At 34.0% G+C, this 144179-nt stretch overlaps 2 protein-coding genes and 3 pseudogenes across 3 annotated transcripts; 2 read left to right on the forward strand and 3 right to left on the reverse strand.

Moving 5' to 3' along the window:
• Positions 1-685: 685 nt before the first annotated feature.
• CEP85L (centrosomal protein 85 like) lies at positions 686-115671 on the reverse strand. Of its 2 annotated transcripts, none has more exons than XM_016153602.2 (13): positions 115246-115671; positions 99312-99473; positions 76843-77630; positions 47582-47703; positions 45436-45553; positions 35810-35989; positions 30333-30485; positions 24961-25109; positions 22012-22129; positions 21490-21540; positions 10373-10480; positions 8417-8648; positions 686-4834 (listed from the first exon to the last, which is right to left on the reverse strand). In XM_016153602.2, exons 1-13 carry the CDS (start codon positions 115316-115318, stop codon positions 4671-4673), a joined length of 2418 nt encoding a protein of 805 aa, XP_016009088.2. In that variant the 5' UTR covers positions 115319-115671; the 3' UTR covers positions 686-4670. The 2 variants fall into 2 exon arrangements, with proteins under 2 accessions (XP_016009088.2, XP_016009078.2); XM_016153592.2 differs by having other exon boundaries at positions 24961-25115; positions 115246-115670.
• On the reverse strand, positions 58349-58467 carry LOC118605268 (annotated as a pseudogene).
• On the reverse strand, positions 60220-60338 carry LOC118606807 (annotated as a pseudogene).
• PLN (phospholamban) lies at positions 62302-72578 on the forward strand. Its single transcript, XM_016153616.2, has 2 exons — positions 62302-62429; positions 70589-72578. Exon 2 carries the CDS (start codon positions 70686-70688, stop codon positions 70842-70844), a length of 159 nt encoding a protein of 52 aa, XP_016009102.1. The 5' UTR covers positions 62302-62429; positions 70589-70685; the 3' UTR covers positions 70845-72578.
• Positions 115672-135118: 19447 nt separating the features above from the next.
• Positions 135119-141535, forward strand: LOC107515573 (annotated as a pseudogene).
• The last annotated feature ends 2644 nt before the right edge of the window (positions 141536-144179 follow it).

The raw sequence follows: 144179 nt of genomic DNA on the forward strand, positions 1-144179 counted from the left end.
CTGACAGAGCAATGCCAAGTTAGTTGGACTGGAAACAAGTACTGCTAATCCAAATAGCAATCAGCTTCCTAGAGACATGGAGGCTACAGCCCATACGTCAGAACAAGGACCCAGCATGCCACCCAGCGTGCCATACACAGGGCATCTCTGGCCTAGGCTGGCAAACCACCAACGCCAAGATGTCAAGGTCTTGCACAGAATAACCTTTTAACAAGGTCACATCTGTATACGTTTCAGTAATATTTTGACCTTTGATCAGAAGGGGGGAAATAAAAACAAGATTTGACTTTCCAGTCCAATTTTTCAGCATTACGAAAAACTGAAACCAGATTTGTCTGTTAGAAAAGTAGAAAGAACACTCGTGATATAAATAGGGATTTTAGAAATTCAAAGGAAGGACATAGCACCATAGGCTTAAAAGGATACAGGCATGCCTTTGTATTTACAGCAGCTGCCGTCAGAAAATCTCAGTGCCCTTCATGGAAAGGCCGGGAGAAAATGCTCTCTAGTAACTGAAAAGATACTGTAAGACAGTCTGAAAGTAGAAGTCTCCATGTTCTAGTCAAAGATTCTCTTGGGTATTTATCGAGCACGTTTACCTAAAAGTCAAGTCACTGAGAATTCAAGAGAGTCTGAAATTTCAAATACATTCTTAGATTAACATCAGGTACTTGGAAGACGTAAATCTTTTTATAAAAAATTTATTTCTCTGTAAATACAAATTCCAACATCAACAAACAAAGTCCAGTGGAAAAATACTTAGCCATTAACATTGAAAACTTTTTTAAACTTAATAAATAGAACTTTGGCATTCAAAATTCTAGCTGTAAACCCCATTAAAAAACAAAAAGAAAAAATCACCTCTTTTCAAAAAAAGAGGCAAGAATGATAGATCAGAAGGCATAAGCCAACCAGTGGCTTCACATTCTTTTTACAATAACTGTATTTCAATTAAGTCATGACTGCTGTATTTACACGAGGTATTTTGGGTGGTTCAAAAAGTGAACCTAGTTTACAAAAACCACCAGTCATAGTGACTGATTACACACTCTGCTGTGCTTTTAATGTAACCACCTAGCACCTTACTACGTCTTGTCATCACACCAATGTGATGCTGAATTTTATGCTTATGTATTTAAATAACTATTTATACATATATGTACACACGTATACAAACATGACATTCCAAAGGAGATTCCTGCTCGCTACAACAGGGGAAAAGGCTGGGCTCCAAAGACATATATCTGATACCTCCTCTCATGTTTACTAAGTTTTCTATCTACCTAGTAATGAAAAACTGCGCCTTGCTTTAAAAAAATCCTTAATCGGCCTATTTACAGAAGAACAAGGTGCAATAATCATCAACATTCTAATAACTCATTTAAAACAGAAATGAATGCTTACTGCAGGCAAAAAGGCACAAAGTTTCTCTCTGTATGCAGCTCCAATGGTGTTATTAATGACTTATGGATTTGAAACTACATTCTTAATATACTCAACACTTCTTTAAATAAGAAAAAAATCCAAAAATCCAAAATTGTTCCCCCTTCATGATTAAATGTGTAATACTATATCATACAGCAATACAACACCACAGCATTTTGGGGTGATTTGGAAATTATACTCTTTATACCAAACAATAAATAGTTTTTCTTGTTTTGTGAACTTTGAAAAGAATTGTTAAAAATGAAAATGAAATGGATTAACTTCAGCTCTGAGAGCTATAGCTACTGGCAGTTTTAAATGATATGGTCTGAGTGAGCATGGTTATAAGAATTGCTTATTACCATAATTACATATCTACAATGGTAGAAATCTACATAAAAGAATGTCAATAATCCAAATGAAAGGTATGACTGAGGTGAATTATGTAAAAATACAGTCCCAAGTTCTCAGTTGCTATTTATTCAATGAACTATTACTGATATGAAAGAATGTTTTCCAAATAAAGTAGTTCCTTTAAAAATATCCTCTGAGATTATTAATAAGTATTCAACTATGACAACATTAATTTATAAGCTTATTAAATCAGTAATGTACAATATCCATTTTAGCAACACTTTCCAGCCCTTGAGATTGTCTCTAACAAAGTATTGAAAAAAAATCTGATTCAGTTTAAAAACTGTCATAACCAAAATAAATTTGAATGAAATATAATACTGTTAACATTAAATACTGAATCATTTCAAATATAAAAAGGGACCACATTAATTAAAAGAAAAATTCAGGAATGACTTACCTAGTTAATACTTAAGCTTTTAAAATTAGAGGCCACTGCAAATTTACTAACGGTTTAACTAAAGTCCTTTTTTTCTAAAACCAAATGAAAATACAACCATTGTGCCTTTGATCTGCACAGGTAATCTAGGTCTCTTATAATAAGAGACAAAACAAACTCAGTGGCAAAACTCAGAAGACTAATAATAAATATTAATACTGCCTATGAAACTTCCTTAGAAGACAAGCATTTAATTCACCAAAGCATAATTTAAAAGTTTTCCCAACTAAGGAAATTTTCAAATAGATTTACTTTAAAATTAGGTTTTCATCTCAGATCTATACCACTGTAATAACTTCTAAGAATACCTCAGTTCATTTGTGTTGAAACTAACACAGAGGTTGTCTTGGGAGAGAATTTTCTGAAAAATAGAACTCAAAATTAAATATTGATGAATTTAAATACTACATTTGATTTCCCAAAACATACCCTCCAAGGCTGTCTACTTATTATCTAGATCCCTTCACAAACTCCAAAATCCCAAAAAATTACATTTTGTAATTCAAGGTTGTACTTAAACTATCACATCTTAATTCCCTTTTTTAAGGAGCATATATTTTGGAAACTGAACTATAACAGCAGAAGTTTGTTAATTTCCTACTAAGTTAAAAAAATTTACCTTAAGATATCTGAATTAAGTCAAATTCTACAAGTTTCAGAAAACTTATTTTTAAAACAAAATATTTTATACTAACAAAGCTATAAAACAAAAATATAGCTACAGTAGATGAATACAAATGACCAAGTTTGTTTAAAACGACAATAACCATAAAACCTCAAAACATCTACTAAAAACCTAAGAGTAAGAACTTAGTGACTCAAATCAGTGATTTTTTTTGTTTGTTTTTTTGTCCACTAGTACTATATTTTAGGGTGCCTTTATTTCCAAAATTGCGGAGGCTGGGCTTGGGAGGAGGGGACCTTATTCAAAGAGATGTAGAAACGTGTGCTGCACCTATGGCCTAGCTCTTTTAGATGCTACTATCTAATTTATTGTAAAGGGCCATTTTTAGATACTTTCACGAGGCAAAATTCTTCATATTAGCTTTTGGGTACAATTTATAAACAAATGATCACCTTAAAAATGAATACTCTGAAGGCAGTCTTTCCAAAACACCAATTAAAACAGGGAAATACTCATTTGGAAGTTTAATGACTGTATGTCTACTTATAACTCGGTTGCATTTCATAGTGATATCTTGTACTCCAGTAGAACTAACCTAACCTAACCAAGTTTGTATTCCACGAAAAATCCTGTTTTTAACGTACTTTACCTAATATAAAGAATTGAAATATCACCTGATTTAGATTTTGTTTTATGCTAGTGATAATTCAGATATAAAGAAGAGAGGTTGGCTTTTTCTTAAAGTAGTTTCAACTTTAAAAAAGATACAAAACTGTTAAAATGTAAACATTTGAGATTTTGATAAATAAGCTATTGTTCCAGAGTCACTGTTAATCTTTCTTTCATAATAACGAAAGGAGGCCTTAGGTTTGCATGAATTATATATGGCTTTTACATTTATACAGATACACACACACACATACACACACACACACACACACGTAAAACATAAGTAAAAAAACTCTAAGTAGCAACAGACATGTTAAAATTAGTTGAAATTATGTTAACTGCCTTGTAATATATAGATTACTAGGCTAGTGAAAAAGATCATCACATCAAAATTTCACACCTCTAAGGCAATCCACAATCACTCTGGAAAAAATAGCTAACCTATTTACAGTACTAACACCAACCCGACCCACAACCTCTTAATCTCAGCACACTGGTCATTCAAAATGCAATGGTTTTGCCTCGTGCACTCCTACTAGAACACTGCCTGCTGCTGGAACTCTTGTTCAGCCAGCCTTTGAAAACCCAAAAGTACAACACAAGCTTCTACATGAAAAAAAAGAAATACAAGAATTAAAAGTGTGTGCCTTTCTCAGAAGCTTTGTTTTGACCCTAGAAATCCTTATAATTTTGTAAATAAACACAAATGCATGCTCACGCATGCGTGTGCGCGCACACACACACACACACACAACCGGATAAAAGGAAATCCAACCCCCTTTATCTGAAGGGCACTCTTCACAGCTTGGTCCTACAATCAGTAGTTTGAGAATACAGAATTTCTTTGTCTTACAAACTTTATCACATCTTCACATGGTAATCTGATTTTTGTCCTGATTAGCTAAGCCCCTTCCAGACCGCCTTATATCCCTTCCCCCCACCACCCCAACAACAAAACAAATCCACAGAAAAAAAATCCTATGTACAAGTCATGTGTCACTTGCAACTTTCCGATATGGCTCCTAAAAAGAAAGATGAAGAAATGTAACACAGCAGCATCTAACAAGGGGTCATTATTGCTGTGGAACCAACACTTGATCACTGCGTAATGCAGTTGTCTCCCATGTCCTGAGCGTAGCGGTCTGATATTGTAGTCCTTAACTCATCGATGTCTCTCCGTAACTGGCACACATCTGATAGTTTTTTAGTGAGTGTTTCTGGGCTGTGGTCATTCTCAGTCTCTTCAGCTGAACAGTTCAGTGCTGTGGAAATAAAATACGGAGAAAACGTCCCATGTTTTGTTTTGTTTTTTTTTTTGACAAAGGCAATTTTAAGATTTTCAATTTCATTATCATTGGTAATATAATGCTGTACACTAAATACCCATTAGGCTCAGGTTTAAACTGTGCATCATTCAATATTAAATAGATCTTATCTACCTGGTCCTGTTAAAATTTTGCTAATTAAAAAGCATTAAATTCATATAGTAACACATAGAAATTCAACATGTTTGACAGATGACAATATTCCTAAAATACAAAAGAACATCCTCTAATAACTTTACTCGAGCTCAACCAGAGTACTTAGTTCTTCTCATCTGACAAATCATTTGTGTGGTGAGGGGTGATACTTTATATTTTTATAGATGGAAAAGTGGGTTTATTGACATGAAAACATATAATTAGGCTAATAGCTAGGTGCTCAATGGCTGAATAACTGAGTGAGGCCCTGAGACAGATAGCTTTTACTTATCCAGTTCCTCTGTCAGCAAATCTCAACATAAAAGCAGGTGGAGCCAATGATTGTAAAATAAACCCTTCCTTGATACTATAACTTCATTGGCCCTGGTAGCTTATTGGAGCCAAAAGAATCAGATAACTTGTTATTTTAACAAACGCTAATTGAACACCTGCCATGATCCAAGCACTATGCTAGATGTTAATGTAAGCAAACATAATGGAGACAGTGGCTAACTCTTAATAATTTACGTATACTTTCATAAAAAAGCAAGCATAGTCAGGTACTGTTGATTACTGACTACTACACACAGGCTACAGAGACATAAGAGAACAACTAGGCCTAACTGGACAGGGGACAGGTTCAGTGGATGGGCCAAGAAAGCAGACTGAACAAAGGTATAAAAGGAGACAATCAAATAGTCTGATAGAATTTGAGAAACTTCAAGAAAATCAGTAATCAGCTCTAAAATGATAGAGCACAAATTATGAAAGAGGAGTGTGTCAAGAAATAAGGTTGGAGAGGCAGGTGTGAGCTACCTATCTCTACTTTAGGGAAGTGTATGTATTAGGAAATCAGAAATCATAGTTTCAACAGATCACTCTGGCAGCAATGTGAAAAACCAAGTGGGCAAGATGGCTGACAGAGAGACTAGTCCAGACAAAAGCTTGAATTAAGGCAACAGTGCAATGGAGATGTTATAGTAGGAATAAATGTTAGAATTAGAAAAGAACTGATAGAAATGATAGAGCCTAATCATCATTAACTTGCAAAGGGGCTGGGGATTGGGCATGGGACACACAGCAGATAGAAGAGGATAAAACCTGGGTTGGGGTGACAGGTGGTGCTACTCTCTGAGAGGAAGAGCAGGTTTAGGGAGGGTAGAACAACAGGTTCTGTTTTGGACCTGTTGAGTCTGTGATGCCTATAAAACAGCTGGTTCTAATATATAAGTCAATATAAATGGGAACCCAGAAGGAATGTTCTAGGCAAAATAAGAGACAAATGTCTGTATGGGTCAAAGTTACAGCAATAACAGAACACAACAGGGTGTGGATAAGATTACTCAGAGAAAGTACATAAAAATAGAAACAAAAAACCCAAAACAAAAGGTTTCTGGGGGACACCAATATTTAAGTGGCAGAGAATTCCATAGAAGACTGTGAGCAGTCAGTCATAAAGGCCCAAGTTGAACCTAGAGAGCGCTGCCATGGAAACCATGGTAGCAGAGAGTTTTAAGAAGGATAGGTGAACAGTATCAACTGATAATCTAGGAGTGATGAGACCAGATTCAAAAGAATTCACTGGTTTTTGACAAATTAGCTGGCTGGCCTAATTTTTACAATGCCAAACTATAAGGTAAGAATTCTGGGGCTAAACTTTAAGGACTGAAAAGAGTATATATTGGGAGGCAAATGCGGCAAAGTTCTTAAATCTCCCTTTTTCCATATTAGAATAGTACTCTTATCCTAATACTGAAAAAAGTTAACAAAATATAAAAGAGTGCAAATGTAGGTTACAAAATAATTTAAAGAGTGACTACCACTAAAATGGTAGAGAAAATGAGTCTTCTGAGAGTGAAGTTTTGTTTCTTGTTCAGAGAGATCACTGCTAACTAAACCACCCTATCCATGTTCACCTGGCAAATTTCTTTCTCCTCTAAGATTGAAGCCAACACTGGCAATTCCATGGAGCGTTCACAGTCCTTGCCAAGTAGATTTGTTTTCTTTTTCCCTTGTGCTCCTACAGTCTCTGTCTACATCTCAATTACAGTACTCATCACAACGCTCTAATAACTTGGTTAATGTGTGAACAAGGGCTCTGTTCAAATTATCTGCAACATTAGCACCTTAATGTGTGGCTTACAGAAGGTATTTAACAAATATATACCGACTGAGTAAATACACTTAAACTTTAAAGTGTTTTTTGCACACCCACAGTCGTATTTGTGAACAAACATCTATAGAGGGGAAAATTCTGCAGACAACTCTTAAATTCTGTTAAGTGTTTCATTAATAAGTGATACACTTTGATCGAGAGTTCCGTGTATTTGGTTTGCCAAAACAACTATTATGATGCAAGATGGTAGACTCTTTTTGATAAAACTGAAAACAAAACTGGTCCCCACTCAAAAAAAAAAAAAAAACTTCATACTTTAGTATAGTATATATTAAATTTAATTTCTGGAGTTGGATATACAAACTGAGAGTTAATGAGACAATAATATTGATTTTCTCATCTATAAATGTACAAATTTACAATAAAAAAAAACTAGTCCCCATTTCAGTTACATATTTACTATATTTTTAGGTAATTACTCAAGATAACGAGTAGTTGTGTAAAGCTTATGGTCTTCAGTCATATCTCCTAACTCAAGAACCAACATGTCAACATTATGATAATTCAGAGCCATATGCAGAGATGAATGTTCCTGCAACAGTAGCACGGAAAGAAAGGGACATCAGGATATTCCTGCGGCAGCTCTCATGACTATGTGCAGGTAAAACTAAGGCAAAATGAGTGGGTGTGACATCGAAAGAGACAGAGCCGGAAGGTATGCATGACAAGAGCAACAGATCTATAGGCCATGGAAACTGGTTCATGTGACAGCACTGGCATTCACCTTAAGCAACTGCCACAGAACATATACTACACAGGAAAGCAAGTGAGTGTTTCTTCTCCAATATTTTACCAGTGGACAGATGGCTGGGTCACTAATTTATAAAATTACCACATGAAAGCAAATAGAATTTTTATATTTAGAAGAATAATCAGGAAATCACACCTAACTATTAGCACTCCAGACACATTAACGGATTCAGCATAGCTCATCCACACAGGTAGATCTGCAGGCATTCTAGCAAGTGGTATTCCATACCAACTATGACCCTGCTCACTTCTATAAGTATGAGGTAAGTTCTAGCAATGAAGTAATAACAAGTATGTAGACCCAGACTGATTCAGAGATTTATAAATCTAAGTAGGAAAGAAATTTATAAACCTAAGGAAATTAAAACTCAATAGGGAAAACACAGTCAGAAGTTCCTGATTCATGAAGGCAAGTTTCTAATTGTTAATACTGTAAGAGCAAGTCATTAGCCACTTACATCTGATTCCCAGTAATAATGAAAGATTAGGCTCCTTGCCCTGAGCACGCTGATTAAGGATACTACACAATGCCTTCAGGTCAAACAAACAATAGGACATTTCCTTGAACAGTTGATCAATCACACTCAAATCAAATAGTGGCCTTTTGGAAAGAACTGTTTGCTGCCTGGGTTGGTCTGCTTCCTGGCCCTGATCCAATAAAGAGCATGTCTCTTCTGTTTGTCTTTGGTTCTGCAATAGATAAAGAAAACAAAAATCTGGTGGTCAGAACACAGGAAAGGTACTCAAAAGCCATACAGGTTAACATTTTTCCCAAGTCTGTAGTAGAATTATATTACATGCGCATTAACCAGATTTAACTGCATACATACAATAGAAAAAAAAAAGAACAATATCCTATAGTTAGTAGCAACAGTGATTTAGTTACTTTGAGACTATATTTTGTATACTGAGAAAAAAGTGTACATGTTATGTTAATAGTAATCAAAATTTTCAGTGTAAGAGAAAAAGAAATACAAGTAAAAAATCAAAGGAGGGAAAAAAGTACCCTAAACAACTCTGAATTGTTAAATTTGAATTGGAAGTATCGATATGAATTCATGATTTATTATACCCGAGAAAGTTATCCTCACCTCATCCCCCAAATTGTCACCACCTATTCCTCATCCTGAAAACTGCTAATGAAAGGCACGTTTAACTAGCTTCCCAGTTAGGACTGAATTTCAGAATAACCAAATAGCCTATGTTGATGAGGAAAAAAATATGTTTTTTAAATAAATGAATGTCAGTTGGTAAATATAAAAAGAATGATGTAATTAGAAAAAGATATTATTCTTTTAATGATCTAACAATTCAGACAATGCTCACTGGCAGATAGATACTCAAACCCTCAGGAGAAAAGGTGCTAGTAAACTGCATATTCATTCAACAGTTGCCCAACTACCACTCCACAGATTACCTGCTGTTTGCAGAGGCTCTAATGTTATAATGAAAAATATATCAGTCTGTTACCACCTGAACCCAGTGAGGTCCGTATTTACATCACTTACAGTGGGATAACCAAACATATATAATTTGATGGTGTGAAGAACATCTATCTACAAAGTATTCACGTCAAAAAATGTTTGACCTGAATCTAATGATATCTTTAGCTCTAACTTCTAGCTTACAAGAAATAGAAGGTGTAGAGAACAAGATAAATGACACCAGGAGGAAGCAATCAGACAAATCTAGAAGGTGTCTGACAAGTCACCAACATACAGGAGGAGATGGGGATCTTAGATTACAATACAAAATGAAATACAACTCATGGTCCTTAATGAATTCTGGTTTCAAGTGAATGAATTCTGGCTTCAAAAACATTTGTGAAGGGGGGAATTTTTAATATACACTAGGTTATTATCAAATATCAAGGAATATTATTCTTATTGAAAATGATAATGATGACATGGTTATGTAGGAAAATGTCCCTAATTTTTGGAAATGCATTTTGAAGTATTTAAGAGGCAAAAATGGCATTAAGACAGTTAAAAAAAAAAAAAACACAGTATTATTTGTATAATGACTCCTTAAATGCAGCCAAGTATTTCATCGCACAATTAAAAGAAGAAAGTGTGATCTACTCCAATAACCATGTCAACTCTGCACCCTCCTTAAGTATTTTCAAGGGTAATTATATTCAATTTATGCCTTATTCAATGGTTTTGGTACCTAATCTCTATCTAACATTTGACTTTCCTGTAGTAGAGTTTATGAAATTGTATTTTAAGATATAAAAAATATATTTATCTTTATTATAATTTTAGTAATAAATCTAATGGATTTAATTAATTGGCACATCAAAATCAAGTCTTCAATTAAAAATGTTATAAGAAAATGTACAAAATAAGCATTTGCTTTAACTTGAATAGGTAGTAGATCATCCTTTGAAAGTATTTTGAATTTCTTTTACTCACGTCAAGCAATGTTTCTGTTAATCTCTGTAAGTTTCTTTCTTTCTTTTCCAGCTCTTCCATCATCTTCTGAGTGGTCAGTTTTTCTTTAGACAGTTTCCCTTGTATAGACTAGAATAAAGAGAATTGGGAAACAAACTATGCTCATGTTGAAAGCAAAATTCAATCAGGTAGGTAACCAGGAATACTGGCTCTGAATACTTTAGATTTAACCTCCCAGCCCCTTAGAAGATAAAGTGTTCATGTTTAAATCAATCCACACCCACATTACTTTTAGAATATATGACTACAAAGAAGAAACAAATTCTGATACTATCTTTACCAAGAAAAGTTTTTAAGCTAGGTAAAACAAGTTAAATCTAAAGTTGCTGTTTCATGCTGTATTACAAACAGCAATTTTATTAATTTTTGTTTATATATTGGGAGTGTATTAGCAAATCTATACTTTTTAAAAACATTCTTATGATTAATAAGATATAAGATAATAAAATCTTAAGACCATAAAACCATCCCTATTTTCTATCATTTGAAACACAGTAAATATTTCTTTATCAGGGTATAGTATTCTAAGTGACTAAAATGTTGAATTCGGGACTTTGATAAACTAATCTCTGCTCCATTATATTATTATGAATTACCCAGACACAATACTATCGTAAGAAAATCTTGAGTATGCCGAAGTAGCATATAGTATATTTTAAAAGTACCTAGGTCATTTCGGCTTACGTCTGATTTTCAGCTATTCACCAAAGAAAAAACTTGCCATAGACCCTGTAGTTACCAGTGATTTCTAGATGTTTCTATCAACATCTTTCTTCCTGTTAAACTACAAAATCAATAAACATGACTAGAAAAAAGATTTCCTTTATTTCCCCTCAGGACTCTATTTAGTCTCAATTCTGAAAATACTTCAGAATAATGACCACCTAAATAGCACATGATCCACTATTAAGTTTTTTTTTCCCCCCTCACATTATCTCTGGATGGAATAAGAGGATAGCCGTCACCACAGGTCGAGGTGAGACTCTGTAAGTATAAAATAGTTCTCAGTAACAAATATTCAACCTTGTTGCTTTTTAGTTTGATTTGCTAAATTACATTTTTTAACTCAAAAGTTGGATACAAATGAATTTAGCTCTATAGTAACTACACTTCCTTCTAGGGAAAATTTATTTTATATTTCACAAAAATGAATCTCACAGCACTAAGTGACATGGGCTCTCAGTATTGTATCTTTGGATATTGAAATCCCTTTTGAACTCCATTTGATTGACTCAAATCTTATTTGATTGAATGATATATGGGCACGTATTTACCTAGCTAAAAATCAATGCTTACAGTCATGACAAGAATATTGGGCATTAATTCAGAATTCATCCTAAGTTTGCTTAAGATTTGTGACTATGTTATTAGAATTGTTAAAAAAAAAAAAAAGCACCACAGATAAACTACTCTAAATCTCACATTTTAACAATGAAAACTGAACCCAAAAGGCATTTTCATAATGCTGTAATGTAATTCTTTAAAAGATTACAGTGTTTTATATTTTTACCAATTCAATGTCATGTTGACTGTGCCTAATAATTAGCTAATCTGATTAGCATGTTCCTATGTAAGACTAAATTTTAATCAGTGAAAAATAATTTTCTCCATCAGAATAAATCAGAAATGCCTGGCAATAGTGCTATTTGTCATAAGAAGGAAAATTAGATTTGTAAATATATCAAGCTTAGCACATTATGTTGGTTAAGTTCAAGGGCATTTATCAAGCTGCTCTTTAGTAGGGGAAAGAATTCACAGATATGCTTATCCTAAAAAACCAAATGCTCTACAATTTCTAGGATAATACTAGGTATGAGTGCTATAGCTGTCTCATAATAACATTTCACCTAAAAGATTAATTCTCTACTTTAAATTGTATGAAAAAATATATGGTTAAAATTTAAGGAAAAAGGGGAGAAAGAAAAATTTCTACTAAGCTTAGAATAGGTTTACTGAAATTAAAAACTTAAATTTTCAAGTTTTTAATTTCTGCAATTTCTCTTAAAACTTTCAGTTTAATAATTTTTTAATTCTAAGTTACTAACCTACAGGTATTTATCACAATCATTCTTAAAGTTGAAAATCGTTTTAAACACATTTGTTGTTTTGATGTAAATTTTAACCCTCTTTTGCCCCATATACAAATAGCTCAAATAAAGGAAAACCAGATGTGCCTTAATAAAAATTCTATATACTCTGCAAACACAATTTTAGAAGATATTTTTAAAAACATATGCTAGCAGTTTTACTAAAAACACACACACACACACACACACACACACACACAAATATATGCAAATACATGTCATGCAAGAGTTTACAAACACAGTTCCTTCATGCGTTCATTCAGTCTCCAAAAATTATAGCCAAGCACTGTGTGCACTGAATGATACATCAGTGAATAAAATACTGAAAACTCTTTGGCCCCTGTGTAACTGTTGCTAGGAGGAAAAGGACCAAAGAAAATAAAAATAATACATATATAAGTTACATAGTATTATACAACAGAATTTAACAGTGCTTTGGAGAACAAACAGAGGTTATGAGAGGGAGTTGAAATCTCAAATGAGGTAGAATAAGGGCTCATGGAAAAGGTGACAATTGAGCAAAGGTTTGAAGTAGGTGAAAGATAGTCCCATAGCTACCCAGAGAAGTGTATTTCAGGCAGTGCAAAGGGTCTGAGGTAGATGGTGTCATCTGTGTTTGAGAAAAGGAGAGTCAGGGTGGCAAAAAAATAGTAAAAGATAAAGTCAGATAGGAAGGCAGTGTGGGGAACAGACTGTGTAAGGCCTTGTAAGCCAATGTTAAGAACTCTGATTTTTACTCTGGTGAAAATGAGGAACCAGTGAAGAATTCTGGGAAAACATATAATGTGATCTGTTTTTGTCTACACGTCACTCAGGTTGATGAGGACTGTAGGCAAGCAAGGGTGGAAGCAGGAAGAAATACTCCAGATAAAGAATGAAGATGGCTTGGACAAGGGTGACAAGAACAGATGTTGGGAGAAGGGACCGAGAAGCTAGATATATTTGGAAGGTTATGGGATTTGTTCACAAATGTGAAGTGGGGGAGAAGTCAAGGATAGGTCTAAGGTTTTCAGACTGAGCAAATGGAAGGTCAGATTTGTCACTAATTGTGATGGCAAATATGGAAGGTATAGCAGGGTTTATTATTTTTCGGTTGAAGGAAATAAGAAATTCAGTTATGTCAAATGGTGATGTCAACTAGGCAATCGGTTATACAAATTGTAAGGTAAGGGGAGAATTCTTAGCTGGAGATAAAAATTAGGGTGTAGTAAGTATACATATAATATTTAAAGCCATGAGAAGCACAAATAGAGAATGGTAGGGAAGAAACAACCCCCCTTTTTGAAATATGATACAATATTTTCAAAAATAATTTACATCTTTAAAATAATCCTTAACATAAACATCATGAATAAAACTAAACTTATCCCTAGGTTATAAAATGGAAAATTTTGTCTAATTTTTATATACTAGTCTACTCACTTACCTACATTTTTATTATAATAGGATTTATGCTACAGGTTTTAAAATTTATTGTGTCTAGTTAAATAAATCGGACAACAACAACAACAAAACCTTAAAAAGCAAGTTCCTCTGAAATTTTTTTGGTTGAAATTTGTAAATATTTCACTTTGCTATGATTTGATTAATACGAGCACACTATTCTTGCAATAATGTATGTATGTATACATAAAAGATAAGAATAGCAGTTAATAAGCAGCATGTATACTTAACGAGGTAAGATGATAATGGTATCTAGAAAGCATTAATAAAGATATTAATGATATCTTTGAATGATATTTAATGATATTTTCTCTCAACACCTTTTTAAAAACTAGTTAAAAGAAAGTTTATCTACTATATGAGGCCATTCATTTAAGACTGGGAGAAGTGGCTCTTTTATCTAATGTACGGAAACCAACAAAAGCAAAAATAGCTAAACAATTTGATGAAAAAATGGGCAGAGGTTCTGAATAGACATTTTTCAAAAACAACATAAAGTTGGTCAACAGATACACAAAAAAGGTGCCAACATCCCGAATCATTGGGAAAGCAAACCAAACACCCCAATGAGATTATCACTTAGTATCTGTTAGGATGACTAATATCAAAAAGATAAGAGGTAATAAATAATGGCAGGGATGTGGAGAAAAGGGGATCCTTGTGCTCTGTTGGTTGGAATGTAAACTGGTGTAGCCACTATTGAAAACAATATGGCGGTTCCTCAAAAAATAATTAAAAATATAACTATCATATGATCTTATAATTGCTTTTCTTTTTACCTGAAGAAAACAAAACAGTACCCGAAAATGATATATGTACCCCCAAGTTCACTGCAGTATTATTTACAACAGTGAAGACATGAAACCAACTTAAGTGTCCATTGATGTATGAATAGATAATATGGTATATCTAAAATGGAATATTATTCAGCCATAAAAAAGAAAGCTTGCCATTTTTGATAACATAGATAGATCTTGAGGGCATTTTGCTAAATGAGATACTTATGTTACTCCTGATACCGGCAAACAGACTGGTTGCCAGAGGCAGAAGGCGCAGCAGGGGGTGGGTGTGCCAGTAATGTGTGTGTGAAATGGGTGAAGGGGATTAGAGGTATAAACTTCAAGTCATAAAATAAGTCCTGGGGATATAATGTAAAATATGATGACTACAGTTAATAATACTGTATTGTATATTTGAAAATTGCTAAGAGTAAATTTTGAAAGTTCTCATAAGAAAAAAATCTGTAACTACGTGGTGATGAATGTAAAACTAGTTACTGTGGTGATCATTTAACAATATATATATATATATAAAACAAATCCTGTTTTATACTTAAAACTAATATAATGTCATATGTTAATTATATCTCAATAACAAACAACTGTGGGGGAAAAAAAGAGAAAATAGAGTTAATGGCAACAGCATAAGATCTTGGAGTCAGATAAAACTAGGTTCTGAGTCCACAGCTTATATGCTATGGAAACAGAAAGTTATTCAGCCTTTCCAGGCTTCAAATTCATCAAAAAGAATTTCCAGCCCTGTAAAGTACTGTGAAAATTATGCAGTGTGTATGCACACAATACCTTAGGTGTCTGCCTATTCATAAATCCCATGAGTCATAAGCAATCCTATTTGTACGGCTTAATTTCCTTTCTTAACTATCATCCTGCTACCAGATATAACAGTAAAAAACAATCTGCCTGAGAGTTCTGCTTCCAGCATGATGACATGAGGAGCTCCTCAGACTTGCTCTCTATCGAAAATTATTTAAAAATACACATTTAAAGTTTCTGGAAATGGTCCTAGGGGCATATAGCAAATGAAGAAACATATATATTCAAGAAAACCTACCAAAACTCTCTAAGGATAGCATAAGACTGTGATATGTGAAACAAAATCTACTCCATCTCAATTTTCCCTCAGTTCAGCAAGATGGAAATTCCACTTCAGACTGGGACAGCCAGTAACATAGGGCTCCCTCTACCCTCAGCTCCCAGTGAGAGAATTATCTTCCCAGTAGTGGCAGGGCATCAGCATCTCTCATCCTGCCCTCAGCTACCCACGGCTGAGGCTAACTTCCAGGCAAGTACCGCAAAAGGTGGAGACTCCCCCTCATGGGATGGAGGCTTTTCCTTAGGCTGAGTACCACAGAGAATACTGGGGCACTGATTGTCCTTGCTTTGGCTTCTGGGGCAGGGATTCCACAGAGAGAGACAAGCAGACACTCAGAGCTACTGCCTCCACCCCTCCTTTGCTGAGTGTTTACCTCCTAAAGAGAGTCACTCAGAGAGAAGCCTGATATTGTTCACACGGACAAGAACCTGGCTCAGAGATTTTTTCCTTGGGAAAAGCAGGCCACAGAATGTCTCTGAATGTCTCCCTAAAGGAAATGAATTCATTTGCTACAGAGTGTGAAGTGCAAGCCTAAGGGCAATTTCAAATACAGTGGAAGCCGTGGTGAAAGGCAGTTGGGAGAATACTGTTATGTTCATTAGCGGTATAGGCTAAACTATAGGCTGGCTAGATTCCCAGAGAGAAACCATGAAAAAGACAGCTAGCAAGTGCACTCCTGAGAACAGAACAAATATCAAACATTAACCTAAGGAACTATTCCTTCAAAGGAGCAGAAATGGATCAGTCTGTGAAGCAATTTATGCCATGGGTCATTAATGAAAACAATAGAGTGATCAGCAGGCAATTAATGGAGCTTCAGAGCTGGTGTGGTCAAAGGAAGAGTCATAAAAGATCACATATTACATTTATATGAAATATCTAGAACTGGCAAATCTATAAAGACAGAAAAATTAGTGATTGCTTATGACTGGGGAGGGGTTTAAAGAAGATAGCTAAAGGGTAAAGGATTTTTTTTCAAGGTGATAAAAATATTTTAAAATGTTGGCTCCCTATATCCACATATCGAATATACTAAAAATTACTGAATCATTTTAAATGGGTGAATTGTAAAGTATGTTAATTATATTTAAATAAAGCTGTTATTAAAAAATCAGCACAATATAAAGAAAAAACGACCTGTCTTGGTTCCTTTTCCTCCAGCTCCTGTTCTGCTCTTAGGCTTGCTTAAGAGCTAACGAAACAATTTAAATTTGTCAAGAACATACCCAGGTGTCTCAAAACTAAATGTTTTTTCCCTTTAACTTAAATTTTAGTCTTCCAAGTCAATTCCCACTTTTGGTCCAATGAGCACACACCAAGAACGGTTACAACACTTCCTAGGACTGCCAGGCTATAAGAAAGAACTGCCTGGGGAACTTGTTGATAATACATATTTCAAGCTTCACCTTGGAGATACTAATTCATTAGGTTCATAATGGGGCCCAGAAATCTATTATTTTTAAAACAGCCCAACTAATTTGACTATCTATACAGGTTTGGTGACCACTAATAACATAGGCTCAAGAATACTATTCATGTAATTCAAGTGAGCTGACTCCATTCCTGCAACTCCCTATGTCAGACACAAAGAACTGATTTGTCAATATTTATCCATCTCTTACATATTTTTTTAACATTTTAATTAAGCAACAACTATAATGTGCATAAAATAGGCATACATGTACATTAAAGATTGTTCTCTTTTATAAGTACAAATTGTAGAGAAAGCTTATTTTTTAAAAATCCCCTTTTCCTAATCAAATACATCTTTTGGCTGCTAGGTTTTTCAAAAATTAGTCCTAATTTCTGGTAAGAATATATTTAGTTTTTCACACATTATAAAGCAATTTTATGTAGATAAAACCTTAAAAGTTAGATTTTAGAAGAAAAACTTCATGTCAGGACACCATAAAACTTGGATAACATAAAAACAAGACTAATAATGGGAAGCGTTAAATCAATTAACATTTATTTAGGTTAAAGAAAAGTTATAGTCTACCTATAAGACATTCTTACTGGCTTATGATCCATTTTCCCTCCTTTTCTATTGAGGAAACTTGCTAGATGAAGGCATTAAGAAAAATTTGCTAGAAATTGGAATAAAATCTCCTGAGACTGTGGAAACATCTTCTTTTGAAGTGTTATAAATAGGACAGACTGCCACAGTTCTGAGATTGGTGTTTCCAACATTCCTTTAAGAGTCTTAATGACCTTTAAAGCATCATTCTGTCTTTCGTGATAGTATTATCATTCATCGATAGCTATTAATTCAGAAAGGCCATTTTAAATACATAAGTCCTTTCAATGAGGAAACATTTTAATATGTTAGAGAAAACAAGTTAACAATCTTTTTACTCTGTATTTCCTTGGCTGAAAGATTACAATAATAACATTTCACTGAAGATAGGATTATACAGATGAAATGTGCTTTTGAGAAATAAATAGGAAGGAAGGTAATGCCCAATGAAGAACTCATTCACATTCTGACTGAAGCCACTTTATGGAAATGATGGGGAACGTTCTACTGCAAAAGGTCTTTTTATATTGTATATTGACAGAAGAAAAACCTATAGGGGAAGAAATCAGTTTCACTATACTGGTTTCATGGATGTAAGGAAAGGCAATATTTCTAAAGGATGAATGACAAAACAAGTTTTCATGCCAGTTAACAATATCATCTTGACAGCTGAACCAAACAGCAAATATATCTGCATTTTCATAGCACTAAACTCAATTTCAAAATCAGCATATACTTTTACATGAAGTACTATTTGAGTTCTGGCACAAGGTGGTAAACTATAGCTCTATTTTAAATATAGCATTTCACTGTGTAACTGTCTTATTTTTATCTCCTATAAGTTGTACATTAAATGAACATGGCAAGGGATTTCATTTTTCTCTTTTCTCACAAAATTTAAACAGCAAGAATAACCTGCTTGTACCCAAGGCAATGCAATACTCCAAATTAGCCAAATAAACTTTTAAAAAATATGGTCTCTTCCAGTTTTCAGGGACACGAAGAAGCAGTAAAACATGAAATTTTAATAATATCGTTTGCTTTTGCCTATTGGACACTCTAAAACGAGACAACTTCCTAGCACTACGGAGGAACAAAGAACATGCAAACTATAATGAAATTTTACAATAAATTTAATACCACACTGACAGCTAAAATGCATAATTTCTGTTAAAAAAATGGTTTGGAAGCTCTCTGCTATCCTTAATTATAAAGAATTTTGTTATTTTGGCTATATAAAGTAACTTGAAGAAATTAAAAAACAGCTATAGCATATAAGAAGGACATCATTCATAATCTACATAGGTGAAAGGCTGCCCACTCTCTATGGAAGCAGATGGGAAAAACCTAGGCAGCTTTAAAGAACTGGTAGTTGAAAGGAACTGTTTTAATTACGTGTATCAATTTGATAATATGCCTGTTAACAGGCATATTATCAAAGAAACAAGAATACTTTTTCAACCTAAAGTGTTCTCTTTAGGATTCTCTCTGTGGTTTCCAATGCTAGCAAAATAATTAGTATTCTTTTTTTTTTTTTTTTAGAATAGGCATTATTTTCAGGATTTTTTAGAGTATACACCTTTTATATTCATCACAAACCACCAGATAACAAACAAATTTAGCTTTTTCAACTGTTAGGGGCCAAAAAATAACAAGTTTAAACAAGTAACGTTAAGTGAAAATTTTTCTGTCTGAGGCATATTTGTTGTCATCTATAATTTTCTGTTCAAATATCATCTTGATAAATATAGCTAAGTTAGACAGCTATAAACATTTGTTACCCGTCTCTGTGAGCAAACTATATGATCTATAGACCTACATAACCAGAATGGCTAGGGGAAGGGCGGGGGGGGGGGGGAGGAGGAGAGCTAGAGCACGAGCGCCATTGCTTCAGAAGACAATAGAATAATGAGTATATTGTATTGTCTGAGCCTAAATATTTGGAAATAAATGCATCTTATTTGAGTTCCATTCTCTAATTAGTCTAAAGAAATAAAAGAATGTTTACTGAAGCATTTTAAGATCAAAAAATCAAAAGGCATATAATTACATATTCTTGTACATATAAGGTCATGACATATCTAAACGTGACTAAAAGACTTGGTTAATGTATAAGGATAATTTGCACTAAGATGCCTCCACAAATGGGAAAAATGCACATTTCAACTAATGCATATAATATATAATGTGAGAGATAGCATATGATAAACAAAATCTTACAAGTCTTATCCATTAAAATTTCAACACCAAAGGACAGTGATGAGTGTCCTTAATTTGGATAGAGATAACTTTTACTAGATTTACTTCTCAGAAAATGTTACCAAAATAAAAATTCCTTTCACTGTGGTCTATAAGTCAAATAATAATGGCTAAGGAAATCTAACTATCTTGTGATTCAAATGGCTTACAGAACAACTGAAGTTATGTCTGTAGGAATACAAATTAAAGTGTATACTCTCTGTGAATCAATCCAGCAGACTCACAAATTGTTGAATTGGACTGGTGTTTGATTAAATTGACAAATCACTTAATATGGCCAAAAGACAATGCAAGCAGACTGATGATAATTCTGACACCTATACCATTTACCTTTTTTTTTTATTCCCACAAGAAATGTTAGAATTAGGAGGTATAAACATACTTATTCAGCAAATTTGTCCAATGGCTTTCCATCATACAAAGACACAGACCCCCACTGTGATCTGGCCCCAGGCTGTTTTCCAATGGCACCTCTCACCACTCTGCAATCACTGCACTCCAGACTAGTAGCCTTCTTGCAGGTCCTGGAGCACAGCAGGAGCATTCAGGGCTTTGGTTGCTCTCTCTGCCTAGAATGCTTTTTCCTTGTTATCCTTATTCAGATCCCTATTTAAATATTATTTCCTCAGAAAAAAAAACTCAAGATCATTGTATCTAATGCAAAATTGTCATTGCCCTCTACCCTAATCTTATTTTTTCAATAACAAGTATCACTACTTGATGTTATATTTCCATTTTCTCCATCTCACCCCACTAGAATGGCCAGGAACTAACTTGTTTTGTTCACTGATAAATCCCCAGTGCAAAGAATAGTGCCTGGAACACAGAACAGTAATCAGTAAATATGGTAACTCAGTAAGAGAATAAAAATCCATTTAATTCGCAAATTTTGGATTATGTATTATGGGTCAGACACTCTAAGTGCTGGATATGCATATAATCTACCACAGACTCTACTCTCAAGAAACTAAGTAGGAGGCAAAGACACAAATATGTAAACAAAGTGTTATGCTTTGATAATACAGAAAGTATAATATATAGTATTGTGAGGGAGAGGGTTCTTGTAGTCACAATGGACTATAAACAGTCTACTGTCTTTATATCTTAACCAAATGTGTTCTCAGTGGTAGCAAAAGACTACAACCAATTAAAAAGATTACAAGCAAGGAATAGAAAACAATCTTCTTAATTTTTTAAAGAACTGATTTACTGAATTTTCATTTAAAGAAAAACTGAAAGATTAATATTAAAGAATGTGTAACTTCACCTAAAGTACTATTAATCTTTCAAATACATACATGCTTTATTTTTAGTTTACATAACCATTAAGAGTAAATTGGCATAGAGTTAAATTAAAATGAACACAAAACAATCCTTACCTGAATTTCTAAAATCATTCTGTCAATCTCATCTTGTTGGCTGTCTATTATCTAAAACACAGGAAATGTATCAGTCTGAATCAAATTATTTTTTCCATTGGTTTTTAAAAGCACCAATATTTCAAGAAAACAAAATCATAGGGAATCATCAATTTACTTTTTAAAAATCTGGGTATAATTTTTAAAAATAAAAGTATTATACCAAGTAGCCTTTAAATATTACACACATATGTAAATGTTCTCTAACTAATGCAATATATAAAAATAACTTTGAAACAGACTTTGAATAATTTAGAAAGTAAAAAGACATCCTATTGTTTTTGTTAATATAATTTCCTTAGTTTGGCATTCATTTAAATTTATTTAAATTGCTATTTTCTTGCCAAATAAAAACATTCAAATTAAAAATTTCATAAGCTATTAATTGGCAAAATATGAATCAAATAACAATAAATTATATATCTATACACATATATCCACATAGTATATATTTCACATTTATTATCAAAGATATGTACTGACCTTACTAGCATTCTCATTTTGTTCTCTCAGGTTATCATTTTCATTCTGAAGCTGTTTTGCATCTAACATAGGAAGACGGATTCCATCTTCAAGGCATCTTTCAACTTTTTGCTGCAAACTGTTTGTTTTAGAAAGACAATTATATAAAGAAAATCAATTCTATGTGCTGACTTTGGTAGAAGACTTCAACATAAATGAAACCCCTTAAGGTCTACAGTATTTTTTAATCAAGCAATAATTTAAAACCTACAGACAGTATATGAATAAGTAAGAACTATAATGGATGCTGATCATCTTCTCAGAGATGGCAATGTGAGACCAGAGTCAAGAGTTGCTTAATATGTGACCTGCTAAGGTCCTAATGAAGTCCTTTATGACCCTAATCTGAGCACTGCAGTCTAAACTCTCTTCTTTTTTTCTCCCTCAAAAGCAGAGTTCCTTGGTTAAGATTATTGAGGTAAGGAGCCTAAGAATATGAATATATATATATAATTTTGCCCTTCATTCTGAGCTCAGCAAATTTGTTTGTAAAGATAGTTGTTGCCTAAACCAGCAATCTAATGTATTATTACTTGACTTAACAGTTTCTAATGCTATCCATGAAAACAAAATGAAGCTCCTATGGTACATAGGAATAAAAGGATAAAAGGAGGAAAAGGTGTTAGCCTTGAGAAAGGAAGGGTAGTCATGTAATACCATTTACAATAATGACCAAGACCCCCAAAACAAAACATACAGTAAGACACCTAGAAATAGCTCTACTTTAGCTTGTGATCATACTCAAGAGTTGTAGAGTACTAAAAGAAACAGACTGTTTCATTTGGGTTTTGATATTTTTCTTTATTTTTCTTCTTTGAAGTAGTATAGTTAATCCGTGCTTTCTCTGTCTTCCAAAAAAAAAAAAAAAAAAAAGGAAAAAGAAAAGAAACACCATATCTAGATTGTGGACAAAGAACTGACAGTCTTATATGACACAATAAGAACTTCAAATGTGTTTGTAAATAATAGCACCAGAGAAGTTTTTAGTTTTTATGAATGTAGTATACCACGCTTTGTAAATTATTGTCATGTAAAAAAAAAAATCTGCTTTTATAGTCTAGAAGTCCAAAAATATTTGCTTTTCCATTCTAAAAGTATAAAAATACATTATTTCTATTTCAGAGTAAGTTTGTTCCCAATTCAGGGTCAAGACACTATAATATGTTTAGAACATTCCAAGAGAAATAAATTAATTAAAATTATTAAGGTCTTTCATATATATTAAAAAAAAAAAATGAGCCATCTATGAGGAGGGAAAAATGTACTCCATCATGGAAAATTACCAAGTAAGCCTTCTTTCCCATGTCCATTTTCAGTTTAAATTATGAAGCATGCTCACTTAGAAAAATGAGCTGTTCAAAGGAAAATCTCTTGAACAGCAAAGGTACCAACCAGTGCATCAATAGCGATCCCATCCACAAATTTACTTACATATTTACTTACTTTTCTTATTTCATTTTTAAATCCCAAAAGTTCTTATGTATTCATTCATAAAGTGGGAAATTTAGAAATACTATATAAAAACAAAACTGTAGCAATAGAATTCATAGTCCCATATACATCCGAAGTTCTTCTGGAACTTAAGGATTACTATATCTTATATCTGAGGACACTGAAATAACACCCCTATCCCTAAAGTCAAGTGACACCACACCGCACAAGTACTGAAGAATTACAGATCTTCTTTAGTCCTTTACATATATTTGAAACCAAGAGAAACCTTCTGAGATGATATCATCTCAGAGAGTATCATGATAAAGTTAAGAAATGGAAAATGTATTCTGAAATGCACTGTATTAAATCTTTCCAAATCAAGAATATTAAGGTAAATGTTCTCCAAAAACCTAATAAAAGAGAAAATCTAAATTAAAAAAAAAAAAAAAAAGGTATAAAATCAGAATGGAACAAAAAAATTCAAATTATTTTCAGGTAGTCCTAATTCTATATTTATAAAACACAGATTGAGTTTATGATCATAATGCCCTATAAAACACGACAGATACATTACTTCTTTTCACTTTATCAATAAGATGAAAGAAAAAGATAAATGGTTGAATTAGTGGAGGTCAGAAATTTGTTTTGAAACTAAAGAATAGTGAAAGAAGATGAGTTATAAAAGGGGAGATTAAGAAAAAAAAGCAGAAAATAGAAAAATAAAGGTAGAGTCAAAGTATATGAATTTTTTGGAGCTGAAGTCAGAAACACTGAAGACAGTAATTGTCACAGAGATCAGAATTTTCTGCACTAAAATCTAAGAGAAAAAAAGTAGGCAGACCAAGGCATACATAAGAGTTTGAAAGGAGTATTAAAGCAATATTAACATGGAATTGTCAGATATATTTTGGTCAAACAGCTGAGAATACACACAGTTATATATAATGGATAGAAACAAAGTGTATTTCTTAGTTTTTTGTGTCATCAGGATAGTTTGATCTATTTGTGGTTGATAATCTATTAAGTTCTACAAAACAAAGAGTATATGCACATGCATAGATAACATAGTTCTCTGGGTTTTCAGGAATCCAATATTCCTTTCTCAGCTTAAATGCATTAGCTAAATAAACTAACAATAATACTCACTGTAACTCTAACTGTATTAATTTACTTCACTTTGTAGTCTGAGTATCTAGCTCACTTTTTATTTAAAATTTTTACTTATATTTTGACAAAGCCATCAGATGAAGTTTTCAATTTTTTTTTTACTATTCTTATCTAAAATCGTTGGCAAGATTGGAAATGTTAAATCACAACTGAGACGAACTGTTTCAATGGCATAATACTTCTAGTTCTTAATAGTACATCTTTAAGAGAAGAATAATAATAAATTATAAATTAACATTAATTAAAATACTTTATGAAAAATGTGAATAACTTAAAATAACATAAAAGAATTACTGAAGGGTTTCTTACCTCTGAACTGTAGTTACCAACTCCTTTTCTTTCCTTTTCTGGCATGTTAATTGTGCCTCTTTCTCTTGGCATTGTTTTTTAATCTCTTCAAAGTTTTTTTCCATATCTATCAAAGTCTCTTGCAAATTCTTATTTTTTTCTTCTAGAACCTGCAGCTAAGGAAAATTTTTTTTAAAGTTCTTAAGACATAGACTATTAAATGTTTCTACTACACTGTTACTGTGTTCTTGAGGATTAACAGACTATGGTTAAAATCACATTATCTTACTTTCACCTACTTAATAATACTTTATCTCCTTTATGTAAAGGGGCCGAGAGAATGGAATTACGGAAAAGAGGAGAATGCAATCAAAAATTTCTAGAAAACAGAGAGAAAGGTAAATGATCTCAATCTGGGGGCATTTTTTTTAAACTTTATTTTTAATTGTGGTAAAATATGCATAAAATAAAATTGACTACCTTTATCATTTTTAAGTGTACATTTCAATAATGTTAAGTACATTCATGTTGTTATCTGATCACCAGAACTCTTTTCATCTTGCAAAATAAACTCTATACCCATGAAAAACTCCCATCCACCTCTCCCTTCAACCCCTGGCAACCATCCTTTGACATTCTCTGTGAATCTGACTACTACAGGTACCTAATACACTATTTATCTTTTCTGTCCCCAGGTTCATCCACATTGTTGCATGTGCCAGAATTCCTTTTCTTTTTTAAGGCTAAGCTGTATGTATGAGCCATGTTTTCTTAATCCATTCATTGTCAGTGGACACTGGGTTGCCTCCGCCTTTTGGTTACTGCAAATAATGCTGTTATGAACATGCATCATGCACAAACATCTGTTTGAGATCCTGCTTTTAATTCTTTCTCCTGTAGCATTTTATTTTTCTATTTTTTATTAATGTTTCTATTTCTACTTTTTAAAATTATAGCTGACATAAATATTGTATCAGTTTCAGGTGTACAACACAGTAATTAGACATTTATATAACTTACAAAGTCATTATCCTAATAAATCTAGTATGCATCTGATACTATACAGTTACTATAATATTACTGACTATATGCCCCATGCTGTACTCTATCAACTTCATGTCTATTTTCCAACTACTAATTTGTACCTCAAAATCCCCTCCCCCTCACCCATCATCCCACTCCACACCCCAATCCCAAAACCTTCAAAAAAACTCTCTGTATCTATGAGCTTGTTTCTGTTATTTCTTTATCCTATTCTCCAGATTCCACGTATAAGTGAAATCATGTGACTTTTGTCTTTCTCTGCTTGACTTACTCCACTCAGGACAATACCCTCTAGGTCCATCCACATTGTTACAGATGGCAAGAGTTCATTTTTATGGCTCAGTAACTGTATACATTCCATTGCATACATGCACCACCTCTACTTTATCTATACATTCATTGATGGACACCAGGTTGCCTCCATCTCTTGGCTATTGTAAAAAAAATGCTGCAATGAACATACATAAAGGATGATCATATTCCTTCCAAGTAGTCTTTTGGGTTTCTTTGATCAAATACCCAGAGTGGGATTACTGGGTCTTTCTCTGTCCTGTTAGAGCCTTTGTTTCAAAGTCCGTTGTATCTGGAATTAGTAGTGCTACTCCAGTTTTTTTTTTTTTTTAAATTTTCATTTCCATTTTCATGAAATGTCTTTTTCCATCCCTTTACTTTCAGTCCTTGTGCATCTTTCAATCTAAAAGGAATCTCTTGTAGGCAGCACATGTACATGTTTTCTTATCCATTCAGCTACCGTATGTCTTTTGATGCGCATTTAATCCATTTATACCTAAAGTAATTGTTGGTAGGTAGTTATTGCTATTTTATTACCCATTTTTTTTTTCCTTAAAAGAAGACCAACATTTCCTGTAATATTGGTTTGGTGTTGATAAAACTCCTTTAGCTTTTTCTCATTTGGGAGGCTCTTTATCTGTCCTTCGATTCTAAATGATAGCTTTGCTGAGTAATCTTGGTTGTAGGTCCTTGCTTTTCATCACTTTAAATATTTTGTACCAATCCCTTCTGGCCTGCAAAGTTTCTGTTGAAAAATCAGCTGACAGTCTTATGGGAGCTCCCCTGTAGGTAACTGCTTTTCTCTTGCTGCCTTAAAATCTCTTTGTCTTTAACCTTTGGCATTTTAATTATGATGTGTCTTGATGTGGGCCTCTCTGGGTTGGTTTTATTTGGGACTCTGTGCTCTTCCTGGGCTTACATGTCTATTTCCTTTGCTACGTTAGAGAAGTTTTTGGTCATTATTTCTTCAAATAGGTTTTCAATTCCCTGCTCTCTCTCTTCTCCTTCTGGTATCCCTATAATTCGAATGTTGATATGCTTTATGTTGTGCCAGATGCCCCTTAAACTATCCTCATTTTTTTGGATTCTTTTTTCTTGTTGCTGTTCTGATTAGGTGTTATCTGCTACTTTATCCTCCAAATCACTGATTCAATTCTCTGCTTCACCTATTTTGCTGTTGATTCCCTCTAATGTATTCTTTATTTCAACTATTGCATTCTCCATTTCTGACTGATTCTTTTTTATTTTCTATCTCCATGTTTATTTCCTATCTCTTTGTGGAAGTTCTCACTGAGGTCACTGAGCATCCATACAACCAGTTTTTGAACTCTGAATCTGACAGATTGCTTGTCTCCATTTTATTTAGTTCTTTTTCTGGAGCTTTGTTCTGTTCTTTCACTTGGGCCATGTTTCTTTGTCTCCCCATTTTGGCTGCCTCCCTGTGCTTGTTTCTATATTTTAGGGAGAGTTGTTATGTTTTCTGGTCTTGGCAGAGTGGCCTTTCGTAGTAGGTGTCCTATGTAGCCCGGTGGCACAGTCTCTCCCTGGTCACCTGGGCCGGATCCTCCAGGTGTATCACTTGTATGGGCTGTGTGTGCCCTCCTCTTGTAGCTGAGCCTTGGCTGCTGTTTGCACATCAATGGAAAGAATCGACTCTCAGGCTGATTGATTTTTAGGACTGGCCTTGACAAAGTGGAGGAGCTGTTGAGGAAGGGCTGACCCTGCAGAGCAGGATTCATTTTATCAGGGCTCTTCTGCCTGCCCAGTCTGCCCTCTGGGTGTGTTGTCCTCAGATGCGACCCTAGGTGGTGCTGCAGCTCAGGCTGAAGCCGGCTGAGGACCTTCTGGGAGGGACTCCACTACAGGCCAAATTCACCTGCAGCCTGTGCCCTGCCTGGGGCCACCTGGTATGAGCTACAAAGTGATCTGCTGATGTCTTCCACTCATGCTGGACCTGGAGCTGCCTGAGAGAGGATAAATTCCAAACCAAGGCTAGCTGCCATCAGTGCTAGGCTGGGGCTGCTCAGAGGTACAGGGCACATTGAGGCTACTTGTCTGGGGTTTGTGAATCTTTAAGATATTTTAGGAAACTCCGCAGCATGAGCCAAGACAGGCCATTTGTACAGAAAAGCCACTGGAAGCAGCTTGGGTGGGCCTGCAAGTTGGGTAAGGCAGGGTCTCAGGGAATCACCAGGGTAGGGGAAATGGTGTTGACGGAGACAAATATGGTGCCCGCCTACATCTGCGCACTAGGAGCAGGGCGGGTTCAACGAAGGATCAATGCCCTCTGCCAGAACTTCCGTCTGGGAGAAAGCAGCCTCTCCAGCTCTCACACTGAAGCCACATAATTCAGTTCCTCCTCATATGTCCCTGGCACTTTTTGAGCTGCCGTCCCAAAGCTGGAGCTCAATGAGAGTGAGCCCATCAGTGAGTAAATCTGTATGTGGGCCTTTTAAGAAAAATGCTGGAACTCCTACAGCCCTCCATTTCACTAAGCCACAAACTCTATTGGTTTTCATAGCCAGAAGTTGTGAGGACTTCTCTTTCTGGCACCGGTGCTCTGGGCTGGGGAGCCTGGTGTGAGGCTGAGACCTCCACAGTCTAGATAATCCCATCCAATTCTCAACTACTACACGTGGGTGTGGAGCCAGCCAGTTTTGTGTCTCTGCTCCTCCTACCAGTCTTGATGTGGCTTCTTCTGAATAGCCTCAGTTATAAGACTTCTGTTCAGGTAGACTTCAGGTGATTCTCACTGATGGTTGTTCTGTAGGTTAGCTGTAATTTTGATGTGGTCATGAGAAAAGGCCAGCACAGTGTTTACTCTGCCATCTTGACCAGAACTCTTGGTTTTAATTCTTTTGGGTCTATACCCAAAAGTAGAATTGATGAAGCATGTGCTAATTCTATTTTTAATTTTTTGATGAACTATCATATGATTTTCCATTATGGCTAAACCATTTTACATTCCTACTAACTGTACATAAGAATTCTGATTTCTCCACATCATTGTCAACACTTGCTACTTTTTTTTCTTTTATTTTATATTAGCCATCATGATGGTTGTACGGTAGTATGAATGCATGTTGTTGTTTTTTTTTTTATCCATATTCCTCACTGTTCTTGCTTACACAAACTCCTGTGCTCCTTCTTTAGGTTTTTCCCAATGTTATCTTCTCTTAGTTTTACAATTTACAAATTAAAAAGAGAATGTGTTGTAGGTCTAGAGCTGCCACATAGATTAGACCAATGTTTGTCAACTGAGAGCAATCCTCCCACCAACCAGGGGACATCTGACATTTGGAAATGTCTGTAGACATCTTTGGAGTTTTTTGGGGTATAGTGGTGAAAGGAGAAGGGAAAGAAAAATGCTACTGGCATCTAGTAGCAGAGACCAGAAATGCTATTAAGCATCCTTTAATGTACAGGATAGAATTCCATGACAAAAAATTATCCACCCCTAAATGTCAGCAGTGCAGAGGCTGACATTTTCATGATTAGAAAGACTTAGAGAAAAAAACGGAGAGTAGGTTTAATGGGTTTATAAATAAGATTGCAAGAGGGCAGGTCTCACAGAGTCAGAGGAGTAAATGGAGGTCATAAAATATAAGAAAGGATTTATGAACAACTTAAAAAGAATGAAGAAAATAAATCAGGTATCTGGAAAGATAGTCCAAAAAAAAGGTATCACTGAGCCTTGGTGAATCCCAGAGAACACTGGGAAAAGTAAGATCTGTGGTGGCATGCATGTGTGTGTATGGGGTGGAGGTATAAGACTGGTTTAGAAACTACCTTTTAGAGTAGAACACTGAGTGAGAGTTACACACAGGTTTCTTTAGGAACGTAACCACATATTAATCAACAATAATAAAGATCTATTCATGTTTAGATGAACAAAGTTTCTAATTAAAGTTAATCCTAAAAACAGCAATGAAACATACAGATTTAACTTATAATTACTAAATATAACTAAAATTTTAAATAAAAACTACAAAATTTCTAAAATATCAACTTAAAATGTTTTCATGTCATTTAAAGATGAGTATTTTATTTCATGTTACCTGTAGACTCTGACTCTGTACATCATCTAGAGTTGGAAGATCAGCCAGATACTTTTCCAAGGTCTCAATTCTTCTCTGCTTTTCCTTGTTTTGTTCAGATTCTTTCTGGCATTTCTTTTTCAGGCTACTGATGTACCTATCTCTGGTTTTAAGCTAGAAAAAAAAAAAGATTATGAATCTCCAATAGTTTTGTGTCATTAAAAACACAATAACAAAATGAACATTCTAATCATAGGCATCACTGAATTCTCGATAGTTCCTGGTTAAAGTTAATACCACCACCAACTCAAGTAAAATTTATTTTATTCTATCAATTCTAATATTCACATTTTTCAAGTTTTCATATCATGGAAATTGAGTTTTCAGAATTTCTGTTTGTTTTCTTTTACAACTGATGGCATCCTACAAACTAGTCAGGTAGCAGTAATGATGTACCTTTTATTGCCTGCACATATGAAATTTGGTCAAGGCTATTCATACCATTGGCATCTCAACAGTGTTAGGTATATATTGAAACTACATATTTAGTTTAAATGATGTTTAGAATACCTTTTAAAATGTTACATTATAATTTGGCATTGAAAAAGTTATTGGGTACCAAGAAAGACACAGAAACAGCACTGTGGCGTATAATTTCAAAATCAGTGAACCAAGTCATTCTTACTTCTTGCAAAGCTATATCCAAATATCTTATGTGAATTAAGAATGGAAGATACCTATAAATAATTAAAGCTGTTCTATTATTAACAAAGTTGCAAAGCAATTGCTTATCATGTAATAAAGCAATGCAATCAAAGCTAAGCGGACTTACTAAAATTATCAAAAGCTTAGGAACTGATTAAGGGACTAGTGAGACCAATCCCTACCTCAAGTAAGACTACTGTTAAGGCACTGTGTCATAGTTAAAATTGTAGCATATTTTCCTCCTAAAAATTACTTAAAATAAAGATATGCCTTACCATTAATGTCATTTTAGGACTGATGAAATATGTTAACTGAATACCTACTATAGAACACATGCAGTACATGATTCTAGCAAATCCCAATTTGTATAGGCTGAATCTCAAATTTTAAAAACTTCAATTGGAAAAATGAATCACATCTCATTTTATCTATTCACTCCATCAATAACATTAGGATCTATTTACTACCTTGAGTAAGAAGCAACACTGGTAAAACAGACAAATTCCATCATTTATTGGGGCTTTTTCAGGATTAAAGGCAAGTGTGCTGGTGTGACAATTTAACTTGTGACCTATTAGAATTCACAGACTGCTGGCACAGGTGGTGACCTGAAGGACCATATAATAAAATTCCCTTTTCGATTATGAGGTCCAGAGATCTTTAGTGACTTAACTACAAGTCAGAGACAGGGCTGGAATTTAAACATGGATTGCTTGACTGAATATTAAAGTCAAGGTTCTTTCAATTCCTAAGAACCAGATTCCCACAAATTAGCAACAAGCTGTGCCCAGATTCCCCATCAACAAAGCCTGCTCTTGCCTTAGGAAATGACCCAGTAGATTACAGAAGTAAACATAACTCACCAGCCTATTTTTACTGACTGCTCTCTAATTTACATTCAATTGTTTAAGAGTCTTAAATGTGACACTATGATATTATCAAAAAGGTCAGTCATATTGTCTTCTACTGTGCAAAGATGTCCTAGTTTTATTCTTTTTCTTTCGGTGGTCAACTGCCTTCTTTGCTATCATGTCATGCTTGCTGCTGTTGATCACAAATCTCTGCCAACAATCTCCTATTGGATACCATCTGTTATTTGTCGACCACAAATTGGTAATATATAACCACTGGATTTTGGGTTTTTTAAAGCCCTGCTCACTGATGAGAAGCTCTTTGTTTTGTTTTGCTTTAGCTTTAAAGTTTTGTGTTGTTTCAGATTAACAGACATTACTGTAATCTGAATGCCAGTAATTAGCTACAGGTAAATAAGACATCACTTATAAATCTTTCCTATTCTATTTATAAAAAGTAAAGTTTTTCTTTTCAAGGAAATATTATGCAATACTAGGATCTTTCCTAGAAGGCAATAGGAGTGCCCTATTTTAGAAGAGTTTTACAAATTTATTTTTATTTTAAATATAATAATTAGAACAAAATAGATTAATGAGGAAATGTCATCCTCTAAATTTTTTATAAAGCATTAATATTAGAACCAAAGCATCTCCTGTACAGTTATATTGTCTTGAATTTTATCCCTAGCTTTTCAACAATTTCTGTCTACATGCAACTGGACAAATTACTCAAACTACTATTCTCAAAGCTTTGGTTTCCTTGTTTTTAAAAATGAAAGTCTAGTATATACCTCATAGGGTTTTTCTGAAGATTAGGATTAAATAAGATGATGCATTTAATGCACATCAACATGCTATCTGGCTCAGCAAAGAGTAATTTCTTTCATCATCATCATCACATTAAATGTTTTTCTTTCACAGAATCAGTCTTGATCAGGATTATAAGTAAATGCAGAAGGAAACAATGCAATCCAATCTCACATGGGCCTAAAGTGCTGTTTAGCTGATGTATTATCAATGAGTCTATTTTCTAGCTTCTACACTCCCTTTGAGATCTCAAATCACTTCTATGTCCTTTTATACAAACTCTACCCTCTATATTCACCCCATCCTCAGGTTTTCCTGCTATCAACATTTCCATTCTTAACTGCTTCACTTCACAGAAAGGCCATCCCTCTTTTCTACGAGTGCCTCTTCCACCTTGGTGTCTGTTAGCAAACTTTCCCTGTTTCTCTCAGGAACCTTCTCCATCATGTGCCCACTCTCACATCTTTGGTATTGCTCTCTATTCTTTCTTTAGTCCTTTGTTAGGGTTACCTCATTCCCTTTTCTTCTCCCTTGGAAAAAAAAAATCACTTGAAAACGTTCTTTCATTCATTCACTCACTCAATATTCCAGACACCATGGCTGGTGCTACATATGCTACAATGACACATTCAGATACACCCCTCCCTTCATGGAGCTTACAGAGACATTTAAAAAAAAATGATTATTTGAAATTACACTGGGAAAAAAAAGAATGAAATGCTCTAAGTATATAAAAGGAGGCTGAAAATATTTAATTGGAGACTTGACAAAATGTAGGTGACTGGGAAAAGAGAGCCAAGTATCCTACCTAGCAAAAAGGATACTTTGTTTAAAAACTATGACAGCAGAAACAAAAGCCTGACCTGTTGGAGCAACTGCAAGACACAGTACCAGAGGGCTAAGGCTACATAATTAGGTAGGGTCATTTAGGTCATGGGGAAAATCTAATTCTTATTTTAAAGACAATGAGATGGCATTAGTTAACAAAGTAAGTGAAAAGTAAGTGAAATGACTGGTTCTTCTTGTTTAGTCCCCCGCACTATCAAGAATGGATCTGGGAGGTTGTGGAGCAACTGGACCTCTCATACATTCGTTTTGGAAGTGTTAAATGGTACAAACACTTGGAAGAATTTAGGAAGTTTCTTGTAAATTAAATACCTATTCTATGAACTGTATGACCTAGAAATTCCACTCAGAGATTTATCCAAAATAAATTAAAACACACACATATATATAAAGAGTCTAGTACAAGAATGTTCACAGTAGCCTTATTCATAATTTCCCCAAATTGCAAACAATCTACATATTCATGAACAGATACACTGTGGTCTATCTATATAATGAAATGCAACTCAGCAGTTGATAAGAACAAACTACCAATACATGCGACAATATTAATAAACCTCAAAGACACTGAGTCAAAGAAAAGCGACACAAAAGAATGCACACTGTATGACTCTATTTTCATGAAGTTCAATAAGGCTCAAAACTAATCAATACTGAGATAAAAAAATGTTTCAAGGAGAAAAAGGAGATTAAAAAGATGCAAGAGAACTTCTTGGGTGACTGGAATGTTTTGTGTTTCATTTTAGATAGTAGTTATATGGGGATATACTATTAGCAGTACTTATCAAAATAGACACTCGAGATCTGTAGATATGACTATATATAAATTATGTTCTAATTTTTAAAAAATATAATTAGAGAAAAAACAGAATTGCAATGATATTTAAAAAAGTGGACAGAGGGGAAGTGCAGATAGGCAAGGCAGAAGTGGATTCAGACACCAATGAAGAGGCTATTACAAAAGCTTTGCCAAGAGATAACTGGGACCATGCTGGTAGTACTGGATAGTCTGTAAATATTTAGGAGATAGGTTTGATTAGTAAAATTTCAAGCATGAGTAACTGAATATATGGTAATAAACCCTGAAAAAAAATTTGTTTCATTTCAGAAGAATAGGACAGTTGGAGGCAAATTAAGAATTACATTTTAGATATAAAAAGGGTGAATCTTTTTAAGATATCCAAGTAGCTGTCAAATAGGTAGTTAGTATATAAATCAATTTTATTAAGCAATAAACACCAAAAGTAGTAAGAGATGAAAAACTTACGATAAAACAAAAGTCAATTTTAAAACTGTATCCATAAAATAATTTTCACATGATCTTTTAATTAACAAGTCTCAGAGGAGAAAATAGTTTAATCTCTCCCACATCTGTATGACCAATGAATATTTCTTTAGCTTCCTCCAAATTGTGGTATTGTATGAAGCACAATAAATACAGAAAAGAAACAAGAGGTACTTAAAAACACTTTCATGTTAGCCAAGACAAAATACATCACACAGCTACAAAAAGAAACTATGTAAAATTTTTGTCAATTTTTGGAAGGTAAAAATTTTAACCCATACACACACACACCTACTCACACCAAAATGTCAGTTTTTAGTTCTCTATTAATAGCTCCAAATCTCGTGATAGAAATCATAGTGACCTGCTTCATAATCACTTGAATAGATGGTTCAGTTAATAATAGAATAATAAGCTGGATACATCAAGAAAGAAATCTAAAACCAGTTCTGCCACTAAGTAGCAGCTTAAGGATCTGTGCTTACTCAGTAAATTATGGCTAGCATGTACCCTACTTTATCTTGAATAATATTATAAAAAAATTTGATAAAATACGTAAAAACTTTAAAATAGAAAGATCAAATAAATGTAGAGATATAGTGGATATATAAAGGAATTTAGCTAGCTAATTATTCTAAATCGGGGGCTACAGCTTAAATAACCTGAAGCCATTTATTTATTTCATCTACCAATAATTATGCCCTACATGACAAAGAATCAGGGCTCACAAAAAGGGAGAACAGTTACCAGTGTCACATCTCAGTGTAGGCAACTAACTTTAAAAAGGTTTCACTATTAGTTAGAAAGATACAATACACAGTGTTTTTATGCCTCAAGACAACCCCTAGATTTTTGTAGACAGGGTTTCTCAAAAGTTACTACAAATCTAATCACTCCAGTAGAAATGTACAGCCTGGCATGACACCTGGCATAGAGTAGAAGACAGACAACTATACGCTGAAGGAAAGTTGTTGGCCTAATTTAACTTTATCAAAAATACCTACTTTTTCCTCCAGTTTCTTCTTCTCATCACTAAATTGGCTTAATCTCTGTTTGAGAAACTGATTAAGTTGTAACACCTCTTTCTCAGTGGATGCAAGCTTCTGTTCAAGTTCCTCTTGCTGGGAACCCGACACTGACTGATCTGAAAACGGAGTCTGCAGTGAAGTATTCTCAAATTGTGGCTATGAGGAAAGAACAAAAAAGGTAAGACTTTAAATACTAACTTGTTTTGAACACACACAAAAATTACTAATGAGATATAGTACAAAGAGTATATAGAGGCTTTAGCAACAAACAGACCTTGGCATAAATTCTAGCTCATCACCAGTTTAATAAAGTACTCCCCCCACCCCACACACACAAATACAATGAAACTGTCAAAGAGCTAAAATAGTTGCATATGTAGTAGCTATGGAAAGGTGGAAAGGCTTTATATATATATACACACACACACATATATACATGAAAGCCTCTAAAAACTTGAACTAGGCCTTAAAAAACTCAGACTTTAGCAAAAGGTGGAGATGCAATTAAAAAACTATATAAATAGCATTTATCATGTGCAGGATATTTCAAAGATGATACATTTAGGCATTGTTCTTTATAAACTCAAATTATAAACAGAGGCATGAGAAACCTGTAGATAATTATATATAGACTATATTATAATATGGTAGCCTAAGAAAAGCCATCTTAAGTACAAAGTGTTAGTAGGTAGCAGGATAAATGAAGATGACATTGGGAGAATGAGAATAAAGGTTTTACTGGAGAGGTGGCTTTTGAGGCAAATTTTGACAATAAAGATTCTGGCAGAAATGGAGAAAGGAAGAAAAGCATTCCAGAAAAAATGTGTTACAAAGGCAAACTATGAAATATATGTTGAGAGTACCCATGTCTGAGTCAAGTAGAGGTCATAAGAGCAGATAATATAACGGAAAATTTCAAAATCTAAATGGATTATAATGTAGAATCACAAGATTCAGAGTTGAACCTTAATTCGCAGGAATGGGAAACCAGTGACGGTTTCAGAACAACAAAGTAACACGATTTCAGAAGTCTGTGAATTCTTGTTTTATAAATCTGTATTCACTGCATTTAGTGTGGTGAGTAGACTATCAATAACTGTTGATTAAAAGGAAAAGAGAAAAGAGGATAAAGGACACGTGAGTGCTACAACTGGAAGCAGTAGCAGGATGAACGATAGGATATTGAGAATAGATATGAATATGTCACTTTTAAAAATTATTCTAACTTATTTGGCTAGAAAAAAATGAAGAGCTGAAGAAACTCTGGAAGTAGAACAAAAAAAATTTAAAAAATTATTTTAATATGTGAATGGACAAGAAATATTAAAGATAACCAAGGTTTGAAATTGTGAGTATAACAAAAAAGGTCAAGTTCTGACCAGAGGTAAGGAAGTCACACAGGAGAATAGGTCTAAGCAGATGCACTTAATTAACAATTGAAACCTACTGACATTAAGATGCCAGTTGAACATGTAAGTACAGATGACCATATGGCAATAAGAAAAGTACGTCTAGACTTGGGAAAATGGCAATGCTATGCTAGGAAACTGTAAAAAGTTAATACAGATAGTTTCCAACCTGGCATGTAATGGGCTTAGAAATCGCTACTTCATCCATTTTACTAATAAGTGAAAAGATGAACTGAAAAGTCAACAACTCTTCTTAGATCTGTGAGAGAAGTGAGTTCACAGGGTCAAGTGCTGCTCCCAAAATCGGAGAAGCAAGTAAATAGAGAGAATCACACTTATGAGAGAATCACACTTACAAGAACAGAATCCTCCATGGGAACCAGTACTGGAGTAGGAAACCCAGAACTGTACTGATGAAATGCTGGAGGCTCAGAGTGGGCAAACCTCCAGTGGGATCCAGTCACAGGGGATCTTCAACTATTTTTTATCTCCAAGAGCTCTACCAGGTCCTAACAGTGAATATCATAGAAAATTCCCTCTTCCAACAGCAGGAAGAGAAAAGTAATCATTCTGAAATATGCTTGAACACTCTGTTCATCTTAACAAAATCTGACCTCAGGAGAAACTATTTTACCACAGAATAGTTCTAGGAAGGCTGCCTAGAAGGGAACTAACCGACCTAGAAAGGAAATCCTAACTCCAGCTACCTTTAGCCTTCCACATGGGCAGGGAAAACACTATCCTGTCCCACCTAAGTGTGGGGAAAAAAAGAACTGAGAAGCAGTGAAGCTCACAGTGCAGGAGCAGAGGTCACTAGAAGACTAAGAGCTACTCAAAGTACTACAGAATGCTTCTCCTTGCTGCAACACCTTTCCACTACATTATTAAAGACCGATTTCCCATATTTCCTTTACCTTTAGTATATCGGGTCTCCCTTTCAACGAAATTTCCAAGATATACTAAAAGATGAAAACAGTCTGGAGAGACTGAATAAGCATCAGAACCAGAGTCAGATATGTTAGGAATGTTGGAATTATCGGACTAGAAATTTTTAAAACTATGAGTAATATGCTCAGGGCTTTAATGCTAAAGGAGATGACATGTGAGAACAGACGGATAATTTAAGCACAGAGATGGAAATTCTAAAGAATCAAAAATAAATACTACAGATTGAAAACACTGTAACAGAACCGAAGACTGTCTCTGATGTGCTCATCTGTAGACTGGACATAGATCAGGAAACAATCTATGAGTTCGAGGATTTCACAACAGAACCAAAGATTTCCAAAAGTGAAGAGCAAAGAGAAAAAAAAAAAAAAAGACTGGAAGAAATAGAACAGAATAGCCAAAAACTGTGAGGTAGCTACATGTACCACACACATAGTGGGATCATGTATGAAGAAAGAGAAAGGAACAGAAGCATATCTGAAACAAAAATGTTGGAGAATTTCCCCAAACTGTCAGGTGCTATACTTCAGATCTAGGAAACACCAAGAACACTAAGCAGAATATCAAAAGAACTGTGCATAAGTATATTATATTTAAATGTATAAAAACCAAAGATAAAAAAATTCTTAAAAGAAACCAGAGAAAAAACACCTTATGTATAGACTGGTAAAAATAAAAGTTATATTCAATTTTTTAGAAACCAGGCAATAAAGAAAGAGTATAGTGAAATATTTAGTACTGAGATAAAAAACCCACCAACCTAGAATTCTGTACTGTGTAAAATTATCCTTCGAAAGTGAAGGAGAAATAAAGATACTTGGACGAATAAAACTTGAGGGAATTTGATGCCAGTAGATTTGGCATTGCAACAAATTTAAAAGTTGTTTTTTAGACAGAAGGAAAATGATTTAGGTCAGAAACTTGGATCTAATTATAGAAAAGAAGAGCATTACAGAAGGTATAAATAGGGGAGATAAAATCTTTTATTTTTCTTAATTAACTTAACAGATAACAGTTTGTTCAAAATAATAATGACAACAATATATTCAATTATGTATGTGTATGCTTACATATAGATGAAATAGATGACAGCAATGATACACTGTAAAGAAGGGAAGGTTTAGGAATATTTAGTTATCATAATGTATTTACACTACCCATGAAAGGTATAGTGTCATCTGCAAGTAAACTTAGATTGGTTGTAAATGTATATTGTAAACTCTAGGACAACGACTAAAACAAAGTTTTTTTCAAAAGTGTAATCTATATTCTAAGAAAGGAGAGAAAATGGGATCATATAAAGTGCTCAATTAAAACCACAAAAGGCAGAGAAAGTGTGTAAGATGAAAATAGGAACAAAGAACAAGATCAATTAAACAAACAATAAACATAGCAGATATTAATCCAACTATACCAACAATTGCTTTAAATGTAAATGGTCTAAATAAACCAACTGAAAGAGACTATCAGAGTGAATCCAAAAACATGGGCAACTATATGTTGTCTACAAGTAACCCACCTTAAATATAAAGACACGGATAAATTAAAAGGGATAGGAAAGATGTATTATGCTAACATTAATCAAAAGAAAGATGGACGAAATATATTAATTTCAGCAAAGCAAACTTTAGAGGAAGGAAGGTTATCAGGGATCAAGAGGAGCATTACATAAGGATAAAAGGGTTAATATTCCAAGAAGAGATAGCAATCCTTAATGTGCATGAGTCTAAAAACTGAGGATGAAAATATGAGTTGGACATAGCAATGACTTCTGGATACACTACTAAAGATGTGACCCATAAAAGAAACAACTGAAAGCTGGACTGTATTAACATTTTCTGTTCTGCAAAAGACAATTATCAAGAGAACGAGAAGACAAGTCACACAGTGGGAGAAAATATTTGCGAAAGAAATAACTGGTAAAGAACTTGGATCTAAACCACTATAGAAGCGAGTGTATCTCTCGAGGAAGTGGAGGGAATCATAATTTTTTTAAATGAAGTTTATAGAGGCTTCTGTTGCCAATGCAACAGGGTGAGCCTAGGGCTTTTTTGCAGCCTGCCAAAGATTCTAATTTTACTCCCAGTATTTTAACTCCCTTCGCCTGGGAGGGATGGGGAACACATATAAACCAATGAGACCTGAAAACTATACTGACATCATTCTCCCATTTACCATTAGTGTATGAGTAAATTTGCACTACAGTAATGAGTTTTGTAGCAAGAGAAGCTGCAGCTGAAACTGTAGATGTAATCAAAAAGAAAGTAGGAAGAGAGAGTGCTTTAACGTCTACATTTAATAATATTTTTTCAGTCATTACCTAATTTTTCTGAGTGTCAGACAATCACTCATTCTGTGGAGACAGCCTTTCTTCCCTTCACTGCTACGACAATACTCTCCCCCATCCATCCCACCCCACCCCGCCCCCATGCTCCTTCACAGGTCCTGCTCTTTTTCTACCTTCTAAAATACTGCTGCTCGCCATCTTCACTTTGGGATCCCATTTTCTTCACTCCCTGCAATATCTATCATGCCCAAGTCTTCAACAACCACCCAGGTAGCTTGATAACTCCTAAATCTCTAATCTCTTCCTCAAAACTGCACCCATGAATATCAGCCTCTTTCTTCATCTTAGTCCCAAATTTACAATACAAAAGTTTACAAAAGTTTTAACTCTTTTTCTCCTCTAAACCTATACCTGATGTAGTAGTCTCTATCCTGATCACTGACAATACTAACCAATCAATGTTCCCCATCTGAAACTAGGCCATTATTCTCCTTCACCATATTAAACTCACTAATTCTGGCCTATGTGTGGTTACACACATGATTAATGTCTTCTCATTCTTACCAAAATTGTTTCAAAAATTCAGGTGTTCATTTAATGTTTAGACTATTGAGATAGCTTCCTGACTAGTTTTCCTGCCTCTAATGCCATCCATTTTAAATCCAGTCTCTATTATGCCACTGGAGTAACCAAACTGCAATTGTGGTGAGTCAAAGAGAGTGCTCTTAATAATTATGATAGTACAACAGGCATTAACTGGAACTGGCCCTAAATGTGGGACAGTTGGACCCTTTATTCTCAGGCCTTTTCTACAATCTGACCTCTGCTTACCTCTTTGACTACATCTCTTACCACTACCCCCTCCCTCATGTTACACTTTATCCATACAGAATAATTTGTATTTTTCCAAATGCATTACCTCTTCCTCTTGACTTTGGGCCTCCTCAACATTCAGTATATGCCTCAAAGACTATTTCTCCTTCACTTTAGTCAAGCGAACTTTTGGTTCAACAGGTTCTCAGATTAGATACCCTTTTCTATAGGAAGTTATGTTCCTCATTAGGTTACACACTCTTTGAAGGAAAAACCAATTTCATTCACATTTATATTACTAGAGGCTAAAATGTGCCTTATCCATAGTAAAAAAAAAATAATTTTTGAAGAAATGAATAAACAGATTTTTATATTTAGTCTCCCTCTGTGGGCTTCAAGATCCATGAAGACAGAAACCGTTCGTTTTTGTAGCTATGGCATTTAATACATTAGATGTTTATGTTTAGTTGGGTTGGGCTCATTTGTAAAGGTGGGACTCATTTATAGAATGCTTATCAAAACTCGTCAACTTGGCAGTAGAAAAAATAGCTGAAGAAAAAAATAGAAAAAAATATATAAATGGAAATAGGATTAAAATAGAAACAAAACAAGGATGCATCAATGACGCTTAATGAGAACAAGCACTATTCACTTGGTCTTTCCAAGGTTCACATGTGTGTATATGGAAAGAAGAAATCTCTTTCTTGTTCAGTTTTTAACAAAAGAATAAAGAATCCTTCACACTTTTTTTTTTTTTTTTCATGAAGTCCTGTTAACCAAAGGTTAAAATTTTCGTATAAGGCATTATAACTACAAATCACTCTTTGGTTCTACCAATTTTACCACTAAAACAATCTAGGAAAGTTTGGATTTTAGGATAAAGATCTAGTTCTCATTTCCTGCTTATGAAACTTGGTGATGTCTAAGTCTCAGGTCATCTTAATTGTGAGATTATTCAAAGTTTTTAATCAGAAAATAGAAATTACTTCTCAGGAATATGTTTTTCATCTGTAAATTCATAAAAGAATGCTATTCTATTTCAAAATTTTGTTATACTTAACATAGACTATATAGAATGTTAAAGGTATAATTTTCTTTGTTAATGTGCTATGGAATTAGGATAAACGAGCTATGAACCCAAATATATGCACATACAAAATTTTGTGCGTTAAAAATAATGTTCATATATCCAAGTTAAAAACTCCTTTGCTCAAGAAATGTTTTATTATCAGATTTGTTTCTTCTAACCCTTGCTATTTAATCAGTTATTTATAGCTCTCTAATAAAAAAAAAAAAGTTTATTACATATTTATCATATCCACTTAATACTTAGGGTATTTCCTTTTATCAACTGCTCTTATCTTTTAAAATCATATTTTTCAACAATATTTTAATTCTTCACATAATTTAAAATCCTTCTAATATTGTTAGTAGCCCCCTTTTCCATATCCTTTCAGATATTTCTATCTGTCCTGCTGACTGACTTGGAGAGCCCTCTACTGGCATGATGCTGTGTCAAAAGTATTTCTTCAGCTTTCAGATACACATTAAATTTTACATGCTTTTAGTGATATAATAATAATTGTATAATTCAAGTAAAACCTTTATTCAAAATAAGAAAGTTACAAGGGGAAACTGTATAATCCTATTAAAATATCATTACCATAAATAAACCCTTGCATATATGGTCGAATAATTTTTGACAAGGTGCCAACACTACCAGTCAATGGGGACAAGACAGTTTTTTCAACAAATGATTCTGGGAAAACTGGATTATCCAGATGCAAAAATGAAGTTCGATCCTTGTCTAACATGATAAAAAAATTAACTCAAAATGGATCAAAAACTAAATGTAAGGCCTAAAACTATAAAACTCTTAGAAGAAAACGTATGGCAAAAGCTTCATGACATTGGATTTGGCAATACATTCTTGACTATGACACCAAAGGCACAGGTAAAAAAAAAAAAAAGTGGACAAATTGAACTTCAAAAACTTAAAATATTTTATACATGAAAAGACACTATCAAGAGAGTAAAAATGCAACTCACAGAATGGAAAATTATTTGCAAATCATATATCTGATAAGGGATAAATATCCAGAATACCTAGAGAACTTCTAAAACTCAATAACAAAAAACGAACAACTGGATTAAAAAATGGGCAGAAGACTTGAATAGACATTTATCCAAAGAGGATTATAGGCAGACCTCATTTTATTATGCTTCTCACTATTGTGCTTGGCAATTACTGTATTTTTTACAAATTTAAGGTCTGTAGCAACTCCGTGTCAAGCAAGTTTATCAGCATCCTTTTTGCTAACAGGCTCAGATGATAGCATTTTTTAGTAAGAGAGTTATTTTTTAATTAAGGTATGTGCATGGTTTTTTAGACATAATGCTACTGCACCCTTAACAGGTTATAGTACAATGTAAACTTAACTTTTATATGTACTGGGAAGCCAAAAAATACATGTAAACTCACTTTATTGCAGTATTTGCTTTACTGCACTGGTCTGGAATCAAACTAATATCTCCAAGATATGCCTGCATACAAATGGCCAATAAGCACATAAAAAGATGCTCAACATCACTATTCTTAGGGAAATGAAAATTAAAACTACAATGAGATACTACCTCATGTCTAGTAGGATGGCTACTATCAAAAAACAGAAAATAACAAGTGTTGGCAACGCTGTGGAGAAAATGGTATCCTTGTACACTATTGGTGAATATAAAATGGTACAGCCACTGTGAAAAATGGCATGGTGGACCCTCAAAAAATTAAAAACAGAATTATCATATGACCTAGCAATTCCACTTCTGTATGTACTCAAAAGAACTGAAAGAAGGGTCTCAAGATACATATTCATATACTCATGTTCAAACAAATATGTTCATAGCAATATTTAGAAATATAGAAGCAACCCAAGTATCCATTGACATAAATGGATAAGTAAAATGTGGTACACACGTATTATTCAGCCTTAGAGAAAGAAATTCTGACACATGCTTCAACATGCATGAACCTTGAGGACATTATGCTAAGTGAAATAAGCCAGTCACAAAAAGATAAATACTGTATGGTTCCACCTAACATGAGATACTTAAGAGTAACCAAAGTCACAGAGACGGAAAGCAGAATGATAGCTGTCAGGGGTTGGGGAGGAGAATGTGGAGGTACTGTTTGATGGTACAGTTTCAGTTTTTATAAGATGAAAGAGCTATGGAGATGGATGGTGGTGCATAATATTATAACTATATTTAACAGCACTTATCTGTACACTTAAAAATGGTTAAGATGATAAAAGCTTGTTATATGTATTTTTATACAAAAAAAAAAAAACATACAGAGATAACTTCCCCACCTCACCCTTTTATAAACCTACCAAAAGGACAAATTTAAATGTTTCTTAACACACTCTGCTACATAGCTATGAATTGGGAGGGGCGACTCTTATACAATGCTGGTAGGACTTAAAAATTAGAATAGGCTCTACTGGATAGCAATTTGACAATATTGATAAAAATTACCAACTCATAAAACACCTAGAAAGTTCACTTCTGAGAATTTAACTTACGAAAGCACTTGCATGTGAGCAAAAGAAGATTTATAAAAGATAATTCTTCATAACATTATTTATAATAGCCCCAAACTAGAAACTACCCAAATTTCGATGAGTAGGAACAGGTTGAATAAATTATGCCATCCCTATAAAATGAGAAATCAAACAGTTATAAAAGCGAAAGAAAGGACCGTAATCTATGTATAATGATATGGAAATAATAACTGTGTTTTATATTAAAAAAAGGAAAAAAGCAAGCAAGGTGTCAGATAATAATGTATGTATTTTGATATTCTCTGTGAAAGCAGGGGGATAAAATACATTTATATCTGCTAGTGATATCCATCAACTCGGAAGGATATACTAGAAATTGACAATAGCAGTTCCTGTGTGTGTGGGGGGGGTGGGGGAGGGGGAATCGGCCAGATGAAAGAAAGTACTTGGATATCTTTTACTACACATATAAATATAAACCATGTAAATGGGTTATTAATTTGTAAAAAGTCCTAATTTTAAAAGTTAACTATAAAATTAACACATGCTTTACTAATAAAACAACTACAAAATCCTCTGTAATCTTACCTGCAAACTAGCCATATAAGAACCCTCACAATTTACATAGTGTCCTAACATAGCATGTTGTGCTCGTAATTCATTATCCCTTATCCTCTCGTGTAGGTGGGTAATTTGTTGCTTCTGTCTGCAAAACATAAATTGAGGTTACATTGTAAGACATATACTTCTCTAAGAGATAGTTAAAAAAAGAACTTTTAGTATTCTAATAATTTGACATAAGAGTTAAAAGTATTATTAAATTCATAACAGAAAACTGAGCAACTTGGATTACTTTGGATTATTTCCTTAGTATCCCTCTATAATATGCAAAATTGAGGAATGTGTAGTTTAATAGATTATGTCAGTAATTATCTGCACTTCCTATTGCCATAAACTGACTGTGTCTCCTCAAAGTTCATATATTACATCTTAATGCCCAATGTGATAGTATAAGGAAGTGGGGGCCTTTGGAAGGTGATTAGGTCCTGAGGGCAGAACCCTCCCGAAAGCAATTAGTGTCCTAATAAAAGAGGCCCCAGATAGCTCCCTTGTCCTTTTCACCACGTAAGGTTACAGATAACTGACCAGCTATGAACCAGGAAGTTGGCTCTTGCCAGACAATGAACCTGCCTTGATCTTGGAATTTCCAGCCTCCAGAACTAGGAGTAAAAAATTCTGTTGTTTAGTAACAAATGCCCAGTCTATGGTATTTTGTTATAACAACCCAAATGGACTAGACACCTATTAGCTTATACCTAATAAAATGATAATTATAATGGTGTTCAAAAAGTAATAAAAGTCAATTGATTCTGATTGTTTGAGGGAGAGTATATTTATATAATAAAAGTCTTAAATTTTGGTCTGTTTTTAAAAAGTGCAGCATAGGGAATACAGTCAATAATATTATAATAACTATGTATGATTCCAGGTGGATACTAGCCTTCTCAGAGTGATCACTTTGTTAATGTACATACATGTCTAATCACCATGCTGTACACCTGAAACTAATATATGTCAACTATAACTGAAAAACAAATTTTTAAAAAATAAAAGTATTTCAAGAATGTACAGTGATTAAATTATAAGTGTTCAAAATACATATCTGGCTGGGTTTGTAATTATTTATATATAAAATCCACTTGTAATAGAAATATCAAGTATTTTTAAATAGCTTTTTCATAAAATCGATTAAAATACTGTCTAAAGAATTTATTTATAAAGTATAGAAGTATGAGGCATTAAGCATATTCTATGTGCCAGGCTCTATTCAAGAAAGTAGAGAGCAGCATAGAGAATAATAAAGTCCAGATGTCTATGCTCTAATTTATATTCTAGTAGGTCTTGCTGAATAGTGGTCAATTTCTAACCAAAGTCTTTTAAAATTTCAACTAATACACACATCTAAAGGTTTGAATTAAGATTTAATTTTAAGGCTAAAATGTCTACTACTTTATCCCATATAAGCACATAAAAATAAGTGGTAACCAGCATTAAGAAAAAACATCTCTTCAATGTTTTATTTCCCAATTACCATGATACAGAACATATTTAATTATCTCAAAAGTATATATAATGATGTAGAACCAATATATATAATAGGTAATATAATTAAGTAGTATTAAGACTTATTGCTCAAAATAATTAGGAGACTATAAATATAAACTAATTTTTTTTAGAGTTTTGGTACTCAAAACACATCAATTATTGGCATGTCCCCCAAAATTTCCATAATTATTTGTAAATCATTTCATTTTAAACATTCGTGATTTTCATATTTTCTGTGCCTTCACATCTAACATACATTAGTTAAAGAAAATTACTTTAAAGTAGCTTTCTAATTTGGTAGTTCCCAAGTAGAAAATACAAAGACACTATCTTGCAGCTTTGACAGTTTATTAGCATTGCAACTAACTTGCTACATGTACAAGAAAGATGAAGAGGAGTTTCCAAATTATGAGTTACTCTAATGTAAATGGGAAGATGACATAACACAAAGAGACCGTTCTGACAGTGGTTCTTAAAGGGACTGAGACAGGCGAAGGACAAACATGTCACATCAATGTATTTGCAAGGTTCTATTTTTAAAATTCTACATAGTAGATACAAAGGTATTCTTTTTTTAATCTATATTTCTGTATGCTTGACATATTTAGCAATTTAAAAACAGACTCACCGGTCAATTACAATTTCTTTCTGCCTTAATAGTCCTTCTTTTATTTTCAACATTGATTCCCACTTCGTGAAATCCTGATAGCCAGAAGGTGAATAACTTTGACGAGATGATCCAGTTAAAACCTGCACAAGCATGTTTATACTATTAGTATAGTAAAAGTGTCAAAAGGAAATATTTATGTATCATCTAATATTTTCCCAATGATTTTCATTAAAGAAATAGAGCATACTCCCTTTAATTTTTTAAAGACTATCTGAAATCACATTTGTGAATACAATATAACTTGAAAAATTTCAAGGTAGTTCCCAAGTAAATGCACAAATCTAATAAAGAATTAGTGACAATAGAACATTCAAATGGGCTTATTATAATACTATACATAAGATCTTGTTCTCATTACATTGTGGAAGCTTTCTGGAAATAAGAGATTAATCATTTCCTAGGGAAGGAGTACAATAAAAGAATGTACCATGGCTAAGCTAGACAAACATTACCAGAGGGGTTTCCACAAAGTAATAAAAACAGACTTCAAATCGTAATTCATCACATCATTATCTAATTTCATAAAATTTCAAAAGTTGAAATGTTTCCACGAAATAGTATATATATCTATAGAAAATATGACTATTAAGGAGAAGATCTAGATCAGGGGTCCCCAAACCCTGGGCTGTGGACCAATACTGGTCCATGACCTGTTAGGAACTGGGGCACACAGCAGGAGGCGAACAGTGGGTAAGCGAATGAAGCTTCATCTGTATTTGCAGCTGTTCCCAGTGCCAGCATCACCACCTCAGCTCCACCTCAGCTCATCAGACATTAGATTCTCATAGGAGCACCGGTTCCTGGTGCCAAATAGGTTGGGGACCGCTAATATAGGTGATTACTGGTCTCCAGTTTAAACTGTATCATTTAGAAAAAAATCTGCTTAGAATTTTTTTTTTTAATTTCAGGTATTTAAAACAAATCAACAATAATAAAAACCAATATGATAGATATTCTTGAATTTCTATTATTGAATCAACAACAAAAATTTAATATTGGTCTTAATGGGTTAAACAGTTTCCCCTCAAAAAGATGTGTTGAAGTCCTAACCCCCAGAACCTCAGAATGTAACATTATTTGGAAGGTAGGGTCTTTGCAGATATAGTCAAGTTAAAATGAAATCATTCGGGAGGGCCATAATCCAATATGACTGGTGTTCCATGAGAAGAGGAAATCAGAACACAGACATGCACAGAGGGAAGACTCTGTAAATACACAGAACACCACATGAAGATGAAAGCAGAGACTGGAGTGATGCATCTACAAGTCAAGGAACACAAAAGATTAGCAGAAAACCACTAGAAACTCGGCCTAAACAGATTCTTCTTCACAGCCCTCAGGAAGAACCAACTCTGCTGACACCTTGATTTAAGATTTCTAGTCTCCAGAACTGTGAGACAATAAATTTGTTGTTTAAGCTACCCAGTTTGTGTTCTTTGTTTTGGAAGCTCTAGGAAACTAATACATTGGTAACCAAATCGAATATAAAATCCTTGACAATCTAAATGATGCTATATAAACACTGCAAAGTAACTTTAGAAGAATTCAAATGTGAAGTGATATTTTTATCTTTTGTTTTCCAAAGATGCTACTGACAAGACCTAGCTCTGAATAAACCACTAATTATGTGACATTAACTAGCCCTAGATTAACCCTTTAAATTAAGAAGATTGTCAAGTAATACTAGGATGAGATGTTTCAGGAAGGATAAAGAGACTATAAGATGAACAGACTAAGAAGAAAAGAAACTAGGTGATAACAGGGTGTACCATAACTGTCAGATGGGCAGATATTTGGAGTACAAATGATATAGAGTGTTATAGGCACAGGTTTATCAGATACCCTGTCTCTGAATTTCATTTTTTTCCCTTGCCTAACATACAACCCAGACTGATATTCAGCTAGTATGTGTCTATAAGAATATATTAGTTGTTACAATACTAATACTAGTGGTTGGTAACTAGCTCCTGCCCAAACCCTCCATATATCCTCTTCATTACCCAGGTCACACGACTCTCTCCATCAACCACCAAATAAAGAGTTACTTCCTGACATAAAAAGGGGCCCTCTCAGGACCTTGTTCCATCCATAAATGGCATCCTTACTGATTAACTGGTTCCTGCACTAGCCCCTTAAAATTCTCCCATCTCAATACTACCTACCAACTTACATTTAGTTGGCAGAGCTAGGATTCAAACCCAGGCAGCCCAACAAAAGAGCACATGCTCTTAGGTACCACATTGTCAAATTGTTTCTTGTTATGGTCTATTAAGAAGGTATTCCAAATTTCATATCACAAGGGCTGAAAAAAGTTTTGAAACTAATTGCTCTTACAAGCTAAGAGAATATTCAGCACCATAAACAATATTGTTGATATTAAGAGAAAGCCTTTACTTATTGAACTCCATCCTACTTAATGACTTTCAATTTAATGGGTAAATAATTTCATGAAATTTATTTGGCGATCAATAGCTCAAACAGGGATTAAAATTAGTAAAAGCTAAGCAAAAGACCATTAGCAATAATTCCAAATTTAACATAAACTTTGGAATTATCAGAATGATTTGGCAAACAACTTATGCTATAATTTATAAACCTAAATATTTTATTTGGAGACTAAAGGTAAATATATATTTTGTTTACATACTGAGTTATATATTAATTTATACCCGATACCAGTTGAGAGATATTTTAAATATTGGTTTTTGTATATAGTTATCACACCTAACAAAAAACTTCTAAGGTAGCTTAAGGATCTATGGTCTACTCTTCTGAAGATCAAAAAAGGCTCCACCATTTCTGATTACTACACATCAGGAATCACCTATATCATAATATCTTAAGGTATGGTTTGCCTTATACATCTTGTGCCTATTTCAATAAGACAAGGGCCTGGGCAAAAAAGGCAGTGATTTCTCAAGAAGACTTTAACTATTCTACTCTTCATATGTCATCTGCTAAAAAACTTTCCTATGGCTGACAACTTCCTAAGGAAAAGCCTTTTCTTGCTTTATAATACTTCTTGGCACCAAGAAAGAGAGTAAACAAAAGGAAAAAGTTCTGCAAGAAAAAAGCAAATGGCAATGCTACTTGGTTTATAACACTTGAACCATTGACAGTATGGAGTGCTAAAGTACTTGCCAGATAACTTCCACGTATGTAAAACAAAATAGAAGAATTTACTCTTCTGATTTGAGTTCCCTTGACCTAAACCCTTTTAATAACAAAATATATAAAAATTGATTTATAAAACTGAACAAACAAAATTTAAAAAAAAGGAACTCTTTCCTTTTAATTAGGATGCAATATACAAAGAATTATCGAACCAGCAGCACGATAGTCTTTATTACTAAACTTCAACCTTGATTCATAAAAGTAGTTTTAAAAGGAGAAAGAGACCTAACAGAAAAAACAAATGTTGCAGGTGGGCTTAAAAGAAATTTTAAATACTTGTTTACATCTGCCTATCACTAAAATGAACAATTATGGAGACATTTAACCTTCTAAGGCTTTTATAATGAATCCACAGTATATGAATATTAACTAAAGTTAGAGAATATAATTTGAAGTACCTAGCAAGACACTGTACATTTATGATTAGGAATACAATATAAACACTGCTACACTACTAAAAATGTATAGAGAAAGAACAGTTGATGAAAATTTATTTTTATTATAATTTACAGCAGTTCAGGCTCCAGTCTTGACAAGACTAAAAGAAAATCTGCAGAATTGTTTTGTCTACATATGGGAAAAATCAGTTACCTATCCTGGAACTATTTATCTTTTATAAGTTCTAACACAAAGGTTGACCAGTGAGAAGGGTATTAGTTTACGTTCAAATTGGTTCTTCCTCACATTTCCACATTACAATCTCACAGAGGTTGTTCTTCAAAAACTGCCAATTAAATGTCTTAGCAAACGTTAAAGGTTTCCTTCTCGTTATTTACAAAACGAATTGCCTTCTCTTAATTATGCATTTGGTTGGCTAAAGAGAACTTACAAAACCTTACTTGTATCAATTATCTATTAGGTTCCAATCGTGTACCCAAAAGCAGATGAGGGAAAAGGCTTTTCCCTCCAAGAGTAACACAACATGAACCACAAGTACATATAAGTATACACTTTACATTTCTAGATGGCATTATCTTATCTTTGGAACATTAACAAGTGGAAAAAAGGAGGGTAGCCAAGTCAATTGCCTTAAAATCTTCCACTGAAAGTTATTGAAAAGCCCAATATGTTAATGGTTTCTTTTGTTTTATTGTGGATCAGGAGTTATTATTGTTTGCCCACTACGCCCTTACAAAATGCTGGCTAACATGAATAAAACAAGCAGGAGTGGCAATATCATTCTTGAATATCATAAAATTCATGTCGATAAAACAGAAAATTACTGTTATGCTGTTCTATTTAGAATTTCGAGTATGTCATGTTTCTACTTGACTGTAGCCAATATAAATAATCAGGGAGAACATGATAGCTTAAACTTATGAATACGTAATGTATATTTATAGCTGGTGAATAACAAAACCTTAACTACACACAAACACGAAGTATAAAGATATTATAAAAGCACGTAACTGTGTTAGCTGATTTGAAGTAAGAAAGGATATCAAACTAACGAACATTTTCAAATCTGTACAGGTGAAATAAGGACACTTTTTACAATTATTTGTGGTTTTCATATGTATTTGTGGTTACCAAACTCAGGGAGAAAGGGAATTTCCTCATTCAGATGCTTTACCTAAAAATGCATATAATACATTGTTGCAATATGATTTAGAGAAGAAAACAGTAGTTTACTAGGCAAAGAAGAACCATAATTCTTCTGTATCTAGACCCCAACCATCCAGATTTACAGACTCACAACATATATACAGGGACTTGTTATTGTAAATAGCAAATTCCACTCTCATAATTGAATAGAGACAGTGGGCATCTACAACAAGCCCAAATACATGCTACTTAGATGAGATCCAGATGATGTGAAAAGTTGCCAAAATATGTCACTTAATAGTCAAACACACCTCTAAAATAAGCTTACTATTTGCAGCTGAAAATAGCTCAAAATTCTTTGGCCTCCTCTTAGACAAATACTGTTAAATTTAGATAACCTAGTGCTACCACACTTAACTGGAATACAACCTCTGCAATTCTTCACGTTTACTATCTCTCCTTCACTTGCCTTTGTCCCTTAGCTCATTCATCACTCACAACATGTCAATTAACACAGCAAATCTTTCTCTGGTTTCCTGGAATAGTCTATCTGCAGAGATATTCTATAAGTGTTTTTTGGTAAAAGAATCATGATGCCTCACCCAAAAATAAATTCACAAAGCTCAATATTGAAAATGAAAAAAAAAAAACCAACCCTAAATTTAAAGACCTTTTATTCAATAAGAGAAGGAAAAACATGGATTATATGATAACTAAAGAGAACTGCAGTTAAAATAAAATCTGTATCTTATATATGGTATTTTTTAAAAAAAAAAAAAAAACCATACATTTAATTTAAAAAATCCCTCTCTTAACTAAACCCATGTATTAACAAAATCAAAAAAAAAATCAAATAAACACATTCTACCTGTAATCTCTTTCTCAGAATGACCTATTATAAACTGAAGTCTATCTCTCGAATCTTGAAATTTAAATCATTGAAGAACTGAATTTTTAATGATATCACTCTTTCTTCCATTTGCCTTTATTACTAACTCTATAATGCTAACCTTGCCATCCTAATACACTTTAGTGAAATGACAACACAAATATATCAAATTACTTCAAGGGTAAAAGATCCGAGGGGAAAAAAAAAAGAAAAAGAAACTAATAAGAAGAATATATACCTATATTTTATATCTTAAAAATGCACGTGCATGAAAATAAAAAGAACCCTCAAAGTATTATTGACTTCTACCATGCTAAACGACTATTTGCTATTAATTTTAACTTTTTGTTTTGAGGAACATTTTTTCCTCTCAAAAATCAGTCTGATTTACATCCAATCTGGGTAGTATTACCATTTATTTTTTTAAATGCCAATGAAGGAATGATCTATGCATTAAATATGATCTCATTATAGTCACAATACAAAAATGAAGGGAGGAAATGGTACATCCAAGATTGTAGAGCAAATCAACTAGAAGATTAAACAAAAAAAGCTTGAGTCTTCCAATTTAAAGTTAATCATGAATTTTACTTATAAAACAAACGGAATAAAACTTAGCTACCAAGAACAGCCCACAAACTTACATCTGAATAAAAATCATGCTTTCTAGCCCTGAAGATCTAGCTTAATTTCTTTCAGGCCCAGAGAATCTGAGTAATCTACCTACCTAATTTTAGTTTGTATTTTACAGATAAATTTGGAAGATAGTCATGGGTGGCCATCCTGTGTTCTAATTTAGAGGTGTGAAGTCTCCAGCACTTTCCAATTCTCTAACTTTCATTACACAGATTCATAATTATCCCAATATTGAATTTTTAGATATTTTATTTTCAATTTGATTTTTAAAAATCAATGTATTAATGCCACAGTCAACAATTAATTCTTCAGATATCCATAGCCCAAATTAAACAATAAGGCTACAAAAATAAATACATTAACAGGGAAACCTAATAAACAACTTTTAAAAGTATCCTCCTGATCCTAATGGCTAGAGCTGGCCCTGGAACCCACTCACCGCCCACCTTTGATCAACTCAAGGGCAAAGGAAAACAGCAAATGATATGTTCATGTCCTTCTGCTATGCTTTATAAGCTTTTAATCTGAAGATGTGTTAAGGAGAAAGTACAGATTCACAGAAATACATCAAAACTATGTACAACGCTTGATACATTAAACTACTGATAAAGGTTACAATGTCTACACATTAAGAAGTTAAGCTTATTAATCTTTTCCACTAAGACATGATACATCTCTTGCTTGATAAGGTAAACATGAATTCCACATATCTAAATCTATTTTACATAACCTCTTCAAGAATGTGTCTATGCTGAAAAATCAAGAGTAGGTGCACTTTTGTTCTATAAACTATAAAGAAGGCTAAGTGTGTAAATGAAGGGCAAAGCTATTAAGTTTTAGAGGGTCTCACCTGAGGCAATCAAGGACTTATCTTAAATGTTGATATTATCAAAGTCTTTATAGTAAAAGCTCAGACATAAATTAAGGTAATCTCCCCCATCCTTTCTGCAGAGCACAGTTCAGATCTAAACCACAAGTGTGACTCCTTCAGTTGCTAGGGTGATCCAGTCACATCACTCTGGATGTTTACTAGTTTCTGTCTAATCCTCACCAAGAAAAACTATTTTTAGATCATTTTCTCAAAGACATTTATCAATATAAAAAACTTTTGAAAATTATTACCAAATTTTTGAAAATCATTAAATTGAAATTCAAATACAAATCAAATTCATTTAAGAGCTTGATCATCCTTGAATAAACTAACATTGAGTTATAACAAGTTTCCAGAGTCAGGAGACTAGCGAAGACAAAGGGAGATATTTATTTACACAGATATTCATCAGTGTTATTTTTTATGGTTTATAATGGCAAAAATTATAAATCACCTAATATCCATTAAGAAACTAATTTGATAAACTATGGCATATTTACATGCTAAAATTTTTAATTTATTGTATTTTAATATATAATCACATTGAAAATGCCAAAATATTAATAAGTAAAAATTATTCAATGAACATATAGCATTGGTTTCTTTTTTAAGTTTTTAAAAATGTAAGATACATAAAGACAAGGACAATACTCTTTTTTACTGTATCCCTTATCTAGTAGAGTGTCTGGCACCCAGCAAACCAGGTTTTTTTTTTTTTTTTAACAATCAAGACATTCCAGAGGAACAAGACAGTAAGAAATAGATTCCAGATAGAAGAAATAACATATACAATGGCAGAGTTGTCAAACTGATTATGGTGCAAACAGATAACAATGTTAGATCAAGAAAGATCTTTGTAGGTAATATCATAAAAGTCTGGGTTTTTAACCTTGAAGGAGATGTTGATATAAAGAAAACTTCTCAGTATGCGAATAACAAATTTGCACTTGAGGAAGCAACTGGCTATCAGGGTAAAGACCGAATAGGAGAGGGTCAAGACAGAAGGTAGATCAGTTAGTTAATAGGCTCTGTAAAAGTTCGGAGGAGAGCTGATGAGGCTATGGGAGCACATCTATATTTGGTAATCTGTATGTACTTGATTTCTTAGTGAATGGGGAGTCTGGCCTAAGACAGAAACAAGAAGAGTCTCAAGTTTCCATTTGGATGACAAAATAAATGATGATGCCACCACAAAGACTGGGAATGCAAGAGACTAGAGTGCCAAGCACAAAGAAAATGAACTTAATGTGTGGGGGGAAACTATAAATCATTGAAATGAATTAAAATCTTTCTAACAGTAGAATAGCATCACGATCTACAGGATTTTGAAGCAAGTATCTGGAGACCTGAGGGTGGTTGTTGTTACATTTTTGTGGTGGTAGTGATAGTGTATGTGTGATATTCCATTTTACTTTGGCTTTAGTTTTGTCAGTTTCTTTTGTATAAAATATGCAGTTCTCTAAGAAATCGTATTGCTTCTTCCTATGTGCTACTTTGACCCTCAATCCTGAATTTCCTCGCCTCTGGTGTTATCTTGCACTAGTGGTTAACTTCCAAATGTTAAATGTTTCATTTGCATATTTCGTATGTCTGTAGTGATAGACAAGTTGTTTGAAGCCACAGAGGACATTTCTGTCATTCGGAGAGTGTTTCGTAAATTTTCCAAAAATCATAAAAACCTACATGAGCCCTTCCCTCAAATGAACTGGACTCTTTTCAGGCTGAAGTCTTCCCCATTGCTAATTGGAATTTTTAATAAGGAAAGTCTGTTCAGAGTTCAGACATTTATGAAAAGATAAAATATTTAGGCCTTCCAATATCTGGCAAGTCAACTCTAAAAGTGACCTTAAGTCTTATAGGTTACTTTAGTATTTTACAGGTCACTTTAGGTCTCCCCTCCCCACACACATGACGAATAACTCCTATTCTCTCTTCTTTATTACCTTTAGGTATGTCTCCATCCTTTCAGTCTCAGACTACATTCTCATTCTCACTTTATTTATTTATTTTTGATTAATCCTTCCTAAGGTGTTTTAAAATTTAAGGCAGTAATTCTCAAACTTTTAATAGTACAATATCCTCAAGAGTTAGGTAAAATCTTCCTCCTAAGTATCTAGGGGATCTAATTTTAAAAGCTCCTATCTTTGAAGTATAGTGTGTATCAAAAAATTTATTCAAAGCTTGCATTTTACTGCATTATATACATATATTTGTCGAAATATTAAAATGCTTTAATTTCATTACTGCTTAAATTAACTTTTTGTTAAAAATTTTCCAGAAAAACTAGTCTACCTTGAGCTTCTTTTGCCTCTGACACACAATACAAATCGAAGTTTAAAAGTTTCCATGCATCATGATTTTCTTTACATAAAGTTAAATAAAATAAAAAATACATTTAAGTAATATACCTTTTTAAGTGCCACAAAACTATATAAAAACCAATGGAAAGAAATGAACCCGGAATGCAGAATAATCATTTGCTTGGGTGGGGAGCATAGGGGAAACAGGACAAGAACATGTGGTTAGATATATTATTATTAACATCCTGGCTTCCATTTCAGGTGATAGCCCTAGAGATGCTTATTACTGAAAAGTTAAAAAACTACTATTAATATAAAATGTAAGTAACTACATAAATGAATGAAACTCATGCAATGTTAAGAGTATATAAAGTACTATGGTTCATTACAAATCCAATGAGGAAAGGGAAAAAATTATTTTTAAGTTTTTTAAAGGCTTAGTTTAGGGAGTGTGCACTTATAATTTGGCATTCCTTCACTCTTATGCTCTAAACACATTTAAAATATTTTTAAATGATGAGAAAAAAAGTTATTTTCTCAGTTATTCTACTTTTATCCTTAATCTCCCAATCATTTGCATTCTCCTCCTCCCCAACAATGGTCCTAAAATTTAGAAGGATTTTATGATTATCCCTAACACTTACTTCTGCAGAATCACTCATTCGCTACCAACCTTACAATCTTTCCTAGTCCCCCTTTATTCTGTCATCTAATCAGTATTCAATCTGTACTTAAGAATTACTATGAGTCAGGTTCCATACTAGGTGACAATACTATACAGAATAAATAGTGGTAGAAATATGAGTTACTGGATCAGCTCTCGAGGAGCCTGCAGTCTAGTCTAGGCACGTACACCAATAAATGCAATAAAAAGAAACAAATGATAATGCAGGTACATGCAAAATTGTTTGACGTAAGGCAGGGAGAGCTACACAGCAGATATAAACTGAAACAGCACTTTGATGGGCATAAAGGTTGGTAAGGGCATTCCTAAAAAAAGTAGAGAGGCTTAAAATAGAACAATAACCTGTTCAGAGAGTCACTGGCAGCTGTACAGGGCCAGAGCACAGAATACATAGGAATGTGATAAGAGATGAAGCTAGAAAGACAGGGCCTAAAAAAGCAAACTAAGAAGTCTGGATTCCAGTCTGTTTGAGAACTCAGTCCTCTTTCAAAAAAAGAGCCACCCTGTGCAACCCCAGAAACATCCTCGAACACAGGAATTTTTTTTTTTTTTTTAGCCAAGGCAACCCTTGGTTAACATCATAGACTGCAAGGACCTTGTCGGCTTACAATCCCTTATCTTTTATTTTTTACAGCACTTGGTCTTCCTGGGTGGTCTCCCATCCAAGTACTAATCAGGCCCAACCCTGCTTAGCTTCTGAGATCAGATGGGACAGGGCTTGTTTAGGGTGGCATGGCCGAAGACTTAGGAATTTTTACCTTTTTCTGCCATGAACTTATCTGGCAGATTGCTAAAGCACACTGATCTGTTCTCAGAATGTTTTTATATACATGAAATACGTAGGATTCCAAATAATTTTTATAGACATTCCAATATTAAGGTAGTGAAACACAAGTGTGGACTGTGCATAGTGATTTTCTTCTGAAAAGTCCAGTAGGAAGGAGAGAAGAGTAACTTTACAAGAGAGAAAACTTATGGACGTTACACTTCAGCCAATCAAGTTTAACAACAGTGATGCTATACTGACAGTATGACAGTAAATGCATCTGATATGGGATGAAATGGCACTTCGTTTCTCTGGGCTTACTCTCAAAAACACATTAATCACTCTAACCATGAGAAAGACATCCGAAAAATCCCAACTGGACAACACTGTGCAAAATAGCTAACCAGCACTCTTTAAAAATGGAGTATCAAAAATAGGAAAGTTTGAGAAATTGTCACAATCAAAAGGACTAAAGGAGACATGACTACTAAATGTAATCTGGTATCCGAGACAGAATCCTGGAAAAGAATAAGGTCTAGGGAAAACCGAGGAAATCTGAAGTGTGGGTTTTAGTTAAAATAATCCATCAACATCTGTGCAACTGTTGTGACAAATGTACCATACTAATGTAGAATATGTTAACAACAGGGGAAACCAGGTATAGGGTATATAGGAACTCTCTGTACTATATTTGCAATAATTCTGTAAATTTAAAACTTCTAAAATTAAACAAACAAAAAAAATAAGATGCATAGAACTAGAAAATGAATCACATTGAAATAATTACTTTAAAAAACAAATCATACAATATTTGTGCTTCTTTAACACATTAAATAATAATATTTACAGGCAGGTCTATTTATGGTAATTTCAAAGTAGTGATGAATATAAATAGTACTTCAAGCTATCTGCAACAATTATAATATATGAAATTATCTGAGATTGCGTTAGCGGCAATTAAACGTACTGCTAACACTTCTGTAGTTTGTGGTCTATTGACAAAACTGCAGAAATGTTAAATCTCTTAGAGTTCAGTGAAAATAAAGATGTAATTTTTTTTGCTATCCAAGTTCAAGACCATTGAACACTATCCATGGACTGCAGGTTAAGAAACAAAGGAAAAGAGAAAATAACTACTAACATTAAATGGACACTGTATGATCGGACCTCCAACAGTCACTACACACACTTCATCTCATTAAACCCTCCACAGACAAGGCAGCTTATCCAAGTTGTACATGGCCATGTGACCAAAAATGGATTCGAATTATGTAGTCTGACTCAAAATGAAGATTCTGACAATGCACTTCTAAAAACAATTTCCAGCCCCTAGTTGTGGGATTTTTAAGGAACGCTCTACTGATTATACTGTAGCTCACCAATGTTCCTATTAAACAACTTTCTGTTTAGGCTGAATTGGGCTAAAACTAAAATACAACACATTCTAGACGTTTATTTGGAATAATAATAACCAGCAGCTACCCAAAAGGCAAAGGGTAAACACTAAAGCTCCCCATCCTTATATAAATCTGAAAAGTAAATTTTTGTTTCCATTTACCAACTCTGATACACCCAGTTTGTTAGTATCCTTCTAAGATGCATGTGTGTGCGTATGCACACATCTATGTAGGCTATTTTTTTTTTTTTTTTTTTAGCCAAGGCAATCCTTGGTTGACTTCATAGGTTGCAAGGACCTTGTCATCTTACAATCTCTTATATTTTATTTTTTACACCAACGGCACTTGGTATTCCTAGGTGCTCTCCCACCCAAGTACTAACCAGGCCTGACCCTGCTTAGCTTCCGAGATCAGACGGGATCGGGCTTGTTCAGGGTGGCATGACCGTAGACTTATGTAGGCTTTTAAAGCAAATACAGCAACACGTGAGATATATATGCCATATTTTACTTAGTCTATGGCAGTTTCTTCGTTTACTCAACTATTACTGATTCTATTTTCTTAAAACTAGATGTACTGATATTACAATGACCTATCTCCTAAGCTTCATGTTCAAATGAATGTATAACTGACCAACTTAAAGCAGACTTTCTAAAAATAAAGTTTTCAATAATTCATCTACTTCAAAATTTCTTAGTTGATATATACTACTCCATGAAATCTATATCCAAATTATGATCCCCACCCCCACCCCCCACACACAACATGCCATTCAATCAGTAAATTACAACTAAACAGACCTGGATGTGAATCCTCCGTCTCTCTTAGCAGATGTGTCTGTCATCTTTACAAATTACTGTAAACCACTTTTTGCTTTTATTGCAAGCCTAAGTTTTGTATTTCAATCACTGGCAATTGATGACAATAATAAGAGATATTTTTTATGTAAGGACTGAAAGAAAGAAATGCTTGCAGAGCACTGAGCAAGTGTCAAACAGTATTCATACAATATTTTTAATTTTGAGTTTTACTTTTAAGTAGATTTTTCTTTAGCAATGTTCACAGAGGGTCTTTGCTGAATATTTTTTTGTTAGTTTTTGCTGATTTTTTTAAATAATGAGAACCTTGCTCTAGAGAATTATTTTATCTTTCTTTGGAAGAAGCCAAAATCATCTCCACATAAAGACACGTAAGCAGCTACTACAACACATTTTAGTTACCCATAAGAAAGTGAAGCAGGCCACATTCATCTGCTATAAGAAAATTAAATATTAACAAACAGCTCTTCCAGAATTACTGAAGAGATTTAAAAATTAGGCTTTGCAAGTATGGTGATTTAAGTAAATCTAAAACATAAACAAAAATTAGAATAAAACAGAAAAATGATGCCTGGCTTTTCGAAAGAATTATTTTCCTACTTCTACTACAAGATGAACTGTTCTAGGAAGTTCAAAATATCATTCCATTTTACTTATATGGCAATTTCCAAGAATACAACTGCTGCATTAAATAAGGCACTTACTTTTATAAATACTACACAGAATAGCACATGCTCACTTTTTGTCAATAAGTATCATTAACTAAAATGCTACTAATTAGGAATTTGTGACTTTCTTTTTTGCTACAAAGTTACTTTTGATATTGTGTCAGCTTATTAAAATTTCGGTAAGATTTTATGGTAATTTAATGAAGCTGTTATAAAATCCTAAATACTTAAACTTATATATTTGCAGCTTGTCTTGGGGTTATGTATATCAGTTTAAATATGAAAGTTATTGTTTATAAATATATATTAAAGCCCTGATTGAAGAAAACACAAACATATTAAATCTATTTATTAGTTCTTACTTTATAAGTAATTTTTTAAGCTAATTTTAAAAAATCAAAATCAGTTATTAGCTTGGCTTTCTCATATACACTCCCTTCCCCATACATACAAAGATATGAGGAAAGAGAGCAAAAGAAGACAGGAAAGAGTATAAAATTTGATTTTGTGAAAATGTTTAATTATTGTCTTGCTAGAAGCTAACATTATGAAGCTGCAATATTAAAGCAACAGCAGCAACAGCAACTCAACAAGAGTTGTTTGGCTTAAGCCAGTATTATTACTCTCACTTCATTAAAATTCCTATTACTATAACTATTTTACTTCAACATTATCGCCATCAGCATGCAATCATTTCTAAGCCCAAAGATGCTTTCAAAAAGCTTTCCTACCGCTCCTTTTTTTTTTTCATTTCCCTCTCATACACTTTTTAAAATTAAAAACAAATATGAGGCACAAAGAGTTAATGACCTTTCCAAACCTAAAGTAAGATAAATGACATTCTAAAATGTTTGAGTGTGATAAGACTATGCAGCTAACCAATCGCTACTTCAGAATTCCTATGTGACATCATAAGACCTCCCTAGAACACTTTTTCTCCTCCACGGGCTTCAATTGTTCCCATAAATCTGGTAACAGAAAACTTCCTAGCTAAACCCGGATAAGACTCCATACTACTCACAATACTCTATATCTTGTGATCATCACAACAGCCAAGGTAAGAAATGGATTTCACTGATTTTGGTAAGCCTTACTTTCTGTAATTTAAACGTATTGAACTTTAAAAAAAATAATTAATTATATATTGTAAAGTTCAGTTCAAAGGTAGATAATAAAATGGCTCATAGCACAAAAAGCTTAATTTCTAAAAAAACGCTTATCCACTCAGTGACTAAGACTTAACTTTGAAATAATATGGGCTGCCTTCATCCTCGTTATTGTCATTTTCATTTAACTTTCACTTTTATTTTGCTTTTCAAAACTGAATTTCTGCCAACTAAAATATTTTTCAATTATCTTACCATATTTGGTGGTAATGGTAATTTGATTTCTTCATGCAAAAACGCTTCATTTTATTATTTATTACTCTACTGAGAAACAGGACACAAGTGGGCTACTTACATCTAGAATACTATAAGCAGTCCTGTGACTGTCTGACATGCACATCACTGGCATGACTATTCCAATATTATCATCATGGTTCTTTACAGAGAATATTAACAAAGTAGAGTTGAGCACAAACCATTTTAAACGCTTTTGAAGCCTTTTTTCCTCTCTATAAAGTCCAATAAACTTAAAACAAACACTGCTTTAAAAAATCTGAGTTTTTAATAAATTTTATATTAAATTCAGTATTATATCAATAGGTTTTGAAATTGAAAAACATTTGTCAAAAACATATGTAAAATTCTTTCTAAAGTTACAGAATAGTAATGCAGCACTTTAAAAATAGATGTTAACAACACAAACATTCCTAAATATCTCATTTGAGTTATGTGATAAAACAAGTGTTTATTCTAACTCTTATACTTTTAACAAGTTACAATCCTCAGTTTCCTCTCTTGCATTTAGAAGGGGAAAAAAGGAAAAGAAAGAAATGCTTCGGTATAAAGATGCCACAGTAAATTTTATAATTTGTTTAAATTCTATGCTATTCTTAATGTTATAATCCTCTTTAATACACAAAGTGTGTCTTCATTCATAAATCTCGGTCATGGGCATAAAGAATAATATTACATTGATTTTATTTCATTATTTTTATTTTCATATATATGTCAAAATAAAATTTAGCTCTAGAATTCTAAATTCTTATGACAAAAGTTAACTCTATTGCTTTTTACAAATAAGAACTAATTCCATAAGCAACTTTGCTTAAGGCATGCAAAAACATATCTGATTTTTGTCTACTTCTGAGGCACCCTAACTGCCTCTCAATATCTTTCTATTCATAAAATGTTTTTCCTTTGATATTATACAGAAGTCATTTAGTGAAGGTGCTTTATATGCATATTTATTCATTTTTAATCAAACACCTATCAAATTACATCCTCACATTTCAAATGAGGTGTTTGTTTTTGTAGTACCAAAATGTCACCATATCATACATTGCTCCAAAAAGTTGATACTTACAAAGAGCAGAAATTCTGCTATTAGAGATATCCTTAGCGTGTGCAAATTGATATAAATTACAGTTACAATGACTTTTGTTCAAATTTCAAATATTATGTCCTAGTGCCAGACATTATGTCCCAACTAGTTTGTCTCTATCATAAGGTGAAATTTAAGCATTGTCTTTGTTTAAAAGATATATGGCTTAAAATAAAGTGCTTAAAAAAGTGTCAGATGAAATAAAATGGAAGAAACGTGAAAGACGTTTAAATAATGAAACATTAAGTTTTAAAAACAAATGAAAGAGCTAGAGTAGTTTGTTTTAAGGAGTCATATCACTATCATTTCCTGAAACTCAAATATCAAAAATTATTTTAATAGTATTTCAGTGGACATAAAGGAAAATAATATTGAAGAAAAAAACTGTATTTGGTTACCTATTTATACATATTGTTTCTTAATCTCACTAAATTAAGAGAATATTTGTATAGATAAAATAGTTCAAATAAAGTATAAAATTTATAATTTATTAAATGTACTATGTAATGTATTACAAGTAATAAATTAAGTAATATATTAAGATTTTAAGTAAAAATTAAATGTAAAGATTAGATTACCAATCCTATAAAAAGGGTCAATTGGAACATCCTTCTTTATTCTTGAATGATTTCCTAAAAGCATTGGTATATTAAAATATTTCATTTGATCCTCCTTGCTCTCTGTATGTTCGACACTTCAGCTCTATTTTATAATTTAGGAAACAAATGTGAAAAGGGTAAATTGCCCAAGGTCACAGAGCTAGGAAATGGGGGAGCCTTGGCAGGAGCCAAGATTTTCTGACTGCAAACCACATGCACATCCTATCCACAGAACAACATGGCTTAAAAATAAAACATGACATTGGCAAAGCAAAATAAATTGAAAGTCCTCAAATACTGTAATGGTACTCTAAAAGGCAAAGTTAGAGAATATGAACTTTTATTTAAAACCACTCCATTTTATTTAATTTACTCATAAGGCATTATGTCCTTAATACCCTATATAATGTGATCATTTTCAAAGCCAGGGATGTAAGAAGGTTGTACATGACCTTAGTTATTAAGTATTACACCCTGGTGGTAAAATTCAAATAATTACACAGACTTTAAAAAACAACATGAATAATCGAACAAATTAGTTTTTTTATTTGTTTCATTGCTAAAATACTTGTGCTTTTAATCCATTTAGCCTTGATAACCTAAAGTCCAGGTTAACTTCTCAAAACTTTTCACAAAACCACTTTCATACTATATTCCAGTTCTATATTAAATATTTCAGCGTTTCCCAGTTTCACTTCTGACATCATCACAGTCTACTATTTAAAACATTCAACCCCATGTTTTGAGGTTCTTAAACAGAGGAATCTTGTTTTGTTATTTATGCTGCAGAAATCACTAACCTTCATCTAAACTGTGAATTAACTGATCAAAACAGCAAAGTAGTAAACATAAAGGTTAGAAATCCAAGAAACAATCCTTCTAAATAATAGTGACCTAAATCAGTAGTCTCTTTAAACATTTCTAGAAATAATATATCAATGATCTTACCCTACATAACTCTGAAGCATTTAATACCCAATAAACACATGAAAATGAGGCCTGAGTACACATCTTCACCCCAGTATACTTATAGTCAACTGAGGACCTCTAGTGCTTTTTAAAATGTACTCCACCTTCAGTTCCTTCAAAATAAAACAATACAAAACAAAACCAATCCACTCACATTATTGGTGGTAAAGTTAACTGGCAATCATTTTTCCTTAAAAGTTCTCCTCACATGAGCTTTCCCAAAGAGGAATCTGAAGCCTCAACTACTACAAGGTTAAAAAAAAAATAGTTTAATTCCAAATAAATTAATTTTAACATAATAAACATAATGAAGACAGGCCAATATGCCATCACAACAGTAATGTGCCAATTTCAAAGACAAAATCTCTATATGCTATTGTTTAAGGAAGTTTTCTCAAGGCATAGCTTTAAAACAATGGAAATATTTCATTATAGGGTCAATTAAGGGGTTGAGAATATATTGATTTTTATGTTTACGCAGTTATTTTCATAACCAGGCTGAAGCAGCTTGAAGATTCTTTCAAATAGCCGGTATGGGCCAACAAGCTCTGGAATGCTGCTGTCACAAAATAACTTCAATCAGAACTTCCAAGTTTAACATTAGGCAATCTCAAAAGAAAAATGACTACCAAAATAACTTTTGGATGCTAAGAGACTGATGATAATTCTGATGATGAACTGTCCTCATTTAATTCAATAAGTTAAAAATAAAATAAGATGCATACACAATCACTTCTGGATTACCTGCAAAAATGACAGTGAATAGTAGGTGGGAAAATCCCCAAATAATCCTACTACAGACAAATCCTGTCAACTCAAATCTATAGAGAATTCTAATCTTGTGAACCAATTAAATAGAAAAAAAATTCTAAAAAGTGTCAGACTGCAATCTTGGATGTGTATTAAATTTACTAGCAAAATATGACCACATTTATTAAAATAAATAGATAAAAATAAAAGGGAAGCAAAATTCTGAATTCCATAAATACAGCTAAGAAACCTCAGGAATTTATAATTTAAGTAGAGGGAATACCCCAAAAAACTAAGTTCAGGAAGTTCTGCAAAGCATTGAAAGTGCTTAAATTAAATGACTGCTCAGCATACACATCATCATTATGGTATCAACCATAGTCTAGCAAATCATAAAGCAGACCACCAAAAGTTTTCAAAAGTCTGCTGAGGTTCCTATTGTACAAGAATGCATCTGCTATTATGTTAGGCAATAGGACTCACTATCTCCTAATAGTGAGACAAAGTGAGGACTCCTGCAGAAGCTGACATAGTACCTTTTCACTCAAAATGTTGCCTAATATGGCACATGATATTTGTTGAAGGATAAGAGTTGCCTGTGGTTTGTCTCTCTTCTTCCCCTTCAAAAAATAATATTATCTTGAACTTTATTGTATTTATTGTATTTGGGGGCAAAATAGAAAAAGTGAACCACCAAAGGCTTTATAAATCTTACAAAAAATAGTAAAGAGTTGGTTATTTCTCCCATCCCTCCAAAAATTACAATAATCATAGATCCCACAGACATATAAGATACTCTGTGCCTCTGAGATACAACTCAAGAGAAGAGATAGGGATCTGGTATTTCTACACCCAAATTCCTATGAAAGCATCTTTCATATTTTCAGTATTCTGACTGTAGGGCCTGGGTGATGAATTAATTTTTAAAATGTCCTCACTCCTCTTGTGCCAAACACTTAATTTACACATACTGTGATCCTCTAAAGTGTGTATGTGTGTGTGTGTGTGTGGGGGGGGGTGCACCAATTTCATCTCCATGGCTGTTTAAGCTAGAGGCATATCCAGAACATCCTAACATGATCTATTTATGATTATCCTAAAAGAATGCTATAAAAAAAATCAGATAAAATGAAAATAAAGTGAAGCTATTTTTCTAGGGTCTCCACCAAATATTATTCTATTAACAGCTTAGTTCTAAGAAGAGAGGAGGGAAAAAAGACAAGAGGGGTTCTAAACTCACGGAATGGGTGTGAGTGCAGAGAAAAGGATGATAAATACCTGACAACCATGCCATTAATTATGATGTAGTAAAGGGCAAAGACAACTCCAAAGACAGGACTGTGCTGTTCCCACACAGCTTTTCAACTCTCAACGTATTATAGGAAGCCTCATCTTGTAGGGATGATTTATGGATTAGTAATAAACTGGGCCCAATGAACTGAATGCCTACAGCTAACATTTCAGCATGTAAAGCAGATTTGGTTTGGGTTTTAGCCTAAGATTATAAAGTGACTACAAATTACTTTAGAATTATAACCTTTCTAAATCTGACAACAAACAAGATACTATCTTTGGTTCTCCTTTATATTCAATTTGTTTCCAGGAACAAAACTATCCTTTTTCAATAAGTTGGCTGTTGAAATATTATGAGTTATCTTTAAAATATATTCATTACACTTTAATCAGTAAAGAGCTCTTCTCTTTAGGGCATACCGCTTTGTATTTCACAAACACCAAATACTAATTTGGACAATGTCTAGTTCAGGTTAAAGTTGTTAATCATTAACAATAAGCTTATCTAAATTGCAATCCTCTAATGCAAATCCTCTAAGCCTCATTTTCCTCATCTGTAATAGGAAGATTTAAGAATACTGGAGATTATGTGTTCAACTACTATTCTGTTACTCTAAGTGGTTAATCTGTTAATCACAGCACTCTTTGATCATTATCAATTTCCTAGCAGTATTAAAGTAAATCATAAAAATCGCCTATTTTACTCCTTTGGTTTATTCAAATAGTATCAATTATGCACTAAGTACCAGAATACAAAATGAACATGTGGTTCCTCTTACTCATGAACTAGAAGCCTAGTTGGGAACATAAATATGTAGATCAAAATTACAATACAGCCTGATAGCTAGCTTGATATTGGTAACACTACCTGCTGAAAGCCAGCAGAGGTGATAATCGATACTGCCTTAAAGAGTAATGGAAGGTTTCATTAAGAACTGATATTTAAACTGGGCCTTAAGGATCCACTTAAGTTTGCCTGGCAAAGAATCAAGGGGAGGGGGGGAGGGCGGTGCAGGTTAGAGTGGAGGGGGAGGGGCAACATTTCAGGGAGAGCCAGAACAGCAAAAGACAAAATCAGAAAAGGGAATGGAGTATTTATGGAAAGGTGACATGTTTCATGTGAGTGAGGCACTACTCATCAGTGTCAGAATAAGGAATGACTCTTGTATATACAATGCTTCCTGATGAACAGCTGGCCAGCTTATTTCTTTTCCACATTTTGTCTCAAAATAATTTTTAAACTCAGACCTTTCAGATCTAAAACTCCACAAAAAATTAAGTTCAAACAGGAACTGCCAATGCTAATTCTTATTCCTTTCTTAACTGTACTATTATATATATCCTTATAATAAGCAACTAATCAAATATATAATAAAGGAAAGATTTCTTTTATTTCCTTCAAAAGAAAGAAAGGAAATCTTCCCCGCTTTTACCCAAAAGTATATAAATTCAATATATCTACTATAAGCAAATATAAAATGAAACAACTTAAAGGATGCATTTTCTTTAAGAACAAAAGAAAACCCCTTCATATCCATAGTATTTTATCTGAGGAATCCAAACAAAAGTAATTAAATATATATGAAGTTTAAGCTGCCATTTTCTAAGTGGAGAGTGTTATAGATAAATTACGTAACAGCTACTTGTATTGGATAATGAAGAATATGTTAGAGACATATATACATACTTATGTATGCATATATGCTATAGAATATATACTAAAGAAACAAGGGTTGTTACCAACTCTTCAAAAGAATAAAGTTTGATGTAAGTTGGCTATTAGGATTTCCTCATTACAGACCAACACTATGAAGGAGGCCAAATGAAAGTCCAATCTAGTATATAACTCAGATCATTAAACGGCCAAGCCAAAGTACTGAAATTATGGAACCTACTCACCATATACCACATTTCCTTGTAAAAATGAATGCCAAGTTCTCACTGATTGTGCCTGATACACCTCTTCCCCTTTCCCATTCTTTCAGTTTTCCCCTCTTGCTCACTTACTTCATCACTAGTCTGTCAGAAATGGAGCTGACAGGTTAATTTGGGTTTTCATGTACTGAGATGATGGAAAATCACATCTGGCAGCTGGAGTAATATAGTAGTATCTTCATTAACAATGATATATCAACAAATGTTAACAAACATTATCTGGGTAGGTAGTTATGGTTATTTTTTTATTCCATTTCTTCCATTTCTAATTTTTATTTTAAAATTTACAGATGTATCCTGATTGACAACAAAATATCCCTAATGCTAGTAGCTATTATTTAATTTACAGTTTATTGTTAATCTATATCTAATTTTTCTATAATGATCTACTGCTTTAAGTTTTATTTTCTTTGTTTTATTAATTAGCACAAATAATTAATTAGGCAGAAGAGCTTGTAGGAACTCTGAAAAAAAGCTAATGGAAACCACAACTTGCAAGTACAGGTCATGTGTAAATAGGAACTGTCTGTGGTAGATAGTGAGATAAAGTGTGACTTCTGAGCCTGACAGCCTTCAGTACCTCATTTCGATTCTTATTAAAATGTTACTTAAAATAGCATATTCTACAAAACTATAAAATCATATAAAGGAATAACAAACATCTGAAACTATAGTACTGGTAAAACATATCTCATTTAACTATTTTATTCTGACTCAAATCAACATATGGAAGTATTACATGAATTTCTTTTTACAAGATTTGCTCTGGAGCTATTAATATACTAACGTTCGCAACAATTATGTTCACAGAGAAACAGTCTTAATGAAAATATGTGGAAAGACTTTCTCCAAAGGGAATAGCCAAAACAAGCTGCACCCTAACCAAAACTATACTTCTAGTCATTTTGAGAGGAAGAGGCAAAGACTAAAGTTAACTACACTCCAAACACAAGACAAATGAGACATCGTGGTGACCCTCACCAAAAAAGACACACTCAGAGAGAGACACACAGGCTAAGGAAACACCTGTGTGTGTGCACACACATATACACAGACTGTAAATATTTTAATGTCATAAATACGAATAATGTTGATGAGGAAGATGAATACAAAATGTGTTTTACCTGTTCAGAGACTAGGTTACACATATGATCCTAATCCATTTACAATTTTTACATTCCAGGCTACCTAAAAGAAGAGAGTCCTCTCACATTTGGCTGTCCGCTTTTCACCTTTCTCTTGATCATTTAAAACTTCGGACTTCTTTGCCTTCCTGTATCATGGAGAAAGTCCAATACCTCACTCGCTCTGCTATAAGAAGAGCTTCAAACATTGAAATGCCTCAACAAGCACGTCAGAATCTCCAGAACCTATTTATCAACTTCTGTCTCATCTTAATATGTCTCTTGTTGATCTGCATCATCGTGATGCTTCTCTGAAGTTCTGCTACAATCTGCAGTGATGCAACTAATCGCCATCAACTTAAAATCTGTCATCCCACGAAAAGAGGAAAACAGACCACTTCCTAAGTAGAAGAATTTATTTGTGAAAAGGTCAAGATTCAGAACAAATTGATAGCAAATGTATTCATCTGCTGCATCTTGTAAAGATGAAAAGGGCTCTATTATCAAAATTAACTTTAAAATGACTATTAGTATGCATAATGTAACTGCTGATTTCCACAACAAATCTTATAAGTTTCTATCCCAAACCTCTTCTAAGGATGAACTAGGGGTTTAGTTTTGAAAACACATTGCTAACAACTTCACTTCATATATAAAGCACTAGCTTCACTATTTGGGGTGAATATAATTTATCTTGTACTGTAAAGGCCTATTTGGTGTTTATTAATTATGTTTCAGGTCTTTGCTAAGTACCAAAATAATCATTCAAAAGAACTGTCATCACCTGAAATAGCCCACTGAATCCTCTTATCTGTTATCTTTATTATCATACAGAAATCTTTGTATTAACTATCATAACCTATATTCTAAAATAGAAATTGTGTTCTTTTTCTATACTTAACATTTTTTGAAGTTTATGAGAATCAAGTAGGAAAAAGGTATGTCATACTTACATAAATAAAATTTCTCTTAACTAATTTTTTCAAAGAATTATAGAATTCTACTACATGTAGGTAACCATAAATCTATTCTCTCTAGGACATTATAATCAATACATAAGAACTGTCAGTTAATTTAACAGCTGACGATGTGATTAGCCATAATTACTAATAAAGTCTAACCTTAATTTATAGCACTGTAATTGATTATCTGAGTTGAAGTACATAACTTGCCATACTATATCTGTGGAATCATGAAATATTAAGAATTTAGAATGGTTTTATAGGTTGTTTTCTATTTTACCCTCATACTCCCTGTAGGCAAAGAAAAGAATAAAAGAAAACTGTAATATGACAAGCATTAAAAAAAATAAAATTTTGAATTCTTGTTCCAAAATTAACTAATTCTTTGATTACATTTTGAAATAAATTTTTCATCCCTTTGTTGTTTATAACAAGATATAGCTACTTTCTTTAATCTATCAACCGGATGGTAAACATCTGTTTGGTAGGCCACTCTACTATACTAAATTACACACCCAACGATGCCAATCTACAATTATTTTCTTGCTGAATATATTTTCAATTTCCCCTCTGCCATTTAAAAATATCTTCCAAGAATTCATAAAACAGAAGTAAAAATTAGTAATAGAAAACTTATTCACCCAAATTGGGTAATTTAAGTTGACTCGGTTTAAAATTAAGTCTAAAATGGCTTACACCTATACTGCATCATCTAATAATTTCAACCACAGTTCAAGACATATTACTAATATAGCAATTATTAAAGAAGTTGAGAATGTGTGATTTATTATATGTGTTAAAATTTGGTTACTAAAAAATTTTGAAAAATCAACATTAACCTTGGTTTGTAACACAAGTGCTGCTAGTGGAATAGTGATGGAAACAAATTTTTCTGAATCCCTGAGCAGTACAGGAGATGGGGTTGGAAGGAAGTTCACTGACATCTGAGGAACCAAGGGAAAAAGAGATCTCATACTGATGGGGATTTCCTGAGCAAAGCCTCACCTATGAGTTGATGATCCCAAATATCAAATAGAAAGTTTATAAATAAAAGATACAATCATTTCACTGGTATAACTGCCCATGCGAAAAGTAATCAAGTTCTATAATTATTACCTGCATGCTCTAAAAAATAAGTGGAAAATTTAAAATACATCTATTCCTTTCATTATATTATGCATTACAACACAACCTCAAACTATAAACTGTGAAGATATAAGGTTTTTCCTAAATAAAACAGGAAGATTTTTTTTCATTCTGTCTTTAATAGAAATTAAAACCTTATACTACCTGATGATTACAGAATATTGCAACTCAGGTATAATGTAGAACAAAAATCTATTCTTTAAATGAAACTTATTTACTGTTCATCATGATGTGTTAAGAGTAAGATAAAATAAAATAATGTATTTAAAAATTTTTAAATACCAAATTCTCAAATACTTTCTACCATAGAATAAATTCCAAAATTAATTTACAGAACCCTAAAAATGAACTAATTTTTAAATGTTTAATGTAGCTTTTATATTTTAATTGTTCCAAATGTTTATTTAATGTAAATCATTATTAAATTTTTATATTTAATAAAATATATTAAAATGAACCTTCTTGAACTCATGCAAAAAGTAACCAAGTTCTTTAATGATATCATTCTTTAATATACTCATAACTGTTATGACCATAAAAAATCTAATATAAGCAGTTTTGATTTTGTAAGTTGTTTTCAGTGACATTCCCCATGTAAAATAAGATCAAGATTTCCCAATACAGACACAAGAGGGCAGACTTACATAAAATAATGAATTTCCTTCTACCTAGAAATTACATATCCTTTGATTACTTTTGCGTCTTACGGCAAAGTGGAAAAATGACAAATTTTCAAAAAAGATCTTCAATAAGTAATAGCACACTTTAAAATGTCTAAAAATTAGGCCAATACCATGTAGAAAAGTTGACAGATGAATAAAAGTCAAACATGTTATTAAAGCATGTATACAAAAATCACTTATTTGCTTTTTAGCTAATGAATGTGTCATAATGGCATAGCCTATCTATTCAGAGTGTGATAGTGTCTACATCTTTAAATGAATATTATCTTAGACATTAAAAATATTAAAGACAAAACGAGGTACAAAAATAATAAAACTTTCTTTTCAGAGTATGTAACAGAATACATAAAACACTCTCACATTAAAACTTTTTCATTCTTATATCGAGTTAGAAAAAATCCAAGTCATTTAACTTTGTCATTTTTATCAAAATTTTTATTTACATTTTTGATTTATATAAGAGAAAATTTTCAGTGAAATAGGTTAAAATCATTAGGAGCCTATATCTTGGCTGCTGAAACCCCACCATGAATTAAATAGGCACCAAATTTTATTTTCCTCTTTTTCACAACTGCAACCCAGAACTTAAAAATATCCTAGAGAATGTAAGAAAAAAGAGGATAAACAATTTTATCAATAAAGAAACCCCTTTTTCACTACTGTCTGTGGAAGATCCACTGTGAGCTCACAGAATTCCAGTGGACACTATTGTGTGTACAAACCCTCCATTCTTTTCCCATCCACTACCACCCCTCCCCCCCCAGAAAAAAAGAAATGCAAGAGGGACATGGAAAGGGATACATCCTTTACAAAAAGAAAACAAGACTCTTGTTTGTTTTTCTCTGCTGTCATAGTCCTTGCAGGATTAGACAGCTTTGGGGGAGGGTGGGAGGAGAAGGGTGAAACAGAACACAGGAAAGAATCAAAAACACTGGTGGACATTGCACATGGAGGCCTATATTCTAATCAACTGAGGGCACAGATGGCTTCTCTTCATTCACAAAAAAAAAAAAAAAAAAATGCTTCAGAGTACTAAATTACCTGCACTGCAGCTGATTTAGTAGCAAACCATGGGAATCAAGGAACACTATACGTATAAGATTGTGAGGCTGACTCAATAATTATTCTGGACTGAGTTCTAAGAAGAGTAAAACTTTCATGTTACAATATTAACCGTTAGAGAAAGAAAAGGGTTTAGAAGCTGTGAGAATCAATTGAGATAAAATACTCCGAGAGCTACAAAGGTCTATACAAATCTGTAGTGGTGGTAGTGACTCTCAGCTAAATTCCTTTTCTTTGTTGTAATAGAGTTGCTGTTTTTCATGTTGAAGGTTTAACAATTGTGCTTAAAAATCATACACATTCTCAAATGGGAGAAAATAAGATGAATCTTATTGTGGCTCTCTTCTTTATGTAAAAATTAGGCTAAAAGGAAGTCAATGTCTTAAACAGTCTTTTAAGAAACCTCTAAGGTGAGAGCTTTTAAAATAAAGATAGTACTTGGACATTGGACCCTCCATGGAGAAGGTATTAAAGAATTTTTCCTGTAACAGTCTAAGAAGGGAATTAGAAGAGAAGCAGTCATTTAAATATTCCAATTAAAATGTCTAAAGTTTTTCTCACATAGTTTCATCTTTCTACTCTAAAACTTAAAAGCACTATAAAGAGATCATCCCAAATATGGTTAATCAAAAAGAAGGACTTTCCAGGGTGCATACAAATTTTGTCCCTTAACAGCCTTCCTCTAGAGTGCATTGAGAAGATTTAAAAATAAGTCTTACTCTACAAAGTACCTCCAAGATCCCTACCCTCGCTGTATTGTCAAGGTTGAGGAAAACTTTGCTTAGAGTGAAAGTTGCTCCAAGTAGATAAAGAATTAAAACTTATTACTTTAAATACACCCAATTTTCTCAGTTACCTACTTCAGGTTGGAGTAGAACACTCAGACTCCCTGGATCCCCGGACAACTCCTCCCATTCTGTGTAAAGACACCAACTGAAGAAATAAAACCCTAATCTGAGAATTTAAATATACAGTATTTTTGAACTTGGGTTTCTTATCTCTTAATCATTTAAACTGATAAATCGCAAATAAATCTGGTTAAATTATTGACTTGTAATTTAGACATCATAATTATGCCTGTTTGGTTATGTGCTTTAAATATACATAGTCTAGAACTGTGTCTAAAACAAGAGCAAAGAAGGCTCATGGGATGTGTTAAGGGTTTTCCTGTAAATGTAGCACGTCAGGTTGTTTATGTTTGGGGCTGTACTCAGATTTGTGAGGTTCCTAGATAAGTCATCTCCTTACCCTTTCATAGAATACATTCTTTGAATCTTCATTATTTTTCATTAGCAGCAGTAATAAGTAAAATTTTTGCTTTTGTAAGATTTTGCACTTTTTGATAGAATTAATTTGTTTACATGAAAAGGTGCTCAACATTACTAATCGTCAGGGAAATGCAAATCAAAACCACAATGAGATATAAACTCACACCTTTTCGAATGGCTATTATAAGTGTAGACAAGAAAAGAAGTATAGACAAGAGATAAGTGTTGGCAAGAATGTGGAGAAGAGGGAACCCTTGTGTACTATTGATGGGAATGTAAACTAGTGCAGCCACAATGGAAAACAGTATGGAGGTTCCTCAAAATATTAAAAATAGAACTGCCTTATGACCTGGCAATTCCACTTCTGGTTGTTTATCCAAAGGAAACAAAACACTAACCCCAAAAGATATATGCACCTCCATATTCACTGCAACAGTATTTACAATGCCAATGCATGAAAGCAACATAAGTCATAGGTACAGAAAATAGATTAGTGGTCGTTGCCAAAGGCTGGGGCTGGGGCCCTGGCCTGTACTACATGTCCGAAAGTTGCTAAGAATGTAAATCTTAAAAGTTCTCATCACAGGAAAAAAAAAATGTAACTGTGTACGGTGATGAATGTAAACTAGATTTACTGTGCTGATCATTCTGCAATATATACATATATCAAATCATTATGATCTATGACTAAAACTAGTTATCTGTCAATTATATTTCAATTAAAAGAATAAGAAATTGAGGCCCAAAAGTATTAAGTATTGATTAGGTAGAGAATCATCCAGACTCTGAATGTGATAGAACCAGAAACAATATCCAAGACTTTGTATTCCCAAGTTAGTGTTCTATGATACTATGTCAGCTCCTTTCTTTCCAAGTTTCTTTAGAATGTATATGCTTTGCTTTGTTTATTTTTACATCCACTTAACAAATAAGAAAAGTAAAGACCAAGTTAGATACAAAGTTTTAAAGTTTTTCATGTTAATCAGCCTCAAATATTTTTTAAGTTCTGTTTATTAATGCAGTACTATTGGAATTTGTAATATCTATGCTTATTTACTTTCGGGGGGGTGGGGTGGGAAGAAAAAGCTATCCATGTGTGTGAACACACTGTCTGCCATATGCTTACTGCAAGTGTGCTATTCTGCTCATGATGTCCACTGGAGGGAAGCAAACACTAGATTTTGAGCCTTACCTGCATTGGTGTTTCACTTTCTTCGCGAAACTCTTCAATTTGCTGCTGTTGCCAAGGAGCTAAACTGTAAGAGTCCTCTGTAGTTCTACCTTCCAAAGGGTTTGTCCGCAGCTGCTCCGTAAGCCACATCTGCGTCCTAACAGATGGCTGAATGGGAACTCCACCTACTGCCTGCTGACCAAGCATTAAATATTTCAGCGGTTCAAAAGCCTCTGAGCCTGTCATATTCGGCTTGCTTTCAGGTAAGGCACTATATGTCATGTCTAAGGTCTGTCTCCTAAGAGTAGAGGAAGAAGCTCTAAAGTCCTCTTTGCTACAGCTCTCAAATTTATATTTGCAATCCAGAGTTGATGATCGTTTTTTATTTATTTCCTTGTCCTCTAACTTAAGCATCTCCATACTATCGTGTAAGCAGCTAGGCCCAATCGTCCTTAGTTGTGAGGTTAAAGCCTTGCCTCTCCCTGTCTTTTCCAAATCACTCCTTGACTCTTCAGTGTGTACAATGCCACCCTGGCTGCAGTCATCCGGGATAGTGAGTTTGGATAAAGATGACCATTTCCGGAGGGGCCGGAAGTCCTTCATGTCTAGTGAAGAGTCCTGCTCCCCCCTTCTGTGCTTTCCCAACGTCTGCATGAGGCTTGAACTCCATTTTGAGCCATCTGATGTCAATGATTCCCTGTGTTTGGATACTGAAGCGCTGGAATTAGACGGCATGACATGGGCAGTAGGAAGAGTAACCAATGACCGACTAGGCTTAAAAGACAATGTGCCACTTGAAGTTGAATGATCTGGAAAAAGAAAAGAACGCCAAATTAGTTGTAATTAATAGGAGGGAAAAATGAGGCAAAATGCAAAATTCCACAACAAAAATTTTAATATGGTTTCTCAGCACGAGTTTTTCAGAGGCACTTTATCAAAATTAGAATATTATTCTTACTATTGTTATTACTTTATCTGAAATGGATCAAACTTGCAAAAGTTATCTTCTGAAATTGTATACACAAAAAAATATATACCTCATTTTCCATCTACCAAGAGATGAAAAATTATTTGAAACAGGTTTATATTCACTAATCTAAGTGCTGCACCTTTAAAAGAAAAATCCACCTCCCCACTAAGCAGTCGTACTTATAATCCAGCATTAAAGACAGACACAAGTCTAACAGAAAGTGGTATTTTTCAGTATCTTTCCTAAACTACAGAAATCTATGCCAAATCTGAACATTTTAGCACTTTTCCAAAACTAATTCAAATCATAAATATGGGTAAAGGAGCTCCTGCAATATTGGAAAATAATCAAAAAAGGTTTTAACAATATTTCTACAGATACAGAATAGTTCTTACGTCTTCCTGAATAGTATTACCAATGATTTATTTCTCAAGCTAGAACTCTTGTTTGGAGTATACTTTGTTTCCTATTTTTTTTCTGTACAGCCACTAAATCCCCGAGTTGTTAAGTTTTCACTTCCAAAATTATTACATAGCTAGAGCCTTAGGTCAGGTCTTCATTTAATATTGTTCTACACACAGAAAGTTTGAGTAGGCTCTATGCCAGCAACCAAAGGATAAATAAGGGCCTCTATACTCAATGAACTTACCATCAAGTACAAAATAATAATCAAATGTGCCAAATTAAAAGCAAATGTTATAATTTTTATCAGAGGATATGTAGAAAGCAGCAATTTGAAGTGTGAGGGGAGAGGAGGTGAACAGTGAAAAGCGACTTCCTCAGTTTATTCTGTATCTTTCCATATTGTTTGACTCATACTAGAATATATTTAAATATATTGCTTCCGAGCTTTTATATTGTTTCAAAGAAACAGAGTAATGGGAAAAAATGTTGAGAAAGTCATAAGAAAATTCAAATGAGAAAAAACCAGGAAGACTAATTTAAAAATTGAATTCCAGCAGGTCTTTGCACAGAATTTATTCACCTGGAGATGAAGAGGGAGAAATATTACAGATGAAAGGATACAGCAAGAAGTATAGTGGATGTTTATCATATTCAAGCTTCTCATCGACTTCTGCAAAATCTTTTTATACTCAGGAAAATTTCCACAGATATGTCTAACCTCCCAAATAAATGTTAGACCTCAAATTACCAACAGATACCCTGCAACTACGATGCAAGCATTCAGAAGCACCTGAGCAAGACTTCAGCATGGAAGTGAATCGCGTGAGAAAGTGGGTTCTGCGTGGAGTTACCATTTTTGCCTGGCATGGGCAACAGCAGAGGTATCAGCCTTCCACAATGGCAGCAATTGAAGTAGCCAAATCAAGTTCCAGCCCAGAGGTGGCAGCAGTTGGGCAGTACTGCTGGTTTCCTCCAGGGCTTGATGGGGCAGGAGAGTGACAGTTCTTAGAGATAGATGATTTGAGGCATTTTACCTGCAAGCTTAACCTTAAGACTGATTCACCAACCCTCCCTCAAAATTCTGTGAGGGACCACATGCACTTAAACAAATTTCTTATCTGCTCCATCAGTCAGTCAGCTTCTGCTGATTAAGAACACTACCTGATCCAAGCATGAAGCCAGAGAAAGTAGTTCCAATAGAAGAAAAACAAACTATCCATTTCTCTGCAGTATGGAGTGTCAAGAAAAGCTACTCAAGCTAAATCTTGAAAGATAAAGGTGGAGCACAGTTGTCCAAGTCTTCAAATGCCCTGCTAAGGAAAGAGCCTGGGCTTCATTCAGCAAGAAATGTGATATCACTGAAAGTTTCCAAAGGAGTGACAGGATCAAAACTGCACTTACGACGATTGCAGTGCTGAAGATGGATTAAAGCAAAATGACTGGCAACAGGAGGATTAACAGGCTATTATGAAATCAGTAGAAGAAAATAGAGTGAAATATGCTACTGAAGGTCAGTTTATGTTCCTACAGAAATAGAACAAATATCCCTAAAAGTCTATGAAATATTTGTATTAATATTATAGAATTACATCTATTTATCATATAGATGTTTGTGTTACTATGCCTAAAGAAATATTTGTATTAAAATCATCACAGCCTCTGAAAAATATCTTTAATTTTTTAAAAAACAAAAATTTTCATAGCGAATTTGAAATTTTCCATTTTTTACATTTAAAAAAATTTTAAGTAAAGATATAGTGTAAAAATTGAGTGTAATATTTTTAAATCAGTTGTTTTAGATTCAAATCCTGACTCTACCACTTAGTAGTATCTGTGCTCAAATAAGTTATTTAACCTCCTTGCATTACAGTCATCTCATTCATAAAGTGGAGATGACAACAATGAGGATTAACTGAAATAATATACATAAAGAATCCAGAAGAACTCCTGTCACAAAGCAAAATGTTAGCTGTTATTACACCATTCAAAAAGCTAAATATATGTTATTTTCAATATAAAAGACAAAAGGCTAATGTCTATATCATACAAAAAACTTCAAAAATTAAAAAAAAAAACCTAATAACTCAATTTTAAAAGACTAGGGAAATCAATAAGCAAATTACAAGAAATGCAAACTAAAATATACATGTTAAAAAAAAAAAAGATGTTCAAGCTCGCTAATAGTAAAGCACACACCCTTATCAGATTTATAATATGATTAAAGGCTACAATATTCTGCAATGATGAAAACATAAAGTGTTATATAGACTTTGAAAATCTTGCACATGTCAATATTTAAAATATGTATGCAAATATATATATAATCATGAGCAAATTAACGGTATGAAAGAATACACCCCAAATTTAAAAGTAACCCCTGCATAGTGGGTTACTTTTTACTTCATACTTGGCTCATTTTAATTTCTTTTCAAGGAGCATAACTGTACAATTTGGCCAAACCTCTGCAAAGATGTTTTGTTTTGTGACCTCAAAGAGTTTGAAATATCTCAAAGTACACTGTTACTAAGTATGAATAATATATCAGGTGACTGACTGTCTCACTTTCCATGTCACAGCTGAAACCTCTGAGAGCAGAGATCACCAGTCTTGGCTGCTACTTATATTTGACAATGTGCTACTTTCTCATCTACCTTTGCCAGCTCATTATTTCCCAACTGCATAGAAAATCAACAATTGGTAATAAGAACACAATTCCATATCAGACTAGTATTTACTTCCACAAATCTGAAAACAATTGATATATGCTGTTCAAAGAACATTACATAGAGGATAGAATTTATTCCAAAAGTCACTTATCTGAAGTTATCAAACTTCAGCAAACAAAATAAGTTATCTGGGATCTAGAGCCCTACCTACTCCAAGAGATTGTGATTTAGTTAAAGTAGAGAGGGGCACAGGAAATAACACTTTTTAATAAGTGATTCTGCATTTCTATTCACTACAGCATCATTCCACCTGAGTTTCATTCCAGTTCTGAAGCCTTCAAGCTTAAATATTCCAAGTTCGACATCTCAGTTCTACTGAAAAATTGATTTCCTATAACATTCAGAATTCATTAGTGCAAAAACTAAAGATGAAAGCTCAATGTATTCACACACATGTACATACAAACACATGCACACACACAACATGAATAATAAATGAACAAGGAATTAAATATTGACAGTATGAATCTCTGAAAAAAGGACCATATATCTTAGACAGAGATGAGAGTCCAGAAAATATTAATTTTAACATTTTTTAACACATTATTTATTTTTCCCTAAGGAAACACAGTCAATTAGAGGTAGATGTAATGCAATGTGCTTTATTATACTATCTAATTGTAGCCGCAAATCTCAAATGCAAATTATTACAATAGCATGTAGCCCATATCTAAGTTAAAACAATGAAATCTGAAACCAGCAGAGAATAGTTCTTTTAAAAACTAGAGACAGGGTTTATAGCATTCAGAGAGAGCAAAGAAGAACTAATGGTTTCAGTCAGATTTCAGTAAGGGAAAAATAAAAGAGGACATTGTTGTAACCTGATATAATGCTAGTAGATTATATTGAAGAAAACATACCATGAATTCTGAACAAAATCCCAACCCTTTGTTTTACTGTCATATTATTCTCATCTGGTAATGGATGAATTCATTGATTCTATCTTCTCACATATAGAAATAGTCTATCTCTGCTCTGGCCTTCTTAAAGGAAAAGGAATTAAATTCAAAAAGAACACATCCTCCAGATTTATAGTATAACAATAAACCATGAGTCTTTACAGCTAAAATAACATAATCAGAAAATTATACAACACTGTATCAAAATACTGATTTTAAATGTAACAGCTTAAATATATCTATCAGTTGATATAATTATATTTTATATTTTTAAACAAAAATGTTAACTCTAACCTAAAGTTAATAATTTGGTTTTATATAGTACCATACTTTTTCGTTTCCTGCTAATGACACAATCAAATCACAGGTTAAAAAAATTTTAATGATACATGTAACCATATCCTTTAAAAAAAATTCTAGTCATTTGCAATATTTTTAGGTAAATTTTTTTTTTAATAATCTAAACTAAAACCTGGTAGTAAAAATGATATATACAATTCTTCAACCTAAGAATCTCCTAGGAGGGTATTATGCATAAGGTGCTATGTTAGGTAGAAAAGACAATGCAAACATATCATTCACAATATGGATATACTCTTTCTCTTTGGAGTTTACAATTTCACGATTATACATACAGCTGCAGAGCAAGACTAAAGTTTATCATAAGGAAACTACAAAAACCAGACAATGAGAAAGGAGTCAGAGAAAAAGTATACTATTCATAAAAGAATCATCAGAATGATAGTAACTTCTCAACAGCAGTAATGGAATCCAGAACAGAGTGAAACATCTTCAAAAGGTTAAGAGTAAATAACTGGTACCCAACAATTGTTCAGAAAGGTATATTATTTTTCAAAATTGAGGGCAAAATATATTTTCAACTAAGTAACAAGAAGTTTATTACCAAGACTCACTAGAAGAACCACTAAAATTCCCTTGGTTTCTTTCAGGAAGAAAGAAAAATAGACCTGAATTGTTAAAGAAAACAAACAGATTTTGTTTAGAAGTAAACATAATTAAATCTTTAAAAAAATATAAGGGCAATGATTGCATAAACAATGGACTAATGTATGGGAATAAAACAAAATGAAGTACTAATACTTGCTACAATATTAATGAATCTTGAAAATGTTATATATAGTAAGTGAAAATTAGTCAATCACTAAGGACCACATATTAGATGATCCCATGTATATGAAATCTCCAGATCAAAACAAAATCTATAGAGATGGAAAAATTGGCAGTTACTCAGAGGTAGGAGAGATGGGAAAGTGACAGACAGCCTAACAGATTTCTTTTAGGGGGAGCTAAAAATGTTCTGAGGTTGGATTGTGGTAACAGTTGCACAATTGTGAGAATATATTAAAAAGCATTAAATAGTATACTTTAAATGAGTGAGCTGTATGGTATATGAATTATATCTCAATAAAGCTATATTTTTAAGAGGCAGTGTATAATTTCTAATAGACTAGAATAAAATGGAATAAAGGAAAGAGTGAATCAAAAGAAGCAAAGATAGAAAGAAATTTAAGAAAAGTAGAAAAGGTATGCAGTAGGATTTTTAAAAATGCATCAAAATATAAACAATCATCACAGTACGTAAAAATCCACTCAAAGACCAGAATTTTCCAAATAATTTTTTAATCTAGCTAAATGTTTACAAAAGCTATACCTAAAATATTAAGTCTTATTTTGGCATTATAACACCTGCATAGAGTCTGAGAATGATTACAAAAAAGAATCGTTCAAAAACTGTCAAGAACATTAGGAAAACTGTATGTCAGGTATTAATATCATAAAAAGCATGTTTTCTTGAACTGCTTGCTTTTTATTCTTTATATTTTAAGGAGAGTAAAAGACTTGTTTCCATAGAGCCAAAAATATGGCCTAAGAGGATACGATTCTGTGAAAATCTTGGTTCTCATCTTATTATCTAATTATTAATACCAATCACATTGTTTTCTTGATTATTTTATATTTTTTCTCAATTGTATTTTTTATGAAGCCACTTCAAATCCTATTAAAACAGAAAATGAGCTAAAAGTTCTGAAATTAGTTGTTGAAAACAATTACAGAAGTCTACTGTTCACAAATTAGGTCTCAAAGCCCTTTTTGTACATTCTCTCTTAGCAACCATTCACAACAAACTAAGAAACTTCTTTCTAGAAGTTTATATAAAACAAGACAAAAACCTGTTTTGTTTTGTTTTTTTGTTGTTGTTTAAGGGTGGGGCGGGGGCATTTCTGATCTCCAGCCAGATTATTATTGACAATTTAGTTAAAAGACAACCTAACTACTGTTTAAAGAGGTCAATAATTCAAAGTGAAATTCATTTTAAAAGCTGGTCAGTAAAATCAGATCCCTTTTTTTATTTTCACAAATAATATTTTTTTCTTCAATGCCTTTTAAAATTTTATTCCACTGTACCATTTTCTAGATATCTCTTACTGGTTTCAATTCAAAATTAAGTCTAACCAGGCAGTTTACTTGCAAAGAGCTGCAGGTGTTATATTTCTCTTTCATAAAAATTTTTACAAATCAAATTATAACTAGATCTCTTAAATTATGGGATGTGATTTTTGAAAATGCAAATTTTCTCTGAAACAAAATTATTATATTATGACAGAGCAGACAATAAATTATTTGGTCTTCTAACTATCTGCAAGTCTGGAGAGATGCAGAGTCATTAATCTCTTCCCTAAACCCACAGCTGGGTGACTGCAGAGCTTTTCCACGTCAAAAGAACACAGGTTCATTATAGGTCTCTAAAACAAACTAAATTCAGCTCAACTTGGTCAGGTTCAGGCATTCATATTCTACCAGGAAAAGAAGCAAAATGACAGCAAAAAAAAAAAATAAAAAAAGAATAGATGGATAGATGGATGGATGGATGGATAGATAATACTGAAGGTAAAAATGAGGTCCATAAAGAAACAAAATATACCTCCAAAACACTATTTTAATTTCTACAAAATTACTAAAGGTATAATGCATTATATGCCGTGTTAAATAATCTATAATTCAAATTTTCATTTTAAGCAATAATGTAAAATTAACAATAAAATTAAGTAGAAGTGCGAGGCAAAGGAAAAGGGTTACTTGATTGGCAAAAGATAAAAAAAGAAAATCATAATTGTTTTGAAGACTGCCTTGAAATTATTTCACAAGCAAAATAGTATTTTGCACATAACCTCTGACCTATTCCCATATGCAAATGAAAAACTAAAGTCCATAAAGGTTAAATTACTTGATCAAGTACAGTCTCAAAATAGAATTCTGGTCTAGTATTTCTCAGTCTAGTATTACTTAAAGTATCCTACACTAGATACAATTCTCCTCTAGTTCTCCCTTCCAAGTACAGATACCTAATTATAGTGGAGCTAAGAGCAGGGTTTTGGAGTTAACACTTGAAGAACCTCAGCTCCATCTCTTAAAGAGCTGCAATCCTGGGTATATTACTAATGTCCTCTAAGTCTTAATTTTTCATCAGTAAAAAGAAGATAATTTTATTTTAATTAGAAGGATTTCTAAAATGAAAAAATGTAAATCAGGTATAAGATACAAAATTTCATACTGCAAAAATTTACGGTAGTTATTTTTATTAAAGCCAACTGACCAACTAATCCAGGTAGTATCTGGAGGCCATGTTATTGGAGTATGCATTACCAGAGTCCTGAAAGTTCCAAAGTTAAGAGGTTGCAAAACATGATTATTCATCAATGAACTCACCACACAAAAGTAAAACAAGGGTAACAGGTTAGAGAATAGCCTAAATATCATTTACTTTTCCTATAAAATAGGCATATAATTGTACCTAACATCTAATTTTTGAGTTAACTGTAACAAGCTGTAAATCTCTTATCATGGTGCCTTGTGAACACAGTACATATTCAATAAATATTACTACTATGCTAAAAGGTTAAGAGAGAGCTCTCGATTTACTTAAAATTATTAACAAGGGTATGAGAGCAAGCTGAAATAAGACTGCCAAGTGTTGTAATTTATAACTGTATAAATTCAGTGAGGTGTACATGTGGGTTCACTACTTCACTTTATTTCTACTTCAGTATATGCTTGAAATTTTCCACAAAAAAAAAGAGAAAAAAGAAATAAAAAAATGAAAATTAAGAACAAGATGATGTTTTACATTAAGATGAGGTGTTTTAAAGAAATCATTTGGCAAAGTACAATAACAAAACCTAATCACCATAATAAAATACACAAACAAAGAAAAGAGAGCCCTGGGAAATTTTTATGACATCCTCCAATATTAGTAGTAGTTTCCCTAGAACTTGGGGAAAAGGGGTGTTTGGGGATGATGGCTAAGGGAAGTGAGGTTTCTCTTGGGGGTAATGAAATGTCCAAAAATTGACTCTGGTGAAAGGTATACAATTATGTAAATGTACTAAAAGCCACTGAACTGTATACTTCAAATGAGTGAATTGTATGGTATGCAAATTCCATCAGAATTAAAACTGTTCAAAAAGAATGCACCATTTTCGTCTCCTAAATATCTCTTGAATCAACTCATTTTCTCCTTTCCCACTGTCTTTTATTATGAACAAGTCACCACTGGCTCTCAACGCAAGTGGTCCCCTGGCATCCAGTTTTACTCTCCTCTGATCCATTCTCAGAACGTTCTGTCACCCCTCAGTCTTTGACCATGCTGTTCTCTCAGCCTCGACTACTCTCCTCCCCTTGCCCCTTTTGCCCTTCCAGTTCCCACTCCCCTTTTTGGGCCTCTGCTTAAACATCACTTCTGCCAGAGGTCCCTCTCCTAATCCATCTGATTTAGGTATGTCCCCCTACCCTGTGTATGTCACCAATCATACTGCTCGTCATATTTTATAATTACTTCCTGTCTGTCTCCTCCACTAGACTTCAGTACAATGAATAGGGAAAATGTTTCTGTTTAATTCTAACATCTAGCGCAGTATCTGACATATAATAAACACTAAATAAATACTGCCCATGTGGATAAATAAATGAATGAACAAGTCTTTACCTTAAAAGGCCTTAGTTTCTTCATAAGATAAAGATAATACACAAAATGGTAACCTTTCTCATTTTTCTTCCTTTCTGATATATATTATTCATAAGATGACCTCAAAATTGATATTATTCAACAGCCCTATTATTTCTTAGTAAATACAGCTAAAAGATGTGATTAAACTAAAGTCCATTCTTATCAGTCCCTCCTATTTAAAATAAATGGGGTTAATAAGAAAATTATTAATACAAATTAACAGTTGAGAATTAACAAAAAAAAAAAATGACTCTATTGTATCTTTTTTTTAGTAAATATATAAACATGCCTGAAAATCAGCCCAAACAAACTATTACAGACTACATTTAAGAAATCAGACTTTAAAAGATAAAAGAACTGCCTGTGAATCTGATGCCATGTAACACGGGAGAGGAAAACTGTCCCATGGAAGGTTACAAAACCAAGCCTCAGCAAAAATTCCTTTTTGGTGTCAGGGTCCTATGCTCCCAGTTTCCTCTTGTTTCTCTCTTAATCGCTCAACGTCTAGGTTATGCCTTATACAACAAGTGCTGCATACTTCAAAAACAACTTCTCAAACTAATTTCTGTGCCAAAGATAGCTATTTACATGGCCTCCAGGTCTTAGTAGAGAAAATCTAAGAAGAAACTGATGATCTGTTGGTGTGGTTTATATTACAGTTTGGTCATCTTGCAAACGCATCTAGCCTCATGTCACAGATCTATTTCTTACCAACTGGAATTTGACACCCCATGAACAAATTCCCACAGCTAAAAAGTGACGCTGCTAATGTTAAATTAATGTCTCAACTTCTTGTTAAATATAAAAATCTCACACCCTTATTTAGCATTATTTGAAATCTCAAAATACCATAGCTGAAAGTGAATCTCTCCACAGCAATTTTAGAACACTGTTCTGTACTAGAGTCCCATTCCTGCTGAGATACTGATGTAATCCTCTCCTTCATTTGGATCTCTTTCCAATTCTTCAGTTCTTGAAACACAGTAAGTCTTCGATAAGTATTTATTAACTGAAAAATGAATAAACCTCTAAAAGCTGCAGGTTAGAGAAAAAAATATAGAAAAGGTACCTTTATTTATATAATGGTTATTTATAAAACTGGATATTTGTCATTCAGTTATTCTACTCTCATATATGAATTTAAAGTTTTTAAAGAGTTAAAATAAAACACCATATTAAAATGGAAAAGAATGCAAGTTATTTTTCAGATTATTCACAAGATACTCTGAAGATTTAGTAGTGTCCAAAGAGCATAACTTGGAACATCGGCTGTAACCAAACAAGACTAAAGATTGGAGAGTGGGTTGGAGGGTCTAACTAGACAGAATGTTTAACATTTTGATGACTTACTTCACGGATGGACTGTTAAGAATTTATACGAAAAATATTTTACATACTTTGACCTGTACTCCCAAAATTAAATTTACATTTAGTATACAGAGGTATACCTATATTCAACCACAGTTGTCTTGCAGACAAAGAGAAACAATTATAAAAGTAAATAAGAGCTTAAAATTTACTATTACAGGTTAATATTTGAATTATATAACATGAGCATAATGTTATTTGCAAAGAGCAGCCTAGTAGAAAAACAGGCTCTTTCCTTCTAAACACTCAATTTCCAACCAAACTTCATTTTTGAAATGACTACTAAAATCGTACTCTTCCACCTGCTCACCTCCACCTCAGTGGCCTAGCAGCAAATTATGCTCTGAGACTCCAGAAGAGTGATCCCTCCTCCATCCTAATTTAATCTGAGAGCCTGCACCTCAGACCACATAGAAGAATCCCTGCAGGAATTACTGACATTATTCCTTTTCCCCATTCCCAACTGAGCAACAGAACTCCATAATTTCAAGAATTCTCCAGTCTAAAATCTTCCCTAACTCAAAACTTTATATCCCACCACATCCACCTTAACTTTCTCTTTGCCAAAGGAACTAGGGTAACCCTACTGCAGTGAAGCTCTTATTACTGTCAAAATGATAAAAAGAGTTAAAGGCAGATAACTAAAATATTCTGTAGATACATTATATAACTCAAATTACATTTGATAAAGCTGGTCCAAACTTCATGCATATTACTTAGAAATTAACATACTTCTATGTCATGGTATTTTCAGCTGGAGGTTATAGTAAGAAGGAGATGAACACCTTTCAGGTTATTAGCTATGTTCTTATGCAAGGCTATTTTCAATATTCAATAATTTCTCTAAGACCTTGGCATTAAAGAGATATGCCATGAAGGAAATCCAACAAATGAAAAACAAAGATTATAAATGAGACGACTTAGAACACTTACCAAAAAACAGAGAAGGTAAAGAGCAAATGAATAGTTCTCATGAAGTGAATATCATAAGAACTTCAAAAAGACATAAATTCAAGAAAGAAAACATATTCTAACTGGAATCAAGTGTTACATAAGCAAAACACACCAAACTTTCCTTTTAGATAGTTTTTATATGCCTGCTAAAACTATCTCCTATATTCAGATAACATTTTAAATAACTAACTTTTTTAACAGGAGTACACACACTTCATTTCCCCAGATAGTCAAAAAAAAAAAAAATCAAAATCATTATTATCACAGCAATAACTCAAACCATAATTCTGATTTATTTTCCATAAACATCTCAAGTTTGTTATTTACTGTCAGTCTTCCAGAGTCCTGCTACTCTGTCTTATTTTCATCTACCTTTTCTTATAATGCTTGCCCTTTCCCAGAACTCTTGCCCTATTTGCCTACTGTCTTCAAACTTTGACACTGCTTTATCTATACAGAATAGGCTCTAAATAACACTACTTACTATGATCATGCCTTAAATTAAATGGCTTCTTTGTCCATTAGAATATTCTACATAGTACAGTGTAAAATACCAGTAAAATCACTAGTTGTTCCAAGTATTAATTTTAAAAACGTGGCAGGAAAAGGAGTCGAAGTTCGACTTGGAGGTAATGGCAAGACCTAATGGAAGACCAAAAAATGTTAACGTTTTCACGATCAGCCGCATTCAAGGAGAAAATAGAAATCGCAAACTTTATCCCTGAATGATTATAGGTACTTGTATTTAATACTTCATAAATTATTCTGTGAGAAATACAGTGATTTTACTGTTAACATATATAAACTCATTTTAAATTAATGAAAAGAATAAAGAGAAAAGGCAGTTTTCTAAATAACAACAGAAAAGATGAGTAATTATATAATTATACACAACAAGATCAAAGAGTTTCTAGAGATTATGAAAAAGATGCTATTACAGTCTTATTTCCAAAGAGGTATTTTCAGTTCTTCAGTCATTATGCAAAGGCAGCTTCCCAGCCCTGACACAATGTGGCCTTGGCTGAACTGAGAAACAAAAATTCCCAGCTGGATCCAAATTAAAAGCATAATATTCTATGGAGCTTGAAGTTAATGACTATAAAAAGAACATCGGGTTTCTAAGCTAAAACTTCAAAAGTCACACAAATTTATATCTCAATCTCGAGTAAATTTTTGAAAAGTTATAAGACAGGAACAAATTTTTTTTTTTTTTTAAAGTATGAGTTGCTTAAAGCAAACAAGTTTAGCCTATGGCCATGCTACCCTGAACAAGCCCTATCCTGTCTGATCTCAGAAGCTAAGCAGGGTAAGCAGGGTCGGGCCTAGTTAGTACTTGGATGGGAGACCACCTAGGAAGACCAGGTGCTATAGGGGTAAAAAATAAAAAAATAAGGGATTGCAAGCTGACAAGGTTCTTGCAAACTGTGAGGTCAACCAAGGGTTGCCTCACCTAAAAAAAAAAAAAAAGCGAACAGCTTTATGATAACACTAATAAAATCCCAGAGTATCCACTCTGCAACTTTTAAATCCTCAATTTACCTTTCCAAAATCATTCTCTCCTTTAAAAAAAGGTTAATTTTTAAAATTCATTGTTGAGACCAAATAAGCTTGATATTTTTTTAAAAAACCACCAAAGCAGTTCTCTCGCTTTATTTTCAATTCAACTTAATATTCTCCAGAAATTACTTTATGCCTTTCTGTTTAACCACATAGTCTATAATAAAGAGTGCTGTAGATTGAACTGTGTCTCCCAAAAAAAAATACATTGAATCATTAATGGCTAGTCTCTGTGAATGTGATCTTACTTGGAAATAAGGTCTTTACAGTTGTAATCAAGTTAAAATGAGGTCATACTGGAATAGGGTGAGCCTAAATCCAATGATCAGTATACCCATAAGGACCAGGAGGCAGGGGGAAAGAGAAGGGGCGGGGGACAGATATCAAGATGAGAAAGTGGCCATGTAAAGGAGGTAGGAATGACAGAGTTATGATGCCACAAACCACGGAATGCCAAGGATTGCCAGCAACCACCAGAAGCTAGAAAAGGCAAAGAAGATTTGTCCCTAGAGTCTTTGAAGGGAGCACAGCTCTGTCGACACCTGGATTTTGGACTTGCAGTCAGTCTCCAAAACTGTGAGAAAATACATGTGTTGTTTTAAGCCACTCAATTTGTGATATTTTGCCATGGCAGCCCTAGAAAACTAATACAGAGTAGTATAGGATAACAGTTCTAAACCTGCTTTACTTATATGCTGAGGGCTAGATAAATAAGTAAATGGATGGCACACAGTAGGAGGTATCTCATTGTTTGAGAAAGAATTTATAGATAAGCAAGGTAAAGAGGCTAAAATGAGCTCTGCTGTATTGGATTAGAGTCAAAAACATCAGTATGAACCCATGTTTAGCTTAATATAGATACTTATAGATAGACATAGAAAAATAATTAGACATATATATGTATATATATATACACACACAAAGTTTAGTGTACATGCCAACATAACCTAGTTCTGTCCTCTGTGATAGCCTAGAAGCAATGATACTCCAACAGTAACAAGCACTCCCAGCACCCAGATCTTGGTTTCTAAATACCACCCTATAATAAAAGGAACCAGGGCTCCTTAGAGAAATGGCTGATTCCAGGGATAGGATGGGGAAAATATAAGATGAACATGAAACACCCTCTGGTTCCCCAAAGCAAAGATGTGCTCAATAAAAACAAAAAGAGGGGAATGCGGCACAAAATGTCACAGGAACCAACCTGAAAGAGTCCCCAATGGCCAAAACTGGAATAATTTAAGCAACAAAATTAATATTATTGAATTATAACCCAAAAGATAAAAGAAATATACATAGTTCATACTGATATAAATGACTAAATAAATGAGGAAGAAGAGATAAATTTTTCTTATAAAAAAATTCCAAATAAATATGTAGATACTTTTCTCCCTCCAGGATGTAGAACTCAGTACTCCTACTCCCATTTTGAGTACGGGCTGGACTTAAGTGTCTTGCCTCTAAAAAATAAGAGTATGTAAAAGGAAAAATAATAGTTTTATGGTAGAGAAATCTGGCAAACACATCTTAACCAAGTTATCAAGATTAACATTACCAATGATGTCATATTAACATAGTATCCTGTACCCTCGATATGATATGAGCACTTTCATCTCCGTAGTATTCTTCCTAAAACGTATAGTATGGCTTCAGTCTAATCATGAGAAGACATCAGACAGATCCAATTTGAGAAACACTCTATCAATGCCTAACAAGTCTTCCTCCAAGCTGTTAAGGTTATGAAAAATAAAAAAGGAGAAACTGTGACAGACCAGAGGAAATTAAGGAAACATTACAACTACAAGTAATGTGGTCTCCTGGACAGAAACTAGGAACAGGAGGACTTCAATGGAAAAACTGGTGAAATTCTAATAAAGTCTAAAGTTTAATCTAAAAAATAACCATGTATATACGTGAGATCATATGGACATAAATGAATGAATGAATGAGAGAGGAGAAATAAATGTATCTTAAAGAATAATTCCAAATACTAAATTTAGATACTTTCTTTTCTAGGAGGTGGAGTTTACTCTTCTTCATCTGGCTTACATTCAAAGAATAGAATATAGAAAGGGGGAAAATAGTTACCATACAGTGAACAAACCTGGCAAGTCTAATATGGCAGTTCCTGAGAATTTTTAAGAATTTTTAATAATATAAATTGATGACTTGTTCCTGAATTTGTCCGTTGCTGACTTAGGATTCAGCTGTTTGGGATCTGCTAAGAAAATTTCTTACTTATTGTTTTAATTTATAGCTCTCAGAATTTTACTGTGGTTTTCTCTTGTTCTCCCCATCATCATAGGGTTGTTTTCATTTTGCTTGTTTTTCTAAGTTTTAGTGGGATTTAAAAAGGAACAAAATTAGGGTAGAAAGTTCAATTTGTCATCTTTAAGTGAAAATTTGCTTAAATTTCTTTCTAGGCTGGTAGGTATATAGCTACCTAATTATTTTAACCGGATACACAGTAAAATATTTAACCATTTCCTTACTGATAGACACTTAAAATGATTTCTAATTTTTTACTAAAGTGTTACAATATTCTTGTACATATTATCTTAGTTCACCTGTATATATACTGAATGAAGAATACATACACTTTATATATGTGATTTACAGGTAAGTAATTCAACCTCTTGGTGTTTCCCATCAGAGGGTTAATATAAGGATTAAATGAGTTATTAACATGTTTTAAGTGTCTAGATCTAGAACACAGGTATAACTATATAGTTGTTTATTATCATTGCAAAGTTGCCCACTATAAAAGCTGAATATATGTTCTAGTTATTAGAGTACTACTTTTCCCATCTTTGCTTAGAACTTAGACATTATAGTCCATTTTTTGGAAAAAAGGGGCAATTTCAATGGTGAAAAGCAGTATTTCACTGCCTAGATTTTCATTTCACTGTGACTGAGTTTAATTATCTCTTCAGTGTTTAGTGGCCATTTGTATTTTCCATGAATTATTTACTTATACCTATAGAAATTTTTAAATTATGAAACATTTAGAATTTTAAAAATGAATACTTATTTGGGGGCACTGACCTTATTTGTAGGAGCTCTTTAAATAATATTATTTCCTTGTTAGTTTTATTACAAATATTTATTCTCAGTATGTCCCTAAATATTTTAATTTAGTATTTGTTAATGACGTTCAATGTTAATTTTTTTGTTTTTACTAAATCAAATGTTTTGTGACTTAAGAATATTTCAAACCTAAGAATACAAATTTAATCATAAATCTTAATATCTTTATGATTTTTAAAAGAAATCATTAGCACTTTACTTCATTTCAAATTTACTTTTCTCACAGTTTGAGGTCAGGATCTCATGCCCATTTTTTCAGGCCTAACCCTTCCCTACTGTTTTGAAATGCTACCTTTTTCTCATGTATTAAGGTTACAAATAAACATCTGTTTTTAAAAAGTACTTAGGTTGATATGTTTGCTAGAGAAATGCTATATATATGTAATAGATATTCTCGACTTTTGTTTTATTCATATTTGTTGTTTAGCTCATCTGTTGTAAAATGGTAGAAGGACTTTTATTCTTTCTGTTTGTTCCTTCCAATACATCAAAAAATAGGCTTCATGACAGCCTGCTTTACTCTTAAATGCCCAGGAGGTTAAACCCAGATGTTCTAAGCTTATCTCAGTGGCTGGATCTCCTTGAAGAATAGCTCAATTCTAGGAGCCTCTGGTGATGTGGGTTAGGTCATGTGAATCATTTCACACTGAAAATTATTTTTTCAAGAAATCCAATATAGAAAAGTTAAATAAAAAGAGGAAAACAAATCACAAAGCATACATGGGCTAACCTAGTTTTTTTTTTTTTTAAACCTGTGTATGTGAATAAATGTGCAGCAAAGATATGGAAGAATATGCAACATGCTAATAACATTTGTGAGCTCTGAAAACAAATCTAGGGTTGGCGGAGAGGAAGTAAAGGATTTCACTTTTTGCTCTGTTTAATTTTATATAAGTTCAATTTTTCAAAGACTATAAATTTAATAATATTCGAAATAAAAATTTACTTTTAAAATTATGTTCATCTTTATGATTTTTTAAATGTACATTTATTACCTTTATAAAAAATTGAGGTGGGGGCAGGGCAGGAAAAGTGGAGAAATACATAAAGTAGTTGTCAGGAAGGAAACACTGACAGGAAGGAAATGTTTTACAATTTTTTAAAGTTTTTTTTAATCTTCATTTTTTCATTTACATGACAAAGTTTTTGGTTCAGGATCATTGCCTGAGTTCACAAAGTTATATTCTCTCCTTCCTGAGACTCAATAAAATGATAGAGAAGTAATAAAGTGGAAATTCATGGCAATAAACAATGTAAAACCATCAGCAAAAGAGATCAGAACAAAATTCCAGAACCTGTAAAATGAAGAAAATGTTAGTTATTGAACCAGGACTGAAGAACACAGAGCATAAAATACAAGTGTTGGGAATGTACCACAGGGAGTTCCTCTGTTTGTGGGAATATTAAAGAGGCTCTAACCTTGGAAACACCAGGTACAAAATCAGGCTAACGAGATCCTTAACTTAAACTCTGCATTGTTTCACTGAACGAAACTGAACACCCAGTACATACTGGTCCTTATTTTGTAATACAAATAATAAAAGCAAAATAAAGCAGGTGTATTAGTACAAAACTGTGAGGGTAACAGCATAAGTATCACTGTTTTAGGTAAGTCATCTAGAGCAGGTGTCCCAGTACCTGTTGGGAACCAGGCCACACAGCAGGAAGTGATTTGCTGCTAGCTGTTCAGCTAGCATCACTGCCTCAGCTCCACCACAGATCATTAGGCATTAGATTTTTTTTTTTTAATTTTTTGGTGACATTGGTTAACGCAATTCATTAAGTTTCAGCTGTACACTTTAACAGTAAGGCATATATATATATTTACTTAGTTAGATTTCTTTCTGTCACCTAAAAGCAACAAATGAACAGAACAAACAAACAGAGACTCATGGGGGGTGGTAGATGGGGCATTAGATTGCCACAGGAGTACCAGTCTCTGGTGCCAAAAAGTTGGGGACTGCTACTCTAGAGAACCTTCTTAGGAAGGAGAAATTTGAGGAAAAGAGATGTGAAAAAAATTAATAGAGCAAAGGAAAACATGAAATCATTTTTAAGGGAAAAATGACAATGCACTAAGCAATTTTAAAATCATGTTATTAAATCTTCATAACATATAAAAAAGAGTCATTATCTCCAATATAGTGACCAAAAAAAAAAAAAAAAAAAACTGAGGCTCCAGGAAATGAGAAATTATTTAAGGTTGCACAGATAATTAAGTGATAACAGGTTTAAACAGCTTATGCTCTTAACCACCATATTAATATGAGTAGTTATTTCATCTTTTGGGAAACAGTTTATTCACTTGTATAATGGTCAAATTATTTCTAAAAAACTATGCAGTTCTAACACTATGACTAATTATTACCAATTATAGTAACTCTACTTATCATTTACAGCTTAAGAAAATATTCCATTAGTGTTCCTGATAGTTTGAAAAAGAATATCTATAGTGGGACATTTTCTTTTATATCACCTACCAACTTCCCACTTAAAGTAAATGCCCTTATGTTCATTTTTTTAAAGATAATAAACTTTTACATTTAGAGAAAATTAGTTTGGTTTACTTTTATTTCCTTCCTAAAATTAACTTCTTTTTTTAGTGTATAAACTTTTTAAGGGACTTTGAAATCAACTTCAATAGTTTTACACATAAAAAAATTCCTTAACAAAATACTAACATACAGAATTCAGCAATATATAAAAAGAATTATACGCCATGAACAAGTGGAGTTTATTCCAGGGATGGAAAGCTGGCTCAATATTTGAAATGTCAAGCAATGACATTTACTACCATATCAAGAAGCTAAAGAATATCATGTCAATTGATGCAGAAAAACCATTTGCAAAATCCACTCACAATTTTTAAAAAATCAGTAAAGTAGAACTACAGGGGAACTTAACTCAAATTGATAAATGGAATCTACAAAATACCTACAGCTAATATCTGTTACACAGCTACTTAACAGTAAACAACTGAATATTTTATCTCTAAGAACAGGAAAAAGTTAAGGATGTCCACTCCAACTGAACTCACATCCAACACTGTGCTGGATGTTCTAGCCACTGCAATTAGTGAAGAAAAGGAAATAAAAGGTATACGGATCAGAAAGGAAAAACATCCCTGTTTACAGATGAATAACTGTATACAGAGAAAATCCCAAGAAATCCACAGGAAAAAAAACTACAACTAAAGAGATCAGCAATGTCACCAGATATAAGAATTGTATTTTTAAATAATGACAGGACACTGACACCAAAGTTAGAAATACAATGACATTTATGATCATCCAAAAATGAAATACTTAGGTGTAAATCTAACAAAACATGTACAGGACAGGCATGTTAAAACTGTACAATACTAGCAAATTAAACAGAAACAAACCATGTTAATGAACTGAACAGTCAAAAAAGTAAAGATGTCAATCCTCCCCATATATATATTCAACACAATTCTTATTAAACTACCAGATACGGACAAAATTTTTCTAAAACTTATACAGAAAAACAAAGGAATGAGAAGAGCTAAAATAATTCTGAAAAATAAGAATGAAATGAGAATAATTATTCTACCTTATTTCAAGATTAGGCAAAGAAAATGAAGATTAATCTAAGTTTCACACTATATAGAAAGAATTAACTCGTGTGGGTTTTCCACATCCTGCACATTCAAAGAAAGTTTTGGCTCTTGTCCAGTTTCTAAGAGCCTCTAAACCCTTGGAATATCCTATCTAATAAGAGTGTCTTTGTTTACCTTGGGTCACTCCATTCAGTCTACGCTAACAATGTGATTTACAATAGAAGCCTTGAACCATGTGGTATAAGCTGGACCTCTCAAGGGCTGGAGACTAAGGTTGTCCACCCAGGCAGTCAGTCAACTAACTATGTGAACTAACCAGCCTGCAATAAAAATCCTTGACACCGAGGCTCAGGTGACTTTGCCTAGTTAGCATTACTCTGTATGTGATGTCACACATCATTGCTGGGAGAATTAAACACTGTCCACACAACTCTACTGGGAAAGGTCACTAAAAGGTTGGGCCTGGTGTCTCCTGGACCCTGCCCCTTCCTTCTTTTTTTATTGCTGATTTAAATCTGAATCTTTTCACTGTAACAAAGCACAACCATTAGTATAACAGCTTTAGAATTCTGTGATTCCTTCTAGCAAATCATTGGGCCTAAAAATGGTCTTGGGAACAACCAAATGCACACATTTTATAAAAAATTAACTCAAAATGGATCATGGACTTAAATGGAAAATATAAAATGATAAAGGAAATAATGAAAAGAAAAAAAAAATCTCCAAGATCTGGGACTAGACAAAGAATTTTTCACCATGACTCCAAAGTATGATCCATATAGGAAAAAAAACTGAACTTTGTCAAATTTAAAATTTTTGTTCTGGAAGAGACAATGAGAGGATGAGAAGACAAGCTACAATGTGGAAGAAAATATCTGCAGACCACACAGCCGACAAAGCATTAGTATCTAAAATATAGAAAGAACTCTCAAAACTCAACAGTGAAAAAAGAATCCAGTTTGAACATGGGCAAGACATGAAGAGACATTTCACCAAAAAGACTACAAAGATGACAAACAAGCACATAAAAAACCACTGAATGCCAGCAAGGGTGAAAAGAAAACTGGATTACTCATACTAACCTATTCCCATTGCTGATGAAAACAGAATAGTCACTCTGGAAAATAGTGTGAGTTTCTTTAAAAACTAAACATGCAACTGCCGTATGACCAGAAACTGCACTCCTGGACATTTACCACAAAGAAAGGAAGACACATGTTCACACCAAAACCTGTACACAAATGTTTATAGCAGCTTTATCTCTAATAGCCAAAAACTGGAACAATCCAGATGGCTTTCAATGGGTGAATGGCTAAGCAAAACATGGTCTACCCAATAACACCACTGCTGTACACATACTCCTCAGCAACAAAAGGAATAACCTATTGATACACGCAACGACCTGGATGAATCTCCATAGGAAAAAAAAAAAAAATTCCAAAGGGCTACATACTGCATGACTGCATTTATATGGCATTCTTGAAATGACAAAATCGTAGACATGGAGATTAGTGGTTTCCAAGAGTTAAAGGGGAGGGGAAAGTGGGAATAAGTAACATTAGGTATACTGTAGGGACAGAAATATTCTCTACTTTGACTGTATCAATGTTAATATCCTGGTTATGATTCTGTACTGTAGCTTTGCAAGATAGTACCATGGGGAAGGGGGTGCAAAGAATCTCTGTACTATTTATTAAAATCACATGTGAATCTACAATTTACTAAGAATAGAAAGTCTAGTTTAAAGAGTGGGTGAAGGAAAAATGAATATGATCAGAAGGACAATCTCATTTGATATATATATAACAATACTGAACATTATTTCTTCATTTGGAACAATAAAACATCTTCTTTGAATGTTCTCAATCACAACGTTTCTCCAAATAGTCATATCTAAACACTAAGAATTTTAGCTCACCTTCCACGCTGTCAGAACAGGAAGTTCCAATACCGGTGTCACCACTGTCAGAAGCTATACTATGTCTCCTGATATGGTTATTTCGATGGTTGGATGGAACAGTTGTGGCCTGCCACAATGATTCAGTACCAGGTAACCATGCTGATGAAGAATAATCTGGGCCTACAAAGAAAAATATGCAAAAATTGACACACTTATAATTTCTATGACTTGGCAGAAGGTATCTTTTTCTGATCTTGTAAAAAATACACATAAGGTATAAAATGTCATTTTCTGCCCCAAATAATTAAAATAAATCAATAATATCTAAGATTCACCAAATAAACATATGTCACACACATGTAAATTCAATGCTGATTTAGCAGCTTTCTCTGGCTGAAGGACTCTGATATTTGCATATAGGTTTTCAATCCATATAGCTCTTATTTAAAATGTCAAATCTTTCATCTATTTGGAAATGTCAGTGCTCTGCTCTGGAACACTGTATAGGTAGGCATCTGTGATTCCACACACAGGAATTAGCTGAGACCTGAGGCTCAAGTAAAGTCTGACTGAATCATACTGCATGGCAATATAAGTAGAATATGCTCATGGAAGATCAAAAAAATCTATTTTTTCCTACTATATACTATCACTTAAAATTTTAAATTATTTTCCATTATTTTAAGTGACTTTATTTCTTTAGCTATCTTTTGATAAAAGTTTAACACAGCATCTTCTTGGTTCTTTGCTCGATTTTCCCTTTTGAGCTACATTAAGTCATTATTTTTTAGCTAAGTTATCGTTCTTGATGTTCTCTTGAATTTTATTTTCGCTTATGTTATTTTACTTAACTTTTATTTGCCTTTTTCTGATTCATCCATCATTTTACTTTTTTGATTAGTTTATTCTTTTATTGTCGATTACAATGGCAAATCAAAGTATATCCATGGCCAGTGCTGGTCTGTGAACTATTTATGACTAGTTCATGAAGGATAAATGCAGAAATTAATAATAAATAGTTAGAAATTTTTACAGTATCAAAAGAGCGATTTTAAATCTGTTGAATTTTATATAAAAGCAATAGAAGCATTCATCTTTATTAAGCACTAACACAATTTCAAATTGGAGCCTTATTTGTGTAGACTTATTTGTGAGAGTTAAAAAGTTCTGTACAATTCTGGGCTCTCATTTTAATGATATTCTTAAAAAATTAATAAGCATAATACAGATGATCTAATGAGCTACCTCAAAGGAGATTATTTCTACCTAATTTCAATACCACTGTATCTGTCTGTATAGCTAACTAAAAAAAAAAACAGATTTATTATCACATAATTTCAATGCCTCCATTTGTATTTGATGTTTGCAACTGCAGTTACTAAGTAAAGGATGAATAACATAATGGCCACTTACTACCATGATGTGAAACAAGACATCTTTATAATTATCATGTGACACACCTGAAATTGGCATGCAGGGAGCAGCTTCCAACAGTTAAAAGGTAAGGATCACAAAATGACAAACATGTCCATAGAATTAATTACATCATTTTTATCACTTTTAATATTAAAATCAAAATACACAAACAAAATAATAAAACCCGACCTGAAGCTATTTTCTACCATATTAATCCCAACATTGAGTTTTTATTAATGTCTACAGTTTTATAAATATATGAGGTATATAAATAGCCTCAAAAGGTATATACATTTAAATTAACACAAGTTGAAAAAATACTGGCCTTAAAGACACTCCTACTAGTTTTGAGATCTAGAATGACCACTCAAAACTCTGTAGAGTCTAAACCTCTCAGGATGGCACTTATCTTAGTCCTTATATTCAAATAAGCACACATTAAAGCATCAGATGAAGGTAATGTCACCAGGCCTACTTTAACTCTTAACTGTCTATAATCTATACCAAAATGTTTTCTTCAGGTAGTATCCTATCTAAAGGAACTCAAAGTCATGTCTAAACCATTATCAAAAAGGACAACCAGCCCACTTCTATCTCTCCCAAATGCAAACCTATTGACATTTTTTTGTGAATACCCAGAAAATAGCATAAATAGTATGAGAATAGCAACTAAAGATATAAAAAGATGTCCAATCTTATTAAAAACAAGAGAAATGACCAAGTAAACAGACAAAATTTAAATAGTTTTTAGATTTTTAAAATAATCTATAATATTATCTATAATACTAAATATTATTGACAAATATTTGAAAAATAATAAATATATTATAGGAAATGTTCATATACTTTCGTGGACATATAAATTAATACCCACCTCTGGGTATATAATTCAAAGGTAATAAAATCACTATTTCAAAGAGATATCTGAACTCCCATGTCCACTGAAGTATTATTCACAATAGCCAAAGTATAGAAACAACCTAGGCGTTCATCAACAGATGAGTGGATAAAGAACATGTGAGATATATATAAAACAGAATATTATTAAGTCATAAAAAAGAAGAAAACTCTGCCATTTATGACAACATGGGTGAAACTGAAGGGTATTATGTTAAGTGAAATAAGCCAGACCAAAAAAAAGAGAAATATATGATACAACATATGTGGAATTCAAAAACAAAAGTCAATTAAAGAGAGTAAAATGGTGGTTGCTGGGGGGAAATAGGAAGAGACCAGTAGGGTACAAACTTTCAGTTATAAGATGAGAACCTAACATAGAATATGACAACTGTAGTTAACACTGTTTTGTATACTTAAAATCTGCTAAGAGAGTAGAACTTAAGTGTTCTCACCCTTAAAAAAATAAATAAATATATGAGGTGATGAGTGTGTTTAACTCTGGTGAGAATCCTTTCACAATGTATATTTATATCAAATCATCATGTTTATACTTTAATATATTACAATTTTATTTATCAATTATACCTCAATAAAGCTAAGGGGAAAAAAAAAAGAAATAATCCAACATTTAGAGGAGTGGAGATTTACAGACAAAAGAAAGTACCTTAAGCAGTATTTCTAATTAGAACCAATTACAAATAAACCCAAAAGGGACAAAGGGAAAAGAATTTTGGCCATTAAAATAATGATGATAATCTAAAAGTATAAAATGCTTGTGCTGCCAATCTAAATAATAAGACATAAAATTTAATGGGAAATTCACAAATAACCTCAGATTTCATATTGTCTAGGAATTAGTTTTCTAAACTCTTCTTTTTGCCTGTCTTAAGCTTAGCACCCACCACATCAAACTGAAGTTATCAGTTCATGTTTCTACCCCTTTACACTGCAGTGGTACTCATGGAGGGCAAAGACCATGTGTTCCAGACCTTATTCAGTGCTGCAGCCAGCATATAGTAAAGATTCAAAGAATGCACAGAGCAACTGTAAAGAAATACAACAAAATACTACTGGCAGTTTTCTCTAGATGGTAGAATTTCTTTGACCTTTATACTTTTATTCTTCTGGTAATTATTAATTTATTTTGATAATGGGAAGGACTTGTGCTTTGTAACTGTTAATGGAAGTACTGAGATGTTTTTCCTAGAATGGGTACAACTTTATTTGGCACAGTGAAACAAAGTGAATACCTTCCAACATATAAATCAAACTACCATAACTTTTCTAAACTTTCAGAAATATAAAACTGCATATTAAATGTACATTAAATGAATTAGATCTATAAACTTAAAGGGAGAAGCGTTTCTTCAAATTCAAAATAAAGTGTTTAGAATAGATTGGTTCTTTGTTTTGATTGATAGCTACACATTTGTTGCAATATCATAATTATCTTATTCCATTAGAAGAAAAGAAAATTATGAAGCTTTTTAAAGCTGTAGGATATTCTACTGGGGAAACACAGCAACTCATATACTTTGACAAAAGATCGGTATGGTCTTTTTTCCAGGAAGGTATTTCATCGAAAGAGCTGTAGAAAAAAGAAGCAGGTAAGTCAAATCATATCAGACAAATCACTGGATCAACCAATGGGGAAAACAAACGTCATACTCAGAACATCTTATTCTTTTAGATCGGTAAGATATTTTAATTTGTTTATGAAGCTATCACAGTGATCTTGTTTTTGCTAAACTTTTCCTTTTAAAGAAAGCAGCAAAGCAATTCATTCAAGTTTCCCAAAATTACAACATAAATAAAATGACAGAATTACCTATACAAGTTGATGATCTCCAATGATCTCCAATCTGAACTCAGATTTCTCTTAACCTTTACATATGTTTCTTTTTAAAAAAAGATCCAATATACATTTTGTACCTAGAACACTGATGCTAATTAACAAATGTCACGAATAAAATAATATTCTAATCTTTGTAGTGAATGAATTCAGTCTGAGAATGATCTGTTTTGTCTCTATTCAAGTCAATCCAGAATCACAAAGCAGTGAAGACTAACCATGAAATATGCTCACCAGGTAACATAATAAGGAAAACTGTCTCACATAGTAATTATGACTATGCTAATAAAATGGGAACTTCTTAATTTTTAAACATGTCTATGCTCTTAAAAGAAAAAATAAGGTTCGGTGATCTCCGACAATAAAGTCTTATCTAGGCCCCATCACATTAAAAGACTGAATGAGTGTGTAAAATCAGTTCTAAAAAAGAAGTATTTCTGTAATAGCAAAGATCCCAACACACCATATACTGGAACTTCTCTTTGGAAGAAAGTATGTTATACTTTTTAATATCAGTTTCAATTCTTGTACAAGAATACTGATGCCCAGGGATAAATTACTGTAAAAATTATTAACATATCTCACACTTAAAATATAGGAAGAGTAGCATCAAATGAAGAAGTAACCTATTGTATTTTCTTTCTGGAGCTTTTTTTTAATTGGAAGTTAAAATGCTTACAATACTAAGTCTTCTACAATATTTTAATATATCTGTAACTGCACTTAGAACTAATCTTATTTTTTAATGACAACTGTAAAGCCAGACCACTGACAAAGCAAATTTACACTATTACATAAAAAGCTAAATATATTTGCTACAATTCATGAACACAAATTTCAGCATTTTTCAAAATGCACATTATCACCCATTCAGTAGATTGAGACCAACCTTTCTAATAAGAGAATAGAACAAAAAATATCAAAGCATATTCACCCTCATATGACATAAGATGCACATATCTCACATTTTAACTTCTCTGAAATGTTAGCAAGTACACAGTACTTTTGCACAAAGTTCAGAATGGGGACCTTCAACTGCCCCAATTCTACTGTCGATAGAAATTAATGTACGATTAAGTTAAAAAGGAAAAAAATCCAGAGAATACAACAAAAAATCTCTTTTTCTTAACCTATACATCTAATCAGTCTCTGAAATTATTCGCTAGTAACTAAATTACATCTCTCCTCTCCATCCCTTACTGTCACAGATCATATCCTCTGGCTGGACTACTGCAAGGATCTTCTGCTGGAGTAACTCCACCAGAGCCAGCCTCAACCCTATATTAAAATAAATATATTTGTGCCATTCTCCTGCTTACATAGGTCTGTTGGGTTCCTTATTGCATATTAAATAAACTCAAACTCATTAAGTTTGGCAAAGTTCTTCACGAATTAGCAGATTCATTTTCTAATATTTTGCAACTCCTACCTCTCCCCATTCCAGCTCCCCTACACTCTCTAGCCACGCATACCCAATCGCTGGCTCCAAACAGATCAGGTTCTTCCATGACCCAAATTGTTGCCCTTCTCCACCTTCTTTAAGAGTGCCAGTACACAATTATCTTCCTCTAAATATTTTCCCTTGATTCCTCCAGATGGCATTAAATAACTACTACTTTGTGCTCTCCCATTACATCATTCAAAATTCCAGCATTTACTAAATTAAATTAACCCATATGTATGTGACTTTCTTCTCCCTCACCAAACTGGGAACAGCAATTTTTTTTTTTCTTTTTTTAGTCTTTAGCACAGAATTGCGCAATTAGGCAAGGTCTCAATAAATGCAGTCATTATTACCACTGGGTACCCAATAAATGTTCATGGTATAAAATTAAAATTTTGGAAGCCTTATAATTAGATCTAAAAAATATTCTTTAGAAGGAGTAAAACAGTTTTTGTTTTTTGTGTGGTGGGGAGGGTTGTTGTTGTCTGTTTATTTTTAAATCCAGGATATTTTAAACTACCCTTTGAGCTAGTTTACATCTAGGTATCTATTTAAAGATCAGTAAATATTTTCCAAAGCAGCTAAAAAAAATGCTTATAAATGGTTTGTAGAGCTTATGACCAAAATTCCTAATAAATATAGGAAAACTAACTCCAACAGGGTCAAAAGACAAAAAAAAAAGTAATAAAAAATTAAATAGAACATTCAAACACATTTTTAAATATTCATATTAATAATAACCAGGAAAAAGAAAAAAGAAAATCTTGTACTACACTGGAGAATGTCTAGCTAAGATGGAAGAATCTTAATATAGTAATACTTATTTTCTTCATCCAGTCCTCCGCTCCATTTCAGTACTGTTTATCTCTAGAGTAAGTGATTCTAATAATCTTAATTTTTTCTCTTATTATAAAATTAATAACATAGCTTAATGAAAAAGAATGTGAAGTCTGAAATTAGACTACCTTGGTTCAAGCTCAGTGCCACCACTTACTTGCAATGAGACCTTGAGTAATTCACTTAGATAATTTGTACCTCAGTTTCTTCACATGTAAAAGGAGAGAAAAAGGAGAGTACCTATCGTATTAGGGTTGTTGTGACAATCAGATGAATATGTAAAGATATTTTTTAAAAGGTGCCAGGCATAAAAAGAGACACATAGATCAATGAAACAGAAAAATTGGACCAAAAATAAACCCATAAATAATGGTCAATTAATTTACTACAAAGGAGCCAAGAATATACAAAGAAGAAAGGAGAGTCTCTTCAACAAAAGCTGTTGGGAAAATTGGACAGCCATATGAAAAATAATGAAACTGGAGCCCTATCTTACACCACACACAAAAATCAACTCAAAACACATAAGATCTGAAACCATAAAATTCATGGAAGAAAACATAGCGGGTAATCTCCTTGACACTGATCTTGGCAATGATTTTTTTTAATTTGACACCAAAAGCAAAGGCAACAAAAGCAAAAATGAAAGAGCAGAGCTACATCAAAATAAAAAGCTTCTGCACAGCAAAGGAAACCCTCAAATGGAAAGTCAATCTATAAAATGGAAAATATATTTGCAAACCATATCGGGTAAGAGGTTAATATCTGAAATACGTAAAGAACTCATACTCAGTAACAAAAAAAACAATCTGAATTAAAAACGGACAGAGGTTTTGAACAGATATTTTTCCAAAGACAAACAAATGGCCATTAGGTACATGAAAAGGTGCTCAAAATCACTCATCATCAGAGAAATGCAAATTAAAACCACAATGAGATATCACCTGCCACCTGTCAGAATGGCTATCATCAAAAAGACAAGAAAAAACAAGTACTGGCAAACATGTAGAGAAAAGGAAATCCTTGCAAACTGTTGGTGGGAATACAACCTAGTACGGCCACTGTGGAAAATAGTATGGAGGTTCCTCAAGTACCAGATGATCCAGCAATTCCATTTCTGGGTACATATCTAAAAGAAACAAAATCACTATCTCAAAAACATATAGCACCCCCACACTTCTGCTGCATTATTTACAACAGCCAAGACACAGAAACAACATTAAGTGTCCATTAATGAATGAAAGGATAAAGAAAATGTGGTGTTTTTATACAATGGAATATTATTCGGCCATAAAAAGGAGGAAATACTGCCATTTGTGATGGACCTTGAGGGCATTATGCTAAGTGAAATATGCCAGACAGAGAAAGACAAAGACTATACTTAAATGTGGAATCTAAAAAAACCAACTCATGGAAACAGAACAGCTTGCTGATTGCCAGGGAGAGGGTGTGGTGGAAATGGGTAAAGATGGTCAAAAAGTACAAATTTCCAGTTATAAGATATAGACAATTAAATTCTGAGATGTAATTTATAGGATGGTGACTATAGTTAATAATATTGTATAGAAAACATTATTGACTATAGTTAACAATACTCTCTCAGCATACTTGAAAGCTGCTAAGAGAATAAATCCTAAAAGTTCTCACCATAAGAAAAAAAAATTGTAGCTACGTTTGGTGGTGCATGTTAAATCAATTGATTGTGGTAATCATTTTGCAATATATACATACATCAAACCATTAAATTGTACACAATATACAAACTAATACAATGTTATATGTCAGTTACATCTTAATCGAACTGTAATTGGCCTTCATGCAGTTACGGATTTACATCAGATTTTAAGTAATCAAAAACTAGTGTTCTTTGCTTTCTAAATACAAAAAAAAATTGGACATTCATTCATTATCGTAAATTTAAAACACTACCATGAAAGGTATGACTATATTCTTCAGATGTGATTCTGAATTTTAAATTCTAGTATAACAATGAAGAGTTTTAAACAGGTTGGTTCAGACTGAGGTTAAAACTCTCTCAATTAAGAACAATAATCAGATGGATAAATAAGTAGTTCACCTTTTACAGTAAAAGTATGAATTCAAACCAATAAATATCCATCAAATATTATATAAAACAAGGAACTCAAAAGGGTTAGGGGTAGCAATCAACAGAAATAAGACTATCTCCTTCTATGAAAAAAATTACATGCCTGTTATTTCAGTGTGCGACAGGCCAAGAGTCCTATCTTCTGATTACATAAAATACTGTATTCAAAAAGTATTTTTATAGCTATTTGGAATGAGAACCACATAATTAGCCTCTCATAAACCTTTGTTTCCATTTATAAACTGGAAAAATAAGGTATGGTAAAAACTAATAAGAGGTTTTCAATAAAACTACTACAAGCACAAGGGAGTACACCAAATGTATTCTGGAGGGATTTACCTTTGACTTTGAATATAACTATTTCATGATACCAACTAATAAGAGAAAATTTCTACATGGTAGCAAATTATGCCAAAACTAAGAAGGATAATCAGTAAGCAGGAGAAAATTAAAACCTTAATTAACATAAATTTTCCAAAATAAAAAAGCTGTTAGACCTAATACATGCTTTATGTATGCAGCTACTGACCTCCAAAAGCAGAGTAGGCTAATATTTCTCAATTAGCCATTTATTTTCTGATACTTAGGAACCAAAATTCCATATACATTTAAATGCCAGAACTAAAACAAAATTTTAAAACACTCCAAAATAAGTTTTGAGGACTTATAGGTATCGCCACAAAATTAAAGAACTTCATGTCTAGTTGAACTTTTCTGTACACTATTCCTAAAATGAGATAGAATATTCAATATTAATGAAAAGGCTTCAAAAGCTCGAGCGATGTCATGGCAAGGCAATATATATTTCTACTGGTTAATAAACATAATCTGTCTCTATAAGAGCAATGTAACCACTTCATAGAAAATATTTAACTTTACGTGAAATGCAGCCCCAATCCTTCATCCCACTCTCTTCCAGAAGGATAAGTAAAAAACTATGGTTCATTTCAGAACTCTGAACTTCAGTACTAAAAAGTAGCATAAATAAAGCAATCAAGTTTATTCACTAGACATCTATGTAAAAAGGGCATAAAACAAAGTTCCTAATCTTAAATTCACTCTCTTTAATTTGAAACCTTATCAATTGGAATTAATTTAACACTATCTAATGAATTCTTAAAACAATTTATTGCAGAAGCAGCAAAAATAGACACAGAGGTACTGCTATGTCCCGTTTTTCAAAAGTCTGCTTTTTGCCACTTCACTTTTATGAAAGACCTACATTAGTACGACAGTCCCCAACCCAGATGTTTGACTACGATCTGACTTTACAATGGTGCAAACACAATATACATAATAAATTACACGAGCTATTCTACTTGATTATAAAATAGGCTTTGTGTTAGATGATTTTGCCCAACTGGAGGCTAATCTAAGTGTTCTGAGCATGTCTAGGCCAGGCTAAGCTATGATGTTCAGGTTAGATGTATTAAATGCATTTTCAACTTAAGATATTTTCAATTTATGATGGGTTTATTAGGACATAACTCTAAGAAGAGGAATATCTGGTTTCAAAAGCAGGAAGAAATCCAAAGAGGATTTTCACTTTTATGAAAAAAGGTAAAAAAAATATATTTCAGTGTTTGCCTTTGCAGCAAGCCCTCATAAAGGCAGTATACACCCTGAGCAGTGAGAGTGGCATTGCTTTTACTTTAGGCTAATATTATTTTAGGTTTTATGTGTTATTTGGCATGATTTGGTATGTTATTTTCTGAGCCTGAGAACACCCAAAAAAATTTTCCCATAAAAATTAATGGTAATTACTTCTTTACTTTATGCTATTTTTGGCTTATAAAGGTCTCAAAGGAACACTCTACTTTCAGATATTGGGGAAAACTTGTTCTATTTTGAGGTAGATTCTCAAGCCAAAACATGAAATAAAACTAAACACTAAAGTCTGGTTCCCTGACCGAGAAAATCTACTATTCTGATGGAAAGGAACACTTAACACCAGTTCAGACGCCCTAGGCAGAGTCCTCTTGTCAAGGCTCAGACACTGTTCAAAGTAAGTCATCCCAGGAGGAACTTACCGTAGTTTTAAGCTGAATGTTCTGGGCAAACCCAGATAGTTGGTTACCCTAGCTTGAAAAGTGATAACAAGAAAGGATTTCAAACATTTATTGAGCACTTATTTATCAATCTCTACACAATAAAATGAGCTCACTGGATTAGAGAATCTTTAGTCTCAGCCAGTTTTAAATTTTTAAGTCTCTCACTGAAACTGGCCAGTGGCATTGATCCATTCTCTTCTGACATCTTACGTGGCCTCTTGGAAGCACGAAACTTTGGTGATCTTCCTTTACAGTCTCTTCTCTTCTGGTACACTACAACGTCCTGGTTTTACTCTTATCTCACTGGCTGCTCCTTCTCAGTCTCTTTGGATGATTCTTCTTCCTCTACCAGACCAGAACATTAAATGTCCCAGAGCTTGATCCTCTGCTGTCTTATCTACAATCTCTGCTGTCTTTTCTATATTTTCTCCATGTGATCACCTTTAAACATCATATATACACAAGTAACTCTCAAAATTCCTCTGCCTCTCTGCCTCTCCTATCTCCCTACTGAACTGAATACCAACTTCCTACTCAACATCTTACCTGAATCTCTAAAAAGCATCTCAAATTTCACATAACTAAAACAGAACTCTTCATTCCACTTATCTTCCTCAACTCTTGATTCCACCCTTCCCCAACTCAGGAAATGACACCACCATCCATTATTGTTACTGAAGCCAAAATTAAGAGATCACCTTTCCTTCATTTGCCACCTCCAAATTATCAGTAAATCCTGCCAGCTTTATATTTCTCAAGTATATTCCAAATTCAATCTTACCACTAACCCAAGCCATCATTGCTCACCTAATTATTGCAGTGACCTATTAACTGGCTTCTCTATTGCTATGCTTTCTCCCTCCCCTCCACAATTTCTTCCTCCACAGAAAAGACAGAAGAGACTTGTAAACACCAAGGAAAAGAAATGTCTACTTTGTTTCCCCAGTACATAGAAAAACATCTGTCTCATAGGAGGCACTCAATATGCTGAGTGGAAGAACAGTTATCTCTCCTACTTTTTCACGGACAGCTTCCCCCCATGAAAAATAGAATCCAAATTTCTTACAATGCCTTCCATCAGGACTCCCTCACCTGCTGGCTATGCTCCAGACTCTCTGACTTTTGCTATTCCTCAAACTCCCCAAACTCACTTTCACCAAAGAGTTGTTTCTGTATCCACCCAAACACTCCTCCCCTCATCTGGCTCCTCATCATTCAGGTCTCAGTAGTGTTACCTCCTCAGAGAGGCCTTCCCTGATAAGCCTACTCAAAGTAGCCTTCTCTACCCATCCTCTGCCATCTTGCCCAGTTTCCTTTTCTTCATAGGACTTGACACCAGCTGAATTATCTTTAGTTTACTTATAGACTGTTTAAGCTTCCTTACAATAGGACCTTTTCTTTCTTATTCAATAATGTATCCCTAGACCCCAGTACAATGCCTACCATTCACAAACATTAACCAAGTACTTATGTGCCAAGCACCGTGCTAGGTAACAATTGATTTTTTTTAATTAAAGAAAAACAGAAAGTGGAAGTAAAGTATTAGTACAATGAGCAATTTTAAGTCCTTTTTATGTTGATCATTCCCATTGTTAAAATAAATAACCTTATAAAATAATTCCCACTTCTTAGAATATCATTTTGCCAGCATAAAATGTGAATATCCTTAAAGTAGTAATAGTAGTACTCATTGTAGCTTTAAAAATTCCCTAAATGATCATATTCTTCATTTTTCAATGCACAATTTGAGGGAACCAATTAAGCTATCAGTCAATAAACTATCTAGGAGATTTTGTAACTTCATCTTTTTCTCAGGTACACATATAACACATTTTATCCAGTCAGAAAAATAATGACTCTGTAAAGCCTTTCTGTTCTCAACATACAGAAATATTCACAACATGACAAAAAGAGGTTGTCAACTCACCATTTATTGCCTGGCCTCAAATTAATTTACCAGCTTCATTCAAACAAGAAGCAATTGAATTTCAATTACTAATCAGGTTCTTTTCACAAGTCATCACTGAAGTTGAAATTCGTCCCTCACCCACAAATGCCTATTATAAAAGAACATGTCTAATTCGGTTTAGGCAAAAGAGTTGTTTCATTGTTACCATAGTACTTTTAGGTCCATCTAATTCAGAACCACAGCAGAAAACCTTAGTGTTTGATATAATCATACCAGTTACCACCACCATCATTATGACATCACTAAACACCTTATGGCAATGTATCAACCAGAAAGAGGTAGATTTAAAGCTTGAGGCGCTGAACAAATGACTTTTCTTCCAATCATGTAAGTGTTTTCCATAACATTTTACTTTTAGCACATTTTAAAACTGTCACATCCTATCTCTAAATGTTTTAAGGGTTCATTATATTAATATTTTTAAATGATAATTTATAAAAAGAAACAAATTGAATGTAATTGGGTATACGCACTCAAAATATCATTATATCATATTAGACTTTTAAAGCCTAAAGGAAATACATCCATCCTTCATCTAACTTTGAAACTATTACACGTTTTGAATAATAGGGTATTCTCAAATACACTCAATCAAATGCATAAAAGACATACCACATGTCCTATTTAAAATGAGCTTTCTAAACATACTTGCCAATAGAAAATATGGGGGGGGCAGTATTTGATTATATGGAAGTATAAGAAAATATCCATCTTATTTTCATTTAAAATGCAGTTACTCTATAAACATGAAAATTGTTGGTAAAGCCATTACAAAAATTCTAAAGCAAAGTTTAAAAGTTCAGTATGTTCCAAACAACACGTTATTATTCACATTTGCTTTTACTGCCATTATCTTAAAAAGAAAGTTTCGTCCAATTTTTCAGAACACTAGTTCTATATTTGGGTTTTCCTTTTAGTCTAGTTACATTATTTACATAAATAAACCAATTTTAGGACACCTAGAATTAACCCACATATTGAAATAAACTCATTTAAATCCCAGAAATTATTTACTTATCCCTGTGGACCAAAATGACTGCTGATAAATTCAATTGAGTGAATAATTCAGGTTACCTTTGTTCTCAGAAAAGCTCTAAAATCACTTATTAGTTATAGATATATTGGACAATATTTTAAAAATATAAATTTTCTTTAAATTCTCATAAAGGAAAAAAAAAAATCCCTACATGAATCAACTCAGAGGTCAATATCCTGACCCTTACCATCTGCTCATTTGCTATAAAAAAAAAAAAAAAAAACCACACGCACTTAAAATTTTTCATTTAATGTAAAAGTTTTTTAAACTAAATAATTTTAAATATTTGTTTGCTCAAGATTAGAAATATAACAATTACATTTCTATTAATGTAAACAATCAATTATCAGCAATGACCTGAAAATCTTTTTATTGGAAAGGCATGTCCTAACTTACTAACAGTTTATTGTCAAAGCTGAGATAAAATATGTGCTTTGTAAAGATATACAGTCCAAATTCCTTAAACTTGGGTAGTATTTATAAAGTATCTTCTTCCACTATATTCTTTGCCATAGCAAAGGTTTAGAGACTGCAATATATCTTCAAGGTCTTCCCTTCAGTTACTTAACTTCTAAGCTTTGTTTTCTCTCACAGAAAACAATGGGAAAACTGATACAATGCGTTCATGATATTATACCTCCAAATTTTAAGAGGTTAGGTTACAAAGACATTACAGATGACTTTTGACGTGTACAGATAATGGAAAGCACTCCCTCTAGCCCCTTAGGGATAAAGAGATGTCTTCTCACTCACTGAAGTTACTCTGCAGGATTTGTAAATGCTCAGTAAGCATCAGGAACCTCTCAACTGCTGTCTCCTCTTCTTAGGACAAATACTGTATATTTTAGAAAAAATAATTCCCTACTTATATTCTTACTAAACTCCTGCCTACATTAAATTCTATTATTTTTAAAAGTGTTGCATGACCAAATTTAACAGAACATTGTGAAATCTAACCCTGGATTTTAAAAACGTGTATATCTAGAGCTAATGTACTAAACCATAATGTATTGTATTCTTGAAATTTGCTAAGAGGGTGGATCTTAAGTGTTTCACCACACACCAAAAAGAAAAGTTAACTATGTGAAGGGATGAATATGTTAGTTTGTGGAGATCATTTCACAATGTATACACATGAAAACATCAAGTTACACACCTTGAATATATATATACAATTTCTATTTGTCAAAGAATTGAATTGATATTTTATTTAGTAGTATGTTTGTTTCTGATATTTTTTAAATAGCAGAAAATACTACCAGCAAAAAAATCACTTCTAAATGCCGCTTCTGCTTTGTTTTGTAAATAGCTATGTAAATGTTTACAAAAATGTCAGTTACAAAAGTAAAGCTCTAATGTTTTGTGGAACAAGGTTATTTAATAGGACCCTACGACTATGTAAAATTGTATGTATATACGGCGTTTTTTTCTGAATAAAAAATCCATATAACTTTCAGCTTCTCAAAGAGGTTCAAAATTCAACTAAGATTAAAGTACCTGGAGGAACTGTCAACGTTAGATAACTTGTCACAGACAACCCAAGCCTTATTTTTTACGCCAAATTAGGGTTATATTTATCCTAGTTTGGAGGCTCCTACACAACTTCTGAGCGATGCAGGCATGAAATGGCTGTCCGACACGAACAGCTTCCTTTGCACACCCAAGGCGGCAAATCCTAAATTTTCCTTGACGGGGAAAAGGAGAGGCAAACGGATTAACACCCTCATTGCTCAAATATCGGTTGGCTCTTCCACAACGTGTCATTCTCTTACTCCGAAGAGAGCTGCGAGGAGGCGACCAGGTTTCAGGAAGGGGCTGAAGTCCCCTCGGGAGTCACTTGCAGCGACGGCATCAGCAGCAGCCTCCTTCCGCCCCCAAACGCGCCCTAAAGTAGCGGCTGCAGGCAAAGGCACAGCAGACGCCCGCGCCCCGAAGCGCGCACACCCCGAGCCGCCGCCGCAGCAGCAGCGCGGTCGCAGCGACCTTCCCGCCCGGGTGCCCGTGAGCCCCGTTATCCACGTTCGCCGCACAACCTCTGCGGGAATGGGAGGAGGATAGGTAACAAAGCCTAACCCGAGGAGGCCCAGGAGAGCTTTAAATTGGGGCGCGGGGGCGCGAAGTGGGGCGGACAGGGCCGGGAACGAGGCCCACCAGATGTCAGCAGGGCCGGGCTATCTGCAGCCGGGAGGAAACGCGGCGGGCAGAGGCTGTCGCGCCGCGGCGTCGGGGAGGCGGCCTGGGTGAGCCAGGCCTGAGGAGCAGCGGAACGGCGGCGGGGTCTTGAAGCGCCGCGATCGGCCGCGACCCCCATCTCAGCTGGGGGACTGTCCAGTTACTTACCCGCTAGGAAGCTGCGGGCTCCGCCTGGGCAGTCCCGGCCGCCGGCCTCCGGGGCCAGGAAGCGCCCCCACATAGCGGACAGAAGGGCCGGGTGGGCCGGGGGCGCCCGACTTCCCACGTCCGTCCTCCTCCCGCCTTCGCCTCCTGCTTCTTCGCCGGCGGAAACTTGTGCGGAGCCTGGGCCGCGGCGGCACCCGCGGGAGGGCGGGTTGGTTAACGGCGGCTCAGCGACGCGCGGAGAGCGCAGGGGCCAGATCTGCCGCGACGCCGGCGGCGGCGGCTGCCATGGCCAAGCCGGCTAGGCTGAGGCCCAGACCGGGAAGGCGGAGGCTCCGCGGTGACGGCGGCTCGGTTCCCGGCTGAGCCCGGGATCCACGGCTCTGGGCGAAGTTGCAGCTGCGGTTTCTCTGCCCCTCCGCCCGCCGAGCCGGAGGCAGACAGGGAGCCCGAGCTGGGCGGGGGCGGAGCCTGATGGGGGCGGAGCCTCGGGCGCTTATATAAGGCGTGCGCTGCGCGGGGCGGAGACTGCGGACCAGTCGCGGTGGGGGTCCCTACCGCGCCTTAGGTCTTCTGGCGGCCGAGAGTTCCGCCCGACCCACTAGCTGCATCCCTCCTTCCCTGTGTCCCCGCAGTGCTAGATGAGAAGAGGGCGATAAGGTGCCCCGAGCCCTATCGCTCAATATTCCACTCCTTTGGGTAGTCCCTGCTGCTCTCCAGGACCACCTCTCGGAATGAGATCTGGAAGAAGTGCCTTCGCAGTGCTATTGCTGGGATATAGAGACTAATCTGGGAGGGGCTGAGGGACTTCCAATCTCATTTAGATTTGGGATTAAAGTTACCGTCATGCGTTACACAAACATTGTTTATGTATTATTGCAGGGGATAGAAAATAGGTCATTTTTCCCCAACTTGCAAATTCAACGGAGAGGGAGACACCTACCGAAATACCTATGACTCAGGGATGTGCCCAGTTAAAAACCAAGTCAAAAAACACCCAAGAGTAGTTAATACCACAGGGTTCAGGCAAGGGCCATAAATTTTAAATGGTAGCCCACTGTTTCAGATAAGCGACCAGAAAAGAGGCATAATGACACCAAAGTATGTAATGGGTGTGCAACTCCTTTTACCACCCACACCATCATGTTCTTCCTACGCCTGGTCATTTCTCCCCTTCGCTGGAAACCAGAGTGCAAGAGCAAGTATCCTGAGGAAGGGCAAGATGCAGCATCCGCTTTTTAAATATTATTTCTCATTAGCAATATTATAATCCTTATAATATTTGGATACAATAAGTTCATTTAATAAACATTGGTCAAGCACTGTAGGAGGTGAACTCTGCGCCTGGCAGATGAATCAAAGGTAAACTACAAACCGAGTCCTAGGATCAACGCGCCTTGAGTCCAATGATGTTTTTTCCTGTTTTGGAAGTTAGCTAGTGAAGGCCTCATATTTATATTTAAACACCTTTTAATTGAGAAATACTGTCTCGAATTTAAATTACACTAAGGTTAAATTACACTTAGGTGTATTGTCTATCACTTAGCACATTTGGGTTGTAATTTACCTAATTGCAGTTTTACAGTTGGTCCTCTGGTAGAGTTCCACTTATTTCTACAAATCATTAACCCTTGAGCAAGGAGCACCTGTTTCTGTGAACAAAAAGTGATAGAAACATGAAAGAAGGATGTGATTACTCTCTTTTCCTGATATAAAAGTGCATTAGCTCATTTAATGACGCTCGAATAATATAGGTTCAAAGAGAATCCTAAAAAAAATTCCAAAAAGAATTATCAGAAGCTATGGAACTAAAGTTGACCGATAAAAAACATGAGTACACTTAAACGCTATTTTTTTTTTTCAATAAATACACAGTCAGCCCTCTGTTTCTGCTGGGTTTTGCATCTGCAAATTCAACCAACTACAAATGGAAAACTGTCTGCTACACACAATTGGGAATATATGGATGCTGAGGACTAATCGTATACATTATTCTATGCCATTTTATATAAGGAGTTCTAGCATCTGCAGATTTGGGTATCATCCAGTGTCCTGCAACAAATCTCCTGCTGATACTAAGGGACGCTGGGGAGTCAAAAGGTATACCCCGATATTCTACTGTGTGGGAGTCACTGTCCTTAACCCCTACACAGTTCAAAGGTCAGCTATATATCAAAGTATCTTTTTTTCATGATTTATAGTTACCAAAATCTCATATTAGGTTCAACATTTATTAAATATCAAACTTTTTATAAAGTTCTAAGAAATTTATAAACTATTACAGATATATCTTGGTCCTTTGTGGGTTTAAGATATACTTATTTGTTATTCCGAAATTCTGCCAACTTCCACTCAATTCTAAGCAGTATTTTTCAGAAATCATTTACTCAGATTTTCTATGCTTTTATCAATGTGACGGACATGTACTCCACACACACGCGCGCACACACACACACACACACACACACACACACACACAAAGTACATATGAAGTTGAGACCTTGTAAAATATTTCATTGCTTACTAAAACATAAAAACAAACAGTAAAAACATGTTGCTATTTCGGCAGCTGGCACCAAAGATAAACATTTTTGTGTTCCTGCTAATTAAACTTGGGAGGATAGAGATCTAATGCAATTAAAATAATTGAAATACTAAGTGAAAATGTTATGTATATGGAGTAAACTGTAACCATCCTTTTTTTAATCATATGGGTTCTGAATATATACTAAACTGGTATTTTCCCCCACATTCATGATACACTCAGTATCCATGGTTCTCAGAATGATTAAAATTTATCTCAGAATGATAAAATATAAACAAGATCACAAAGAGGAAAACAGTACTAAAACCACCATATTTAATATCTAATTATATTAAACTCTTCGTTTAAAATGTTGCCTGCAAAAAAAGATCATTTACAAATGAAAAATAAATGTTGCATTCATAAATCTTAACTTATTTGGATATGAATCTCTGAACTGATTAAGTTCACCTATCTTACACATATCTTTTTATATAAAATGACATTAGGCAAACGGCAACCAGAGAACTGAAGAGTAATGTAACAAGAGAGGTTAATGTTTACGAAAATGTAAAATATGAAACCAATAAAATGCAGAAAATCAAACCAATCAATAACAATTGAAATAGTTCCTAAAGAACAATTGTCATTTGATAGAAACAGGTTTGTAAATGAAATCTAAAAATTTCAAGGAATAGATAATTCTGGTGTATCAAGGGTGTAACAAGGACTATGATATATTACCTCCAACAAATCATAAAAATGACAAATTGCCAAATTTATTATGGGTTGTTATAATTTCAAATGATCATGTATAATAATGAAAAAAAGAAAACTAAGAAACTCTGTCTTTTGATGGTGGATTTGAACATCTTAATTGGATTCCTAGAAGATACAGTCAATTATACAAAGGTGAATAGAAGACATATAGGTTACTTGACCTGTCTGTGCCTCAATTTCCTCACTTGCAATTTGAAGATTATAATAGTAACTACCTCATATGATTATTGTGGGGATTAAATGAGTTAATATTTGTAAAGTGCTTAGAATGACACAAGCGTGCACCTATATTGGTAATATAGACATACAATCTAAAAATGGAGCTCTCTCATATCTCGCCAAGAAAAAAGTAACATCCATTGGTATACCCAGGTTTGTTATAGATGATGCTCTGTATACAAATATCATAATGGAATAAAGTACTGATTGTCATCTTTTTCTGACCCTGTGGTGTTACTAGTCTGGAAATTATCGTAAAATGGTACACTTTTGAGAAATATTTACCAAATTTTAGAGGGCCAAGTTCATTGATACCTTCATTCTAGGCTGTGATTCTTTGAACACCCCTTGTGGATGTCTGCTTAGCTACTGGGTTTCCTGTCCAGCTCAGCACTACCAAAATCGAGAAAGGAAACTTATGGAGAAGTAGCCAGGCCAAGGGAGTGAGGATACCTTATCTCAAGTCTCCAGTTCCTAGGAGATACAGAAAATGAATTCCACCTGCACCTGTGGCTTCAGAGTTTGATTGCAAAAGCGAATGAGAAAACAGGTAAGATATGGACCACCAAATCATGGAGTAGTCCTTTAGGTGGGAGGCTGGGAGGAATGTAATTCAGACAAAAGATAAGTCTTCCAAGGGACCATTAATGTTTACTGGAACTGCTTAAGACCAACGTCTTTGCCAGCAGAACTTATTGTGGTCACCACCTGGTTACACTGAATCTATAGAAAAGTTGCAAGGTCATCATCCATAATGAAAGGAGACAGCAATCTCGACAATGTATAAAGAGACAAATTCTTCTCTGCCTGTCTTCCTTTTCAGACACCAGAGGAATAAGTGGAAGGGGGGAAGTGTAGAGTTCAAGAAAACAGATTATGCCTTCACTACACACACACACACACACACACACATACACGCACGCACACATGCATGCACCAACAGCCTCCTATCTAATCTGCACTAGTGGAGAAAAGGACTATTTAAATAATTTGAAAGGTTCAAAACATTATGGAATTGGATTGTGGGACTTTACTGTAGAACAATTGGCGGCAATTAGTGGGAGAAACCCTTGGAATATACCCTCCAAATGATCTGAGACTTCTCACAAAACCAGTTACATATTTTCTGTAGTCCTCAAAACAATGTCATCAACAGTTAATATCAGTTTCATCTTAAAGATTGAGAAAGAAAACCCAGAGAAGTTAAGGCCATACAGGCAGTAAAGAGCTAGAATTTAAATCTAATCTATATGACTCCAAAGCCCATGCTTTTCTTATCATGCTTTTTAACATGTTGCAAAACAAAAATTATGAGAGGCTTCTTCAGATGTCATGAGAGAAGGAAGTAACTAATTATAGTATAGCATTTAGGGTTCAGCTAAGATTGGAAACCACATGACATTAATCTGTGGCATTATATGATTTTCTTTAGCTGCAGCCAGCAATTTGAGTATAGGAATAAAGAAGGCACATAGATAAACAGGGTTTTGCAGAGTGGGCACTTGGAGACAAAGGAACAAGGAATTTAAGGGTATTGGCTGGAGTACTGATGAAGTGGTGGGAAACTGAGGCTAGCCTATTTGGAGAAAACAGTGAAATTAAGAGAGGGCTGAAATATTGAAAATAGGGCGAGGGAATAAGGGGACTGGAAGTTTTACATGAAACCAAAGAGCAGATATGAGAGTAAGGGAGTGTATGGTGGAAAGGTGGAAGGTGAATGGTAGGACAGCATTAGAGTGAGTGGGTAAGATGTTGAGTTTAAGATTTCAGAGGTGGGGCAGCTGAGAAATTAATCTATGAGGCAGTGTTGGAGTTGCATCTCTCTGATCTCCCTTCCAAAATGATCCTAATGCTCAGCTAACGGTCTGCAGTTAGCTGATAGCCTCCAGCTGTCAGCACCTGTGGGCTCTGCCTCAACTTTTAAGTGGAGGCCACACTTTTCCTGGATAGCCCCAGCCAAGGATCAGGCATGGTGGAGACCCTGTGGCCTGCCATTCTTTCCCATGCAGAACCCTCCAATCTTCAGTCTGCTCCCTAGCTCTCCATTGAGTTAACTGAGACCTCATCAGATCTGAATCATGGCCTGAGCCTCTTCTTTCCAATCTGATTCCCTGTCCCTTTTTATCTTTCACAGATGTTACCCACCAATAAGCCTATTGCATTCCTAACTTCGTTTTAACATCTCCTTCCCAGAGAAACCAACTAAAACAGTCTATGCAGATAAAGATACAAAGGAGTTTTGGTTTCATTTATTTGTTTGTATTAAATAGTAAAGTGGGATTTCCATAGAGCATGATGAAAAGGTTTCTGAGGACAGTAAACCATGGATGGGTTACCAAGAAGGTGGCAGACAGCAATACAGACTGAAAACATCCAATAATATAGATAAATAGCACCTTATATTTTGAACAGCAGAGAAATGTAGGATTGAGAGAAACAACTTTAAATGGACTCAGAATACCACTGGGCACACATGCAACTCAGTGGAGAAAGTCCTCAATAGTCTTAATGGGGCTGGTCCTGGTAGCTGCTGCCCCAGTTAGAACAGTTTGCCACTATCTGAAGTATTTCCAGGAGCAAAGTGTAAAACATCTTGAGTTCATTGATGTCAACAGGACTCTAACTTGTTAAATAAGAGTAATTAATTAGTTATTATTTCACTATATAAATAATTTAAGAACATTTAGATAGTTTTCACAGTAGTTTCCTTACTTCTAGGCAGTAGAATTCAATTCAATAATTCTATTAACTTTGGTAAGTTCTTATTCCAAAGAATATTCCCATATTACTATCATGATGGAAGAATGTAGGGATCTCTGGAAGTTAAAGCACTGAAACAATCCCTAATTTAAGAGTTGGACCAAATTTCAATGGAAATCTGGAATTTTAACAAGTATTATAACACATTCAGAAAATGAAACACAAGTCTAGTTATCATTTTCAGATTCATGGGGGAACATTACTTTGTGTTTTTTTATGATTGTAAAAATAATACTTAACAAATGGGAAGAAGATAGTATGAAAATATTCATTGCTTATTTAGTAAATATTTGTTGAGCACCTAAGTAAGGTCACTATAATCCCTTAGAGCTTTTGAATTTTCTATTGTGTAAACATACATATATATTTATTAGGTGACAGTTATTTGGGTTTGTCACTTTGTGCTTCAGTATTTATATTCTCTCTTATTATATGTCGCTCCCTTAACCACTTTATTTTGATCAATAACCTACTGATCAGAAATGTCACTTAGCCTAATGTAAATTCAATCTGTAAAATCTGGAACGTGTATTTAAAAAAAATATATAAGTGAGCTTTTAAAAGATGATGTTAAAATGTAGTGCAATAATTATTACATTGTAGTGATTGTAAATATATATTAAATATGACATTGGAAAAAAGCAACATGTCTAATTTAGCATATCTACCTAATATAGTAACTAATATTGTATGGACAATTATTTCACTTATATCTCAAAATTTTAAGATAAGTTGTCTCAAACACATTTTTGAAAATGCATCTGAAAACAAATAGGATCACCTTATATTTGGACATATCTAGACAAAATTAATTAAAACTAAATAATTAACACTGGTCTTTTTTCCCCTCTACTTTGAGCCATAGACGAGGTATTTTTTAAAACTTTTATAAAACATTTTTTAAAATATTTTAAACATTTATAATATTTTGTAATGTTATGTTCAAGAATCTATTTTTATTTTATTTTTTATTAAGTTTATTGGGGTAACATTGGTTAATACAATTATATAATTTTCAGATGTACCTTATAATTTGACATCTGTATATTCTATCATGTGTTAGGAATCTACTTATGAATATACTACCTAAACTTGAATTTGGAAAGAATAACATCCTATGGACTTTTCTTATAACCCAGTAAAACTTAAACGTTTTTTAAAACCTAGCAGAATAACTAATTTACACTTTCATTATGGTAATTTAGACTTTTTGTTTTTTAATAAGCACTTCAAATCATCAATTACTGAACTGCAAGTGAAGCACAGATAAACTAACCGAATGTCAAATACATTCATTATCATAAGTTCTCACAGAGAATATCAGATGCATTAACAATGAACAAAGCATCTGCAATTAAATTTTCATTCCTCACACATGTACTAATAAATAATGACAAAATAAATTACAAATATACATGATATACATAAATTTATAAGACATTTTGCTAACTGGGATACAAATTTTATATTAATTGGTCTTGATGCTAATTAACAAGGTACTTTTTTTTCTATTACTGATAATTTCTCAATAAAGTTATGCAGCAGACTTTAGCCTGAGTAAAATTGGACGAGTTATTTATATTGTGAAAGATTGCTAAAGGATAACTGTTTTCAACTGAACCAAAAGATAGAGATAGTGGTTAGTATTTATTTTCATTATCTTAAAAGGTATATGATTTCAGCAATAGGAATCAATAGTGACACTAAGGGAGGAAAGTGGACTCTAGGCATTTGATCAGCATTGGGGGACAATAGGGTGAAAATGCATTATCCAGAGACTTCCCTGCAGCAGTTGTCTGAACACCGCCTCCTTCTTTGCTCCCCCTTGGACTTCAGTCTGGTTCTGGCGCAGGCCCAAGAGCTAAGTTTCAGATCATGGCAGGCTTAAGAGAACAGTGGAGAGTGGAACACCTAATCCCACCCCAGCTTGCCCTAAAATGGCCCCTGAATGCGTCCAGATTCTGAGCCTGCTGTTCGAAGCCGTTTCTACAAAATAGAAGCATAGAAAAGCAATGCCACTTTGCCCCAGTTTTGCATTTGAGTTTTACCACATAATTTTTTAAAAAATGTCTTCATCTTCCCACATATCATCTTTTAGAACCAATTGCTTAGAATTTCTTAGAGGAAATGAGTCATAGTTAGCCAATGAGATGTGCATCTCAGTGTTTCCAGGGCTGGGATAGTTACCACCTTTTAACTACCTACCTGCTATGCAGGAAGCCAGTACCAGGCACTGCAGTATTTCTGTTGCCTTTTCATCCAGAAGGTTATGATGAATTTCCTTAAAATGTTTTGGGACATGTGGGCAGTCTCCTGCTAACGCAACCTCTGTTAGGAAGTAAACTTTGTAGGCTGCAAGGGGGTTTTCTGCTGTGATGACTGCCAGCCTCCTGGAGAAGGTGTTCGCTGAGAAACCCTCAAGCGAGAGCCACAGTGAAGCTCATATGCTGTGATCCCTTTTCAGATACTGGCAAAAGGCCAGACCCAGAGTGTTGCTACAGTGAGGAGCTGGGTGAATTGGCAACTTAACAGGTGAGGGGCAGACTGTCATTTATAAAGTGATGGTTTTTATAGACTCCCAGCTACATTACTGCCACTTACCTGAACCATGGGGTTTCTGGAATTAAAATAAATAAATAAATAAACAGCTTATTCTCCTATTGGAATAAAACCAAATGAACACTGAATTTAGGTTTGCAGGATCTACATTGGTCTGTTCAAAATACTTCAGCATTTATTTTACTAAATAGCCTTTTGCAATACCATGTGTATGTTAACTCACACTTTTCCTGTATCTTGAGATGCTCTCTGCTCCTCTGGTTGCCATTAAGGGGGTCTCTCCTTTCACCAGGCCCCAGGGCTTAGTAATGTCTACAACTGCCTCATTAACTCCCACCCATCTTGGGTTCTCTGAACCTTGTTTTCTTACATATGATAAGGACAATATCACTTACTGTGACAAATGTCAGCTTAGTCAAAGAAAAAACTAAGTATTGATAAACAGAAAAATATAATTACCATAAAATATCACCTTAAAATTTTCTTGTAATTTAAGATTTATATAAACAAAACTGATATTTATTAATATGTCTTATTATTACATGCAAGAGTATATTATAATCTATATCCAGAGTACTATTTTCTTGTGCCTTGAAAAAAATTAAAAATAAGGTTTGTGAAATTTAGATTAATATATTTTTAAGGTTGATTATTATTCTTTTTCTTTTAAAATTAATTTTTATAAATCGTAAAATTTAAATCCTACTCCAGCTATTAATAAGTACTCAGGATCATTATGGGATTATTTTAGTTAAAATAGTTATGATTAAGACATTAATGGACTGAAATTTGGATGCCGAAATTTCTAAAGATTTTTGTTGCATTAAAAAAGTCAGAAAAAAATAATATCAAGCCTAGAGATCTTAAATCTCAAACAATGTAAATATAATTATGTTATTATCGGTAACATTGTTGAAGTTAAGAGTATATTTAGTTTTATAAAAGCAGTAAATACTTCATACAGAATATTCAGGAAAAAAAGAAGGAAATAATTCCAAATTAGAGAAAAACTGTGATCTATCTATAACGATTATATTAAAGAACAGTACTAAAACTACCTCCTAGACAAATGATATTATTTGTCTAAAACTGAAATGACTTCAGTTTTAGAAGAGATAGAGCTGCAGCAAATACGTGCAAAATGTGAAGTGCTGGCACCAGAGATCCAAGTTCAGACACAGCATTGCTCCCCCGCTAGCTGCTGGGTTCAGTTTCCTCATTCATCAAAGGGGATTGTTGCAATACTAACTCGTAAAGCTGTTGTGAGGAGTAAACATCATCATCTCTGATAGTGTTTCACAGTTTTAAGTAATTTAATCTTTTTAAGAAGGACAAAGAGAAAATGATTCAAAAGAAAAACTAGAGTAATAAAAGATATTTGAGTGCCAAGCACTCTGCCAAGAATTTTACTTGTACTGCCATAGTTAATCTTCATAGCAACATGATAAAGAATAGTAGGAATGATTATTATCTCCATTTTATAGATGAGGAAACTGAGGCACAGAGCGGTCCAAGAAGATAAAGTTAGCAACTGGCAGAGCAGGAATTCAAAGTCAGTACTACCTGACTCTAGAACCCTGAGTATTTTCACATTATTAGCTGTGATGTGGGAAAATGTTTGACTTCTTTAGTAATCAAAGATTTAACAATTAAAATACATGGAAATGGAAATGCAAAGGAATGATAAACATTCTATTCCAGTTGTCTATGAAGAGGAAGGGAAGGAGTGAAATTGGAAAGGAGGTACACAAAGCTTCAACCACATATATAATATTTTATGCTTATAAGACTGCTGAAAATATGGAAATGTGTTGACTTGATAAACTATAGGTTAGTATTTTTCTCCTTACTTTTCTATATGCTTTAAATAATTCATAGTAAGTCATTAAAGCAGCGAACTAATGCCATTTCTATTTTTATTTATATGAAGACTAAATAATTAAGGAAACAATTCTGGTGAAAGTCTGGAGGAACTGGTATTCTCAAATACGTATATCCAGTGATATAAATTGGTTCACTCTTTTGGAAATATGGAAATATGTTTCTAAAACCTTAAAAATAATCATACTCTTTGGTTCAGTAATTTTTGGGGGGGACACTATCCTAAGAAAAAAAATAGCAAAATATGCATTCATATAAACATATAAATACATACACTGAAAAAACTCTATGCATAAAAATGTCAACTATAGCAACACTTAAAATAGTAAAATATATTAGTCTAAAATTTTAATAATAGTCAATATTATGTACCATTTAAAGTTACATAATGAAGGTTATTTAGCAATTTGCAAAATGGTTGTGCTGTAATGTTAGTTGAAAAAAGTCAAAATATGAAATCGCATAGAATTAAATCAATGAAAAAAATAAGCATAGAAAAAAGTTTAGAAAGAAATACTCTAAATTGGTATGTACCGAATTAGTGTTAGGATGACAAGATTGTGAATATTTTTCTTTCCTCTCTCTTCTAAATTTTTGATAATAATGATTTCCGATATATTATTTCTGTAATTTAAAATTATTACATAATACAAACAGCTTTTGGACTAATGAGATATATACAAAAATAAATTGGAAATCAAGGGAGAAGATGAAGAATTCTAGGAAGGTTATAGACAATGCACAATAGGTGTAGATAACGCACAATCAGTGTAGGAGTCCAGAGGAAAAGCAGATCCATCAGGCTTAGGTATTTAGGAATGCTTCCTGAAAGAGGGGCTGTCTGTCAGTGAGCTTCAATAATTGCTAGAGCAGGTAAGAGCTGGGGACTAAGAGAGGGCCTAAGCAAAGGGGGTGTCCAAGATGCAAAAGTAAAAAGATGTGAAATGATTACAGGAAACAGCATTTCATGTCATGGAAACTGCTATTTTCAGTTTTCATCTGCTGATTTTTTTCAGAAAAAGTGGTGACTTTAAAGTTGTCACAGTTGAATTAATTCCTCAAAACAACTGGTTGTCGAATCATAGCAACATAATTGTGAGTTGTGCTTCTGGCTCCAAATTTTTCATCTAAAAATAATCGCAATGACTACATCTTAGAAAAACAAAGCCATTACCTATTCTTGTGCTCTGGCTATCTTGGTAGTCACTTACTGGAAAATGGATCATGGGTAAAATTAACTACATGTTTTTAGAACACTGCTTGTCACTCTTACCTTAACTTAGTTGATTAATGAAACAATTTTAAAACTTTAGGTATATAGGCATTCTCTGAAGCATGGATATGACTTAGAAACAATCTCTTATAATCATGCAAGCGTGCTTGTAATACACAAAAGTTACAGCCCCAGCAATCCTGAAAGTCAATGTTATTCCTTCAGGGAATGTATTTTCTTGTGCACAAAGGAGAGAGGCCAGGAGTGGAGATATGGGATAAAAGAGGAGGGATGATAGGTTAAGTCTCCCACATTGGGGAGATAAATGAATCTATATGCTCCATTGCCCCCCACATATACCAGCTGCTCTTTGCCCAGGTTCCTTTGGTTAGAAAAATATTCATTGAATAATATATGAATCAACAGGATGAATGATGATAGTTATCATTTATAGAATGATTACTTAGTGCTAGGAGTTTACATCCATTAACTCTGATTGTCGTAAGAATCTTGCTTTGTGTATAGCTCAAATGCTTGGATATTTAGGATCTTCAACTAATCCTAGTTTTTTGTTGTTGTTTTGTTTTGTTATCCTTTGAGATCTGTGTAAAATAAAAGTGCTTGATTGCCATCTCACACATTGGTGAGAAATCTGCTGGTTCTCTCCACATCTCTAGGTTTCTCTTCTTCCCTGCACATTCTGTTTTCCTACCCGGGCCAAATTCTCCACCTCTGCTCTATCTACGTCCCCCTTATGTTTGCTCTTTTTTCTGATGTACTGCCTTACCCAATAGCATAAACACATCACCTTGATTTATTTACTCCCCAAAGTATCACTCACATATGGCTCCTGTGTAATAAACATCTATTAATTTTCTGGCGATAAGGTAAGAAATGGTCCACTGTGGTGCCAAGGAACAAACAAGTCAACGTCAGATATTAAGACTGTTGCCCCAAATAGAGCCCCAGACTCTTAGCTATTTTGCTGGACTTCTCCCATCCCTGGGGTTAGTGCTTTCCTCTCAAGCTCTGAGAAGCTAAAAATTCGTACTTTATCATGCAAAACGATTTAGTTCTCTGCCTGGGGCTTCCTCCTTCATATCCAAAGCAGGCCCATCAAGTTGATTTCCCAAACATAAAGAACCCTAGAAATCTGAAGGCCTGTCCTCAGATGAATGCAGGAGAGTCAATACTTATTGAATGTTTACAACATACCTGGTTCCATTTTCCTAAGAGCTTTAGGGGCATTAGCTCACTAAACCCTCGCATTAGCTAATATCCATTTGATAGGTGCAGAGATAGTAAGTAACTTACCCAAAGTCACATAGTTAACAAATGGAAAGGCCAGGATTAGAACCCAGGTGGTTGGTCTCTGGTTCCCATCATCAGTTACCATCCTCTACCAGCCTCATGCTCTAGCTTCCCTCAGTTCTTTCAGTGACTGAAAACAAAAGCAAATACTGAGTGGACAGTTCAATCTGCACCCTGAAAATGACCCCAGTGTGGTTTGGAAACTCCAGTTTTCTGAAGCCATGAGAATACAGGGGCATTATTGTGGTCTGAAGGTATAAATTAGATTTGCTTAGTGATGAACTGAGTTATGACCTTTGTAACTGCTGCTTTCAAAAATAATAATGTGATCCAGTCTTTTCTTGCTTAATGAGTTGCTACAAATTTACTTAATTCATTTAGTCAGTCATTCAAGATTTGACGAGTTTCCTCTGCAAGTTAGTTACTATTAAGTGCTGAGCAAATAAAGATGAATCCTTCAGATCCACACTCAGTCCTGGAGTAGCTCAGAATTCTGTGGGGAATTTGCAGTCTAGAGCATGCTATAATATTACTCATTCATAGATAGCTACGCATTTGATAATATTTGAAGCTATAGAGAGTCCTATTTTAAATCAATGTATGAACGAAATGTCTAAGAATTACTCTTTGGAGGCAAGAGAAATAGCTCTATTACTGGTGGTAGCAAACTCTCCAACCTGAGGGCTGGACAAGCAGAACCTGAATGACCAGCTAGATGACCGCCTGGCCAGAATTCTGTAAAGAGCTTTCAAACATGATGACTAAAAAATTCTCATCCTAGTGTCCATGACCCACATTCCTAACATTAGGAGGACAGCCATGCGAGTATGGAGATCTACGAGGAGGCATAAAAAGACGAAGGGTGAGATTATGGTGAGTATTTCTTCCAATACTGGTCTATAGAGAGTGGTGCTGAGATTTTAGATTTCCATGCCCAGTTCTTCAGAGAAAAAAATTATTAGCATGATGAAGGGCATTAAATTGGGTCACCATTGCTTGATGAAATTAGGTCTCAAGAATATAAAACTTGCTTTGATTTAATTTCTGCTCAAATTTCTGATCTAAGGTTTGATTTCATGAGCGTCAGAGGAAAATATCCCACAAGCCTGACCACTAGGAATTCTTTGGGCAGGAACATCTCTTATTTTAAATTAATAAAAGAATATCATCTTTTAAAGCTGGATCTTAAATATGAATTAAATTACTGGCTTTCAAGTTGTACTCCTACAGCCTCATTTGCAAACAATGAAAGTTTTAAACTGCATGTGAAAATTGTACATTGTTTCATATTAGGTTTATATATTGGATTTTCACAATAAGATTTTATTAAAAAAAAAAAATAAGCCCTGTAGCAAAAAGGGAACACCTCTGAGATTTTGGTACATTTCTTTTTTCATATGGCAGAGGTAAATCTTAAAATTAGGTCACTACTCCTGGCCCAGTTCACTGCACAAACCTTTACCTCCTGTCCTCCAAGCTACTGAGAATCTGGAGAACATGGCAGTCACTTAGGCCAATGTAACTCTGGGTGAACTATACATTTCTAGTAATGCAGCAGCTAAGAATTAGGCTCTAAATGAGAAGATTCTGTTAAAATACTGACTGGCCAGTTACCATTTATTGTACTATAATAGGTGCTAAATAATCTAATTTGATCCTCACAATAATCTGTTGAGTTGGGCTGAGCAAGTATCTCTCCAGTTCCCATCTTTAATTTTACAAAAGTATAACAGTCTCAAAGTTTTTAATTTCCTCAAAGAAACATAATGGTTGATTTAAAAAGACCTCATATTTTAGTCTTTTGACTTTTAGAAAGACAAGGCTCAGTTCATTATATTATGTCCAGTTTAATAGAAACAGTAAAAATATGTAGTGCCTGCGTAGATGGTAGATCAATGATGTCATTAAATAGAATAGCTCCCCAAATTGATGAGCATAAAACATGGAGGACAAAAGTTTAGATCTCAACCTATGAGCCATGCACATCAGCTAAGCTTTAAGATTATTACAGGGGACCCACAGTTTCATGAAGTATACTTATCTGCATCCTGAATAAGGTAGCTTAAATTGATATGTATACCTATTCTTCAAACAAAAGTAAATGCTCTTTTGTTCAATAAAGCCTGACTTTAAAAGCATTACTGAATTTGTAACTGTGTGTTTTGTACTCTATATTTTCTCAATTCTAAAAAATCATAATTACTATTGTAATAATATAGGGCTCTGTGAAATTCTTTTTTTGTTTAAAATAGGATTATACTTGAAAATTTGGGGGCCATCTGTTCCAGCCTAAAATAAAAGGAATAGATAGGAAATAATTATTTTAAAACATATTTTATATCTTTTCCTGTGTTTCTATTTTAAAGTTATATAATAATACAGCTAAATTATTACTTTTTGTTTTTCATGTTGAATGGCTGCTTCTTAACTAGCTTTGTTTATTATGTGTGCTCAGATCACTGATTTTCAGAAGAACTACCCTCTAGCCTAGCCCTACATTCTTCCAAGATAATATCATCTACAGGGGTCAAGTTTCTTGCCAGGGGAGCTGATCCACAGAAGTAAACAATCTGGAAGTAAAACCATGAAATGTTAAAGAAACTGTCAGACTCGGACAGGACATTAATAACAAATACTATCTTAGCTATTAAGTGTCCCCCCCCCCCCAAAAAAAAAGATATCCAGTCAAACTGACCTACAGAATTGGAACAGTAAACAGAATACAAAAAAGACTGTAAGCAATACCATCTAGGAACACTGAGGTAATGGATAGGCTCCATGTCTGCTGGGGACTCCAGGAGGCACAGCTGTTCCCTTCTCTCAAAATAAACCCTATTTCAGTGCATTTCAGTTTGCTTACAAGCTCAGATCTGCTTTTGAGGAGTAAGCCAAACACATAGCCGCTAGTGATTTACCTTAGGGAGGACATTAGGGAAACTTAAAAAACAAAAGTGAACTTGAAAAGGCTCTGTTTTATATCTTTTCTCCATCTCTGGCAATTTTCCATCCTCAGTCCACTTACCCGCCCCCTTGCCCTTTCTTACATTTGATTCTTTATCAGATGAAATAGGAAGACAATAGCAAGCAACTGGGAAACAAACTAAACATTTCCTTCTGGAAACATTACCTATTTTTAAATAACAACTCGGTCTGTAAATATTTTCATTAGAAAAAACTCTACAAAAAAGCAATTTTTCCAAGTCAGAACCTCGAATTTAAGATCTCCTTTCAGTGCAATACCAAAACTCTCTATATCTGCAGACAATCTAGGCTTTTACCTCTGAAGATTGATTTTTAGGTCCTTAATCATATATTTATATCATGAACTAAACTCACATAATTGCATGAAGAGCTGGGTTATGATAGTGGAATAGACAGAGGAAAGTTGGAGTTACATCATTTGGTTCTATGCAGCAGAGCTTCGAATTGACTTGTAGGCATTTCCCATAATCTCCCTAGGCCCCAGATAGCTCATTCATAAAATAAAAGAATAGTTCTAGACAACCTTTAAGTTTCCTTACAAATCCAGCATTATATGATTCTTAGAGGTACGAAATGAGAAATGAAACATGAAGGGGTATAGTAAATAGAATTATGGTTGTAGTAATTGGATTATTCCCAATTCTTCACCCCCTCCCTCATATAGAATTCACAGCATTTGTCAAGTGGCTTCACAGTACCTTCCACCTAGTAGGCAGAGTGTATCTCACCACCTACTTTATGTTGAGCTTGGCCATGTGAATTGTTTTAGCCAATTGAGGTCAGCAGATGTAATGCAAGCAGAGGTTTTAAACATTTTGTCTTTGGCTTTACCACCTTTACTTCCATAATCTACTGGTGAGCCACTGACTCAGGAATGAGAAGATGTAGAGTTGGCCAAAACCTTGAGCAAGAGAAACAGCACGTTTTGTTTTAAGCCTTTAAAATTTGCGGTTGGTTGTTATGTAGCACTATTGTAGCAGAAATCTGATTGATACCATTGACTTCTTACCCTTATTTTTTTGGTGCATTTTATCCAACGATATGCCCACCGATCTAAAATTTTCTTCAAGGTTATTCAGCCGCATTAGAGGCATGTAGGCATTTCAGGTTGACCATAGAAATGTTCTCCTCATTAGGACCACCAGCAGGAGTATTGTCAGTGCTAAAAACACAGCACGACATAAAATCCGTTTACTGAAATTTCTGTGTGAAGACTTGTATGTCCTAGCCTATACTGAGAAATGACTTTCTATGAAATTGTGCTGTGTTGGCTGTAAGGACAGTGGTCATTATAATTTGTAGTCTAGCTTTTGTGATAAACTTGGGGAAAATTTCTCTCTGGTTTCAGTAACTAGAGAAATTGTGTTCATCACAAGTAATTGGTTTGAATCAGTGGACACTGGCTGCATAACTGGTTGTGAGCCCTCTTGAAATTTCTTGAAGAAATCAGAGCCAAATATGTGCCCTTCTACGAACAACTGCATGTAGGTGACATTGTAGTATACATTTGGTTTACCAACTTCACTCTTGGTTTCATCTTTTTTCTTATACCTATTTCTCTCTCTCTCTCTCTCTCTCTCTCTCTCTCTCTCTCTCTCTCTCTCTCTTTCATATATATATATATATATACAATTACTATTGTTATTACGTTAAATATTGTTATAGTATATATGTTTATGTCAGCCATTTTAAATCATTTTAAAACAGAATTGAGAATATGTAAAACACTACTGTTAATAAGAAAAATATTAATTTCAATTAATGTAATGAAGTACAATTTCATCACTGATCCATCAACTGTTCTGTTAAAACTTACAGAGAATACAGTATTTCTCTATTCTAAATTATCTCCCAGAAGGTATTATGTAAAAAGCACTTATACTCCTTTGTACCATTTCAAATCCATCATCAAAATAAATATAAGGATGAAAAACTATCTATCTTCAAGCTGTTTAAAAGAAAGAGGAAGTTTTTGTTTACTAAGAATTTGCTATATTAGTGTTTTAATTATTCAAGTGAATTATTTAATACTTGTTTAGTACATACTATGTACATACATGGTGCTAAGTGCTATGGGCAATAAAAAGATGAATAAGGTAATCGATATCTTTAAGAAGCCTCTATGTGTGTTAGGCACTTCTACATTCCAAAAACTTGGTTAACTTAGGTGTAATTTGGCTTCATTATAAGACTGAAGAAAGGTGAGGCAACATAGAAATACTAGGGAGCTCCAGCAGAAGCACAACCTGGCCTCTGATTCTAGTTTAGTGTTCTAAAACATCAAGAAAAAAATCAGTCACCAAGGTTGGTGGTGGTGGTGGTGAGTTGGCTGGGCAGGACAAGTATGGGAAATACCAGCAAAAACACAAAATAACCATAAACAGGTTGAGGAGAATAAGAAGCAGAACTAATATGGGTTGGTAGATGGAAGCCAAGAATAATTAGTAGTGAACAAAACCAAATCAGAAGCTCAAAGGGGGGGGTTCCAATTCAAGACATTGGTCTAAGTTTACATGTTTTAACCACTATTCAATATCTAAAGGAATATAAAAATGGGGGGAGGGGAATATGAATTGGCACTTGCTATAAACTTTAGGAGATTTCTATTAAAGTGTTCTGTATCTAGGAAATTGTGAGATATAGTCAAAGAGGGAAGAATACCACTCCTACCAACATCTATAGCAAGTGCATTAAATGTTGGAGTCCACATGGGGCAATATCCCAATACACCTCATCTTACCCTTCATATACTAAGTAGGGTCACACAAAACAAGTAAGAATTCTGTGACACAATGGTAAAATTCCTTATCTAGCTGTAACTTTCCTTATACCAAAAAACAGCTGAAATCCAATTTATTAAAATAGACCTGTGGTAAATTTAATTTTTCCCTTCAGCCATTGTCTGAACCTAATGTTTGAACAGGACCCTCAAAAATTCTGAAAACTGAACTTCATCAATAGAGATGAACACAATCTTAAAAATGAACAAGCAGAAGAACCATTTATTAATATAGATTAAGAGAGTTATTTTCAATCTATAAAAGTAAATTAATCAGAGGGATTAACTTAAATGATTTCACCCATGGAACAGTTAATAATACTACCAAAAAAACTTTGGAAAAATCTCATAATGTCAAGTATTGGAAAGATGCTGGGTTACCAACTAGAACTAAAAGAATGTTACACCACAGACACACCATATGCAAAATTAAACACAAAAATATGTCATAGGCCTAATTTTACATGCAAAAAGTATAAAACTCTTAAAACATAGTCATAAATATTTATGATCTTGGATTAGGCAATGGTCTCTTTGACACCAAAGCACATATGCACATGTGCATGTGTCCACATGCACGCACGCGCGCGCGCGCGCGCGCACACACACACACACACACACAAACAGATAAATTGGACTTAATAAAAATTAAACACTTTTATGTTTTAAAACAAATCTGGAAAGGTTCTCTTACATCAACCACCTAAGAGTTGCACTACAAGAGGTAACTACTTCTTTTCCTCTCAGCCATCTGCTCAGCAGCTGCAAAGCAGCAACCGTGCATGAGTGCATCTCCATCCATGTTGGCCAAGCTGGTGTCCAGACCGGCAATGCCTGCTGCAAGCTCTACTGCCTGGAACATGGCATCCTGCCTGATTGCCAGATGCCAAGTGACAAGACCATTGGCAGGAGAGATGACTCCTTCAACACCTTCAGTGAGACAGGCACTGGCAAGCAAGCGGCCAGGGCGGTGTCTGCAGACCTGAAATCCATGATCATTGTTGAAGTTTGCACTGGCACCTACCACCAGCTCTACCACCCTAAGCAGCTTATCACAGGCAAGAAAGATGCTGCCAATAACTATGTTTACAGACACTATACCATTGTCATAGAGAACATTGATCTTGTTTCAGACTGAATTCAGAAACTGGCCGACCAGTACACAGGTCTTCAGGGTTTCTTGGTTTTCCTTAGTTTGGTGGGAGAACTGGTTCTGGGTTCACCTCCCCACTGATGGAACATCTCTCTTTTGATTATGCCAAGAAGTCCAAGCCAGAATTCTCCTTTTACCCAGCACCCCAAGTTTCCACAGCTGTAGTTGAGCCCTACAACTCTATCCTCACCACCCACACCGCCCTGGAGCACTCTGATTGTGCCTTCATGGTTGACAATGAGGCCATCTATTACATCTGTCAGAGAAACTTTGATATTGAGTGCCCAACCTATACTAAACTAAATAAGTCGATAGATCAAATTATATCCTCTGTCACTGCTTCCCTCAGATTTGATGCAGCTCTGAATGTTGATTGACAGATCAACCTGGTACCCTATTACCACATCCACTTTCCTGTGGCCACATATGCCCCTGTTGTCTCTGCCGAGAGAGCTTACCATGAACAGTTTTCTGTAGCAGAGATCACCATTGCGTACTTTGAGCCAGCCAACACAGACAGTGAAACATGCCCCTCACCATGGTAAATACATGCCTCACTTCCTGTTGTACAGTGGTTCTCAAAGATGTTAATGTTGCCATTGCCACCATCAAGACCAAGCATACCATCCAGTTTGTGGATTGGTGCTCCACTGGCTTCAAAGTTGGCATTAATTACCATCCTCCCACTGTGGTACCTGGTAGAGACCTAGCCAAAGCACAGTGAGCTGTGTGCATGCTGAGCAACACTACAGCTATTGCTGAGGCCTGGACCTGCCTGGACCACACGTTCGACCTGATATATACCTAGTGTGCCTTTGTTCACTGGTATGTGGGGAAGGGCATGGAGGAGGAGAGTTTTCTAAGGCCTGTGGGGACATGACTGCCCTTGAGAAAGACTGTGGAGAAGTTGGTGCTGATTCTAAATCCTAAATACTAAACTTTAGTATTTAGGAATACTTTAGGAATACTAAAGTTAAAATGTCACATAGGTGCTGCTTTTACAGGGAAGCTTATTCTGATTTAAACATCGAAAAGTTCTGATCTGATCAGTTAATTTGTATGTAGCAGTGTATATTCTCATATGTAATTACTGGCCTATGCTTTAAAACATGACACCTTATTATAGACCCAATTTGTCCATTTCTCTGATAGGTTCAAATAAAGTATTCCCTGTCTTAAGCGAAAAAATAAATAAATAAAGGAAACCTGGAGAACGTGAAGAGACAATCCATAGAATGAGAAAAAATATTTGCAAATCATATAACTGATAAGAGACTTGTATTCAGAACTTACAACTCAACAATAAAAAGACAATTTAAAAATAACCTAAATATATATTTATCCGAATAAGATAGACAAATGACAATAAGCATATGAAAAGATGCTCGACATTATTAGTCATTAGGAGACTAAAACCATCATGAAATATCACTTCATATCTATTAGGATGGCTATAATAAAAAAGACACAATGAAAAGTATTGGTGAGGATGTCAAGAAACAAGAATGCTCATATATTGCTGCTAGGAATGTAAAATGGTGCAGTCACTTTAGAAAAAAGTTTGGCAGTGCCTTAAAATTAAACATGGGGTTATCATATGACTTAGCAATTACACACACCTAGGTATATACACAAGAGAAATGAAATATACCCAAGAAAAGTGAAAACATGTTTACACAATACTCCACAGACAAATTTTAATACCAGCATTATTTATGATAGTGAAAAAATGTAAATTGTACACATGACCATCAACTAATGAATGAATAAACAAAATCATACACACACATGGGAATATTATTCAGCAATATAAACAAATGGAGGACTGATACATGCTATAACATTGATTAATCTTGAAAACATGCTAAATGAAAGAAGCCAGACACAAAAGACCACATATTTTGTAATTCTATTTATATGAAATGTTCAGTATAGACAAATTTATAAAAACAGATTAGTGGTTGCCAGGGGGTGGACCGGAGGGTAAGGAGAAAGATCATTAATAGCAAAATGTGGTTTCTTTGGGGGATGATAAAAATATTCTGAAACTAGACAGTGGTTGCACAACTTTATGAATATGCTAAAAAACACTGTATCGTATGCTTTAAAGAGTGAATTTTATGGCATGTGAATTTTATCCCAATCAAGCTGTCACTTTAAAAAATAACATTATATATTTAAAATGGGAACTACTTAATTAGGAATGATTTAGAAATAAGAATAGGATTGCAAAAAGTGTTTTTTTAAAGAATGCAGTGTAAGCAACAAAGAGTAAAATTATAGAATGCCAAAAATCAAATAAATAAATCTGAAGATGAACTCAAAAAATCTTCCAGAAGTCAGAGGAAAATGACATAAGAATGAATAGTATGGGGGAAAAGATAATGTATTGGGAAAAGATCTAGGATATCTAATAAAGGATTTCAGAAAAGAGAGCATAGAATAATTTATCTAAAAATTTTTTAAAATTTTCCTGAGCAGAAGACTAAGCCAAGTTAAGATCAAAAGAATCAGGTGAAAGGTTATTTTTTATTTATTATTAATTTTATTTTACGTCTATTGTTATTTCTTTTCTTTATTTCTTTTCTCTCTCTCTCTCTCTCTCTCTCTTTTTTTAAATTATTATTTGGTTGAAACTTGTTGCTTGGAAAATGGTGTCTCTTCCTCATGTTGTACCGTAGAACATTAAGCCATGATCCTGGAGATCTGGGCCCAAGTTTTGTTGCTAACCAGGCATATGGCTTTAAGCAAATTATTTTGCTTCTTTGGGTCTCAAGTCGTCATCTGATAAAAAAAAAATAAAAAGTAAAAAGCTTAAACTAGATGACTTCAACAGACTTGACTTAAGTATATGCCATGGGCCAGGGAAGTGGTAGGAGGCAAAGCAGGAAAGCTAGACATGGCGAGATAATGAAGAAGTCCTGATCTAACAGAACTAAGATTTGGGGGGCTGGAACTTGGGGGGAGGTGATGCAAGCAACACCGCCACTGTCCGTAGTGCTGAACCGTCATTGTTTTGTCTGAATGCCAGCTGGAGGAGTTAGGAATTACTTTGGTGAACAATATGGAGATCTAACCATTTTAGAAAAGAACAGCAATACTCTGAGTTCATGTACATATATGTTTTTAACTACTACATCTATGCTAATAGTTACCAAATCTATATGTCTAGCACTAACCTCTCTTCATCTCTCAATGCTTATTTTCAACTATCCGCCAAGCATCACCTGGATTTATTGCATTGAATTTACTTCAAACTCAACAGGTCCAAGAGTGAACTTATCATATTCACTAATGTTCTTGCTTGTTTGACTGTGTTTTATGTTTTGATTAATAGTACCAAGATTTGTTCTTTCTCCCAAACCAAAAATCTAGGAGACCTATATTATTTTAACTTGTCTGCCTCCTATACTTAAGCATCAAATCCTGCCAATATTGCTTATAAATACCTCTTACATACATTTGGACTATTTTAATATCTTTCAAATTAATCTCTCTATCTCCAGTTTTGTACTCTTTCAACTTACTAATATAATCAAGTTATTGTCCTGTGGAAAGACCTCCCTGGATCTAATTGATTACAGCACAAAATCCAAGTTGCTTAGAATGACATTCAAGGACACTATAATCTGTTCAGGAAAGCAATTCTGAAACAGTAATGTTCAGAACATTTATCAGAGAGTTCCTTGTAGGTTACCACTTGTGGAAGGGTGATGAAGGGGGCAGGATTGAGCAGAGGGAAAAGTTGAGCTGTGCTACAGCATCAACAAAGGCCTCTTATCCCAACCCATGGGGAGTTCTATAGCTACAATGGTCCTTTAGAATGGCTCCAAATTGGAGCAAGGGGGCCAGAGCTTTATATAACACATTGACCAAACGTTGGATGAAGGGTGTCCTTGGAAGGAAGTATGACCTTGGGCATCACTATGGTTTGATTGTCTTCTGGCAGCACTCTCAGATCCTGGAAAACAAGTTCTTCATTTATTATTAGGGATCTGGGCAGCAAATCAGAAAGTCTACCATACTCTTGTCTACCTGTGCACATCCTTCTGTGTTTCCTTGACCTCCAGTATTTGCTTTATTATAACACTGACTACACTCTATTTTATTGCCTCTTTACTTCTTTGCATTTCTCATTAGACTATAATCTCTACAACAAATGCTGTGACTATGTATGTTACTGTTGTATCCTCAATGTTTGGCATACAGGAAATCATAAAACAATTGTTCAAATAAATTATTAAACAAATGAAAAGTGCAAATTAATTTTCTCCCCATTGCTTACTCCTTGGTACTCCAGTCAAACCAAACTAATTGTGACTCCTTGAATCTCCCAGGCCTTCTCTTGAACCCATGCCTTGGATTTGCTCTTCCTTTAGCTTAGAATGCCTTTATTTGACTTAATCTTCAGTTTAACACCAACTTCTCTTTCAAGGGTGAGCTCAATTGTCCCCTTTGGAAAACTTCCCCAGGCATAGTCACAATCTTCATCCTGTGTATTTCCATAGAACACAATCCCTACTAACTATCACAATCCCGTAGGGGATGTGAGACTGTGAGTTTCATATCCATTTTGCTTCCTTAGCACCTAAAGGGCCTGGCACACAGTACAGAATGAAAAAAAAAATGAATGAATAAGCAATAAATATATGAGTAAAATTAGGCTTTAAAAATATTAGCCATTAAAAAAAAAAACACACACTATTAGCCAGGCAGTGTGTACAGAATTAACTAAAAAACAGGAAGATACAGAGGAGGAAATCATAAGGTTAAATAAGAGACATGTGTTCATGAACAGTGAATTCGCTGTAATTCCTTATTTCTGAAATTAGTTTTTCCCATGTACGAAATGAAGAACAGATGATGAAATTAGCACCACTGTTGCTTTGCCTAACATGTCTTAGTCACATCATCCTTCAGTCTATTTTTATTAAACGCTAGCCCAAGAGTGTCAAATTTGAATGCCTTCAGATGCCGAGCAGGTTACCTAAAGGTGTGGTGAGCCTGTGGGGACCTAAATGTTCATGGAGGGGCATTCAATTTCAAGTGTTAAATCACGAGGTCACCAAACAGAACAGGGTCAGGGCCTGATGTGTTTGTTCTGGCGTGCTGATTTACCTTCCCCTTCTACACATTTTGAAATATTTTCTAACCTATAATGAAACTGAGTGAGAAAAGAGGTAGCCAACATTTCACCTTGCAGAAAAAAAGAATGTTTCTATATTTCTAGCAAGAAATTAAATTCTCTCTGAAGTGGTTTCATAGTCTGCCAGAATATTAGATCAGAAATTTCACTGGCAGCCAAAAAAAAAAAAAAAAAGATTCTTTTCCTTCTATACAAAATATCTTGTTATCTACCCTTGGCACTGCTTCTGGCTTTTTCTAAACAAACAAAAATGTCCTTCCTATTACCAAACTAACATAAGCTCTTTGGAAAACATAGGAAAAAGTTAGAAAATGATTTCTCAAAATTATACCATCAGTGAGCAACCTCTATTGGCGTTTTAGCTTTTGCATGAGATTCATGAAATTGTGACATTGCCATGCACACTCAGAACTAAGTAGAAAGTAAGCAGGAAAATAATCTTGTTCTAAAAAGCTGGGTATCTAAAGAACTTATGACCTAAGCGAGCTGATAAAGACATTCTGAGGTAACTCTAAAGTGCCTGATTGAAACCAGATGTTTGTAGAACAGGCCCTGATGAGGAGGAGTTTAGTACTGTTGAAGTGGAACTTGGTTCTGAATCTACAACAGGACTATTGTGCATATGACATTCGATTTGAGAACTGAATTCTGGATCGACAGTAAACAAGAGCTTGTGAGTCCAGTCCATAAAGAAACTTTACTTGGCTGCCAAGTAATTCAACATAGAAAATTTACCAGTAATTCAACATAGAAAAGTTCAGTTCTTGACCTTAAAACATCAAATGCAGTCCTGAAATTTTTTAAATGTGGATTTATACAAGTGAGAGAAGACAATTACAATGAACAGAACTACATTTTCTTAAAACAAGGAACTGTGCTTTGTTTTTACTTAGAGTATATCGTGTCCAGGTATTCTTGGGTTCACCTATAGGGTCATAAAAGGTAGAAGGGTTGGGAAAAAGGAATTAGACAAGTCTGAATACTAATTGTCAGGGATCTGGAGTGAAAGAAAAAAACCAATATGTCCATTATTAATAATAAATAGATGATGTTAATATTTTCAAGAAAATTTAAGATTTCAAAATATCTAAAATACTTCTTTTTCCTTCCACTGAATTTTAAAATTTTTTCCATTTTCCTTTTCATAGGATTTGTACCCCTGAGAAATTTTTCTGCAATGCCATTACTATATTAGGGGATAGAGTTTTAAGAATATCTCAGATGAGGGATTAGGAAAATTTAATCTATTATAAGTACCTTTAAAATCCAGATCTATTTTACTTTAATTAAACCTGTGGTACACTTAATATCATCTACAGTTCTAATAATGCTTTTGCCTACATTAATATTCATTTCAAAATTATTAATCTCAGGAAAACAAAAACAATCAAGGAAAAATAGTATGGTAGGTTTAAAAAACCAAGCAACTGTTCATTCAAGCCAAATATCATCAACCTATTTTTTAAATAAGGCCTTGCAGTTCATACTCACAGCAGTTTGTAAGTACATGGTTACTAATTCATTGATTCCTTTTATTCATCAATCATGTTTTTCATACTTTATGTTCTCAGATTATACTAGATGCGAGGATTCAGAAACATAGGCTCTCTGAGTGTGAAACATGAGCTTCACCTCTAGGACCCCATAGTTTAATTCCATAAAAATGTCATAAAGAAGGGGTATCTTCACCATGTATTAAAGAAACAGAAGCGATTTGTCACCCTATTGGCACGAAGAGCACATAAGTGTCTCCTTCACTCCTAATTTGTTTAATTTCCTTGTTTTGTCCTTTGGGTAGAGGTAAGCAAAGCTTCAAATACTATTATTCCCTAAAGTTAAATCCTCCTGCTCCCAAAATACTCTCTCTCTCTCTCTTTCTCTCTCTCTCTCTCTCTCTCTCTCTCTCTCTCTCTCTCTCTCTCTCTCTCTTTCCCTTTCAGGTTGCTCTAAATTTTTGCTCTCGAATACTAAGCACACAATTCTAAAATATTATTTTTAGAATTCACGACTTCAATATGGATATGTTTCTAGAGCCTGGCTCCATCAGTTTCAGTCTTTCTTGAATTTCCAGAGTGGTAATAATAACCCCAGTGAGGGCAAAGGAACCAGAACAGTGCCAAACCGGAAATATGGCCCCCAATTTGAAAAAGTACAAGCTTATACAGGCATGAAGATTAAAGCAGTTGGAATCCTGTCATTGTTACCAAGAGAAGTTGTGGAGTTTCTGGAGGCCTCCATGGAGCAATCTATCCTAAATCACAAAGGTATGTATTTTTCTGAAGATTCCTGGCAAGATGATTTTGAGGGTTCTTATACTATGATTTAAAAAATCTGATAGCTACATTTAAATATAATGCATTGTGTTTTTACTTCTGAAGATTGCAGCAATTTAATCAGACAGCTTTCTTTTGGGAAGACTTCCAAACCAATATTTGAAGAAGAATTTCATCTCTTCCATGTCAAGCTGGTGTATTTTTCCCCCTTTAGAAGTTTATATGGAAAGACATGAACTGTAAACATTTTTATATAAATACCTAACTTTTTAACCTTTTATGGGTTGCATTGCTAGGAGTCATTTGGTCTAAGGGGAAGGAGAATAATATTCCTCAAGGTAGATTGCAACCAATCTTTCATCTCCTTCCCAACTCTAGGGGTGAAGCTGGGAAATTGATACAGCATCTGGGAGCATTTGCAGTGCAGTTTGACAAAGATCATATAGAGACAGATCAATGTCCATTTGCAAATTCCAATGCTTTTCTTTCTGAAAAAAAAAAAATGATTAACACCAGCATGTTACTATGTTTACTACAGCTACCTAGTTTTATAAAGCATATAGTTAATTAAAGGGTGGAATTCAAAAGCATGGCTAACTCTGCAAAAGCCCTAAACTTAATTATCTGCTTCCTGCAGACTTAGACCTGCGGGGTATAAGCATAGGCTCTTGGCTTGCTCCTGTCTGGAGTGGATCTTTCAAAAGCCTGGGCTCTTTTTTCAGGGAGCCTAGATCTAGGACTCAGAGCCACTTATTTTGCAAAAGTCCACTTTTTCCTTACCAAACTGACTGTCCTTTCAAAAAACTATGTGGAAAATTAACGTTTAATTTTTCATAATATTCTTTTCTCTTTGTTTGTTTTTTTCTCCCAGTGGTTTCATATCTACACTTAACATCCATCCCAAAAGACTTATGCAGGAAATGGAGATCAAAGCTAAATTCATACCCTTTTCTATAGCAGACTATTTTAAAATTAACAGTTAAAAATCAAAACATAAAACAAACTGTTTCTGCTGACATACTCTCACCCTAGCTAGATTCCATTTAAAAATTCTACCCTAAATTAAAGTGATTTTTTGCTGTTTATGGTTTTATTTTTCATTATTGTGGCTTAACAAGTGTATGTAAAGCTTAAGGATATTTGAAGCTGCAAAGAAATCTCATAAATTATGAGTAACCTATAGGAAATGAAAGCTTAGCATTGTTTATCCCTACATGTCTCCCAACAGAGCTAAACAGTCTCTTTACACCTGAAAGTAGTCTGCTGTGGCATGTCTGAGTGTGTTTATCTCCCTTAAGGCAAGATAGAATAGGAACCCTGAATTCAAAATCTCACATAAAAGGGCATGGTGATCTGC

Source organism: Rousettus aegyptiacus, unplaced genomic scaffold, assembly GCF_014176215.1.
Source record: "Rousettus aegyptiacus isolate mRouAeg1 unplaced genomic scaffold, mRouAeg1.p scaffold_m13_p_1, whole genome shotgun sequence".
Taxonomy (NCBI): domain Eukaryota; kingdom Metazoa; phylum Chordata; class Mammalia; order Chiroptera; family Pteropodidae; genus Rousettus; species Rousettus aegyptiacus.

What these genes read in the sequence shown, in the direction of transcription:
- CEP85L (XM_016153592.2), bottom strand. Translation starts at nt 115,318, where the DNA reads ATGTGGGGGCGCTTCCTGGCCCCGGAGGCCGGCGGCCGGGACTGCCCA. An exon ending in CTTATATGGCTAGTTTGCAG is followed by an intron (nt 35,990 to 45,435) that starts GTAAGATTACAG and finishes CTTTCCTCATAG; the next exon opens with CCACAATTTGAGAATACTTC. An exon ending in TACAGAGTCAGAGTCTACAG is followed by an intron (nt 25,116 to 30,332) that starts GTAACATGAAAT and finishes AATTTTCCTTAG; the next exon opens with CTGCAGGTTCTAGAAGAAAA.
- PLN (XM_016153616.2), top strand. Translation starts at nt 70,686, where the DNA reads ATGGAGAAAGTCCAATACCTCACTCGCTCTGCTATAAGAAGAGCTTCA.